Genomic DNA, 112,938 nt, shown 5'->3' with positions numbered 1-112,938 from the left:
AAAGTTAAGGACCAAGATATGGACGCTGCAGTGAGATTCACATTCAGGAACCATATTAAATATATGATCCCAGTCAGCATGAAAAAGCTTCAAATTGGTATCTCAGGCTGTCTCATTTAGCCCTTTTCTGCAAGTGTAAGTCACCTGGGAAGAACTGATCGATTCAGTTCACCACCTCTGGCAGAGCTGCACTAAATGCTTACCTCAACACTTGCAAGGTGCATTCCTCAAATGCACAACCTACTGACTCAGAGATACTATAAACATCTAACCAGGGAAAAGGAAAGAAAAGATAATAGGTTCTATCCAAAAAAAGGATTGAACTCAAAAACACTGCAGTGCTTTTATTTTAAACTAGCCAAACCAGCCTTTCACCAGCCAAGAAGAGCACCAGGCCCTACCCAATCTTTGTTCTGGAAAGAATAGTAATAATGCAATACAATACCTGCACTTTGCTTTTCTGTAGGTCATCCTGAAGATCTGTTTGCACAGACTGACAATTTTTAACTTGGAACACCCATGCAAAGTATGCATTACACCTTTTTTACATAAGTAAACATTACTTTTTATGGGAGATGAGGCTGAGACACAACCAAAAGTCAACGCTATTGAGAGCAACTTCATGATCCGAGTGTTCTGTTTGAGGGCATTTAACTTGGCACACTGGAGATCTAAACACCGGCGCTGGTAACCCTCTCTTTGATTCTCAGTAACACGGGGAGCTACGGGCTATCAGCGTGCAAGAAAGCAATCCTTTTGCATTTCTCCTCACAGCAAGAGCTACTAGGACTGCATGTGGCCACAGGGCGAACAGGAAAGGGTGCGGTGGCTGCTGCCACACCACATGAGCTGACTGGGTGCCCCAGCTGCACCAGAGAGTGCTAATGGTACTTCCTCTCCCCAGGGACTTGCACCTGGCTTGCATTGTTTAAATAACTTTCCCAAAGTCATACAGTTGCATCAGAGTTAAAAATAGAAATCATACTGGCTAAAACCCTTTCTCAGAACTAACCAGACCCCACTCAGAGCTTTACAACAAACTTTTTCCCTTTGTAATGAGCTCTTTTACATTTCTTTTCTGAATTTCTTCCATGTGTCCACACATTTAGCCCATCAGCTCCTCAGCAAGCTTTAACTGCTGCGGATAGCACATGAGTAAACTAGTTGCAAGTGTGGCTGAACCAAGGCTGCCCTTCCAAGGTTAATTGATCCTGTGTTACACTGCCTCAGCACTTTCTGCTTGTCTGAAGCAGATTTATCCTTTAAGAGAAGCCTGTCTTTCACACATCATGTAAAGGGCAGGTGCATGTACTAATGTGAGGGCACACAAGAATCCTTTGAACAGGAGCTGTGTACGGTGAATGAGTAAGAAACTGCATGTAGTTGCTGATGAAAAAAACTTTAGCTCATTCTGTGGTCAAAACCGGAATCTCACTGCTTGCTCCCTCCATACTAACTCCTCATGTTTAATATTAGCCTTCTGGAGACACCCTATACTGTCATCTCTCAGGCATTCAGTGGGAACCCAAGGGAGGAGGTTCAGCTTTAAGGAATGTCATGTTTCCCTTACAAACACAGCAACTTAGCTGTCTACGCCCCAAAGAGCTATCAGGGAAAATTTAAACTTCTTTTTCAAGCTATTTTACTTGGCTCACATTTTCATTAAAGCTGTTGTTCTCATCACGACTCATTTATTATTTTATATACATTCACTTAGTTTGAGGAAAGATTTTTGCATCCTGCTTTGTCAACATCAGCCATTCACAGAGTAGCTCACACCAAAGTCAAGCTCAGTGTGTTTTTCTTTCCATTCATAAGAATTGGAGAAAAAAGTTACCAAGCTCAGCTTGTAAACAGAGATCATGGCAATTAATTTATTGTACAAATTAATGACTGTAACTAGAAAACCTATAATATAGCACCTTGGCCTTTGAAGAACAGAATAGATACCAACACCCTTAGCTTGGGACACAGGTCTTTTAAGTTGTTGTACCTTCTGTTTCAAAGGACACATGATGATGGGCCTAGAAGAAAGCCCAGCAAGAAAATAGCTGTCAGAAACAAAACAGTAGAACAAGGTGGTGTGAGGTATTGGTAGAACATAAAGCTGTGGTCTTTCAGGTCTATTTAGCAGAAAAGTACCCCAAAATCAAAGGATATGTCACTGTGGGACCATACAACTGTAAAAAAAGGAGTGTTTGCCTCTAGATTCAGGGGCTGCAGAGAACTGCAGCAGCCAAGTGTGGCAGGAAAAGCGTTGTATCACCTTACCCCAACTTTCTGCCCTGAGCTCTTCTTAATTTGGGTCTTTTGGCCACGGCTAAAACTCCTCCTTCTCCTTTGAGACCCTTCCTTCTTCAAGCGCACTGCCGTAAGCGAGACTTTCTCCTTTCAGCTCCCTAGGGATCTTTTCCAGGTGTGACCTGCCACGGGGCATCGGGCTTTCGTCAGGGCTCCCCCGCCCTGGACAGCAGGTGCTCGCAGACTCACGGCTGCCCTGTCACCGGGCCCTGACACTGCCACTCTCACACCCTGACCCCGGTGGGCCCCGACACGGCCTCCCGCACAGCCCGGGCCCCCACGGGGCCTGACACGACCCCGACCCGAGACAACCCCCCCCCGCCTCCGCCAGCTCCAGAGCGTTAACGGCTCCCGGCTGCACTCCCAGGCATCACCAATCGACACCGATCTCCCTCCCCCCCCCACCTCACGCGAGCAGGCGGACTGAATCGAGCCCGGCTGGCGCCGTCCCCACGGGGCTGGGCGTGGGCCGCTCAGGTGGCTAAGCCGCGCGCCGAGTCTAAGGAGCGATCCATGAAGCGCGGCGCCTGAGCTCCCGGGCTGTGTAGCCGAGCACCGATGTTCCCTCCCCCCGCTTTTCCTCCCCGCCCCCCGGCGAGCCTCCGCGGGCAGGCCGCGCAGCCGAGCGCCGAGACGGCGGCGCGATTGGCCGCGCCTGGCAGGAGGGAGCCGCACCTCGGGCGGCGGCGGGGCCGTGGCAGGAAGCGGCGGGGACGGGGCGGCAGCTGCCTCCTCCCCCTCCCGGGCGGCGCGGACGTGGCCCGCTGCCGCCACCGGCCTCCCGACACCAGGTGAGGGCGGCGGGGCCGGGCGGGGGAGCCGCGCCCGTGAGGCGGCCGTGAGGTAGCCGTGAGGCGGCTGTGAAGCGCGCGGCGGCCGTTGGCACCGGCCGCGTGGCTCCGCCGCGGGGGCGCGCGCGGCCCGGCCGAGCCCCGGCGGCGGCGGGGGGCCGCGCGGTGTCGCCCGGCAGCGGCGGCGGCGGCGGCGGGCAGGTCCCGGGGCGGGGCGGTGCGGCGCGGAGCCTCCCCGCCCGGGGCCGCTCGGCGGGGGCGGCCGGTGCGCGGCCCCCGGCGGGGCGCTGCCCGCCGCGGGAGCGGCTCCCCGCGCGGGCCGGGCCGGGCCGGTCCGATGCAGCCCAGCCCAGCTGCCCCTTCCGCGCCGGGCCGGGCCGCTGCGAGCGCGGGGCAGCTGCCCTCAGACTTTGAGCTGCGCCCCGGGAGGGGGCGGGAGAGCCTCCCGCCAGGGGCGGCCGCTCTGCTCGGGGGCTCCCGGGTGCGGGGGAAGCGCGGAGCGGCGAGAAAGCCCTCGCGTCGCCCGCACCGGGGAGCGCCGTCGCAGCCGGGATAAGTGACATTCGCTCCCTTGAGATCATCCCTGAAACCCGTTTGCGAGCAAGCGACTTGAGCAGCATTAGTAGGGGCTGGGTGAAGTTCAAGTGAGAAGGGGAGCTTCGTTTCCAACAGTTTTCCTAAACCGAGCTGAAATCAAGTACGTTGTTCTGGTTTTAGCAGAAAACACATCTGTTCTTTTGATGGGATCCAGAAATCATTTACTGTAGGTGCTAAATATAATCTAGCAGTGGTTATATTTGCGAAGCAAGCAGAAAGGAGGAGGCCACTATATGTTTTAGAAGCAAGTACTAGGCTCTTAAATTTCTGAGGTTTGTGTATGTATATATGTACGGGCACGCACGCACACACACACACATACATATATATACGTGCATAATTGAATTTAGGGCCTCATATCACTTTTCAGAGGTAAGTAGGCAGAATTAATTACCTAATCCTATAACTATGATGCTTGTAAAATTTTAGTAGCTATTGAGTAGCCCTGGTAGCATCCAGGTTTTCCTGCGGTCGCTTACTGAGCCTTGGCAGAGCCGAGCAGCTCAGCACTGAGTTTATGCCGAGCTGTTGCTGCTATCTGCACGCCGGGTGTTTTCCTCCGGGTTGCGTTCTAGCAGTTGCCCGCTGACCTCGTAGGTGTGTGGAGGACGCGCTCACTCTGCACACGCTCTAGTGGCAGCTGCAGTGTTTGTTTAAAAACAGCAAAACAGGTGGTGCTGGTACGGCCTCCCTCCTTGTTGCGGAGAATCCCCATGGGAAGAGGACTTTTCCAAGCTATGCGAGACTCTCTCTCCAAGAGGATTTCAGATTACGTTGCCCGCCTTCCAGGATAGTAGTCTAAGCAAGAAGACGTAAGCAGTTCGGTTATGGATGCTGGGACACTCCTCGCCTCGCCTGTTGAAGCTGTTCCACAGCGTACGACGTGATTAGAAGCTCGTGAGCTAAGAGAGCAGCAGGGGAATGACCGCAGTTTACAGCGCTCGTGTTTGGGTGAGGATAAGCGGGTTCCAATCTGTTCTCTGAGGTTTGCTTACGTATTTTGAACAAAGCATTAATATTCAGTACAAGGCTTAGAGTAGTGTAGCTTATTTTGCTAGCGATCATTTAGTATAGCAAAACTGGTACAAGATATGGTAGAGTATTGGTATTTCTGTACTGGGAATGGATTAGTGGTGCAGGGAATACTACACCTGCTCTTTCTTTTCTGTTTTGTTTGTATTTAAAACTGTATTACTTCTGGTAGCTAACTAATTCTGGTTTCTGAAGGAGTAATGTAACAATATAGGTAGTGTTTTAAATGTAAATACTTGTTGACAAGCTCTCTCTTTTTTTAAACACTGAAGTTAATAGAAAATGTCTGATAGTGCTTTATGCACCCACAGTGAGGCTGCAAACTGTTCATATCTGTATTAATGTATTTTGGGGGGTTGTCAAATTAAGATTTTTTTGTTGTTGTTTACTCAATAATGAATTATTCATCATATAACTTCCTTTGGCATTTGATTTGAGGAAAGCTGAGCTAAGTTGTTTCCATCTTCTCAATATGAGAGTTTTCGGACTGCAAACATTCTTTTGTGTATGTATTACCTATAGTGACTCTCTGCACATGTCTCACTTTGTTACCTCTGCTAACTATCAGTTAAAAGGATCCTTGCAAGTTAAATAATTTTTTCTGCTTATATATTGTAAATATCTATCTTATACCAACAGTCATCTGTTGCTAAATTTATTTTTCATGATGTGTTGCAGAATGGGATGGTCTGTTAACAGAACTGGGCTCTGTCCCTTCTTCTGACTAGTCAGCTGGCTTCTGTCTAAGGAAGAAAAAACCCTTTGAATGTAGCTAGTTTGGAATTTGTTGGGCAAACATAGGCTGTTCAGGAAACCCTATGGCTGGGAAGAGGAGAGGTGGTAACATCAGCGAAGCTCGCTGCACAAAGGGTGGGATCGGTGAGTCTGGACCGGGAAGACGGACTGGTTGTTTTCCCTGTTTACTGGTTTTTGTTCCAGGTCATTCTGCAGCCTCATGAAATGCTGCAGTGTTCAGATTATGAGAACAGGATGGGGAGGAGGTGTTCGTGAAACACTTTCAATTTTATTTATTTGTTGATTTTGCAGAAAAATGTTTAGTGTTTAAGCTTAGTATTGTTTATATAGAAGAGAAAAACCCTTTGAAGAAAAGAACAACCTTTTTGTTTTAAGAAAGAATTCAAGTTCTTCTAACAACCTTTCCATGGTTCAGTTACAGGATTTACAACATTGTTCAATAAAAGTACGAGTTTGATATCTAAGATGTGCAAGAAGTAGATTTTTTTATAAAACTGATTTTCAGCGCTTGCTCAGCTTTTTAGTAGATGTGTCTCTACCCAGCAGGAAAAGAATTCAAAAAGAGCAAACCAAAAAAGGAGCATTTTATTTTATGCTGTATCATTTTCAAACTACTTCCTTATCTGAGGGCCATTGATTAAACCAGGATGATTTGATTGCCTTTGGCTTAGTGCTTCATAACAGACGTTACGCAGTGGCGTTGTTCATTAGGTCTCCCGAGGGTAGCTCAGTGGGGTTTCCCGACACTGTCGTTATCACTCTCTGAAATCACTGTGCTATATTTATTTTATTAGGTGAAACATACTTTACAAAGTATTGATCTGATAAATCCATATTTCAGTAGACATTTTGAAGTAAAAAGAAGGAAATCTCATCCTATTTTGATGTCGGCAGCACGCCTTCTGACTTTTTCGTTTTAATGGTCTGCTGGAGTTGAGCAGCTGTATCATCGCGTGTGAAGCTTGAGCATGCAGTCTGCACCATTAAAAATCATCCTGGGGTACTGCATGTCCCCAACTGTAATCTGTGAACCTCAGTTCCTAATTAACGAGGAGGACAGCTGAAATATAAATTAAAGTAAATGAATTGGGTGTGGTCTTCCCTCTCCTGAGCTACTGAAGGATGTTGGAAACCTGCGTTTGAATGTCCTCCTAGATCTTTACGATACTGTGGCAGCTTCTGTTGGATCTTTCCAAAACCTCGCTTCAGAGCATTAAAGAACAGTGCTTCTAATGTTAAGTGTATTACTTGCTCTGTTGAAATATATATTAGGTCTTTAAATTAAACTTCATGCTGGAAATATGGAAAAAATGCATGTAAAGATTCATAGGCTTTGCTCTCAGATTGAAGAAATGTATGGTACTGCTAGTAAAAAAAAAAAAAAAACTTGTTTGAATTCAAAGAGGTTTTTTTGAAATTAGGTTGTCTTGGTGGCTTGGGAGAAGCTTGTTTTTACTGAGGATGGCAAAGAATGCGTTTCTGAGCTGTTTGGAAGTTTTCTTGTTTATATACTCATCCTTGGGTTTGTCTTACTGGACTTTCCCTTTGTGTAAGAAATTGTTAGATTAATTTGTAGGGACAGGGAAATTTCGGATTTAATATAGGGAGCTTACAAAACAAGTTTGTCTGAGTTGTTAATGAAGTAAGCACTTATGCCCTTGAACAGGTAATAGCTTGATGTTGATGTAATTACTGTTTTTCCCCGCCCTGAATATTAGGTCAAAATGGACTCTGGCTTATTTCAAATTTAATGAAACGGATAGCTAGGTGGGAACGCGCAGTTGCATGCCTTACTGCTTAGCTACAGACGACTTTCAAACAAGGCCATTCTCACAGTTTGTTCAGCCTATTAATTTCAATTTATTTTTCTAAAAATTAGTATAATTAGGTATAGCTGGATGATGTCGGTTAATGGGGCAAGGTTAGGATGGTTCATTCAGACGAGCTCGTCTCCATCAGGTTAACTTCAGAGTTCTGAAGCAGTGAATTCACCTTTTGCGCCCCCTTGTTTTGCCTGTCGTTCTGCTGAGTATGACACCGGCGTGCCTGAGCGACCGGGAAACTCCTCAAAAGCAGAGTAAATGGTGCCCTGAGCGTGTCGTGCTTTCAGTTGTGAAACAACTTGGTGACTTTGCTTCTGTAGAAGCAGCTTTGCTGCTGCTGGCTGTGCTGTCTTGGGAAGAGCGAGCCGGCTGCGCTTACCTAAGCAGTTGTCGCTCACAGTAGCAGCGTTAACCCCGGGTCCTGGCTAAATTCCAGTCGAGGAAACTATACCCGGCCTACCTACATTTCCCCGTAGCCTGGAACTTGTATGTTTGGGGGTTTTCTTGTTGTGTGGGTCTTAGTTGTGAGAAAAGTTAAAAGAAGAATATTACAAACTATTATTGTGATAGGGAACATGACAGAGGCCATGTCCCCGAGTAACTGCTTTTCAGCACTGGGGGGAACGAATCTTGTACCTAGTGTATGCGTTTTCACATATGTTAAGCAGTTTAGGCTGAAAGGTGTTATGACTACCAGATACTATCATCATTTTACGAGCACGATGTCTTTATTAGATTGGATTTGATGAATATGTGCCAAATAGCGTGCATGCTGAGTCTGCTTCTGGAGAGATGCAGATAATGTGCTCGCTTCCTAAATTAATCTTTTCCCCCCCCCTTTCCTCTTAAATAAACAATCTGAGATCCTCTTGCACAGAATCTGTTATAAAATTGAGCAGATTTCTTTAGGGTTGCCCTTGAACATTGTGAGTGTTTAAGCCAGATTTACAAGAGTGTAGTCACTGATGATTCATGTTGAGATGATGTTTTTCTTCCCTGTAATGGAGCATATCTGAATATGTAGCATATGGTACTGCTGAAAAATGTTAAATGTAGAGCCCAGATTTGATTTATTACACAGTGAAAAGAGTTTGGATTTTTAGTCTAACACTAAGCAGAAAGCTTTTGTAAACAGCTCTGGCTGCTGCTTTTGTTGTTGGATGCACTGTGTTGTAGTGGTAACTTTTCAAAGAATTCCTTTAAATGAAAACAGCTTTCTTCCACTAATTATTTATGTCTGTTACACTGGAGAAAATGTATACATTTACTGGATGTTTCATTAAAAAAGATGTGATTTCTGAGACGGAAACAGGTTTGAATGCATTGTTTCAGCAGCTCTGTCCTGTCAGTTCACATAGCCCTGTAGCCATCCAGTGGGATGTTTATTTGCCTGCAGGTCAGTCTCCTTCTTTTGGATGAGAACTTAAAAACTTAAATCCTTTTTGCCTTGTATGGGGAGCAGAGATATTAAGAATGTGTAGGTGGATGGCTTTCTCCTGTCTTACTCACCAAAACATCTTCTGGTACTACCAGCAGTGTTGCATGCCACTTGGTTGGCTGCTTGCTGACTAGGATTTCATATTGCTAGCGATAAGGGTCTTGAAAGCCGAAATATTCTATGCAAATATAGTTGCATGGGGGTGTTGGAAGGAGCACAGCTCCATTTCTTGTTTCAGAGAAGTCCTTTCCCCCTTCTCCCCCTGCCCCTCTTTGCATGACTGCTGGAGGTTTTTTGGTGAGGTGGGGGGAAGAAGAAAATGTATACCTTGATTCATCTAGTACACCAGGCAAAGTGTACTACAGGGCGGCTGGAGACATCCTGAATTCCAGTTGTGTTTCCTTGTGCTCTCCTGCATTTCTTAACCGTCCATCTTTTAGATGATTGTAATATCTTCAGAGCTGGCATTGCTTCTGCTGTGGCTTTGTAACTCTTCCTACAGTGTAACTGAAGCTCATGGGGGCTATAGAAATATAGATAACAAATAGTTGGTTGTAAGAGTGTGTTGGTTAAGCTTTTTAAAAAGTGATTTAAACAATATGCAGGAACCTTCTTTTGAACCTTAGAATGGTGTTTGCATTTGTCTTTGCTTTTTCTAACGAAAATTAACAGACTTATAAACATTATCATCACTGGTGAAAGAAATTCTACCCCAGATCTGGTACTATTTTTGTTAACCCAAAGATAAATTAGATCTGTAAAAATCTTAGCAATTAAAAGGAATATATACATTTTCTCAGTCTTTTTTTTTTAATGAAAAATATTAGATGAGTCTTATTTACTTCCTACTTGATTTACGTCAATCTGCTTTGGGATAGAACCTTTCAGTTCAGCGCTGCTTGTGCCTTTGGCTCACTTTGGCTGGTGCAGATAAAATTAGAGTATGCTGTATCCATAAGGAAAAAAAATATTTATGGCATCATTAACAACTGTTTTATTAAATAAAAGGAAGCATTATCTGTAGTTGAAGGAATTAACTAATGACTTCTTGTTACCATCGCCTTCAGGATCTTAGATCCTCCCGTCTCTTGCCTCATTCTTAGTCATAGGTTAGAAGAGGAAAACAAGCTTTTTTTTTCCTCTCCCGACTCTTAAGCAGTTTCTCAACTTTAGATGAACTGATCATTGACCCAAACTATTTGAATAAACAGAAATTAAGCAGATGCTCCCTTGTCACCTGCAGAATGAACTACTGTTATTAAAACTCATTTAGCACATCAGCTAACTCTGGTTACCAGTTTTAACTTGCACATAAACTATTCAGAAAAGTAATAGTCTTGAATGAATTTTAATTTATAACATTTTTAACCTTAACATAGATTGGTCGTAATTTTAATTTTAACTTTCAGCTTCTTTCAAAAGAGGGGAAAAACATTTCTTGTCTGGAAAGTATGCAAGTGGCAGAGCAGATAAGATAATTGAGACCTAAATGTGAGCTAGGATGGAAACCGAGTCTCTGTTAGAGAGTCGGGTCTCATCCAGTTTGCCACAGTCGGATGCTGCTTTAATGCATACTAATGCAATGAGTTTTGTCATCCTTTGGAGAACACAGTGACTTTTGACTCTCCTGCTGCTTTTGTATTAAGTCCTGAGCCTTTAGCTGAAGTGGTAGAGCTTCATGCTTTCATAGTCAGAGGTTTATGTTCATTTGTGGTAATGAAAAAAGGAGTATTTTATGGCTGTCCTACCTGTAACTACGTTTTGCTTCTAAAGCGAGGAATAGAAACCCAAAATGTTCCAGCTAGTTGTGCAACTGTTTCTCAAGCTTCTTTGTACAAATTTCTGTGCAGTGTCTTTATCTGTAGCAGGATCCACACAGAAAATAGCAAGCTTTCCATTTTCAATTATTCCTTCTGTGGAAGAGCTCCTGTTGTGGTTTTAAAGGTTGTATGTTCAGGACTTGATAGTGACCCAAGTGAGTAGATGGTGGTAATGCACATATGCAAAACTAGAATAAATGAATTGTTACTGGAATTATTTTATACTACAAAATTTCTTATTTTTACTTTGTTTACTTTAACTCTGCTTTTGCGCTTTTCAACTTTGTATTTCTGGGAGTGTTTTCTTCCCCCCAAGAGTACTTAATTTCTACTCAGGTTAGACTCTTAGGGAAGGTGAATTTAGTAGCTTCTTTATTAAAATAACTATTGTGCTTGGTTTTATGTTGTGAGAAATATAGTGTAGGAATGCTGCAGCTATTAGTAGTTTTAATCCAGAACAGGATCTTGTTCTTCGAAGCACCACGTGAACATGCCATAAAATGAAGATGCCTAATTTGTAAAGAGCTGCAGAAACTGCAAATAAATGTGTGGTGTACAATAGGAGCAATTCAAAATCTAAAGACTCACTAAATATCATCTTAGCCAAATGCTCCGAATTTCAGGTGTGTTTGGGACCTTTTTTATATTTGAGATTGCAACTGTGTGTTGTAATGAGATTTCTGTCAGTGTGGCAAGGATTGCTCAGTGCATCGTAGTAAGGTAGGCAATAATTTGCTGGCTAAAGCTTGTTGTTTATTTTCCTTTTTTTCCTGGCCACCTGAATATTTTAGAGGAAGGTTGTTTGTATTTTTGAGCAGTCTTACTGTTTGTTGATCTGCTGAGCCCAAACTGGCCAGAAGTGGTCAAATCAAATTGCTGTCTCATCTGTTACACATTTTACATTGGATTTAGGTGCTGGAGAAGTTCAGAGCAGCAAAGGGACAAGAACCCAGGTCTGCTGATACTGCAAGTCAGCAACTGGAGCCCCAGGCTACCAGTGCAGCTCTGCTTGTGTACAAGGTCAACTGCTTGCAAATATTATAGGAAGGCCTGTATTCAAATACTATTTATAAGACCAGACTAATTTCTTTCTTCATAATGACAGCCTTTCGGCTGATGACAGGAATGGAATCCGGAAGAACTGGATTTTTATATGCCAGTAATCAGCTGCATATCCACAGGGAAGTCGCTTGCTAGCTTTCTGCCTCAGTTTTTTATCTGTATTTAAATTAAAGGGGGGGAAAAAAAGGGAAAAAAAGTTGACTAATACCTGCCTCACAAGGCTATGAATGCACGGTTAGTAGCCACATGCTGTGAGATCTTTGGAAAACACTACAGGAATGTTCAAGGGGTTTATTATGGTTGAGGCCCTGGCAAGGAAAGAACTGGTTAAGCCTGGGTTATTGTTAGACCATTCATTAAGGAGACTTAATGGCTGAAGCTATGATAGTAGCTGTTCCTGGCTTCACCTTCAATTACAGTGGGCAGATTCAGGCTGCTGCAGCACAGGAGCATTGCAGTGGCTTAGAGCAGAACTGAAGCATGGGCATTAACGTTCGGGTCCACCTCGAGCTCCTCGTTTCTGCTTCACGGCTGGTTTTGCATGCGGGTCATGCTGCAGCCGAAGTGAGTTTTGGCTGCTTAGCAGAGGGATGATTACTTACGCTGCCACTAGTGAGCCCTTAGCACCTTCTTGCCAAAAAAAGGACAGTATATCCAGCTGAAATTTTCCTTTGTATCTGCCTACCTCTTTTAGTCTGTCATGCTTTCGCCTTGTAAGTGAACAAGACAATATTTATTAGGCAGCAGAAATTTTAGCGGATGCTATTAAAGGTATAAACTGAATAGAAAAACCTGTTAAGATTTCACAACCTTCAGACTCAAGTTGTCTTTATTCTAACTTGAAAACCTGTGTCACTCCTGTGTGGATGTCTGTGTTTTGTGTTTATTTTTAATTTTATTTGATAGTACATTTATAAAATACGTGCCTGAAATCTATCTTTTCTGGCAAGCATTGTAATAAGCAATGGCAAGAAAAGGAGAAAACCCGTTTTAGGAAAGACTAGATATCAGTGTATTTTCCAAAACTGAATAATCTTGTCAGCCATTTGCAATGGTATGTTAAACTTCAATAATGTTCTTAAAATTCAATAGTGCTGCAATCGCCTACTTGAAAATCAGGAGAGACCATTGGAAATTGAGATCTAAATCTAGACTTGCTTTCATCTGCCTTTTAGGTTTGGTCTTTTCATGACTATGTACGTTAGCTGTTTTTGGTGGCTTGACAGATTTGAAATGTAATGATTTAAAAAAGAAAAAAAATCATTCTTATGTAAACACATGACTTCAGGAGCTCGGAATCAGGATTTTGAGAGCTTGCAATCGATTGTGAATTTTAAATCACAAGACTAAGTTAACATGAATTTCCAGCTGATGTTACTGCTGAAGGAAGAAGCAGCTGTTAGTCCCTAGCTTTTCCTTTGCTCCGCTGAGTTGCGTTGGCACAAACTTGCGTTACCAGAGGGTGATGCGGATTAGGAAGCTGATCCAGCTGTAAAAAGGTATTTTGCGTAGCATGTTCAGTGGTGCTGGGGTAGGAGAGAACGGATGGGGAATGAGGCTGGGGCTGGAAGGCCGAGACTTCGCCCTGCTCTAGGAACAGTATTGCTAAACTGTACTGAGGGTTGTGTCCCCCCCACCCCCCCCGCCTCCTTTTAAGAAAAACCCACAGCACTGAGTTCAGTTTGGTGAGTAAATCGGCCAGTTTCACTTTCTTTTTCTTGATCAGTAGCCTGGTTGAGCAGCATTTCTTCAGCCTTAGGCCGCAAACTACAGCTGAAGCTTTAAATAAAAATCAACAGGTTTTCCTTTCAGTCATATTCTACCTTGTTTTCTTAAGTTTTTTTTAGGGACCCGAACTTTGGAGTTTTAAGTATTACCTGAACCTTGAGGGGGTTTTTTTTGTATTTTGTATTTATGTAATTTTGTATTCAGATATGTAACATAAACAAGGAAAACCTTTTCTTTGAAAAGCTGACATGTTTTGGTGCATGTTAGGTGTTGAGTGTTTAATAACCTACACAGAAAAATACCCCTGCCGTAAGAAGTGGAAAACCCAAGCAGAATGCCTGTCTAAAGCACTGTGAATAGTGAGTAGAAGTTGATGGCGATTAGCAAACAGGGATTGCCAAACACAGATTTCATTTAATGCTTCAGATATGCAGCAGCTTTTTAAAATGCTAGGCACCATATGACAGGGATTGCCAAACACAGATTTCATTTAATGCTTCAGATATGCAGCAGCTTTTTAAAATGCTAGGCACCATATGACAGGAATCATGTGACAGGTAAAAAGTTATTTCTTAATATGAAGCCCTAAGCATTGTAGAAGTGTGAGAATTACTTGGAGTATATAACCAAGAGCCTGAAATTAGAAGAAGAAACTTGCTTCAGGAAAAAGATCAACTTGATGAATACAGATGAGGGAAAGCTCGGGTGAGCAGTGTAGCACAACAGAAACACTTCTGAGCCTTGCTAAGCACACCTGGCTTTCAAAGCCGTCCAGGGAATTTGTGGTGAATGTGTAAAGGATAAAACATCTCAATTAAAGAACGTTTGGCTTCTAGTGGCAGGGCCTCCTCATCCAAAGAGCGTTTGCAGCTGCTGTCAGTGGGGTTGTGGGTGAGAGTCTCGAGGGTGCATAGGGAGGAAGTCAAAGAACTTTCGTGTTTATGGTCTCTGTCTTCCCGGTGGCCTTAAACAAAAAGGACAGCTTGATTTGTGTCGTCATTCATAAATTAAGAACCCTTGCAAAGCTCAGCTGAACGCTGGGTATCTGGACGAAACGTGTTCTGTATCCTGCCCTCTGCGTTCTTGCGGTTCAAAGCTGGGTAGGAAACGGTAAGAGCGTGTGTGAGGAGTTCTCTCTTGCGTGTTGGTCCCTGGCAGAAGGAACTTCCTAGTGCTAATTGCTAACGTAGCAGAACCGCAAGCGTTTGCAGCCCTGTTCGTGGACGGGGGATGTAGGCAGAACCCGCTCCCCCGGCTAAGGATTGCTTTAAAGAAACTGTTGCAAAGTTCAGGCTGACTTAATGAAACAGATAGCTTTCCTTCCGGTCACCAGAGGTCTTATCCAGGTTGGGGCAAGCATCCAGGAGGTTTTGTTAAACTGAGTATTTAAAACCAGGCTCTTGCACTTTGGTGATTAACTAGAGGCCAAGGAGCTGCCTTTTGCATGTAATAGGAAGATCCTGGTTCCTGTTGCGTGGGCACGAGAGGCTCCCTGCCCGGGCCGCCGGGCCCAGCGGGCAGTGTCGTCTCGAGCTGGGTTAGTCGCGCTGCACGGCCTGGAGCCGCACCTGGTCTACGGGGGTTTTTAAGTTATTCTTTTTAGTGTCAGGGCAACAGCAGAGCACAAAATATTATGAATAACTCATTTGTGATTTATTCTGCCTTCTCTTCTCCTCAGGGGGAAAACAGTATGCACTGTAGAGTGGGTTTTTGTTCCTAAACACACACGTGCTGTCCCTTCGTTAGAGAAGGCAGATCAGAGAAGAACACGTTGTCTTTTTGCTGGAAGCTTGCAATGATTTTGGAGGGTCTTTGCTTCCTCTGCATGTTTGCTCGGATATCTAGGACCACCTTTTGAAAGCGGCATGTCTTCTGCACAGTTGACTTTCACTTTAAGATTATCCTAATTTTGTTTGTTCATGTTTCTCTCCCTCACCCACTATCGCTATGTGCCCATCTTATGTTTTATGTAGAAAAAGTGACGACCAAATACACCCAAAATGTTATGCCCTCCTTAAAAAGATTGTGGTCAGATCGGATATGATTCCTGTATTGGCAAAGCAGCAGGATACATGAGCATGCTCGTGTTGTGAAGTGATTTTTTTTTTTTTTTTAAATGAGCCATCCAGGTGGAGTGAGCAAACCTCAAAAATTAAAACTACTTCTCTTCTCTTTTATGACCAGTCAAAATATTTTGAAATTAAAAGTAAAACTGAAGTTGAGTAAACTGATATATATATATATATTTATTTATTTATTTTTTTGAGGCGGTTGCGCTGAGAGCTCGCTGTGTGTAATTGCTGGGCGTGACTGACTTCTGGGCAGCGCTGTGGCCTGCTAGCACCAAGTGCAGCTTGCGATGTTGCAATGCAAGAGGAAGTGAGTGTGTGTGTGCTGGGGAGGGGGGGACAGAGCACTTCTGCCTGGCCGCATAAGGTGGGAATTGCAGCTGGCTAGTTATTTTTAGCTTCTAATTATCTCATTGTCAGTGTGAATCTTTTTTTTTTTCCAGCATGCTTGGTAAATGAAACTGTTGGTTTATTGTTGTGAAGTATCTTTCCTACCATATGCACCTAAATACAGACAAGTCCTTCACCCCAATTTTATTCATTAAACCTTTAAGACTTTTAACGTCCTGCAGTGCAGAAGTGCATTTTGCAGGTATCCTTATCTACTCTTGATTTCTGCAGCCGTATAGTCATGGTTTAGATCCCTGTAGCTAAGGCTATGGGCTAGTAGGGATTGCAAGGAAAAGTGAGATCTTCTAGATCAACTTCTGTAGCTGGAAAAACACAGCAGCTTAATCAGAGGGGGGAAAAAAGAAAGAACAGTGGATGTGATTTTGCTCCTTCCATGCAAGAACATGCACCAATGTGGTTATAAGGACTTTTTTATAGGTAGGAAGGAGAGGCGAAAGATACCATCAGTTTCCATCAGTGGATTTTCCAGTCACTCACTGTGATAGTGATTCATATTTTTCTTGTTCTTCGGTGGTTCATCCTCGCCTGAGAGAAGACGTGTAAAATGTTTCCATTTTAAGCCCTTCAGAATAATGGAGGAATAAACTTGCCCTTCCTATGTTATTTTGCCGCAGTGGGTGAACTTTCCTCCCTGGAATCAGTCTGTTTTGCTGCACTGACCTAAAATATCCACCCTCTGAAAGCTCTGCACATGCTGTCAGCACGCTGGCAGGAGAAAATGTTCTAACCCTTTTGCTTCAGGGTTGCTGGTCTGAAAACGCACTGCTAAACATAACACGTTTTCTAAATACATGGAGCAATACTTTCCTGGTTCCCTGGCTCTTCCCCCACCTGGCATATTGGATACTGCTAATGACTGCAGTTGATTTGGAGTTGCCGAGTTTTGGTAGCCCTGTGCATTGCTAAGCGTTCATACTGGTTATTCTAGGCTTCCTTAAAAAATATGGAAGTTTTTTGTAGACGGAAGCTCTCTGTCTGCCAGGGTAGGTAGGACACATGCAACAGCAGTAGGTGCCTCCTTTTTTTGCAGTGGGCAGTGCCCTTCAGCCTCTGAGCAGAGAGATCCTCGGTACGCGGTAACTGTCCCTTGGTCTTTGGTTAGCCAACAGCACAAACTGCGGTGCTGCCTGTTGTGAGGGATAGTTGGAAACCATCGACTCGTTTCCCGAAGGCTAGCAAACCACGTTTGGAGTTTAAATGCTGCCGATCTCTGCTGACCTGTCACAGTGATGGTCAGAATAAATGAAAAACCCTCTGCATGCGGGGTGGGGGGGAAGGTGCGCTGGTATAATTTCAGAAGCAAAAGAGTAGAGGTAGATATGGCTTGTGGTAACCTTTAATAAGCAGTGTGGAGCTGACATGACAGGGAAATGCTGCCAGATTGGGGTACCAGGGCATATAGTTTCTGTCCTTGTTTAATCTTAAACTGTGTGTTTTGAAATGAGTTTTATACTGCTTTAAACTTCTCATGCTGACTCAGTTTGGCTGTGAAAGTCTGAAAACTTCTGGTCTAGAACAAGATTTCGTCTGTCAACAGAATGGGTGTATCCTGGATATGAGTTTTTCTCTATTAGCAAAACATCTCCCCTCATGTTGACCTTGAGGGATCTGCTGCTCTTGTTGACTCTTTCCTTCCCCCAAGACCAGTTCATTTACTGAGCTCATGTTAGTACTCTTGATTCCTTGTGCAAATTTGTTAAGATGGTTATTTCACCTTTTTTTTTTTTTTTTTTTTTTTTTTTTTTTTGCTGCCTAGGACACTGCATTGAGATCTACAGTATCTGATGTTAAATGAGAAAGACCTGATGGTGGATGCTTTCGGTTACCAGTTGCATAAACCAGCTCTGAATGGAAGTACAGAGGTAAGACATGTTCCATTGCTAATAGCCTGGCCAAGAGAGGCAGAAGTGCGTTGAATGGTAGTTAAATTCCTTGTAGCTTTTCCAGCATCTTTGTGCAGCAATGAGGGCATGTTCCCCTGTGTTCAGCAGCAGCTTTAGAATTTTATCCTCCCTCCTAAATTACATAGCAAATGGTACATTTACTGCATTCAATCAAGAAACTTCTAGTGGTTGAAATGGAAATCTTAGACCTATATGTAAGGCTGCCAAATTTGTCTGCTGAAGCGTAAAATTTACAGTAGGTAATGAAGAACCTCTGCTATCTGTGTTGGGAATCAGTTAACCCCAGCTCCTCTCCTCCAGCCCCCCCACCCCAAACTTTCAAGGACAAATGCATAGCAGTAAACAAAATTTATCATGAAATATGTTTGACTAGTTCCTCAGCCCTAGAACAGTTATTGGCTTGCAATTAATTCTATTACATATTTTGTTTGGCTGTCAAAAATGTCATTCAGATGAATCTGATACAGTTCTCTTATACTGGTCATCTTGTTCTTCGTCCCTAAAGCGCATGTGTTCTGTCTGTCGTTGTTGTGGAAGATAGTACAGACTCTTGAAGGACAGTTTGCTCTCTGTAGCCTTTAAAATCTATTGGGTTTCTTTAGCATTTGTCTTGAATTAGCCTGAGACTTACAGGACATTTTTGTGTTTGTTTTGACTGCTAATTTATCTTGCTTTCTGACGAAGATTGGTCTGTTCTGGCAGTGGGTGATAGGATGCGCGGCATTAGGATGCTGCTGGAGCGTGTGCTTGGAATGCTGCACGGCAGGGTGCCCTGTCGAGCTTGTTTTCTCCCCTCAGTCTTTGTGCTTAATGTATGTGGCTGCGGTTGAAAGGGCTATAAAATTAATGAAATGATTAAAATGAAATAAATGGTTAAATGTATTAATCATTCAGTCATGAAATGGCCCTGCTGCTTGCACTTCCCTTAGTGCTTCCAGGGTACTGGCCCGTCTTTGCTGACAAGACTCCCTCATAGTTCTGCTCTTGCGTAGTGGTGAGGCTTCCTGTGCTCAGCTGATGGATTAGTTCTTAAGCTTGATACTGGCATTTCAATTACGGGTTTGGGAACCGTTTCATGCTCTGCTGACATGAACTTCCCTGGTCATATTTACAATATAGCAGTTGGTTAATAAATAAGCACGTGGCAAGTTGTGGGCTGTTTGCTGTGTTCTTTATTTTCACCGCGCTGTTTTCTCCTCCTGCTGCCTCTCGCTGTGGAGCACTGCTAAATGCCTGGCAGGCTGCTGGCTTGCTTCTCTCGCCTGGGAATTCTAGGTTCTCGGCGCTACAGAGCGGGTCCCTGGGTGGAGGAAGGCTGACAAATAGACATGCTGGCAGTTGCATGGGAGAATGCAAATTCTGATAAAGAATAATGAAATATAAACCTCTGTTCTTATTAACATACCATGGCAATGCCTCAGCCATACTCAAATAGCAAGAAACTACATCAAACAATTTTTTAAAACACTGGTTTAAAATGTTGATGCTAGTATTCAGCTCTTGAGCAGAGGCCTGAATGATACACAAGGCTGAGAGCTGGTGATCTATAAAGTGAAAGATTCATGCAAATATACTTGAGAGGTTTTTTTAAAGAAGTATTTTGATGCTGCCTGTGTTCTGCATGTATACAGTAAAGTAGCTGAATCGCGCTCTGTGGAAAAGAGCAGTTTAAAATCTATGTATTGACCCAATACCAGCACAGATAACAATATCTTTGGATCCTCCCTTCATCTGGAATAGGGGAAGGTAGAGAGCTGCAGTTTTAAGATTACAGGTATCTGTTAGTGTAATTTAATTTAGAATTAGGGGTGCTTTATGCTGGATTGAAAATAGTCTATATGCTGAGCTCTTAATGCATCAAGTAAGGGCACCTCAGGGATGCTCTGCTTTGTGAGCACTGTGAATTGAGAATTAAATTAAGGCAACCAGCTCATTGCCTGTATCCTGCAAATGTTCACCAGCTGGAACTTCTGATGATGACTGAACGTGGAAGGTCCTGTGCTTTCCCGTATGCTGTAATGTGCCTAGCAGGCCTCATTATTTGGAGACACTACTAAATCTTAAACCTTGTCAGTTTTAAAACATCAGTTCATACAGTTCTGCTCAATGAGGGAATAGTAGTGGTATACTTTTCTCCATAAGACATTTAAACTACTTATAAGCCCATATAAACTGACAACTAGGTACTTAAACAGTTTTATTCTTTCCTAGAGAAGGAAATAATCCGGAGTACTGCAAGCACATTTACATAATTGACATAATTGTGTCTATGTTATACATACTTCTTATATACTTACAACTTTGATGCATAGGTAACATTTTACTAGAAAAGTGAAATGCGCACAAGTGCTGTTGTCTGAAAAATGAAGGGGAAGATAGCCTTCATCCTGTGACAGCTACGCGTTACCTTTTGGACTCCTAGAAGTCTGTCTGACAAGTCTGCTTCTGTCTGTTTTTCACTACTGCTTCCTGCAGCTTAACTTAAAATATGTTAGGACAGATTTTTGCTCTGTTATGCCTAGGACCTACATCTAATGCAGTTTCCTATTGCTTTAGAGAATTTGGATTTAGGTTGTTTCTAAGCAAGAGGGACCTGGGATTTGGATGGATTTACATATATATAAGTGTTGGTTATAATATTCAGATTTTGTATCTTCATCTCATCTATGCAATACTGATTGCAGCTAGTGTCAACACAGTCATATTAATATATCCAATATCTTGTTATCTTTGATTTTGCTTTTTGGATTGAATGAACACTGCTTTGCAATTAGAAGCCACACAACATCTAAAAAGAGAAGAAATACTGATATAGTTGATATTCTCCTTCAGAACTAAAACCAGCTATGGGTTGTTGCTCTGGAGGTCTATTCCTCCTTTTATTTATTGCTACCAGCTGTAGTGATCTGATCATTTATTGGAAATATTTGAAGCTACTTTACATCAGATGGTGATAGCTGTGAAAATTCCCTGATTAGAGGTCTATTAAGGAAAATGTAACAGCTGAAAAAACCCATGTTGGGCTACATATGATGCTGGATAGGGGGTTGTGTGGGTACTCTGGAAAAGTGTGTGTATTTTCTAGTCAGCTTTATTGCTTGGTACAGAAGGCTTCCTTATACTATCGATTTCAGAATCGAGTGTGTGAGTATGGAACTTCCCTTTATAACAGAGTTTCCCGTTACTTCTTTGAGTGAGTTACTTTGAACCTGCACTTCCCATTGCCATGCCGCTGTGCTAACTGAGCCCTTGTCAACAGCCGAGTGCTAAGTACTAGTACTTACCTTCTGTCTTTGTTGGTATATTACTTCTACTTTACAGCATTAAAAGACTCTCCAACTGTCATGCCACATTTAGCTAGGGAATGTGCAAATAGGTTTTTAAGTTCGTGCTTGGAGAAATTCATATTCAAAGTAAATTTTGCAGATATAGAGAACAAGGAAGTTTCCATTTTACAAAGTGTCCTGATTTAAAAGAGAACTAATGACTTGTCCATGGTTGGACAGAGCCTGTGTGAGTCTGGGAATTAATTCTCAGTAAGACCAAACTCCCTCTTATGGGTTGTTACTGGGACAGCAAATAGTTTTTATATTCAAATACTACAGCTTGTAACCCTTTTTACAGTCATTAGCAGGGTGAAAAATAGTGAATTTTCTTCTGCATCAGTGGTTTGCTGTTAGCAACTTTTCTTCCAAGAAGTTCAACCTAATGGATTAGGGTGTCGCAGCTTTTTTTCAGTTTGCTCCATTCAGACATGAGGATGTGACTTTCAGCCACTCAAAAGTGAGGTGGAATTTCTCTTTTGTCCTGCTGGATTTTTATCAGAGTCCTGGTAATTCAAGAAGGCCACCTTGTACTCGCCGAAGGTGAGACTACTACTGTTCAGTAATTCTAGGAGCCTGAGGGCTTATCTGGCGGTGTTATTAGTTTGCTACTTGCCCATGAACATTTGAGCTCTGGTTAGAAGACAAAAATGTATTTTAGCTTGAACTATGCAACCACTGCTCCAAGACTGTGGGAGACTTCGTAGGAATTCTGTATCCTCCCAGTTTCTTTGCAGTGTAACAATTGCAGAATTGATTACTGAGTAGAAATGTTGAAATTATTATATATATATATTTATATATTATATATAAAATAACTTTAATAAAAGTTTGGCTTGGGTCTTGCATTTGTATCTAACAAAAGGTTTGTCTTAGAATTAATTTTTGACTGTAATAGCAACTATGTTCGGTGGTGCAATTACATTCCTTCTCTAGAAGGTCACCTGGTAGTTTGGCCTATTTTTTAAAATCTGTATTGTTTTGATTGACCAACCTCAAACCTGGAGCACAGGTCAGAAAGTAAAGGAGGCCAACATGTGCAGGATGCTTTTAAGTTCAGGACAGATGAGGGTTTACTCTGGAGGCCAGGCTAGAGGCTCTTGCTGCTGTAGACGTGTCCTCCGAGAGGTCCGCATGGAGCGGCCGGGCCCCCAGGAGGAAGGACAGATTGAACAGGCTCCGCCGCCCAACGCATCAAGCAGCTGGCAGAGGGCAGGGAAGGCTGATACAAGACATCAAGGACTGCAGAAGGAGTCTGCCTGTTGGAGAGGAGGCATATCCTAGGGTGGTATTCGGGGAGTGGAGAGAAATCAGAAGGTGAGAGGGAGTTTGCTCCTTCATAGTTTTAGGTAAAGAAGAGAGGCCTGGGGATAGGGGAGAGACTATTTAAAATTTGTGGAGGGACAGATCTGGTAAGAGATTATGCAATTAAGGACTTAACGCTTGAAAATACAAGCAAGTGCTACAAAATGTTGAAATTCTGCTGTGTATTTATTTTCCTCCTCAAATTCATTCAACATATTAGGGTTTTTTCTTCCAGTCTTTTCTGTTCTTAATGCATCTTGACTGAATTTATGATACGTTTAAATTAAACTCAGCAGAGTTATCCAAAAATACTGTGTCTAATTGTAATCTCTTACTTGAAATCTGCAGTCAGTATGTCAAATATAACGTATGTTTATTGATAGATACTATTTGTTTTTGATTTTGTGGGTGTATGCATAGTCTGATCACTGCTCCAGTCATTGGCTGCCAAACTGGTTCCTAGAAAATATAGGGGAATTTCTTACTGTGACTCATATTAGAACTAGCAGATGCTACACGCTTTCAAAATATTTATGGTAGTTCCTGTAGTCTCCGTAAATACAACTGAGTGTTGGGAACCCAAAAATGTCTTGGGGATGATCTTAATGATTTTACACCACTACTGTTTCTCCCTTTTTCATGAGGATACTTGAGTGAAATCTCTGTAAAGGCTGCCTCGTTCCATTTCTGTAGTCTTTAGTACTACTGTAAAAGTGCATTTCCACTTTGAAGTTTTATTTTCATCCTGTTATCAACAGGGACTGGCTCTGGTTTTAGTCCTCACAGCTTCATCGCTCCCCCTGTTCATTTTGCTTGGTTTTGGGCTTGTTTTGTTTTGTCTTTTGAGACCCTCAGTTCCTCCTCTAACCTCTGGGGTGAACCCCAGGGACTCTTGAGCCAGGTGCCACTCAGGAGCAATTCAAGCCCAACGCCCTTAGCAGACCTGGATCCTGTCACTGGCAAGGGCTCTGCGAGTGCTCCACGATTGACAGCAGACTCCCGAGTACGCGGCTCTGAAGGACTGAAGAATACATTACTGCGTAGCTCTATACTCGCTGCAGGTACCATAGGGTGTGTAGTACCGCAGGGAGAACGGGGTTAAGGTGCCTGGCAGCCATGCTACCAGCAGAAGTCTACCTGCAGTCGGCACTTCACTGCGAAGTGGGAATGGAAAAGGAGTTGCTTGGGCTGGAGATGATGGGGATTCCTGTCCCGGAACAGAAATCCCTCCTGTTCCCCCATGTGAAGGGGCAGAAGGAGAGAGGGGAGTGGAAGAGGAGAGGACAGACCCGGTTTGAAAGGATATCTAAGGGAGTGCCTCTCTTGCAAGCTCAGCTTGTAAGATGTGCAGCTGTGGCTTGCGGAATCTAAGAATTAGTAGCTGCACTGTCCAAATAAAACCGGCTGGCTGCTGCAGCAGCTGGCCTGCCTGTTTCTTGCAGTGCAGAAGTCTGGATTCCCGTGCGGGGAGAGATCTTGCCTGGAGGCACAGAAGGTGCCCTAGAAAAGCCCCAGAGTGTCACTGAGGTGCTGCAATGTCCAGACCTGCTTTCAAATCCCAAAGAGCCCTAAGGCTTGCTCTATTCCAGGCCTAAGCGAGGGTTGACTTGCCAAGGGGAAAACTTAAAAGACTTGGGAAGCGGCTGAACCACAGGCAGCAGCTCTGTTAGGATGCCAGGGTCTACGGCGACGCCTTACCCAGCTCCTTTGAGTAGCGGAGGCTGAAGACTCCAGAGGCACACTGTCGTCTCATGCCTGTGAAATAGTCCCTGAGTTTGGTCCCTTGGTTGTCCCATGTGTGTGGCATTTGCCTTCCTGCTCTGTCTTATGCAGGTTTGGACATGGGCTTGTAAGGTTAGGAAGGTTGCCCATCCTTGCGTTAGTAACCAATACAAAAGTGACCAGAGGAGTAGTGCTGGGTGTTCTCAGTGGCTGATATTTTCTTAGGTGCAAGGTTATTAGGAGATGAGCTCTTTTGTTTAGAAACACTGAACAAGCAGCGTACACCTTATCTTCTTGGGCACACAGTGAAATGTCCAAGGAAGGACAGAATAACATTGTTACTTGAGGCTTTTCATGGGAAAAGTGCAAGTCTCTTACATGCTTGTCCTCCAACCTGTTGCACAGACTGATGGCTTGTCTAGGTTGCGGAAGTAGGCTTTTCGGTAGTTACAGAAGAGCGAGTGTCAACTGTGCGCTTCAGCGGAAAGCTGCAGTGTTACGTTTGCAGCAGAAGAGCTGGTTTTGCAAAGCTAAACCTAATCAGTGGTTCCAGGCCCATCGTCGCTACCATGAGCGGAGCAGGGAGGGGTGGTGTGTGGTGGAAAAGGGGAAGCCTGGAACCGAACCTCGCTGCCGTATTGCACTTCCTTAGCAGAACAAGATCGGGAGAAGGCAGTTCCTCTGTCTGGCTTCATGCTTTTAAGAGAGGTTTTAAACTCGGTGTAGGTTTGCAGTGTAAGCTCTTCATACTCTCTTGTGTTCTCTGTGCAAGAAAAGACAGGAAAAACAGGCCAGGAAAGCGAGGTGGGGGAGTTGCTCTTTATGTGAGAGAGCAACTGGAATGTATTGAGCTGTGCCTAGGGGTGGATGAAGAGCGAGTCGAGAGCTTATGGGTAAGGATCAAAGGGCAGGCTAGCATGGGTGACACTGTTGTGGGTGTTTACTACAGGCCACCTGATCAGGATGAGGAAGTCGATGAGGCCTTCTACAGACAGCTGGAAGTAGCCTCACGATCCCAGGCCCTGGTTCTCATGGGGGACTTGAAGCACCCCGATATCTGCTGGAAAGACAACACAGCTAGGCACAAACAGTCCTGGAGGTTCCTGCAGAGCATTGGTGACAACTTCTTGACACAGGTGGTGGAGGAGCCAACAAGGAGAGGTGTGCTGCTGGACCTCGTACTAACAAACAAAGAAGGACTGGTGGAAGATGTGAAGGTCGGGGGCAGCCTTGGCTGCAGTGACCATGAGATGGTGGAGTTCAGGATCCTGCGAGGAGGCAGCAGGGCACCAAGTAGGATCGCAACCCTGGACTTCAGGAGAGCAAACTTTGGCCTCTTCAGGGACCTACTTGGAGGAATCCCACGGGTTAGGGCCCTAGAAGGAAGGGGCGTTCAAGAGAGCTGGTTAATATTCAAGCATCACTTCCTCCAGGCTCAAGAGCGGTGCATCCCTATGAGTAGGAAGTCAAGCAAAGGAGGCAGGAGACCTGCATGGATGAGCAAGGAGCTCCTGGCAAAACTCAACCAGAAGAAGGAAGTATACAGAAAGTGGAAAGGGGGACAGGCCACTTGGGAGGAATATAGGAACGTTGTCAGAGTATGCAGGGATGCGACGAGGAAGGCTAAGGCCCGTTTGGAATTAAATCTGGCGAGAGATGTCAAGGACAGCAAGAAGGGCTTCTTCAAATACATCAGTAGCAAGAGGAAGACTAGGGAAAATGTGGGCCCTTTGCTGAATGGGGTGGGTGCCCTGGTGATGAAGGATACAGAGAAGGCAGAGTTACTGAATGCCTTCTTTGCTTCAGTCTTTACTGGTCAGGCCAGCCCTCAGGAACCCCAGATCCTGGAGGCAAGAGAGAAAGTCTGGAGAGAGGAAGACTTTCCCTTGGTGGAGGAGGAGTGGGTTAGAGATCATTTAAGCAAACTTGACACCCACAAATCCATGGGCCCTGATGGGATGCACCCACGAGTGCTGAGGGAGCTGGCGGACATTATTGCTAAGCCACTCTCCATCATCTTTGAAAGGTCATGGAGAACAGGAGAGGTGCCTGAGGACTGGAAGAAAGCCAATGTCACCCCAGTCTTCAAGAAGGGCAAGAAGGAGGACCCAGGGAACTACAGGCCAGTCAGCCTCACCTCCATCCCTGGAAAGGTGATGGAGCAGCTCATCCTGGAGGCCATCTCCAAGCATGTGGAGGAAAAGAAGGTGATCAGGAGTAGTCAGCATGGCTTCACCAAGGGGAAATCATGCCTAACCAATCTGATAGCCTTCTATGATGGAATGACTGTCTGGGTAGATGAGGGGAGAGCAGTGGATGTTGTCTACCTAGACTTCAGCAAGGCTTTCGACACTGTCTCCCATAGCATCCTCATAGACAAGCTCAGGAAGTGTGGCTTAGATGAGTGGACAGTGAGGTGGATTGAGAACTGGCTGAATGGCAGAGCTCAGAGAGTTGTGATCAGTGGCACAGAGTCTAGTTGGAGGCCTGTAGCTAGCGGTGTCCCCCAGGGGTCAGTACTGGGTCCAGTCTTGTTCAACTTCTTCATCAATGACCTGGATGAAGGGACAGAGTGCACCCTCAGCAAGTTTGCTGACGATACAAAACTGGGAGGAGTGGCTGATACGCCAGAGGGCTGTGCTGCCATTCAGAGAGACCTGGACAGGCTGGAGAGGTGGGCGGAGAGGAACCTCATGAAGTTCAACAAAGGCAAGTGCAGGGTCCTGCACCTGGGGAGGAATAACCCCATGCAGCAGTACAGGTTGGGGGTTGACCTGCTGGAAAGCAGCTCTGCGGAGAAGGACCTGGGAGTGCTGGTGGACACCAAGTTAAGCATGAGCAGCAATGTGCCCTTGTGGCCAAGAAGGCCAATGGTATGCTGGGGTGCATCAGGAAGAGTGTTGCCAGCAGGTCGAGGGAGGTGATTCTCCCCCTCTACTCAGCCCTGGTGAGGCCACATCTGGAGTACTGCGTCCAGTTCTGGGCTCCCCAGGACAAGAGGGATGTGGCACTACTGGAGCAAGTCCAGCGAAGGGCCACAAAGATGATTAGGGGACTGGAGCATCTCTCTTATGAGGAAAGGCTGAGAGAGCTGGGCCTGTTTAGCTCGGAGAAGAGAAGGCTGAGAGGAGATCTTATCAATGTGTACAAGTATCTGAAGGGAGGGTGTCGAGAGGATGGGACCAGACTCTTTTCAGTGGTGCCGAGCGACAGGACGCGAGGCAACGGGCACAAACTGAAACACAGACACTTCCATCTGAACATGAGGAAAAACTTTTTCACTGTGAGGGTGACAGAGCACTGGAACAGGTTGCCCCGAGAGGTGGTGGAGTCTCCTTCTCTGGAGATATTCAAAACGCGCCTGGATGCAATCCTGTGCAATGTGCTCTAGGTGACCCTGCTTGAGCAGGGGGGTTGGACTAGATGATCTCCAGAGGTCCCTTCCAACCTCAGCGATTCTGTGATTCTGTGATTCAAGTCTGTTTCTGAACAAAGAAAAATATAGCTGTGCTTATTTAACAGCTTCTATACACATAATTTCAAGTGGTTCGAAGTTGCTGTGTTCCCTTGGTTTTCAGTGTGCTTTCTGTGGCTGCTTCAGTGGGATTTCTTTTTTTCCAAGTTGCAGCATACTGCAAATTTGTCTAGGTTAGGAGTGTTCAGCTCTGATGTGTGCTGTTTATATACAGATAGTGGGTGTTGTGCATCTCCCATAGTTATGCTGCCAGGAGTGTTGACTTTTCGGTAATGTGAACCTACAATCACAAAACTGTTTGGTTATTTGATACGAAAGAGACTGTCATAGCAGAGTGTGCAGCTTCCCCTAAAGGATCGCTATCCTTGCAGGTAACTGCTTTAAAATCGTAAGATTTGTGTGTAAAATTCTTAGTTGCTCTGGTAATCCATATAAGACCTTTGTTATTCTTGAATTAGTTTTTGTTACGCGTCTATACTATACATAGGTTTAGGTGGGAAGACCCCAACAAAAGTGTTTTTTCCCCCAGTCTTCCTGCCTAGAAGATCCCCTTCTTACAGGAGGAGCCACTGGCTGCTCCTGTCCTCTAGTGACCGTGGTACAGTTGATTTTATCTGTGAATTCTCTGCGCTCCCTTGGGATTTGGGGCTGGCATGCCATAGAGTAAGAGAATGAACAAGTCTGACACTAACTAATAAACTCATGATGGTTCATTCTTTTAATTAGTGGCAATATGAGCCTAGCTGCAGGAAAGCTTCCTTGATCGTTCAGATAGGGTCTCGGAAAACTGTCCCTAAAATGAACCGGAACAAAGTGAAGGGACTTCCAAACTAGCTTGCTGTTGAGAAGCTGCTGCACGGTAAAACATTCATTGCTTGGACACTGTAGTGTTTAGAAATGATGGAATTATCTTTTGTTAGTCTTTCAGTCAGTTCTTAGTTTCTTGTCAAATACATACGTTTGTCTGACAAAAGTATAACCTTCTGGCTAAGGCATTGGATTAGATTCTCCCATAGTTCTGCCGCCGGTGTCCCTCCCCTCTGGTTCGTCATGCCTCAGACTCGGCATCCACAAAATAGGGCTGCTAATGTGTCTGTGAGGCCCTGAGAGCTGCAACAGGGCTAGAGACTTTCAAAAACTGGTAATTCCCTGATTTATTCATAAAGCAGGCAGCACAACTCTTGAAAATTTGATCAGATGCCAGTTCCTTCAGTAGCCGCTCAATTCAGAAACCTTCTTATAGCTTTTCTAACATCTCTGAAGACTATTGGGCTTAATTAATGTTTAAGACTCTTGAATAGAACATGTTATAAAAGGGGAAGCTTCCCTAAGCTGGCGTAGGGAGGCAGGCGGGAGCTTTGCTTCAGGGAATAGGAAGGAGAAGGACACGCCAGCATGTTAGCTGAGTAAGTTTGTGCCTGTTTTCTCGCTGTAAAAGTGTCCTGTTCTTTGTGTTTTTTGAGAATTACTCTATTTGGGGTTATGAGATAACAGGGATTTTGAATTAACAGGCATCTGTGTGGAGTCCTTCACGTGGACTTTGATTTTTAGCTGTTAAAGTTCTAGTACAAAAAATAGAATGGCCTTGTTAAATTTATGCGCCCTTCACCAATATATAAATAAATAAAAAGAAGGTGCATTTCTGTGGTGTAAGTGTGGCCCAGGATGGTAAAGTTGTCATGAAAATGTTCCCAGTCAGGCAAAATATTTCCTTTTCTCCCACCTGCAAAAGCAAAATTTTAGATCTCTTGGGAGTCAAGTGGGGGGAACATTCATTTTCCCAGAGAAATATCTTTTCTTGTGCATAAACCCATTATGGATCCTAACGTGGTTGCTGTCATGATCACTGACGTTTTCCTGCATAAATAGCTTCAGTGCAACTCAGAACATTATCAGGCAGCACAAAACCTTTATCCTGTGGGCATGTTCAGTGCTTCTGGCACTTTGGAAGTGTCTTTATAAATAGATTTTTTTTTTTTCATGTTTTGAAATATTGCTTAATAAATGTATCAAAAACCCCACAAACTCCTTTCCTGCTTCTCCTTCCCAACACATACTTTTCCCTCCAAGAATTATTAATGGACCATTAATTATTAATGGTAAAATATTACATGGAAAAGAAATTGTAATAGTGAAGTAAGAATGGTGGCAGGGGTGTTTGTAAAATTTACTTGGCCAAAAAAATTAGATTGTTTCTGAAGAATTTGTCTTAGTATCATGAAGGCTGTAATTTTGTGGTTGTCTAAGAAGATCCAAGTATCTCAAATAAGATCTGTTCCTTAGAGGAAATTAGACTGAGTATCCATACACAAATAGATGAAGGTCTGGCTTCGTGGGTGGTTGTTATCTAATATGAACAGAGAATAGAATGAAATGTGGTCAAACAGTAGTTTTATCCAGCACTAATGGTAGGAAAAGTACTTTTGTCGTACTTAATAGAAAGCAGAACTTGAATACACTGATATAAATGACTGACGACTTCTGATTCAAGTCCAACAGCATTGCCTGCTGGGGAAAATACTCTTGGCAAAGAAGTTAATAGCAATGAAAGCTTTACTGTAGCAGTTAAGCTTAGTTACTCTTAGATTTAAAAAAAAGAAAAAACTCATTTTATCTCCATTTAGGCTTTTTTTTTCCCCCACTTGGTTAGAAAGGTAACAAGTAGGGCATTGAGATCCTATTATTGATGAACTTTAGATGCTTTATTCAGCAGAAGGACTATTTTAGTTTTTGTTGGAAAAGCGTATTGTCTAAATTGCATTAGATTCAAGTTTGGTTTATGACAGTGAAATTACCACTGAAATGGTATTCAAAGATGGCTCTGTTTATTGCAGCTGACAAGGTTTACAGAAAAATGTATTAGAGGATTTTTTTTAAATAGAAAATGAGGAACTTTTATCAAAATTGAGTTCTGTAAAATTAAGGGTGCCCAGCCATAGCTGGTCTTCTGGGTCTCTTTCTTTTTTCTCCAAAGAAAACCTTGTTGCAGCACAGGATATAAATAAGCAAAGGCCTAACTAAGGGCTTGCTCACACAGTGGTGTGAACTTGTAGCAATTCTACCTGAATGTCTGTCCAAATAAACAAACCTTTAAGTGGTTAAGTGGTGCTTAAACATTTGTCTCTTGAGATCACTAGGTTTTAGTAACTCAAACTGCTGTGTTTTAATCCAGGAGAATGGTGCAGATGTATCTGCTTAATTTGTATGCTTAAAATTTTGCAGTGTCTCTGCTCTTGCTCGAGGAAACCAGTGCTCAAATAGAGAAACGTGGCCTGGTGCAGCGAAGACCCGTCCCTGCTGCGTGCGGCTGATCCAGCATGCCTCTGCCCATCAGTGCAGCTTCTTTCTACGCTTTGCTCCAAATCAAGCCTCATTTGTAGGAAAATGTTTAAACTGAATTATGAAATCGCTGCGAGCACTGGGACACAATTGGATTTTTATTGCTTTAGCTTTGGCCGTGGTCAAATGTACCCGTTTGTCAGTGGGGACCAGTAAATAAGAGCCAGTACTGACTGAGCTGCTGCCCCGTAGGCTATGGTAGCGGTGGAATTTGTGATCACGTTATGCTCTTGCTTGGTGTTTTCATCAGTGTATTATCCATAGTAACCAACTTCAAATAATAACGCTAGTTCCCAGAACATCCTTGGAATAAGTTCGACAGTTCCAAGGGGTTTTAGAAAGTGTAGCTGGAATTCGTGTGTTAGACGAAAATAAAGCTACAAAAGGAAAAAGTGACTTTTTCCTTTTCTTGAGTATGCGAAAGTTGTTGCCCCAAAAGTTTGACGGAAATAATGAAGGAAAAGACTCTTGAGCCGTTTCCTGTCTCCATCTGTTATTCACTCTAAACATTGTTGGAGCACACTGAAGTAATTATACGAAACAGAGCTGTAATATTTGGCAAGAATTACATTAACAGGAGCAATAAATGTGGCTTAAAACAAACTATTTTTGTTACTAGTCAGATTATCAATGAGTTTGGAGTCAGCCGGTACAGGCAAACTTTTTTTTTTTTGACGTAAAGAACTTACTGTGCTATTAAACTGAGACGATGTAAACAGTAGGCACGCTGGTTGTGGTGGGAACCCGACCGTTTCTTGCCAAACTCTGGGCCAAGAAAAGCGAATGCCTGAAATAACTCGATGGAGCGACAGTTATGGTGTGCGGGTGCTGGTGGCAGGGGGACCGGGGATCTCCTAATCTTGGGTCTCACTGTGAGCAGTGCTGAACTCTGTCTTCTCGGAGACAGGATTGTTTGCCTGTTGAGTGGGCAAAATAAAAATAGCCTACCTGCAAAGCAAGCGGGTTTGCTTTTTCTTTAACTCTAGTCCCAGTTTGTCTTATGACCTGATGTGGAAACAGTCTCCTTTTCCCACTGTAATTATCTGAGCTCTTAGTACCGCTGAGCCTTGCATTCAGTGTTAGAAATTAGTGAGCTCATTAGCTGAGAAGATTGTGTTTCTATATCTTATGTATATCTATATTTTTATGTCCATCTATCTGAATTAGTTGTATTTTTAAGCTGAAATCTGTTACTTCTTGGTTGCATGTCTCCCCTACCTCCTCTCCGAGTGGAGGAGAAGGGAGGGCCTTGTCTTAAGCTCTTTTGGCTGTTTTGCTTAATGCATCATTACCCCTTTTATCTGTCTCCTATGTAAGCTGGCTTCCTTTTCAGTTTTCCTTCATGTAGGTGTTCTCCCCTGCATCTAACACTTGTTTCTTTTCTATTTTCTTTCTGGTAGGACTATTGATGTGGGGTGCAGTATTTGGATAATAGTGACTCTCTGATGCTTCATTTCTCTGATGATATCAGTACTTTAGGCTTAGCTTTCTGTTTAGCCTTTCGGACTGTCTCTGCACACTGAGCAGATGTTTCTATGGAGCTGTCCGACCCTCAGGTCTTTTTTTCTGTATGGTTACAATTGGTTTGGGGTTCGGCAGAGTGTGAGCAGCTGAAAATATTACCCCCAGTATATGTTACCCCCACTCTTACAACAAACACATTTCGTCTGCCGTTGTTCTGCTTCTGACTTCCTTCCTAAGCCTGAGTGGCTCAAGGTGTACTTGGCTGCGTTTGGTTTTAACGGAGGAACTTCACCACCTCTGCGCCAGGTGAATGGTACCTTACAGACTGACTGAAAACTCTTGTTACGTTCCATACGTGCAAGTCGATGGCATTACTCTAGATGCTTTCTCAAAAATAGCAACCGACTGAATGGCCGTCCTGGCGACGGTTCAAAATAGCAAATTACCGTTACAGTAAAAATACAGCCCAATCATATTTTACAGCAGTAAGAGTATCTAAATGTGCTGTATTTGCAAATAAGCCTGGAGTCTGTTCGTTCTTAGCCATTACAGTCCATGGTGGAATATCTGTGTTGCAAGTTCTTTGGTTGCTGCTCATATTGGAATATCTATATTTCTAGGGTATTCTTTAGGGTATGGCCCTCTTACATTTCCTTTGATACCCTTTTATTCTATCATATTTCTTGTTGTAGTTATGCCTCTGATCTGAACCTCTCTTGCTTGTGCCCTGCTGTCCCCAGGCACCAGTGCAGACGTTGAGCGGCTGCCAGCCGCAGGAGATGCCACCTTCTGCAGTTCCATCCCTTTTCTGGTTTTGTGCAGATGTGCAACAACCTGATATGGTTTAGGCACTATCCATAGAAATTGGGCCAAGAGTTAATAATTTTCTGCCCTCCCCATGTAACGCTTTTCTCTCATGGACCATGTGAACCTTTAGATGTTTCCATTGGCTAGTCCTGCGACCAGAGAATTTAACTTAAGCTTTGTTAATGATTTCTGTTACCTGTATCCCTCGTGGCTTTTACAGCCTTGGTTTTTTACTATTGCAAATGACAGCAGACACAAATGCCTTCCATATTTTTGCTAAAAGCTTCTCTAGTTGTCGGGAAGGACTGCTTTGCTCGACTTCTCTGTTACGTTCATAGTTCGTGGCATAGTGCATTGCACTAGTAATGGGTCTTCTAAAATGCTGCATTGCCATGGCAATCTACCCTCCTGCTTTCCTAAAAGGACCCTCTGGGTCCCGGGAGACCTATCCTACTTTCTTTGTCTGTAGGCAGGTTAGTCCCATCCAGAGGAATTTAACCTTATTTCTGTTTTGTTTTCTCGAGGAGACTAAATAGGTTTTGTTAATGGACAGATCTTTCTCCCCTGTGGTTTAACATTCTGAAATGTTAAATCTCAGCGCTTTAAAACGTGGCTGAGGATATACGTGTGCCCAGGACACAGCAGTGAAAACTTGTAGTACGAATTTCAAGTGGAAAAGTAAAATTTAAACATAGATTATTTAAAATGAGAACCAGTGTCACAATTAAAACTGTATATTGATTCTTTGTGACTGGCAGTATTAAAAATAAAATAAAATAAGCAAGCATACTGAAGGATATACACCCAGCAGTTTGCATGTACTAATTCAGGTGAGTTCTGCTTCTTTTAAGTGATTACCTTTGCTGATCTCCCTTCAAATAGAACGAAAATTATGATCATCTGAAGAAAGCTCCTGGCTGACCTCCAGAGTGGTGTCTGTTCAAGAATTGAGTTAATTTTTAACATCAGATTCCAGTGCTCGGTGAAGCGTTTCCCCCGTGCTAATTTAGAACTTTTTTTTCATTTAAAGCAGCTAAAGGCCAAAAATCTACATTAAAGCAAAGGGCCTGTTTTGACCTGATAAATCCCAGGAAAATAAGACTTAATACTGAAATCACAGACCTTGACTGATCCATTATCCAGTTATCGAAAGAGTCTCCAAGTGCTGAATATTCTTATTTAATGTGAATGAAGGCTCAGTAGGTTAAGATGTAATTTCAGTCTTAACTCTGAATTTTTTATCTTTTAAAGCAAAGTAGTTGTTTCAACTCAGCAGTCTTTTGTAGTTTTATTGCATTTTATTTTTATTTTCAGTCAGTCACCGTGGGTTTTCTTTTTTCCCTCTCAGCAGTCTGCTCCATGAGCTTCTGGCTTTAATACTGTCTTTGAGAGAATTACTCTATGCCCGCTGTCTTACCCAGTAGCGTATTGGCAGCAAAGCAATTATTTTCTTAGTTTACTAGTCAACATTGAGTTGGCAGAAGGTGGTAAGAGTAACTAGTCATAGGAAAGCACGGTTGTCTCCTGAAGCTGCAGCTGGAGACTACTGGTCACCTGCAGAGCATTTAGTACCACCCAAGAACCTACCTATGGAGAGAGGATAAGTGTGTGTAGGCTTCAGGATGAGATATTCCATTCGTGATAATTTGATAAATGGGTGGCCTAAAGTTACCGCTTTTCTTGAAAGTCGTAACAGAGCAAGGGCGGCTGAATCTGCGGCGGCGATGCTCTGACGGCCTCATCCGAGAGGTGTGTGGTGGCAGCGCCGGCCTGGGCAGAGCCCAGCTCTGGCTCTTCGTTCCTGTCTCCCCGCTCACAGCACTAGTGCAGCGGTTTGCCTGGGTGGGTGTGGGATGGGGCTGGGGAACAAATCCGGTCAGAAAACTGAGCGTTTTTCTGTGGTGTTTGCCTGGACCAGCGTCTCGGTACGGTTCGCGTGGGGTGGGACAGACGGCTGGGCTGGCATGGTGGAAAGAGGGAGGATATTGCTGAAAGCGGTTCGCGAAACGCAAATAAAAACCTCCTCTCTTGGACTCCTCGGTGATTTCCATGCCTTGCTGAACTGAGACGGGGTGCACACAGAACGGGGGTGAGGAGGGCATAGATAGTGCAGTTAGCTACGGGTTTTATCCAGGTTGGTCGAAGCTGCTTAAATAACTGCAGAGCTGTGCTCTAGAGTCCCAAACGTTAACGTGGGGAGTGTGAACACGGGAAATCTCCTTGGGCTATACCGAAACTTTATCCCAAAACGTTGGCGTTGTAACCCAACGCGGCGAGGCTCACCAGGCTCTGCAGAAGGTCTCAGATAATTTCGGGAACGTGCACACGTGTGCGCGCGCGTGAGTCTTGTGTTAATGTGGCAAGATGCCGCGGGTGGGGGGTGGATGGGCACGTTAGCACACTCGTTGCATAATGAAATCGCTTGCAGTGGAAACAGCCTTCTCTGGTATCTCAAAGTCCCGAAGAAGAGGAGCTGAAGACAGCCTTTGGCACCTGTTACAATGTCTCTGTCCTTCTCTCCATTCATCCAGTCACTATTACACTTTATTCCTCTCCCTTCTTTAACTAATCTGTGTGCAACACTTTTTTTTTTGAAGGTGTTGCAAGACTTTCTAGGTGAATCATGCTGTATATATAGAATTTATTTAATGTTCAGATTTTGCTCTTTTCTGTACTGATGTTCCGATGATTGTTTTTTAAAGAGTATAAGACCCGGGAAGCCTTTGCTTCAGCTGGAGAGAGAAACCCATCCTCCTCTCAGAATAAACAGCAGCAATGAAACAACTTTCTCTGCCTTCTGTATATCCCAAAATGAAATTGCCTGTATACCTTTCAGAGATCCAAAAGCTCTCAGTGTCAACGTCTTCATTTTCTGTAGTAATATTAATTTGGTGTGAGGTGAGACAGCACTGTTTCCAAGCTGCATTCCTTACTAGCTTGTCTTTTAATTGGTGCAGAAAAAGGCATTGAACTAGAATAAAATTGCCTTGCTGGTTATTTTTTTTCAGGGGAGTTGTTGGGAGAGGGGCTGGACAAAATAATGTCCTTTTCAAGCTTTTCTCAAATGCTCGCTTTTTTTTTTTTTTATTTTAACTAGCTACATTTGTGCATGCGTATTGCAAAGTGGAATATATTTTTTCTGTGTTGAATTACATTCAGAAAAGGATTGGTGGAAATGCCAGGAGAGATGTAAATCTGAAATTGTGACCCCGATGCTGTATATGTGCCTCCTAGGGAATGAGTACCAGTTGTGGCAGAGGTCTCTGTAAAGCGCAGTTGCCCAAGCTGAGCTGTGTGATACCTGCTGCGTTTGTGCTTTTCCTTAAGTGAACTTGCCGAGAGGCTGGCGGAAACTTCTGCGTGCCTGTCTGTTCCTGAAATAGAAAAAGCAATGCAAAGTCCCAGGAGATCCTCCGACAGTCATGGAACAAGGTTGCCGAACGGAAGCGAAGCAGCGGCGCGGCGCAGAAGGCCCTGGCGGCGGGGGCACGCGGAGCTGGGCTGTGGGGGGGCTGCTGCACCCCCGGGCCTTGGGGCGGGAAGCGGAGCGAGGTGCCTCTTGCAGTAATTGATTTTTCAGTTTGTACGGAGCAGCGTTCGTTCCTGCCCTGCTTGGCAGTCGGGTCCAAACCGACGGGACGGGAGCGAGCTGCAGCAAGCCGAGAGGCTTAGCCCGGTCCCGAGAGCTCAGAGCAGCGTCGGTCTGGGTCAGCCCTATCGGAGGGCATTTGGGAACGTGTTTACGGGATGGAGAAACTGGCTCCGCGGCGCTGGCCCGACTGCAGGGGTGGGTAGCGATGACTACATTCGCTCATGCTTGTAGGCTTGAGGTACTGCAGTAATGAGTACCCTGGAAAGATTGCCTATGTGTATTAATTTGGTACGCTTATCTGCTTTTATTTGAATCTTCGGCCAGAAAAACAGCTTCCTGTGTCTATGGCAATGGTATATGATAGATGGATCAGCAAAAAATGCAGCTGGTGATTATTCAGAGTGGTGGGGTGGGTTTTTTGTTTTGTTTTTAACCAATATGCTACTTTAAAAATCATACAATCTGGAGACTTAGATTTTATTCTTGGTTGCTCTATTCTTTGGGCGACCTTCAACAGGTTACTCCATTTCTCATGTTATTAGCTTCTGTATTGTATAGTGCGGACAGGCTCCTTTTCAAAAGCTCGGAGGGACAAAGTACATTAACCACCGCAGGAGGCCACAGGTAACAGTGAGATCACGCCTCCGAGCTGACAGTGGTGCAAGTCTGCTTTCTTAAGCCGGTAGCTCTGTAACCTGGCACAATAGTGATACTGTAGGGGCCGCGTGCTTGGTGTTTGTTAGGGTTACAGGTCTGAATACAGGAGAACTGTAAACTGGTCATTTCTCAGATTTGCAGGCTTTTTCCAACAAATACTATAGCGCTGCCTCCATCAGTCCTGTCCCTTGAATGGCACACGGTGTTTCTGACTCCAGAAATGAATATTTGAGTAGAGGCAGATTTATCTGGGGATTGGCAGGGCGTGTAGCCCTCTACAAGACCCGTCCAGAGAAGTCTCTATCCTGAGGAAAACCAGTGGGAACAACCACCCCGCTCGTGGTCCTCCTTCGCGTGGCCTCCCGGAGCGTGACGGCATCCATAGGTTTATCCGTAGGCACCCGATAACTGCTGGTGTCACTGAGGCTCTTCATGAAATTTAATACCTGCAGTTTTAAAGCAGGTTTTGTTAGTGTAGTTCGTAGAGCTGGATGCTCTTGTGCTGTGAGATACTGTTTATGGATGACTTACTGTGTTGTGACAGATAAAAATATATCTGGATACTTTTATGGGTCCATGGTAACTGTTAGGTGTAAATAATCACTGTAATTATCATAAGGATGTTAAAAAGAGCCTGAAGAAGAGTCCTCTTAGAAGCGCATGTGATGGCCAAAATAATAAACCATCAGCTCTTTCCATGTGACAAACAGCAGCACACTCTTTTTATTTCCAGATTTGCAGCCATCCAGTGCTCTTTTCTTAGCCTGCGCGGTGGGTAATATCCCCTTGCTGTATGCAATCGTTAGAAAACAGTGATGTTTTGGAAATTAGGCATCCATATTTTGCTTCTGTGTGTATCTTTTATTACTAGCCATAAAAAATGCATATGCTAGAGAAGAATAAAGTTAGGAAGCCGGGGGGTAAGTCTTGTAATATTAATCACTGACGCTGTGTTGGCTGCTGCCTGCTAGGTTAAATTTGGCATCTTCTAATAACAGGTTTCCCCCGCGGAACTGACTCCCGTGCGTTTTTCCGAACGCACGTTGCCGTGTTGAATCCCGCTTGTGAAGCGGACTTTGGACCACCGGAGCGAGCCAGGCGCAGTCAGCTCTAATGCCACGAGGGTGGAAACGTTTCCTTTCGTCGGTGTTGATGGCTGCGGCGGGGCCTGTAAGCGGGTCGGGAGGAGAAGAGAGCTGGACGCGCTGGCGTCCCCGAGCACCGGCCGCGCTACAACGATAAACGCGAGTCGTCGAAGTGCCGTAGGAAACGGCCCCTATCTCTGGCCGGCACTGAGGGCGGCAGGAAGGAAGGAGGCCTATAAAAGGAGAAGCGTGTGCAGGGAGAGATTCACGGGGCCACGAAAGCGGGTGCAGGGGACGCGCAGCCCCGCCGGGACCCGGAGTCGTGGGGGCAGCGCGCTGCTGTGCCAGGGCTTTCGCCGCCGCCGCCTCTTACGCGAGCAGCGGTAAGAGGTTAGGACTCGAAGTCTTCCTAAATCTCCTCGCCGAGAGGACAACCAGCATACGCCGCACTGTGCTACGCCCTCCTTGTTTAGGATTAATGCGTTTTTTAATAGGAAGCTCATAATACCAATCCATAGTTTTTTGGGATGATGAAGAACATGCTTCACGGTTGCCTTGCCTAACCTCTGTCGTCTCAAATTGAGGGAAAAAATCACCGTTTGATTTTTGTAGGTTGTTTTTCCTGCTCTGAGAGAGTTGCTATGAGACCCTACTACTAAAGACAAGAGTGTCTCTTCCCCCTGCCGTGCAAGTGCAGTCTGCATCTGTTTTCCTGCTTTACGTTAAAGACCTACCAAATGATTCCTGCTTGGCCAGTTTACAGTGGTATAGCTTCCAAAAACCAGTATCTGCGTTGTATTTTCTTGAGGGGAAAAAAAATGACAATAAACAGATTTTTTTTTTAAATAGAAAGCTATTTTTTCAAAGCCAGCTAATGTTATGACGAAAATTGCCTTCACTAGCACAAGGTTACGTTAGATCTTGTTCGTTGTCTTGCATTTGTACAGTGAAAACACCCTTTGCCCCAAATCGTATCACAAGCTTTTCATATGTAAATATATATATTTCCCCCTGCTGAAAATCACCCTCAGGTAGCACAGTGCAACTGTTCAACAGCAGAATTATGCACTAACCTCGGTTATTTAAACCTAACTGTTCTCTTCGCTTTGGCTGGCTTCGGAGGGACAAGTTGTAATGTCCTGCTATCTAATCTAACAGCGCAAAAACTGGATTTTACACCCAGTAGAGGTTGTTAGTGTTCCGAAGTGTATGAAGCTCTTTCCTCTATTTCAGCAAACCTGATCCTGAAACGCAGGTGGAGATCTGCTTGCAAGCTCCTTGGGCGTCCGTTCTTTAACGGCGCTTGGGGCATGGGGAGCCTCTCGGCACGGCGCTCGCGGCCGGGTCAGCCGGCTCGGTGGCACCGCTCGCCCTCGCGGCGCCAGGCAGATGAGGCCGGTCGGCTCGCGCTGCCCTGAGCGCCGTTCCGGGCACCTCACAGCGGCCGCAGGGATAGGTTTATCCAGTTAAAGTCTTTTTTGTTTGATTGTGTGTCAGTCAAAACATAACCTCTTTACAAATGTCTAAAAATAGCATTAAAACGCAAGGTGGATGCAGCTCTTTGGAAGCCGTTGCATTAATACGCAGGAAACTGAGTGAGCTGGCGTCTCTTCAAACTTTCGTGAACAAGTGAGGTGACTTCTTTGTGCCTGTGAGTAGCACGCAGCAGAGCAGTCGTGAATCTACAGCTGTGCAGAGTCACTGTGTTTTAAGCAGTGTTATAAAGAGCTATGGAAGCATGATGGTAAACCTGCTTTTACCATTTAAATCTTTTTTTTTTCTCCTCAATTTCCTCAATTTCGTGATCCATATGGGAAGTTCAGAGATGCTTTGATGAGAAGATGGATCTTACATGAAACTTGCATTTCTCTGCATGATGCTGCTTGGGCTTATGCACATTAGGATTTAAAATCCGATTCATGTATCTTTCCTCCCTTGCGAACGTGCCCTTGGATTATTTCAAGGGTGCCATGATGAAACACTAAGGAAATCTTGTTTAGAGCAAGAAGCCTGTTTCTTTACTTTTTTTGACCACGTGAAGTTTATTTCATTACTTAAAATCTTAAAGTCGTCAAATAAACCTGCAAAACCACAATAATGCACACTGGATTTTATAATGGTTTAAAAAAAGTGCTTTTGATCCTGAAAATGTTACACTGTTAGTTATCTTTAAGCAAAATAAGGGCATACCTATTTTCATTACTTTGTTTTAAATTTAACTGGAAAACAATTAGAAAGTGTCACTTAGTGTCTCTTGCTGTCACGCTTTGCTTTTTTCATCATGCATTTATTGTGAAGAATGGTGGGGGTTTTTGGTTTTTGTTCTTTTTAACAAGCCCAGACTTTTCACTTGGATTTAGGGTTTTGTTTTTTTCTTTATCTGTATAGTACTATAGGTTTTTGAAAGGGTTTTTCAAGTATTCTACCTTGTGATCTTGGGTAACTACAGTTATACGTGTTTAGCAAAGCAGGGAGCAGATTAAGGGCTTGGCTGGTGCCTGTAAGAGACAAGTACCTTGGTACTAAAAGACTTGATGCATTGCTCTGTCATATCTTTAATTTCAGTTCATTCTTAAAATGCTACCTGCAGGCAAGATTTGGAAAGTACCTGTTTTTTTGTTACTTCTGACAATTTTCCTGATTAAGCTAATTGCCTGAGTTTTTAACCCATCCATAGTTTTGTCATTAAGACATTGTGTGATTTTTAACAGCTGCAGAATTTTCATGATAATGCTATAAAACATCCACACCAGGCGAGTCAAAACGTACATCTTTTATAATTTGCTGAATTTGAGCTGTGTGATGTTAAGGAAGGGCTGCCTGGTGTTAATTGCTTTTACTGCTGCAGATGTTCCTCGGTTCCTTGACGAGAGAAACAAACCCCCAAATTTTGCTTCGTGATGGAGGACAGCAAAGCTATGCTGCTTCTTGCAGTAGTTTGGAGGCTATGTTGGGGAGCTTGTCTAAAAAGAAGCACCTGAGTTTTGAGCTTGAACGCTGGCTGCCACCACGTTTCCTTCTGCTCATGCTGTTCACTTATCCGAGCGTAGCAGATGATACATGAAGCAGAATCATTTACAACGTGGAAGCAAGATATGGAGTTGTAAGAAGTTCTTAGAAAGTTAGTGCTGTTTTGTTGTGCATCGGGAAAATTATTATGGCAGACGAAATCCCTTATTATAGGTGATACTTTAGAATCTGGATAGATTGCAGAATTTTCTAGTTAGTGTTTACTGCACAGCTTTGAACCATAATGAAGTCTTTGTACTTTTTTCTTTTTGTAGGAGCCCTTTAGAGAAACTACTTGAATGAAGTGACGGAACTTGATTTGGGAGTTTGAATTTTGCCAGCTGTTGATACAACAAATACATACAAATTTTTACTCTCAGTTAAGAGATTAAACTTCTTGTTAACTACAAATATGCCCTTATGTGTGTTGTCTTCTGCAAAAATTACATTGCTCTCTTCTGTGAGAGAAGCTTAAAGAAAAAAGGCTGCTCTTGACTCTTTTGAGTGCTGATAAATTGCATTGAAACAAACCATTCCTGCAGGCTATTGAGTTTTTTGTAGCTGTCAATTTAAACTTGGTAGCTTCCCGTAATCCTTTTCCTCTTCCTCTTCTTTCTATGTGTATGACTATAATTCTGCCAGAGGGGTCTGCTGAAGATCTTTGCTGCTGCAGGTCCTCGTGCTTTGGCTGAGCGTGTGCAGGGGGTGGTGGGCACCTCGGAAACCAAGTGCCTGCTTCTGCCAAGTGATGCGCTTCTGATCCTAGAGCATGATCTGCAGGTAAGAGAATTAGTGAGGGAAAGCCTGCTTAACCGGTTGCAAAAACACTGGATAAAATGGTCATGTATGGCCCTGCTAGTCATATATAGCAATTAAAGGAAAAATGTTGCTCGTTTTATAAAAACAATTTAAGGCGATGTGCAAGGGTCGCAGTGTGCCTGCCTTGAGCTCAAAGGGCTTCTGATTTGGGACAGTGTTTGTCAGCTCCTTGTGAATTTATCCGAGAGCTTGCTTCTTAATGTTGTCTTCCAAATTTCTGGAGTTCTCCTGGAGGCTGGAATGAAGAAGCAGGACTGTGTGTGTTTGTCATTCTTGGAAAAAGAATTTTGATGTAACGTTGCTCCTCCTCTGCGTGGCAGCTGCTACGGCTGTGCCGCCCTGTTTCCTGGAGTTTGTTTTTCCATTTGATGTGGAAAACTTTGTCTTGTTTTGGGAAGTACTGTGGCGTAGCTAGGAAAGAAAATTAAGTTTATATATTACTGTACACGTTCTAATGGAGCCTGTGAGTGTTGTGAGACACCATCCAAAATGCGGGTTTTACAAGCCGTACACCAGCACTTACGTACGGACTATGGAATTATTTGAGTGTCATCACCAAGAGCCTTGCAGGGCCGGGAAACCACGCTGCATTTATGGAATGTGCTAATGAGCTTAAGACACTGGCCAGGTTGCAGGTTGTTTAGGGAGTTTTACAAAGAAAGAAGTGAATACCTTAACTGTTTTGCTTAGGAGATGTCTTTGTAGAGCATGGTGGCAGCTATGGAGTTTCTTGTGGGCACAAGGAAGATATCTTCCTGTACGTGGATGTAGTTTTAGATACATGGAATATTTGGAAATATGGATAGCTCGGGTCGGCTTAAAAGCACTCCCAGTTTATATTTTGATGTTTCATTTATATTCAAGTCAAGGACTTGAATTTTGCACGTCTTTAAACTGGAAAAATGCGCTCACTATAGTAGCGAGACATGCTGTAGCATTATTCAGGGTCTAATCTGTGCGAAGTCCGCAGGATGAGCCGCTTGTTCGTAGGAAGTAGCGTGCTGCTGCCTGCTTTCTGGCCTGCTTGTTATAATAGTTTCTACCAGTCTCTTCTTCTGTGAATGCCATAATGAGGCCTCCTGTCATCTTCCACCAGGCACTAAAAGCAGCTGATAATTGTGCTATTTAGTATAAATGAGGAGTAGAGAATGCTAAAAACACTATGGTAGCAGACCAGAACTGCAGTAACTTCACCCAATAGTGCAAAGGTCGCTTTGGGTTGTATTCCTGAGTTTTTGTGTTTGAAGGATAGGGGGGAGAGGGAGTAGTCCAACAAATTGCTCTAAGCTGAACTCTTTTCATTGGTTTAAGAGCATTAATATCTCGCACTTGTGCTTTTCAAACCACCTTTCCAGCATGTACCTCTCTTGCTTGGGGGCCCTCGTGTGCCGGGCAGGCTGCAGGGTTCCTGTACATTAGGTTCACTGTGGCACATAGTTCCATTTCCCCCAAAGAACAAAGTTTTAAAGTAACTAGTGGTTTCGCTTTCTTGTCTGTAATATTACAGACAAAACAGAGGCGTTGCCCTGAAAACATGCCCAGCATAATCATGGTTTTCCAATTGGAGCAAACTGAAGGGTCTTTGAAAAAGGTAGGTCTTTTTGAACCATGTTTCAAGCCCTGTCGTTAGCCTAGTCTACTGCTAGCTTTAACTCCTGTGAAAATCAGTGGTCTCTTATCTTTGCTGGAACTCTGCTGTATGGTGTCAAAGGCTTCCTCAGTTCCGGGCTTCTCCACCCAAGGAAGTAGACTGGCATATGTAGACTTTTATATTCTGATACAAGAGCCCTTTGCACACAAGGACGTATCTGGAATAGTTACAGGCCTTTAAAATTCAGTCTTCACTCCAGAGCAGCTTTCTAATGTAGAACAACAACAGTGAAATTTAGTTTATAAATCTCTTGTTGCTATATCGAGTCTTGTGTGTGTCATTTCCCTCTTGCCCACCAGGAGATTCTGCAAGAGATACGGTTTGTATTAAATATTTTCCCTGGGTATTACACTAATCTATTTTTAATGAACATTAAGACTAGGAAATCAGGACTAGAAAATCGCTTAGGATTGTCTTCTCCCTGGGAGCCACTGCAAAGAAAATGCACAGCTCGTGAAGATGCTCACAATACTTGCATTTGGGAGCACTGGTTTACTCAAGTAGAGGTTTCCTGTAAGCATATATATTTTTAAAAATCTTGAGGAACCACAGTGTTGGTATATGTAAAAGGGTGCAGAAAAAAACAGTTGCTTTTAAGTTATCCAGTGTTACTAGATAGTTTAAGGAAGATTCTTCCTGGATACTACTTAAATTCTTAGAAAACCCAGCACCTTGATAATATTGCCCTTCTTTTTATGCTGATTTAACTGAGCACTGGAAGTTGCTCAAGTTTGGGGCCCTAATGATACTCTGTAAAGTTTCCACAACAGCTGAACATTGTGAAAATATGTGCGCTTGACTTTCTCTAGATTTCAGTAAACCAGTGTTTTAATGCTGAACGCCTGAATCTAGCAGAAGCAGCATCCACGGGGCAAACCCTGTGGGGTGGGATGCTGTTTTCCTGATGGCTTTCTTCTATTCCCCACTGAAGAATCCAGTGCAGGTGCTATCAGCATAGCAGGCATATGTTCTGCCTTTTTCTTTAGAGAATTATCTTTTAAATGCTATTTTAGTATTTCTTCTGGTGCTAAGCTTACTCTTGAGTTGGTCCGGTCTTTCTAGCCCCTTACAGTATTTCAGAAATGCAGCACAAGCAGTTTGCCCTCGAAGGCTGACGTTTTTTCTAGTACCCATTGATTGAGAGCTTTGATTTTTAGGTGCGCGGTTTGAGGCATCTCCAAATGGCCTCATCTGAACAAAATGCAAATCACACAGACTCAGAGTATCTTTAGTCACTTGTCACTTCTGTAAGTCATGGCCAGTGTAATTAATGCTATCTTCATTTGAGGTATCCTGAGCATGCACAATCTCAAATGCTGTTTTGTGTGTGCTTTTTGGAGGATGTACGTGCTGCTTGGAGTAGAAGTCGTTTCTTTCTATGTTAAGTAGTTTGATAACTGCAACCGCGCTCTCAAACTGATCATACCTTGAAGCTGAGTTACTTTTACTGATGGCATTCAACTGCCATAATGCTCTGAAGGACCAGGTCAGCCAGCATTTAAACCGTCTTTATTTCAGTCTGTCCTTGTATAAAAGAGAGATTTAATATTAAGAACTTGTGACTTTGCCAGTTTACTACAAAAGTTCTATGGTGTGGTTTTTTTCTGTCTTATGCTGTCCCATGCCTGAATTTGGTATCTGTGGTCGTGTGAAGGTTCTCAATGCTTGTACCAAGAAGCGCTGCAGGTGCTATAGCATGGTGTGAAACAATCACTGATAACGTTCAAGTCAATGGGACTCAAGTTATTTAACTTGCCAAGTTTTTCTGATAATCATTACTGGAAAACAGTAGTCCTGCTGAGGAGATTGGTATTGTACATCCTTACCACTTGTGTCTGTCCTAGCTGGAGAACAACCTTGTTACCTAGGGCTTGTCTTTAAATATTGGCACTTACTTTCCCACCTTCAATACCAGTTTATCCTGGAATATTAGAATGTGCACAGATTTTGGTGATGGCAGAGAAGTTCATTTGACTAGAGGTGAATAAATTGTTTTCTTTCCCCGTTCTGTTTTTATTGTTCTAAAGCTAGATGGACTTTTCACTTGGCTGAAGGATGCCAGACCTGAAATACTACATTCTTGACCATGTCTGGAGGCATGTAGTAAATAAAGCACCTTTGGGTGAGGTCAATCAGCTGAGAGTGAATAATCATGTAATTCATCTGGGATTTTATCATTAGTTTATTCCTGAGATTCTTTGTTTTCTTTTCAGCCAAAACATTGCTGACTTGAGCTAAAACGTTGCAGATCCTTTTTTTGGAGGTCCTCAAATAACTTTTTAACAGCTCAATTTTATTGCTGTGTGTTGAAGACAGTAGAAAAAAATATCTTTGGGTAATGTTAGTAACCAACAGGAAGATTTATGTTCATAAGGTTTTTTTCCTAATAAATGAGAAGACAGGTTAGCTTGTTTGATCATTAATTCAGGTGTATACTTCAAAGGTTTTGGCAATACAGCTTTTGCAGAAGCATTTCTGCTGTGGACGTGGCTATTTTGGTAACCTTTTGTATGAGGGCAAGTTAATTTTGAGCTGTCAATATGTTTCTCTTTATTAGAAGATGGATATTTAGAGGGTGGTGCTATGCTGGAAGGCATGGGTGACTGCAGCCAACTGCATCCTTAACTGTGAGCAATCTAGGCCTGATTTCAGCTGGTGGGTCTAGCTGGATGTCCTCCTTTTTCTTTTTTTTTAATTGCTCCTTCTCTCCTCAGTGAATTCCAACAATATTTGACTTACCCATGTCTAGGACTTTCTTTGAAGTCTTGTAAGTCGTCAGGTACAACACACTGAGTTAACTAATGGACTCGGTTTTGCAAACCTTGTCCTCTTGTAGGCAATCTAAAAGAAGCGTGGTCTGCCTGTGAGCAAACTTCCATAGGTGGCACTCCCTCCCTGCCCATGTAAGCCTTGAGAGCCTTTACAGAAGTCAAAGGATTTTGCATTTAACCTTTTTCTGGTTTCCTATCTTATGTATCACAGGCCTGAGGGTTACAGAACACAGGAAGCGAGTATCTTCACCTAAGGAGAGCTCTCTAGTCTTTATAGTCCGTATTCCTTTTAACTGCACTTTCAAGTGATCCCTTGATAGTTGGTGGACTTTTTTAAATGTAGTATTTTCATGTATAGGTGTTAGAATAAGGTCCAAAAAAGTTGAAGTATATATTTTTAAATGCTGATACTTGTTTTCTTTTGCAGAATAACGGCGTGCATAGAATTTGGGGAGACAACAGAGCACACGACAATGCTGCTGAAAGGAGTCTGAGCCACAGAGCATGCTTTGTGCCACACTTATTCAGGTAGGCTTCAGCAGATCGTTTTATGCTCCTCTAATGAACCAGAATTTGTTGCGCATGTTGCTCCATTACTTGTAATTTTGAGCCAAGGAGCCTGTCTCTCTCTCAGACCAAAATTATGCCCTGCTTTCATCACTGTTAAAGCCTTTAATGTGCATTCTAATCTTAATTTTACCCGATTGTTATATTTCAGTCAGTCCTTTTTCAAATGTTACACTGATTTATAACACGAGGTGTGCTGCACATTTTGGTACATATTTTCGGAAGTGTTTTTCTTCTCTTATGCATGGAAGAGCTATGGTATCAATAAGGTGCCCAACTATATATCTGGAAATAGAATTCTGAGAATTCTTCAGACTGTTGTTAGAACCTGCTCTAGTTGACTCACCTGCAGATAATCTGTTTGGCTTCAGAAGGCAAAAGCAGCTGAATAGATGCATCCATCATTCCTTTGTACACCAGTGACTGATTTTTCAGGTTGTTTTGATGGGAAATGTGAAACTGCTTAGCAGTTTATTTCACAAATAAAACTTTGGGGATGAATCTTTTAAATCTTCGTTTAAGTGCAGCTCAGTTTTGCACTGTCTAATTATAGGTCTGTACTGAAGAAAGATGTAAAGGAAGCAAAGACCTGCCCTATATGATGGAGTCTGGGATCTTTTAAAAGCAGTTCGGTCACTGGGGAGCCATCAAAACCCAATAGCGCTGGCTGTCTTACAGCATTTAAAACAAAAATATCTCATTTAATTGTGAGGTAGTTCTGTGGAACAGAAACTAACTTCTCTGTTAGCACCAGGTGGCAAGAGAGCACAGAAATAAAGCAAACAAATGGCAGAAAAAAAGTAGAAGGAACAATGGTGATAGTCTTAAAAACTGACACAGTAGGGGACCGGCATTGAGAACAACAAACTCAAATCGCAGGATGTTTTGCATAGCAACAGGACTTCAAGTCTTCAAGTGGATTTTATTGTAACTGCAGCACTTGCTTCCTGTATGAGATAAAGGGCTGTTATACTCTGAATGCATTTTAATCTCTATATCTAAATTAGAGTAATAATTAAAAGGAATTAGCTGACGGAAACAATAGTGAAGTCTATTGCTTCTGAAAGTGTTTCCTCTTATTTTGCTGTCAAAGAAGCAAGAACAGGAACATGCATAAAGGAAACGGAGTAAAGATGAACTTTTTCACCAGGTGCTGAATGCTGTCTACAAACTACTTTGTCGATGAAGGAAGAAATTGATTGGGAATCAAAAGCGCGAACTAGTTCATAATACTGTTCAACATGCGCAAAGGGGTGCCAAAGGACCCAGAAATAGCTGACCTGTTCTACAAAGATGATCCTGAAGAAATATTTGTGGGTTTACATGAAATTGGACATGGAAGTTTTGGAGCGGTTTACTTTGTAAGTATAGTTCTTCACTTCCTTTTTGGAAAACCAAACTATTTTCAGTGATATTTTATAAATTTTCAGCATTTGTAGAAGTGAATGTCCTTGTAGCTCTTAGTGCTTTGTATGTCTTAGCATACAGCTCATATATATGGCAGCAGCTGATACTACAGTCTGAATAGTGCATGCCACCATTCAGGTTAAGTATATGGTACCTTTTGCTCTCTGATGCTGAAAGTTGAATTTAAGCAGCTGGAAATTAATTTGTCAAACTGGAATTTCAAGATATTCTACTTTGTGCTCATATGCTTGTAAATTGTTGCAAATTAATAGATCCAGTGAATTAATGATTTAAAATGCGATAGGCATTAAAAGCCACTTTTGTTAATGAATTGGTGTTGTGGTTGCTTGAGTAAAGATCCTGTGGAAGTTGTATCAAAATTGCATTCAGGTTTTTGAGTGATTCCTCTGATTATTTAGCAGTTAGAGACATCTTTTAAATGTCATTCTGCTTTGTCATCACATACATACCATCATCAATAGCAAACGCTTGCAGGCAAAAGCAAGGAGAAAATCTTGAGAGAAATGGGACTTCCAGAGGAAAGGAGGTGGTGTGATGATCAGTAGGAGGTCAAGTTCACGAGAATTTAGATTTCTGAATATCGGACATTGTGGAGTTTAGATATGCATCCTTACCTCTGTGACACTGGGAGATGGTGGTAGCCAGCATGGTTTATTTACAGGCACTCTAATCCAATTCACTGTCTATAGTTGTATACAGTGATGGAAGAGTTGGTGGAACTGCTGTTAAAACAAGAGAGGATCCTGATATTTTATTTCAGATAAGGAATATATGTGGTTTTTTTGCGAGGTAAAGGTATAATTCTGCAATGTTTAAGCTGGTAGTAATGGTACAAGGTATTTTTGCCGTTGGGACTGTCAAAAGTGGGACAGATGCATTTAGTTGTGGGTTTAGTGATAGGCAGTATAATATTAGTGACAGAAAGTATAACAGTAAATGTACAACGTGCCTGAGAGAACATGGGTGGTAAAACTTACAGTACGCATTGACCCGCTCCACAAGAAGAGCAGGCATTTGTTAGACGGGAGCGGGTGAGTCCTGTTCAGTGCGCTTCAGAAGCGCAGGGACAGCACGCGGGCATGCTTCAGGGCACCGCTGGCGTAGTGAGGGCACCTCCTTGGAGCTTTTATTCGGGGTGGTCAGGAATTCCTCGTGCTGCCAGGGAAAGGGGGCGAGGAGCGCTGGTGACCTGACGTACTCAATAGCCTTACAAGCAAGAGGTCGCTACGGTTAGGTGAGACTTTGTGATCCCCAGAGCTTCTCTTCCTCTTTATCCCTATGCTTTATTTAACCGGTCTGTGTTTCAAACACACTGGAGAGTTTAGCCAGCCTGCACATTCCTGCTGTACCCTAAAAGCTTGATGATTGCAGTCAAGGCTGTAGTCACTACTATGCTGCTACAGTAATATTATAGACAAGTGCATCTCTACTTTTCCGTAATGTCTCCACTTCTCTGACACTGTTTCAAACTTAAGCTTTGCTTCCTGTTGCACGAAGCACTGAACATGCAGGAAACTGTTTTTTGGAGTCGCCACTCCTGCTGTGTGCATAAGGTGCAAGCAGGAACCTACCTGTTCTGCAGTTCTGGCTGCACAGCAGCCCGGGCCTCGGAAAGCCTCTACGTCTGCCCCGCGTCGCATCGCTAATGCGAGAGCCTTTCCCTGCCGTGCGTGGGATGCTGTGCGTCTTGGCTGTGTTTTCCCTCCTCTCAGAAAGCTTTTGTGGCCTCTCTCGCATCTGGAGTCGAGGGCATCCTGGAGTGAGGCAGGGGACAAGAGTAAGATCTCGGTCACTGCAAGATTTCTGGGCAACCTGACGTGCTTGGCATTGGGAACGGCGAATGCATCACAAACCACTTTAAAGGATCAGAGCTGCCTAAGCGACAGGGCCCCCCTCCATCTCCGAACATTGTACGCGATAATATTTCTAGAGATTCTGTTTTGTAAAGAAGCCGATAAGGGACCTTCTTCCCATCAGAAAACTGGAGAGAGGAATATTCACATGAGTCTTCCTTACTGAAACTTCTGAGCCAAATAATTACCAATTTGGCTAATGAGATGAACTTTTTTTTTCCCCCTCCTTTCCTGAGGTGCCTCAGCTCTCAGGCGCTCTGAAGTACGTGTGTGGATTTCAGAGTAAATGTCAGTCTTGAAAGAGAAATTGGTTTTCCTGCTGTGTAAGGGCAGCCCCTCTGCTGTACTCAAGCTCAGTATTTTGAGGGAAATATCAAAAGCAAGATTTAAAAAAAGTGATGATAAATGAAAATACAAAGCCTAGAAGATAAATGTCCTCCAGGTTAAACCCTGGGGCTGCTGACAAGAGCCTGCGGCAGGTATGGAAGAAACGTATATCTCTAATGAGAAAAGATGAGCAGCGGTGGTGCTGAAAGGTGTTGTGTCATGGACTCTGATACGCCATGGCCATCCAGCAAATGGGAACTACCCGGTTTCTGGGTTTTTTTGTTTTTTGGGGGGAGGTTTTTTGCAAAATGGTTGTGTAGAGCTTCGCGTGCGTGTGCTTGAGCACCATTGGTTAGCTGTGCTTTTGCTACCTCTGTTTGATCTTTTTATTTAAATTGGTGCTGCTGCTACTGCAAACAGTAAATATGTTGATCTGCATCTTGTCGCAGTTGTGGTGAGTTAATATGATTGTTCTACTATAAACCTCAATTCAAGCTTAATTTTGCAAGCTGTTTTGTTTGCCTGCATATTGTCCATGCATGGCAAGAGAAATAATTTCAAGTTTCTTTTCTTGCCTGAAAGAAATGATGCTTTGTATATCAGAAGGCTGAGAAGTTCATAATTTGTCACAATGTTTTAAAGTTAAATGCTGACTAGATAAATTTTGTAGCTGATTTCAAAAGCATAGCTTCATCAGAAATAATAACCTAGTTAGATTTATGCTGCGTATGGAAGAGTGATAAAGCAAATGAGAATGGTGTAAATAAAGAAGGTTTTGCAAGCAGAATGTGCTTATCTTCTGCCAAGCTTTTCTCTAAAGATCTGCAAGTGTGGCCAAGACCACTGAAGCATATGGATATTTCTGTCCAGTGTGCTTGGACAGCCCTTTAATTTATTTCAGCCAAGGGGATCCCAAGCGTTTGGTGCAGCGAGAACTTCACCCACAACCGTGGGAGCCCACGGCTGCGGTTTGACGTGGCAGCACACCGTTCAGCCAAAAGCTACGGCAGAATTGAGAGAACTTCTTACGTTCATGCAAAGGCATTCAGAGTTACTGTGACAGACAGAAATACTTGGAAATTTGTTTAGGACACCAGCATTAACTCTTCTATTGGAGTCAAGTACTCCTGAGATCTTTTATGTGCTGAGTCGGAATGAGGAGTGCTTAGGAAGGGTTTTGTCTTCTCCAAAAGCAATTTTTTTTCAGCTTTCTGTGATTCAGTTGATGAGGACTGTGCTCTGGGAAGAGCAGAGCGCGATTTTCGTCTTGCACGGTGTCAGGCTCCTGCCTAAGCAGATTAATACTAACTTCCGTTAAGGCCAGTGCTTTTCTGGTTCACCCAGCACCATTTTCTTTGAAGTCACTGTATGCATCATGAAATATCTTTGATTAATACATTATTATTCGAGTACAGTAGCCATCCTCTTGAACAATCGAAATACAGGATTTACTACATGTAGCTTCTGTTGTAGTCTAAGCTTTAACTGTAACTAATCTTTGTTCTGAAAATTGCCAGTGCTTGGAGGTACTGGGATTTCAACAACTCTCTTAAGACTAAAATATTCATGTTGTCTGTCCTTGACAGACAGAAATGAAGATGGTGCCAATCCAGGCAAGTAGATCTTTTTCTAAAACAGACTTTTTGGCCTCGGGTCAACCATCCCTGTGCTATACAGGCTTGAGAAAAGCAGAATTTTGCTGACTGAATAATATTTGTTGTACAATTGGCACCTGGTGGCTGTGATAATAAAAGGTTAAGTGCGTAGCTATTCTGTAACGCGGAATCTATCAATGTCTCATTTCTTCCTTTTGAAATAACATTTTTAATTTACAGTCAGATGCAAGACAGCTAGTGCTGTTCAGTGTTCCCCTGACCCTGCTAGTGCTGCCTTGATATGAGATTGCAGCAATGAAGATTACCTGCAGTTCAGGGTGCGTGTTTTCTAGGTTCCATTCCCCAAAATACCAAGCATCATCTCTTGGCCAAACTGCATGTCTGCAAGGGTTAATTTGCAGCTTGAAGCTCAGCTCTCCAATGAAGAAAGCCAAAATAGAGCGGGGTATTCCATTTCAAAAATGGAAAAGAAGGCTAGTGGTGTGAGAATAGACCTCGAGTCTTGCTGTGGGTGAAGACTTGTGCGAGACATTGCTACTCTGGTCACTTCTCCAAGAAGAAAGGTTTTTGAGATAGCAGTGCTTTCCACGCAAGAGTCAGGTGAACAGACTGACAGCAGCTTTGCATTTTTTCCTTGCTGATGCTCTGGGCTCAAAGCAAATCCATCAGCCCGTTTGAATAGTATGAATTGGATATCAGCTCTCTATAGTACTTGTTTGAAGATGTGCATTTTTGCATTAAAATAGATGATGTTTGGGGTCTGGCAATTTTTGTGGAAAATGAAAATGTCCTGAGATATTTATGGGCTGCCTTTAAACCTGTTTCCGCACTGGTTGTTTGGATAAGATGGTTTGCGTGTATATGAATAGCATGGCTCCGTAATTTGACATCTGCTCAGCTGCTGACAGTCAAGAGAACTATGTGCACATTGCCTACATTAGGTGACCCAGTTTCATAAGTGAAGTGGATTACACTTATTCCGTTTGCTATTTCAAAGCCATGCCTGAAACTTTCATCCCTTTGTAGTAGCACAGGAAAAGCAAAATAAATTGCTGTATGATTCTACTTGCAGTATCTGGGAGGGGTCTGTTCCTTACCGACAGGAGACTTTCTTGAGCTGTAGCAAAGTTGCAAAAGCCTGTCCTGCTTGCATGATGGAAAAGGAGATCAATCAGCCTTTGAAGAGTAAGCATTTGAATAAAGTCTAATATTGAATGCAAGTGGACGAAAGCAGCCTTGACGCATCTATCTCGTCTTACTCATTTTTGGAACCAAAACTAGGTGTAATGCAATTAAAATCTTGATGCGGCCTTTGCCTTAACACTGGAAATACACCAAGGAGCTTGGTAATCATTTTGAGGGAAAGGAAGAATGCTCAACAAGGCAAAAATGACTTCAGTGTCATGCTGGAGCCCTTACACATATAGCTGGTCAGCTGCTGCTCAGTGCAGTGTTTTAAGTACATTAGGGCAGATTAGTAAGCCCACTGGAATACTTAGAAAATCAAATTTTTGTATGATAAATATGGCGAAAAGTCCAAAATTTTAGGTGAAACCTCCAGTGTCCTGGAGTCATTGCCTAAAGGACAAGGCTGTTATTATTTAGGCAATATACATTGTGCTTTGCCAAGTTGTTGTGTAGACCTTTATGGTCCTAAAGACACATTCTTCACTGTAGCTGTGTCAGTAACTTAAATTTATTTTGGTTTTTTGGGTCAAATGGAATGTACGATGATTGGTTTTTTTTGTGAATGTAAAATGATTTTTTTTTCCCCTTTGCTATGCACAGAACCCAGAGAAGAGGGCGTTATTCTAAAATGAAATAACTTACAGTGAGAGGAAGGTAGCTGTTTTTTAAATGGAGATAAATTCCAAAATGGAGGGCCATCTTGAAATTGAAAGCAGAAATAGTTGTTTGAGAATAGTAGTGCCTTATGGTTTTTTGGATGAAATTAGAGATCTTCGTACATGTCTTCATTTGTTTCCTTGGCAAATGTTTTTCCAAAGGTTTATCTAAAACAGCTTTTACTGCAATTCCAATAAAACTGTTTTGCATGTTCTCACAAGGTGCTTTGTAAGACCTTGGTTTGTGCGTCAGTAGGGAGGTAGCAAGGGAAGGAGTGTAAGGGCTGAGGGAGGGTCAGTGGATGTGGACAGATGGATAAAGCTAACGAAGAGGGTGATCGTGATTGTTTAGTAAATCTTATCATGAAGAAGGTGTCTTTGCAGCACAAGGGTTTGCCAGGCTGTGACACAGGAGAAGAGATCTGTTTTTGCCAAAGGCACAGCTGACTCCATGGGGAGGGGGAAAAAAAATAAAACTTTTTTTTTTCCAATTTCTTTCTTTCTCTTCTCCAGGCTACAAATTCCCACACTAATGAGGTGGTGGCAGTCAAGAAAATGTCCTACAGTGGGAAGCAAACAAATGAGGTAAGATGAATAAAGCTAGTTGTGCATGCAGGAGCTGTTGCAACCATAATGTAAACCTGAACAGTGAAATTAGCTGGATATTTTATTTGACGCTAGTAAGCCAGCTTTTTAATGCCGTAGTTGTTACTAACTTCCATAGGAAGCATTGGGAGTTGTAGAAGGAAGATGAGTTTATGCAAATTCTGACAAATAGTTCAGTTTACGGCAGTGAATGGGGATTCAGAGTGCTTCTCGGGTGGTTATTTCAGTGATGCGTGCACTAAGAGCACACTGGCTGTTGGATCCCTAACCACCACTCTTTGAGGTGTCAGCTCATTTCGCTTAGTAGGTGGACCTGCAATGGAGAACGTGTCTGTGTGTTAGTAGCAAAGAAGGGTGTTTGATGCGTTGTTCCTCGCTTACCTGTTGGTCTCCCACATAAGCTGCCTGCAGCTGTTCCGGTGATCTTCCAAATGTCAGTGGCCTTGTGTTGCATTACTGAAGGGAGCAAACAGCTAGCTGCTGCTATCTGTGTTTCAACACATACTGTAGTTATTGTTGTCTGCTTTGGGGTAGGTGGGTTTGTTATGAAGTTTGAGACCACGAGGTAGTTCATTATACAAAATGGCAGCAGTGCTTTAAGTAAAATGTGTGCAAACAAAATGATACAAGTGTGTTCGGAAGCCGTCAAGCTAGCTGTTTCTTTGGGATCTTAGTGCAGTAGGGAACTAGACAACTGCAGCACAGTTGGGCTTTGGAAACTACTGTTTCACAGGCAAGATTATACATGTGATTCTGCAGTACAGAGAGAGAATAATAAAATAAACCAAGAACTGTTTATATTTGGGCAGGGGTAAGTACACTTAGCTATTACTGGCTAGCTGCTGAATAACAGCATGGTTTATTTTGACCGATTAAATTAAAATTCATGCCTTTTGGATCAGCTTTCTCTTCACAACTGGCATTACTTGAATATAGGTAATCTCAAAAGTATTGTTAAGAGGAGACCCTGTGTCTGGAGCTCGTTTCCATGAGGTTAACCAGCTTTGACCTGGGGAAGAAGCTAGCCCGAATGGGCAAACAATTGAGAAAAACCTGATTCCACTTCCTAATGTCAAACCCTTAGTTCTTCTGATACAATTGGAATATCTTTCCATGATCAGTATATCACTGGGAGGAAAAATTAGTCTTGCAGCTAAGATGTGTTTGCATTATTAATGTAGAAACTGAAAAAGGGTGGAACATACTACTCCTCTCTGGTCTTCCCATTGCAAAGCTGCCTTAAGGTTGCTTTTTCAGAATGTGCTAAGGTGTGGGGTGTATGAGAGCATGAAAGGATTAAACTGATAAATGATTCATATCTTCTGCTTTTTTAATAGAAATGGCAGGATATCATCAAAGAAGTCAAGTTTCTACAACAGCTGAAGCACCCCAACACCATAGAGTATAAGGGCTGTTACCTGAAGGAGCATACTGCTTGGGTGAGTGAGGGTGGCCTGGCGTTTAGGGGTCTTCCTGAGCACAAAACTTACTGTAGAACTACCACGTGTTCAATACATATACGGTGTCTTTACATGCAGCAGTATTCATCCCATGCTGCTTGTAGTCCCTTTCATCTGAAGATGTTTCCAAGTAATTTGAAGGGAATGGAAATTTGGGACATTGGATCAAATCCCTACTTCTCTGAGGCAGGCCTCTGTTTTCATGGAGGTTAAAAAAAAGCTTCTGGCCTTATTATTGGACATCCTTTGCAGCATCTCCCCACAACCTTCCCAGTGCCTCAACTTTCTTTGCAGAATGTAGGATGTCATGATATTGCTGGAATTTGTTGGAGCACTTTTATTTTATTCATCATTTATTGTATTTTTTCCAGCTTTAGGTTTTCTTTGCCTCTACTGTTTCTCAGCCATCTAAAAACTGTGGGAGAGTATCTACAGTATCTACCTTATTATTTACAAGCATGTTTTTTTTCTTGCAGCTGGTTATGGAGTACTGTTTAGGTTCAGCTTCTGATTTGCTAGAGGGTAAGTTTTATATAGTATTTGGTTTTCTTTTTGCTAGTGCCCCCTTTGGAGTATGGTGGGAGGCTGTTTTCTCTTAGAGACTGGTATTTTGCAAATGGTAGGGGCAGTCTGTCTGTGTTTCTTCGCTCTGTACCCAGAGCACCTGTGTTTGTGGTTGAAGGGTAGGCTGCGGCTATCACAGGAAACCAGTGCTGCATACAGTTGGCATGCATGTTTATATGTTGTAAAATGAAGGTATAAATGTATACAGCTATATTTCTGTAGTTTGCACCTCCTTGATGTCTGAAGCAGACTGCCTGTCATCTGGATATCCATAATAAGAACCCACAAAAACCATTCTTGTCCTTGCCTTGCAGTTCGTAGGAATAATTAGAGATGGTTTTATAGAACAGGAGACTAATGAGACCTTAGAAATAAAAACCATGGGGCCTGTAGAGGAATAGGGAATTTAAGCTTGAGTTTGCTAAAACTAATATTCCTCATAGGCCGTATCTTTTGTATCTAAGATACATCGGCCAAAGGCACATACTGGTCGTATTTAGGGATCTGTGGAATGTGCTTTGAGGCATCTCTTTCATAGCTAGTGTTCCTCGTTCTCCTGTCTCTTTGCTATATGGAAGAAACAGGGAAGTCTTCCTTGCTGAGGGCCAAACAAGTGTTTCAAATATGTTTGGCAAGCTCTGCTCAGACATATCTCTTGGTGTTAACAGTAACTGTTGGCCTTAACAGTAATATGAGAGGAGAGGGGAGGGGGAAAAAAAAAGAAAAAGAAAAAGTGGTCATAGATGATGTGAAGTACGTGCCCGGGCTGTACGCAGACTCTAAGCCACCAATGGCCACCGGGCCATAGGGAATTAGGACGCCAGAGATGGCATTCACGTCACGGTTTGCAAAGTCGGTGGGGTTCCTCTTCTCAAAACAAAACAAAAAAACCCCCACACTTGCTCAGGGAGAGATCACGCTCAACTCTGTCTTGGCTTTTCTTGAATTTCTTTCCTCAGTTCACAAGAAACCACTTCAGGAAGTGGAGATTGCTGCCATCACCCACGGTGCCTTGCAGGGGCTGGCCTACCTGCACTCTCACTCCAAGATCCATAGGTAAGGCTGGCGCGGCGCTGCGGGGCTGCCTCTGTACGGCCTCGCTGCGTTTGAGCAGCTCTGGCAACGGCTGTTCCACCAGAATTCCCTCCGAGGCACTTGGCAGTGCTCCTACTGCCGGGGTGGATTTCTACATAAAAGCTGTTGGCTGTTAGGGGACGCGTTCCCCTCACTGAAATAATCTAGTGCAGGGACGGTCCAGGGCTGAGATCGCTTCCATGTTAGCAGTTTTCGGATGCCAGTAGCAAAGAATACACCCGAATGTTGGCAGGAAACACTAACAAGAAAATACACACCCTAAAACTACCAAGTAAAGTGGAGTGATAGAACTAGATTATTTTTAAGACTAGAAATTTTTTTATTTTTTTTACATATATGCAAAACTTTATGCTTCCAGCAATCAGCTGATGAAAGCATAAGGCCGGGGAAACCTCTGTATAGCAGTCTTGGTTTTGACTCGTTTGGCAGTGATGTTATGTGTTCTCATTTTATATTTTTGTCTTATTTTGGGGGACTACTGATATTTTGTGTCAGGGACTTGCTGTGAAAAGGGTGAGCGGTAGATTAGTATAATTTAAGTGAGGACTCATCAGAGTGAGGCCGTGTGAGACTAATTTATAGGGCTAAAAGCTTCTTTGTAGTCTATTGGCGAGCTTTAGACAGAAAATTGGTCTATTTGAGGCTGAGACAGTGAAGTGTTTTTTCCAGAGACGGGAATTATTTGTTACTTGTTAAAATCACCACTTAGGGCATATCTACAAAAGGGTATTGTAGGACATTTAAGTAAAATATTAATTTAAACCAGAATGCTAATTTAGGAAATTAAATCAGAATGATTTAGGATCAACCCTTTGTGTATTTGCTCTTATCTGAGCATAAAAATACCTTTTATGAAATAAATTTACACACTTTCCAAGTTCAATATATTCTTATTTATAGTAAATGACTCCCTGTATGTACACAATCGAGTATCAGGCTTTCTTGATAAGGCTTAGGGGGTTTCGACGTGGTGCGATGTAGTGTGGTGTGAATTCAGCAGCCTGGCAGAGGGAATGCCGGCTGCCCTGCTGAGCTCTCCTGTAGCGTGCTCCTGCTGCATCCAGGCAACAAAGCCCGTTCGTTCTTCCAAACTGGAAAAAGTTACTTCATTGTTGCAGCACGCTAAGAGTGACGGTAAAGAAAGTTAGCGCTAGGTGAGCAGCACACGGGTCTTTCATACTGAACCGATTTTCTTCCTTGGGATAGTCTGCCTTTTAGCTTCTCAGGTGGGAAGGCACGTGCTCTCTCTCAGAAGAGAGCTGTCAAGAAAAGGCTGATTTTCTGTTAGGTGCCATATGTTAAACAGGAGAGATGAAGGATTACCATTTCCTAGCTTCATTATCTAGTAGCGATGAGGAACTGTGTCCTGGGAGGAAAACGCCGCGCTCCCCTTCCCTATGGCAAGTTCCACTAGCTCTGAGGAAAGTAGAGCAAATGAATGAGAAAAAAGGACCAAAGCTGGCGGCGGCGGTGATGGCTTTGGTTTCCCTGCCCTGCAGCGAGGAAAGCGAAATGAGTGTGACCTAGAATGGAGGGACACCTTGTGGAGATGCAGGAAAAAAGCAAGTCTAATCTTGCATCCTGAGCTCCTCTCTCCTGCCGTTAGCTGTTAGTTGACCTGCTTATTAATGTCTCTGTATAGGATGGCAAAGGATGAGATTATTTTCTGTTGAATTGCAGGTACAAGGTAAACTTAAGTTAGCAAATATATTTGCCTAGAGCTAAGGTTTTTGCAGGTATGTCTGTAATCAGTTCAATGTCTGCGGAGCTTGAGGCAGTGCCCCTTTCCCCGAATGAAGGTTTTCTTGCGGTGCTGTAGGAGATTCAGGAGTGCCTGCTGAACTCTTTACTGTTGTTGTGAAGTGAAGATAGCACTGGAGATGAGTGCAAAGAGGACAGCCTGTATTTCTGAGGTGTTCATTCTTGCATGTACAGGACATCTTCTAGTACTTGTCTTCCTGCGGAAATGACAGATGCACAGACCAAACACATCAAGCTACCTCAGGGCTTGTTTCTGAGTAGTACATGTGTGCAAGCAATTCTCTGGAAAGTTACTGTAATGGTAGTTTTGAAGCAGTAGTGTCCTGGCAGTGGGGGAATATAGGTTCTGACCCCAGCAGTGCTGCTGAAATATTTTAAGTCGGTTCCTTTCTCTGTGGCTCTGGTTGTCCCGGCTTTGCCTATTCTATGTGCTGCCCTTTGGAGAGAAAGGTACCTCACCAGAGCTTGCATCAGCCTAAATTCAGAGACTCTTCTGGTTTGCCTGGTCCTGGATAAGTATTTGATGCACAAATTACTATGCTTCGACTGCTGTACGGTAATTCAGTGTATTCTTACTCTGCATCAAATACAAGAGAGCTTTCTTGCCCTCCCATTTATCCAATTGGCTTGCTTTTCCACAGGGGCAGAGTATGGGTGTGTTTGGTAATGCACAGTAGCTTGTTTGCATTGGAGGTCTACTACTGTTGATAAGAGCTTTCTGATGTTGGACTTAGAGTTGATCACCAGAGAAGAAAAGCTAATTTTTTATTGATGTGTTCTTCTCTTTCTCTCTCTCTCTCTCTCTCTCTCTCTCTCTCTCTGTATAAATACATATACATTATATATATATAAATTTAAAAATTTATATATGTTAGCATTTCATATTTTCATATATATGTGTGTGAATATATATATATAAACACATACACTTTTTTTTTTTAATAAAGGCATTATAAATTGTATGATGTTAACAGCCTGGCTAGGCAGAGATCCCTTACACGCATTCCGTTTATATTGAAGGTCTGCTTTTGTGAAAGCAAGTATCTAAGATGCTGCCATGTAAAGGCATCCCTGGCCTCCCTACTGTACTATTTTCCCTTTGTTATCAAAGTGCTCTCTCAGAGTTTTAGGGAATGTAACTATATGGTGACTTTCAGGGGGCCATGTATAAGTAGATTGAATTTCTTAAAGCAGTCCTCCTGTTTTTATATTAGAAGGGGTGGAAGAAAAAAGATATTTCAGTTAGACCAGTCTGCAGAAGCCCTGGGGATTAAAAGTAAATGGTGCTTAGATTAATTCATTTCTAACTCTGAACAGGCCCTTTACTAAGTGTCTTGAAATATATGTAATTGGTTTAACCTTTGTCAGCATTTCACGGACAGTTAATTTGAATTTAACTCGCTTCTGGCTGGAATTCAGAAATTTACGGTTCAAAGGTGTTGAATGTATATTGTGCCTTTCATGTTGCAGTGGCTTCATTATCATTAATCTCTTAAATGTATGAATTATCTGGGAGTTGTATGAAGGAGAAGATAAGGGAGCCTAGGGCATTTCAATGCTGAAACTAACATGTCTGGTATTATTTAAGGTGTCAGATCTGGGTGTTTGAATGCATCTCTCCTAGATCTCAGTTTGGGGCCTCAGTCTTGCAGCCATGGCTTGTCTCCTCTTCTTCTTCCCACCCCCTTTCTTTAAAGGAGTCCAGTTGGGTTTCCCTCCCTAGTAAAGCCATGTACTTGGTCTCTCCGTCTTAACATAATGCTAGATTTCTAAAAGTTCTCAATTTTTCTTGAATGTTTGAGAACAAGTAAATGGACTGCAGTGTGTTTGTGTATTTTGAAAGTTCTTCTGTTGTAACCAGAAATGTAATTTCTTTCTTTTCTTTTAAAGGGATATTAAAGCTGGAAATATTCTTCTAACAGAACCAGGTCAAGTGAAACTAGCTGATTTTGGGTCTGCCTCTATAGTCTGCCCTGCCAATTCTTTCGTGGGGACGCCTTACTGGTGAGTAAAGCATGGGATACTTCAGTCCTTGATGAGACTGCTCTCACAGTTATGGCATTTCACAAACTGAAAGTAATATCTGGCATTAAAAAAAAATAAAAAATCATACTGCTTAGCCAAGTAGTTCTTTAAAATTCCCATATATTCTTCCTCAGTGCCCATGAGTAGAGGTAGGCTTTGCAGCAGTTTGAAATGGCACCAGTAAATGTTTTGACTGTTGTAATGCCATTGGCTTAAAAAATTATTGACATTTGCCATGGATATTGGAACTCAGGCAAGCGTGTGGAGAAAGGGAAACTTGTTAACCTGGCCTTGCAGCCTGGAAGATATACTGTTACTTAGAATCTGTTTTGAAAAAACTTTCTGTTGCTTGGCATTCCTAACATAGTGGCCCAGCATAGCTTTACACTCCATTTATTTTGTGGCAGACGCCCCAGGCATTGATGGGAGGTCACCTATCGCCCAACCTCTGAACAAGTCCATTTGGCAGGAAGCCTGCTCCATCTTTGAAGAACCAAAAGTTAAGAGGCTGAATTTTTGCAGGCGGGTCCGCTGCTTCCCCCCCCCAGCTCATCCCTTAATCCTGGACTGTTACATTTCCTCACCGTTCCAGATTTCCCTGTTCCTTTCATAGCTACACTCACAGGCTGCACATACCTGCTGGAAAATTCTCCTGGTGTGCCAGTGGAAACCCACCATCTCTGGGGAGAGTAAAAGTGATGCCTTTAGGACTCCCCCAGCTCATGCTGGCTGCCTGCAGGTACAATGCCTTTGAGATTGGTGTGGGTCTCCCAGGTGCCAGCGTGTTGTGCTAACAGCAAGAGGATCAGGTTGGCCTCTTATTTACTTTTCTTTCTTAAAAATGGCTCTTGGAAGGGTTGCTAGTGCAGGCAAGCATTGTTTTATTTCAGCATGGCTTTACTTGGCTCCATGTTGACTCTTTTAAGTTTTGGTCCCCTGTGCTGCTGAAGATAATGAAGCCGACTCATTTTAACCTATGTGCTGGGAATTCCAGTCTGTATCCCCTAACCTGCATGCTTTCCACTGTGGTTGGTAGGATGGCACCAGAGGTGATCCTTGCTATGGACGAAGGACAGTATGATGGAAAGGTGGATGTCTGGTCTCTTGGGATCACGTGTATTGAGTTAGGTGAGTAAATACTTGGCAGCTGAGGTGAATAGTTATCTGTCTGCTGAATTTATTAGAAAGCCCTGAAAAAAAAAGAGAAGATTCTTATTGCCTGTAAGCTTCTTTAAAAAGCCTGACTTGGAAAACAGACAGTTGAGTTGAATTTTTTGCTCACTGGCAAATCAAGACGATCCATTAATGCTGTTGTGCTTAATATTAATCTAGTGTGCTCACACAACACCTAAAGGGTTGTAGTCTCATATTTTATCTTTCAGATAATGTTTTTTTCTGGGCAGTTCATTGATCGCTTGCAGAACAGGATGCATTGAAGTTGCTAGATAATATAATTTGGCTCCTCTGGATAAGAGGTCCCCAAAAAGGAGAGAGGCTACATTTTGCAGTCCTGTTTTGCAAATTGAACCACTTTATAGAATCACCTGAACTCTTCTTTTAGATTCCAAATCAATGCTTGTATTGGCTGTACTTGTGCTAGACTTGAGAAGCAGGACTTTTATGCATGTGAAGATTGGGCTCCCTCTATGACAAATATATTTATTTATTGGAGACTTTATAGAACTAAGCACTGTCTGTGCCCATGTAGCTGTTGGGATTTCCTGCCTGAATTTGGCTCGAATTATTTGTGTCATGTCCTGAGCATATCCTCAAAGATACGGTCAATTCTAAGAAGCACATTGTGATCTGTGATTGGCAAACGTGTCCGTCATTTCCTTGTTAGGAAAAGCTTCAAGCTGAAAATACCAGCTGTTTTATCCAGAGTCCCTTCTACATATGGTAGTATTGAATTTGCAAATTTGAGACGGTGTCAAGAATCACAGCAGTAATGTTCTGTGTCCATATTGCTTCATCCTAATCAAAGAATAGTTCGTACAGACGAGAGATCTAGGATACTTAAATTCATATGCTGATGATGTGCTGATAAGGGAAGATGTGGAATGACTTCAGTCAAAAATCTTTTGTATGAGAGGGGTTAATGCACCTCGCCTGAAATATATATGTAGGGCCAATCATAAGCAAAACTGCAGAAATACTGCACGAAATGGACTTAGTCTCCTGTATTTCTAATGGGGTCTAGGAAATGTCTTGTCTCTTTCTGCTTTATGTGGTTTGTTCCCCACCCACACACCCAATTCTACTATAGAAAAAATGCTGCTACTTCTGTTTCCTTCCAGAGAGAAGGAAACTACTGTTTGTACTCTGCATTTTTACAAGTTGGGTTTTGAGAAAACTGTATTGGAACAACTACTGCACCAAGGGAATCGGTGTCCTAAAAAAAAGTGTGTGTTGGAAAGGACCTATGTTTAATTTTCAATTCTTCTTACTTCCCAACTCTCTGAAACAAACAAAAATCTTCAACCTCAGCTGAAAGTTTGTGACGTGAATCATCGTGGACAGGTTCTTTACATGAGAAGAAAAGGGTTTACACTGCAAAGGGCAAATGATACGCATCCACACTACCTGAAGCAGATGTAGATGTGATAGCAGGTATACAGAGCAGCTGTTTGCACTTTAAGTTTGAATATTGACATTGCATGTGCTGAGTAGATTATCTTCAAAAATAGTCTTGATATGGATTATGCTTAAAAGCAGTACATCAGAAATTCATTGTGAGGGCAAGTTCAAAGAAAAAGTTATTTCTGAAAATGTTTAGCCAGCAGCAGTATGAATGGGTTAGGAAAGAGGAAAGGGAGAAAATGTTAACCCCAACATGGAGATAGTAATGGTTTCTTTCTTGTCATCTCTGACCGCTCCCTTCCAGTATTGCATTTCATGTGCCAGTGCTAATGCCTTGCTGACACTGTCTATATTTTGATATAAAGAATGCAAAATCAGCAGTTCAAGACTCTTATTCTTCAGCCTGGCCACTTTTTTTTTTTTTTTATGTAGAATTTAGGCAAGTTATCTGGCTTCTCGAGGAGTAAATCACAGTGGTAGAATAGGTATTATGCTATCCTGCATAGACATTGAGTCTTAATGTTAGAATTTCCATGGAGCTTTTCATTCAAAAATATCAAAGCCATATTACATAGTTGAAGTTGAAGGGTTTGCTTTCTTTTCTTTTTTTTTTTTATGTTACGAACTTGAAGTACTATACTTTTTATTTAACTTTGAGCTTTGTCCTTGCATGATTCCACATCTGAACATGGGTTCAGGGTAGCAGTGGGAGGGTATCTCTTGATGAGCACCACTTGGCTTTCTTTGAATGCTGATGTCTTAATTTATCATGTAGCTGAAAGTGCATAGGAAAAAATGTGGTGGTTTGTATGCATGCTGCATGTCAAGGACAAGTGGTTGCTCTGACCTGACCTGACATGAACTTAATCCTGGCTTCATTGATTGATTGGCATGACGGGTCTTAGATGGAAGTGAAAACTAACCTCTCTTGGTTTTGGTGCAAAATCTACTGCACTCCTGAAAGATCAGGAGCTGGTAGGTAGGTGCCCTCTCAGAAGCGCAAGGACTAGGAAGAACTTCCGTTACAGGGAGTTGAAGACATACGTGGCAAGTGAATTTGGTAGGCAGACTGCCCCACTTCTGCAAGTGATTGCCAATGACAAATGAAATGAGCAGCCCCTCTTTCCCCTTAACTATGGATGCTATGTCAGCACATCAAAGATCTTCAGGGACTGATGCATAAATTTCCTGGCCCTGACATATTGCATGTCTGAGCTCTGCTGTAGTCAGCTTCTGCTGAATTTGCCATAGCAGGTCAGGTATAAAACATGGTAGTTAATGTAAAATTTACTGGAAACTTTTTTTCATAATTTGCATCCTGTTCTCTTTGGATCTCATCGTCCCCTCTTCAGGTGAATAACAGCTGTCCTGAACTAACCTAGAAGATTAAAATAATTGGCTTAAATGTGATGACGACAATAATGAGCTATTGATTTAACAGTGATACCCTGCTCATTCTTCCATATCTTTCTGCCTTTCTTTCCAGACTGCCTTATCATACCTTTCTCTTCTCTTTCTAGCTGAAAGGAAGCCTCCACTTTTCAACATGAATGCAATGAGTGCCTTATATCACATAGCCCAGAATGATTCCCCTACGTTACAGTCAAATGAATGGTAAGAGAGCTATTACCAGGTTTTGTGTTTTGTTTCCCTGGAAATCCTCTATGACACTCTTTGCATGGTTAAAATCTGACAAGAAAAGTGTTTGTTGCAGTGTAGTGATTTGACTGTGTTCTCGAATAACGCTCCCATGTAGGCAGGCTCAATTTTGACCTTCTGTCACTTTGGCTGTACTACAATCTAAATGTGTGGAGGTGTTAATTATGGGGCTGTAGACGCTGTGGGAATTAAAATGTTCTTGGATGCATTAAACCAGCCTAGCTCAGCATCAGCAAAGTTTCCAGCTGCAAAAGATCCCTGACAGAAGAATTGTTAGCTTTATAGTGCAGCTGAAATATGGAGGAGGGGAGGAGAGATGTACATAGAATAGAGGTAATTAGATTTTGTTCAGTGAGTGACTTTAAAAGGAGCTTTTCCAAATGTCGTCCGAGCTCCCTGGCTGGTAAATACTGCCCATGCTACAAGCTTGTGTTCAGAATCCAAGCTTTGACGTAAGAATGTTTTGTTGTTTTCTGGGAGCAAAGGGTTTACCCCGCTTCCCGGTCTCTTCACCCAAAAGTAGAACGTAGCTATTGAGTGACGCTTGTCAGTGTCTGCAGGCAGCTTGAAGCAACAGTTCCTGGAGAGGTATGAAGTTCCCCCAGTTATACTGCTAGACATTGAAATAACATCATTAACTATTTCATTGCTAATCATTTTATCAAAACCACTCCACTTTAATTTCCCTATTTCATCATCTGTCTGTTTTGTCCATTTTTCAAGACTCCAAGAGCTTGGTCTCTTACCTGTACACCTATTCCCAGGTCCTTTCTGGACCGAGTTTGCGATACAGAGCGTAAGCAACTTGGGAACACAGGCTAAGAACCAGTAGTCATGATTGCAAGCAGTTTGGCTATAGCCACTTGTTGCTTGCTGTGGCTTTTAGAGCGTAAGGAGTATGCTGCGTGCGTTTTATGCTGCTTTTGAGTTTCATGGGCACCTAGAAGACCTCTTTTTTTTTTTTTGTTAGGTTATGATAAGCTTGTCTATAGCCTAAAGTTTCTTTGAATTATGCATGTGCCAAGGCACTTTACTAAATCAGTGTTACAAATGGTGAGAAGTTTCTAGAGAGTAGAGAGTCATTTCATCAGCTAACTTAACGAGTGCACTTCTGGAGTTGCTGCTAATTTAATTGTCATCTAATTTTAAGTAGTGGAAGTAGGATTGAAAATATCTTGTTGACTGGTACACACAGTTTTTGTTTGTGGTTTTTTGGTTTGGTTTGGAGTTTGGGGGTTTTTTGTTTTGTTTTTTTTGTTTTGTTTACTTTGTGGTTGGTGATAATTGTGTGTCCATGTTTGTTTTGACGAGTCTTTAGCTGTTGTAAGAACCAGTGGGATCAACTTACTCTACTTGGAATTGGGAAAAGTCCGGTGAATTTTTGTGCCCTAGAACTTAATGTATTGGCTAAGGCTTTTCTTTCACTCTGTGCAAATGAGTTTGTGTGTTTTCCAGAGCTTATTTTTCATTTAGAATTTTTTTTTTTTTTAATTTACAGGTCGGACTCCTTTAGGGGATTTGTTGATTACTGCTTGCAGAAAATACCTCAGGAAAGGCCATCATCAACAGACCTATTGCGGGTAACTTTTCAAATCCATTTCAGAAATTTGGGGAAATGGGACTTGCTGAGACTGAGTTATATCACCACAAAGCTCTATCAGGGCGAAAGCAAGTCACTTAGCACAAGCAAGTTACTTGGGAAGAGGTTTTGGTACCTTCCAGCATGTCCATAGGAAAGAGTTAAGCATAGGTGCTACAGGGTAGAGACCATAAAGACCTTGTGGATTAGCTTCACTGAAGAACACTGACCTCTTTCTTTTGTCAGCTGATGTGTATGAACTTTTCTAAGCTGACTTGCAGAAGTCATGAACATTTTCCATAGAAAGCACAGAATCTGCTTGCCTACCTCAAGATAATTCTAGTGAAAGTGAACAAATATTTGCCCTTTCCAAAAAATTGTTGGTTTTCCTCTCATCTGCATCATTTTGGGGGTCTTTTTAAAGTAACTTTGAAACTTGACCGGAAGTAATAAATGAATATATTCAGATACATGTTGTTACTGGGCACCACAGTACTGCTTGACCATAATTTAAATTTGGAATGCTCTTTACACCTGGTGGGATAAGACTGCATTTTAAACAATTTATTCGACCCAGCTGAGTTTAATCCCTGTGAACTGAAAAATTTGCATAAGCCTTGTGCTTGTCCTTTGTGCAAGACTGCATTTCAGTCTCTCCCTAAGGGCTGAGAATTTGTTACCTTTTTCCTTGATGCACCTTTTTAAAATATCACATCCAACATCCAAGATCGATGTGGTAGAACAGTCACGCTCTGTTCCTTAAGTCTGCTGTGGCCTTCAGGCTGAAGTCTGTAAGCCTTGGCAGCATTACTTGAAGTACTGAAGAATTTAAGGCCATTTACCTTTATTTCCTGACTTTGTCAGTTAAAATTCTCTTTATAATATGACTCTCAGGAGTCAAACTACTGAAGGAAGAGTAAGGGGAGGCTACGAGGTAAAATGGTTATATCGTTGAGTTGAGGGTTATTTGGAGAGCAGCCCAGCACCCTGCTCCTCTTACACCCCAGAGCTTTGTAGAGGTTTCATTTGTATTAGAGAATTTGAAAGCCTCAAGTAGTATTAGTAACAGATTTTTTTAGCTGAAGGAAGAACGTGTCAGCAGGAGAAGGATAAAAGGATTTAATCTTGATTTTTTTTTCAAGGCAATGCTGGGCGTAGTTTAACTGAAAGTATTATCAAGGACAAACAGGTCCGGAACTGGGTTAGTTAAATCTGTGCTGCAGGCATGAATTCCAAAGAGTAGTTTTCTGTGTAGACAAGATGTAGGAGTATGTTCTCTAATGGTCTAATGAAGAAGGAATTTTCTCCGCTCTACGGTGGTGTCAGTAGGATGCCCAGAGTTGTGAGCGTGCTGCATTATATGGTCTCCGAAAGAGCAGGGGGAAATGAGGGAGGAAACTGGAGACTCACCCTATTTCCCCTCCGAACAGAAAAAGCAGAAGGGAGCTGTAACTTGGTGTAGCATGTCACAAACCAAAGACCTTCCTTTTGGCAGTTCTGCAGGCTGTGTAAAGTACTGTAGCTGTGAACTTGCTGATGCACCTTCAGTTTTCTGCTCACCTTCTCCAGTGAAGAAAAATGTTATTTTTCTGTTGTGTAATAGGCCATGTTTGTTACCAAGTTTATATGTGGCTTCAGTGAAGATTTAAGGCTTGTAATTTGCTCTATGGAAGTGATAGAAAATCTAAAGAGCCATTTTAATTGCTACTCAAGCTCTAGATTTAATGAGTTTTCCTAGAGACTTGCTATTGCCTCTGCACCTCTGCAGAGCCAGTAGTACTTTGAGAATTATACTCCGCAGGATCAGAGGATTGAGCTCTTAAGAAAGATTTACAGGTAGTGGCTGATTATTTCAAGAAACATGGGAGGTAGAGATGAAGAGAGACTGGATGACCTCAGTCGTCCCCTGGCCAGAGCAGGGTTGTTGTGGGGCACTCTGAACTGTCCTGTTTTCTCTTTTTTTGACACTTTGGCAGGTGAAGTTGAGGAAGGTTATCTCTACCGGTTTCCTCCAGTAATGCTTATGTCAACACCTTTAATTCTTCCAGTGTTTATACCTTTCAAATATGTATCTTCCCTGATCTTTCTGCCTGATCTTAGTTCAGCTCTTTGGTTTTGCTCTGTTTTTGTAAATCATTCCTTTGGGCCTTTCTGATCTTTTTTTTTTTCCCCTTTAAAGTTCCTCTGGCTGGACAGGTGTTTCTGGGACTAGTGTGTGTATTGCAAAGTGCCACTCCAGGCCTGGTGACGTGGGAGCCGGGAAGGGCTGGGTCTGCTCTGCAGGGTTATGGTCGTGGGGTTTGGAGGCTTTGTTCTTCTGGCTGCTGTCTTGTTCAGAAGTCTTGACAAATTTACTGACTGGTGCCACCTGTAGATCTCTATTAATAATCATTACTAACCAGACATACTCTGCATCTGTTTTTAGCATTTATTTCCAATCATTACATTTTTTTTCCAAATTTCCCTCTAGTCATGCAGTGTTGGTTTTTAATCTGCATTTTTGATCTCCATTTTCCAATTATTTCTTTGTCCTAGATGGGTTTTGAGCAATTGCTCTTGATTCTAGTATGTTTGCTTTTTTCTGCATTCATGCGTCAAGCTTCAAACTCTAAGTTACAAGGAGCACTGAAGGGATAAGTCTAGGTTAACTTTTGCCCATAATCCAGTTGCCACCTTTTTAATGTTACCTGTTTTTTATAGCCCTTCATTAGTTTCTACACTCAGTCCAATCAATTAGCTGTTGCTTTGGAAATAACCGTGTCCTTTTGGAAAGTGCCTTGTGCAAGTTCATAATTGCTCTGAGCAACGAGGAGGGGCAGCCGTGCTGGCAGGGATGCGTCCCCAGTTCATCAAAGTTGTTTGTCAGTGAATCGTAAATCAGAGTTTCAGTTTCTCAAGTCACCTGGCTGCAGTTTACCTGAGGAGTAGAGGAGCTGTGTTTGCACCTCCCAGGGCTCTGTCGTTGGGAAATTCAGGAGCAGCATTCCTTTAGGAGGTAGCGGTGTGTGAAATCCTGTCCAGCCCCTTTTCCATCAGGCTTTTTTTTTTTTTCCCTTCCCTCTCTTAAGTATTTCCTTTCTTTAAAATTGATTAGTGGCCCTGCTATTCCTCTGGTTGCCGTACATAGCTGCTGGTGAGAATTGCCTGGCATGCTGCTGTTCCACACCAGGTAAACAGGACTCCGTTTTTCCTTAAATATTTGAGCAGAGGAATTGCTAGCTCCATAGGGTGTTTTGCTTAATGTCCACAGTAGGTTAGATCGCTGCTCTGTGCCTACCTGACAGCCTTTTGATGCTGATTTCTGTTCTAAGGCTACCATTCAGCCTTTGTTTTATGGCTTCTCTTGTTGCTCTTTCAGCTCAGTAAAATGCGTTCTCATGGATGTTTCTCAGTATCTTGGTTCTCGAAGTGAGAAATCGAAACCGTACACTCCGTACTGAATAGTTAGCTTTGCGCTCACTTGTGTCTTTGCTTTGAGCCTGGACCATACAGGATATTTAACCCTAATGCCTTTACTTTCCAGGTAAAGGCTGATGAACGAGCTTGTTTTTACTCTCTCTCCGGCGCCCGATGTATTTTTTTTTCCCTGTGATACACTTGTGCTGTGGCACATAACCAGCGTTTTGTTCTCTGGTTCTGCTCGCAGCACCCTGACAATCCTTTGACCAGCTAATAGGTTTATGTTGTGGGTTGCCGAATGATTCATTCATGTGGATTGGCAGTCTTTCTGCTCTCCAGGAACAGCGTACGTTCATTGAAGGATATGATTTCATGAGTACCTTAGGTTGGAGGCTGCATAAACAATCGGAGCCGAGATGTCACTCGTAGCTTATGTATATTCAGCCTTTTTATCTGGTTTTCGACTCTCGGAGCGGTACCCCAGATGTTCCCTCCTGCAGCGGTTCTCCCTAAAGCTCGACAGATTATAAGATTCATGTCCAGATTTTTGCCTTTTGAGCTTTTTGTGCTTACGTACAGTAAACGGGGGGAGAGTGAATTTTTTGGTGGCCACATTTTCTTAAAGGGAACTGAATTTTATATGAGGTGCTTGAGAATGAATTCGGTTTTGACTCACTGTCCCAGATGAAAATAGTCAAATGACTGTAGTGATGTTGAAAAAGCAGTTGAAATTAAGGGAGAAAAAAGCAAAAGTGACAATACCTATCTCACTAATATTTACACTTTTAAAATGGAAAGCAATTGTAAAATTTGTTTTAGACACTTCCTGTTTTTCTCAGTTTGCATGACATTCCCAGGAGACTTGGCTTCTGTTGCTCACTATTCCAGCCAACCTGCTGCTTGACCTTGGACAAGTGTCTTCTGCCTTTCCAGTCTGCTTTTTTTCTTTCTTAAAATTTTAAAAAAGCATACAGATTATGTCCTTTCAGCTGTTGTTTCTTACCGAGTTGCACAGTACCGAGCAGAGTGGTGGCTGTATCTCATATATGGAATCTAGACAATTAGATAATGTAAATAAGCAGTCAGAATTGTATTCTTACTATGCAGGAGCCTTTTGAGTCTTCATTTTTGTGCATCTGCCTTATAGTTTCCTTGGGGTTGCATTCTGATATTTGAATAATGCTTAAGTATAAAGCATATAGCTTTTTCCAGTGAAATGAGTATTTGTGCTGTTAAGGATGTGCATAAACAAGTGGACACTGGACCTTTAGGATGGGTTTAAGTCAGGTTCATTGTTTCAAATGCATTACTGCTTTCTAAAAATTACCTACAATGAGATGAAAATGGTTGCCTTATTTCTACTCATAAATAAGCTACTTTTATATATATATATATATATATATATATATATATTTAAAATATATATTTTAACTCTGACTATAAATGTTTTGAGTTTATATAAATCTTGAAGTCTTCTTACTGTTTTTATTCATGGATTTGGATAGATAGATGAAGGATAAATCTTTGCATGTGGCTTTGGCAGGCAGTCTTGGGTAATCGGGATTGATTCCCCTCTGCCTTCTATGCATTTTGGTCATTTTTAAGTCCTGCGGGTTTGTAAGGTTAAAAGTGACACTGTCCTCAAGCGAATGAGCTCGGGAAGGAAGGAAACAGCTGTTACCTGGAGAGCCCAGAAAACCGGAGAGGCACGCTTACGGGCATCACGAAAACCAGACCCTGCTCCAAACCGTCTCGGCTCGGACGGATGAGTGAATCGGGGAGCTGGGGGTAAAGAGCTTGCAAAGGAGCAGCCGGGTCTCCCACCTCCCCTGCCGCTCGCCAGCCTCTCCTGCAGCTTGTGTGCCCATGCGTGTGCGTCGGCACGCAAACCCACCCTAGTTTCAGGCAGCAAAATGATCTCGCCTCGTTTTGCCGTATGCTACCTTTGATTGTGTTCTGTGCGTGAGCAGATTTTGTGACATTTGGAATAAAATGTTTTGCAGCCTGTGCTTTGCACCTCATAGGGTGTAGTGCGGTCAGTTTGCTTGTTTGACGTAGTTAAGAGTGTGGTAAGTGTAATCAGAGCTGAATGTGTTTGGCATCTTTCATACCAGGTATTGAATATGAACAGTAATTTCAGGTATCTCTTAAAGGTCTCATTTTTTATCAAACATACTAATGTCATGTGTGAAATCATGTGTTTTATTCCCTTCAAATAAGCATGATTTCGTTCGCCGAGATCGACCACCAAGGGTACTAATAGACCTCATACAAAGGACAAAAGATGCAGTACGTGAACTGGATAACCTTCAGTACCGGAAAATGAAGAAAATCCTTTTCCAGGAGACAAGGAATGGCCCACTGACAGAGTCTCAAGAAGAAGAGGAGGTACTGTTATTTTCTTATTCCATTTGCACTGTTCTAAATAATTTTAGCACAAATAAGATGTTTTTGTCCTTAATGGGGCAGAATAAGTGCAGCCTAGGTGTGGGTGCAGTTGAGATTGCTGGAATATCATCTGGATCGGCAGAGACAGGGTAGCATAACGAGTGACAGCAACCGTCACTTGGAGTGTGAGATGTGCATGTATTGGCAACTTAAAAACTTTCCTTTTGTTTTTTTCCAAATGGTGGCCCTTCTTCTGAGAGCTATAGGGAAGAAACTCATTTGGAGGGAGACTCTGTGTGAGGGAGGGTCTATTGACTGTCCAAGCTCTTCAGTCTCATAAGCACAATCAAGACCACTTGATAAATGTTTTTTCGATTATTATAACTATCATATAAAGTAATTGGCCTATCAATTGCTGAAAAGCAAATCACCAAAGTAATAAGACTTATTTTTAAAACTTCTATAATATTAAAGAGGAAAAAAAGAACAGATTAAAGACATAAAGTTCTGCTTCAATTTAAATCTTGTAATAAACAACCCACTTAATCAGTGTATGATAATTGGCACTGACTGTGGCTTAGAGAAGGAAACCAGTCATTTTTCAATTGATGAGATTAGATGGAAATTAATGTCATTTGGTGCAGGCACATTGGATAAATAAATCCATGACTGGTTCTCAATGAAAAAACCTCTCAGGCAAACTGATGTTTGTATTCCTTTTCTTGCTGCAGTATGGCAAGGAAATATGCAGAGAGGCATGCGAGTTCAGCTCATATTTGGAAATTTGATGTTGAGGCCTGTGTGTGTCCAATGTTCTTTTAAGGGTGGACTAGAGCTTTGGGTTAAGGAATGGGCGAGCTTGGGTGTCAGGCGGGAGAACAGAGAGAGGAGACTGGCACTTAGCGCTGCCCTCCGCTTTGAAGATTAAATGCACAAAAGCAGCAAGAACAGCAACCACTGCAGTTAAAGCTCCAGAAGTGTCTGTTCTAACCCTCTAGGTAGTTTTCTTCTAAACTTTAGTTGTATATATGGGGGAGGAACAGGGGTGGCTTCTGAGTTTTACACTGAAATTTTCAAGCTTTGTCAGCCTGTGTGTGACAAACTGTTAGGAGAATACCAGGACAGGAGAGGGTGAGGGAATGCTCTCCCCATGTGACTGTTCAGCAGATCTGAGCTTAACAGCCTTGCTGGGGTAGGTATGGCAGTAGTTGATACTGAGAAGTATCTTTTTCTGTTGCCCTTCTCCCCACCCCTCAAAAAGGGGGGGAAAAAGAGATTCCATCTCTGCGAATTAACACTCTAATGAAGCTCACACCCTGCATGTGCACAGCATGCTCTGCACTGGGTTTTATCACTCGAGCCTGTGCGCCACAAAAGGCGGCTGGATTGCTCATGTGTGTGTCTCTAACTTGGCAGTGAAGGGAAAACGTAGCATTTGCTTCAGTTACTACTTACCTGGTTAGCAGAAGCTGGTCAACTGTAAATGCCCCAAGCCAGTTCCTTTTTATACCTTAGAAAAGTCTAAGAGGTGGAAAAGGGGCATTATGAATCTTTAACACTCAAAATACTGCTTATTTGCTTTCCTCAAAGCTGATGCAAGAAAGTTAAGGTCATCTGTAAAGTATGCAAGTCAGGAAGTCAATGTGAAGGTTGCATATGCCATCTCATCTCTGTCCTTTGCATATACATTCATTAATTACATAGCCATTCATCTCAGATGCTTCATTATGTTATTTCTTCTGCAACTTTATATAAGCATCCTGGAAATCTTTTCTTTCTCATGTACCTATGTTGTCAATCAAATAGTATTCTTTCGCATTCTACATTTTAAAAGTGCCCTTACACAGGCTCTGAATAATCTGTTAATTGCTTTCCAAAAAAATAAATCACATAATCAAGTACAAATCTGTCAAGTTTCTTTCTTTCAGTTTTCAGCAAAAGTAGTATCCTTTTAATTGATTTGTAATGTAATTCTCCCCAAGCTCTCTTTGAACGCCAGGGCAAACTGGGTGCAGGAGCAAGCCTTTCATTTTGGCGAAGCAAGGCTGTTTTGGACCAGGAACTGAAGGGTGCTCCAGAGCTCTCGGTCCTCACTGCGATCTCTTTGCAAGCATCTTCAATTCCATTAGTTTATTACAAAGGACTTCATGAATTCTTTAAATCAGTTCAGTTTAAGCTCATACTGTGGGATTACTGAACTGATATAAGTATGCAAGCAAGATAAAACTGAGATGCTGCCTTCTGATATTTGTATGTAGAAGAAAAAAAATTTCCAATATGAGGAATATTTATCTCGGTATGTCCAAGTGGATTACAACAATTTTAATTACTATAATAACACAGGCTCTTTTGAGTCAGCTGTTTAAAGGTGAATGAAGATTACATAAGAATTTATCTTAATTGACAATGCAAGGTTAAGGGTTTGGGGGTTTTTTTTTTAGCTTGACAGAATATAATGACTGGGACATACACGGTTAAAATGCTTGGGACATGGAAGTTTAAAACTCCTACACCTGTTAAGCACCATGAGAGCATTATCAAATCATAAACAGTTTGGACCAGACTTACATCTCTTCTGATTTGCAACACTGTTGTAGCATACTCTGACTCGGAGCATGTTTTTAATACAGAGCTAGAGGAAAGACTGCTCCTTTCTCAGTTGTGACACTCACCAGCAATCCAGTATTGCTGGATGTCTCCTATTCAAGCCATAGCCATGCCCAGACTTACTGGTATGAGAAAAAACAGGCTTGGAGCCTGAAGTATTAGGGTTGCAGGGGAAGAGGTGAAAACCAACTGCCCCACATGGAATATTTCGTAACCCAGCTGGCCTCAAGAACTGTAGATGCCAGAATAAAGAGCAAAGAACCTTTAACTCTGCAGAGCCGCCATTAAAAGAAACTTTGGGCACTGCAGCCACACGTTGGGCAGTTCATCTCCTGCAGTGTTTGTAACTGATGCCCCTTGTTTTATAGGACAGTGAGCATGGATCAAACCTGAGTAGGAAGATGGACAGTCTGGGCAGCAACCATTCCATCCCGAGCATGTCTGTGAGCACAGGCAGTCAGAGCAGCAGTGTGAGCAGCATGCAGGAGGTCCTGGATGAGAGCAGCCCTGAACTGGTCATGATGCATAGTGACGAGAGCACAATTAATTCCACTTCCTCCGTTGTCCATAAGAAGGTATGTTCTCTGGTGCTCTCCATAGCTTCCTGCAGTCCCTGCTATTGCTCACGTTGGCTCAGCTGTGTAGGGCCCAACAAACTGTGCCAAGTGGTCTTGTGCTGAGTCGTCTGCTTGAGAACAGGAGATGGGGCCGGGCTTGCCGGAATCAAGTTCTGTGTTTTTCTTTAACAGCTCAACTGCACTTAGAAAATCTCTGAAAATAATAAAGAGGGTGCTAATGCAAGGCAGCACTGTCAGTGTCTAGGCAGGGTGCACAGACTTGCTGCATGCCTCCTTACCCAGCCCTGCATATGCGCTTCATCTCTGCTTGTAACGCCAGTCCTTGTTTCCTTGCGAATGATTGTACTGTGCTGTGCGATATGGTCAGAAGTGGTCACAGCAGCTAAGCTAACCATTTACCAGCCACAGTGTATGATTAAAATCTGCTTGCTCTTGGATTTCCCTCATGAGAAGTGGAAGTGTACAGAACTCTGGAGCCTTCCCACAAGGTATGTTTTGAGTCACGTGCCACTCGATGCGTTTCTGCTCTCTTGCTGCATCTTGTGAACTGTCTGTTGCCTTTTTGTTTTGTTAGTGCTAGATATTGAGCTAATGTTGTTTAGCTATAAGTCAGCATCTAATCTGAGATTGTTTTAATAGAATAACTTTGGCTTGGCATTAGCCGTGACGTTTGCTAGTGGGCAGTAAAATGTAGGTTATGTTTTTGTGTTTGGAAAGAGCTTCAAAATGTATATACACTCTCTGCCAGCGGAGCTAAAACATTACAGCAGCAATAGAAGTATGAATTTCTCAGTTGTAGGCTTACAGCAAAGCCTGGTTTTAACTAACTATTTGTAAGCAAGTTTTTTTCTCTGAAATACAGTATTTGCGTAATTGAATATTGCAACATTTACAGAAGGGAGCTCTGAAGAGAAATTCTGTCTTCAGCAAGATTGCCGTACGTATTTAAAGGTATTAACAGATAAGTTGCATAGGTTTTAGGGGTTTACATCTTTCTCCAGTACGTTTGCAATACCACCTTGAGAGACCTTTCTGAAAAAACATGCCAGTCCAAGGAACCCTCTTGAATGAATAACTGCTCCACTGATTTTATGTACGGTCTGATTATAGTTACAGCTTTCTCATTTTGTGTAGGCTTGAGAAATTTGTGTTAATTTTAATTTCTCATTGTTAAGTAGTCATATTTATGTATGCATTAAAATACAAGTTTGAGGGATTGATTTACACAATAGTCATACATTACAATATTACTGACTCATCAGTGTCATTACAGTCGATGGGGAAAAAAAATGAGCCATTTCCATCAGACATAAATTGCATTTGTGAAGGAAGTAATGTTCCTGCTCGTTTTAAGAATAACATTTCACTTTATAGTGATTGCATGGCACTTCTAAAGTACAAACGTGGAAGACTTCTGAGGTTATGAATTCAGTCCTCTTAGACTTCTGCATAACTGTTTCTTTCTTTTAGATGAAGACATTCAGTTAAGATGGATGCCTAATTCAGTTAGGCTCCTTTTTAAAAAAAAATTCCATAACTCATGGTTTATGTATAGTGTCATGTTTAAGTTATGAACAGAAGTAAATGTTATCTGTCTCCACTTACTGGTATTTACAGGCAGGGAACGTATACCTGCACAAACATGATTGCACACTGTACATAAAACACTCCCACTCTGCAGAAAGCATGAGCATGGCACCACATAGAAGTTTTTCTTGTTTTGTAGGAATAGGGATCTCTTGCACACTCAACAGCACCTGACGTATTGTAGAAACTCACCTGTAGATCACTAAAAGTAGGTGTTTCTAGGGTCATTTTGGAAGTACAAAACCCAGGTCTGCAATGATGGCCTTTACAGAGCAGTTAACAGGCTGAGATTACTGCTCCTTGTAGCAGAGCAGGTATCTTCTCAATTGGTAAGTGTTACCTCCTGGTGTACGGACACATAAAGTGAATTTAGAATATGTGCAGTAGTACATAATATCTGTCTGAAAATATACTGTTTTAATTTATTTTTTATCCTCTATTACTTTGAGGAAAGCAATTTTAAATGAAAAATTGCTTCCTGTGTATATTATATATGTATTGACATAGGTGAAAAGACTAAAGTTGGAATTAGACATTTCAGGGAGGTTATCTATTTATCTATACACATTCCATTCTATTCTCAGGGTAATATAAAGTTCCTTATTCTGAAAAAATTTCACTTTATCTTTGTGTTTGCTTTAGCTGTATTTCTATGATTTGTAATTAAAGCGATCCATGCAACTTCTTTTCCTTCTAACAGGTGAGAAGTAGGGAATGCTGAATCCAGCAACTGCAAACAAAACGAAAGAATCTAGGGTCCACGTTTAAATTAAGCTTTTGTTTTGCATTTAATCCCTTTTTAAAGGCTAAAAAGAAAATCCTGATGAACATAATTAGCCAGCTGTCTCCACTATGTGGACATAGGTTCATACACTAGATTGCTTTGGCAAGGGTCAAATCAAAGCGTTGTGCAACATTATGGTATTCCATAAATGGCTTAATATTCACTCTGGTACATCTGGAGGCAAAATTGCCCAGCCTGTTTTTAAAGGCTCAAAGCTCTAAATGTCACAGGCCTTTGGGTGTTGATCACGGCCCTAGAATGTCATATGCAGTGGTAAAAGTTGAGGGTGACAAGTCTGCGGTCACGTGGACGCTACAGCTCCCAGGCGCCGGTGCTTCAGAGGGCTGCTTGGTCTGAAGAGCCAGGTCGGGTGGCACCGCAGCTGCGGCAGCCACTCGGTGTAAATTAGGAGCAGGCTCTCGGCACGTCATCTGCACAGACCTCGAGTGGGAGAAGCTTTGAGCATCCCTGCAGGCATCAAACATCTTTACTGTGACTAACTATGCTGAATCAGAGGCGAAGCATAAGGAACAGGCTGGTATAGTACAAGCATTTGTAAACAACAGGTTTTTTAACGGCTGCTAGATGGCTTAAGGTGCAGGAGTGCTTTGTGGTCCCAGAGCGAGTGAAACGGCCTGCTTCTGACCTGGTGCCTTTTCACTGGGTTTACTAATTCTTGGTAGCTGAGGTGCTTGGGATTTGCCTGATTCATAAGAGCACACATGAAAAGAGGGAGCATCCTCGCTCCTTGCACAACACACAACCCTTGGTGCAGCAGTAAAGCTCCATGTTTCTAGGCTTGTGCTTTGGGCAAAGGTGACTCCCACTCATCAGAGGAAAACCTGTGCACTAGAGAAAAAATCGCGAGACGAGAGGGGAGAAGAAAGTAAAAAACCCTCCAATTGAGTGTGTAGCTTTTTATGTAACTTAGTTTTTATAGCTGTGTCCTAATCTCCTGGAAGAAAAAAATAGTGCTACGGTCTACTATGGAGGCAGCAACTCCTGCACCCTCCCTTCCTGGGATTTTATTCCTCTTCTGAATCAAAGACCGTTTCCTCAAGAGGATCCTGTAACTGCAAGCAGGTTCTTCACAGGAAATTCAGATGTCTCAGGCCCGTTTCGATGAGCGATCCTGCGAGGAACTTCTGCCTTCTCCTTTGCAGGTTGCAGGCTGGCTACCTCCCTCATGTAGTGCAAGAGCTCCGGTTTTCTAGCCTCTCTTTTGAAGACAGTTACATAACTGTACTTCCCTATCCAAGGATCACGTTACATATGGATATATATTCTCTTGGCCGGCTCCCTCGGGGAGCTAATTCAGTTGTTCATTCAGCGTTCAGGTTAAGAACTGAAGAGTAAATGACAGCTCTGCTGCAAACCCAATTGTAGCTGGAGCAAAAAAAAATAAGCAAAATGGGGGGGAGGGGCGGAGAACTGTTGAACTCCAAGTACACTGTATGCTTCAAAGCCACATAGCCCAGAAATTAAAAACACGTAGGCATCAGTTTTAAGATTAAAGTGAGGATGAAGATTTGGGCTCTTTGAGGATGTAGGTGTCCAGATTTTGTGGTATTCTAGACATTAGAAACGTATGGTCTTGTACAGGTTTGTCGGGATTTCTGAGCAATGCAAGTGAAGACTGACATTTAAGGACTGCACCCTTAAGCAATAGTGCAGTCACCAGTTCATACGCAGAAATAAATGGTATTGCCATAGGAAGCGTGCAGTGCTGAAAGCCGGTGTAGTAAAGACCTTGGGGAGTTCACCTGTATCCTGGGTGCCACGTTTACCATAAGACATAGTGGTCTTTGGCCGTAATTCTTCACAGCTGAAAGCACAGACAAACGGCACTTGAGATACTCTGTTTCAGCATTAATTTAAGAGAAAGATATGCTAATATTTACCAAATTCTTATTCGATCGCATATCACGTGTACTTTCCCCTTTCAGGTGATGCATTATAGGTGGTTTATTGTCACCTGCTCTGTTCAGCTGATGGTGCATGTTAGTTGGTATGCGGTTGGCTTCCGAAGAATATTATTCTGTTGTCCTATATAGATATGCCAAATGGCAGGACTTGGAATGCTTCCTTGTGATATTGTTTTATTGTCATAAAACTTTATAATAACAAAATGGCTGTTCTGTTTTAATCTAAATAAAAAGCCAATATGCTATTGTCTTGTTCGACTGCAATACAGAGCTGTTGCAGTTAAATTTACTTCAACCTTAAAATCATTAGTACTTACAAAGATGAAACTCTAGCAATAAAAAAAAAAAAAATTGTCAGAGAAATCCTAAGATTAGATTTTAGTTTATAACAAAAGACGTGAAAGGAGAATGTTCTTAGTTGAGCATCAGAAATTCTGCCCAATGTTTGTAATAGAAGCATACTTCTGTAATAACTTTGCAACTTGAGAGACTTTCCAAATGCATTAAATCAAATAAATCCTTGCACGCTGCCTTTCACTGCTGTGATTAATATGCAGCATCCTGGCTGATTTCTGTGGATGGAGAGTTCTCTGGCATGCAGGTTGTACACGAGTGGTTGAGGCAAAGCTGAGGGTGTTTTTTTATGACTCATATTTGGAAAAGATTTTACTTTTAGATGAGGTGTAAAGGATATTTAGGTAATGAGTGAGGGAACTGTTTTGGCTTGTGTGTGCAGGCAGCGATGCAAGTTTGTAATGACCTCTTGCCTTAGCAGGCTAGTGGCATAAAGCTTTTTCTGGAAAGACTTCTCTTGATGCTTAAGCCTCTCTGCAGATTATTGAGGCATTTAGTGCAATGTCTTAAAATGAATGATGGCACATTATTATCTTCTTTCTTTAAATTCTTAGAAGTTAGGAATGTGCTGTAGTATTACACACTGCTCTGCAGTTCCCTTAAGGTCCTTGCTACGGTTGGCTCAGAAATTCCCTTTCTGATTTGTTTAGAAGATTGGTCCTTTTCAGCTAGTGAATCCTCTGGTGTAAACGGTGTTGGTCAGGGTGAAGGTACGTGTTTGGTGAGTATCACTAAAGATGCAGCATACAGGTGAATATTCCTTTCAAGGTGAAAGCCTGAATGTTTCAGCTTTAGGATAATCCAGGTTGATTCCAGTTTGCTGTTCTGTGTACGGTAGTTCCTAAATGAGCTGCTGAAAACATGGGGACTCCTCCCTCTGTTTCTGTGTTTTGTTAATTCTTTGCACTTTTGTTTGCTGTGTCAGTGAAAAAGTTTCAGCCACGTGACAATGTTATATACTGAAAAAATGTAAATATCAAATGCAGTTTATAGATCTGGCTGCCCAGTTTTGCTGTCACTAAATTTTGAGGCAAAATTCTTGTTGACTTTCTGTAGGGAAAAAAATCAAGTTCTGTCTACATGCTGAGTTGTTTTCTCTTTACTTCTATAGCTTGTTCATTCCGATTGTCTTCTAAGTGGCCTTTTAGTCATGTGGGAAGTTTTGCTGCAGAAATGTGTTCTGGTTTGGGTTTTTCCCCCCTAGTGTTTCTTGGAGTGAGTTACTACTGTCTTTAAAAACAGAACAAAAAATGACCTGATCAGTGTAATTATGAGGTGTTATCAGGAAGGAGTCTGAGTGTCTTGAGCATAACGTGAAAATACGGTCAGCAGTATGGTGTTAATATTACTCTTAAGTACCCATGGCTACAGTGTTAAGCAGATATTCCTGAAATGTTGTGCTGGTGTTGGAGGCAGGGGCTTGTAAAGCCTGTTTTTCCAATGAGGAGGAGGAAAAGATGGTGGTGTGTCGTAGGACCAGAATGGGACACAGAAAGGGGTTTTAGGTTACTTACTAATCCACAATATATGGAGTCATCCTGTCTTTTCTTTGTATGTTTGTTTTTGAGACTTGCTTTTAAGTTACTTGAAGTTGCACCAACTCTCTAATGTGGTAATGCCGTTGAAGATGTTTGAGAGTTTTCATCCTGGCAAAGGTGACCTGTGGTTTCAAAACCGATGCCCAGCCAGATACCTCCATATTTTTTTTTATTTTTTTGTGATCAACATGAAAATTGGTTGTCTCAGTGGTAAAGTAACTTACCTGGTCGGATAATTCTCTGTGTCAAGTGCTGTTATTTCTGGTAGCCTGGCAGGTTTCGTGGAAAAAATGTGTTGCCTTTTAAGATTGCACAGGCGTGTTTGAGACTTAATAGTGGTTGCCTGTCTGTCCATAGCCCAGATCCCAGATCAAGGGGAGCTGAGGACAATCTCTGAGCTTTTTGTCCACTCGAAATGGGTGAAAAGCTTGTCTTCATCCTTTAGTTTGCTTAGTTGCAAAGGAATTTTCCCACACCTCACCCAGCTCAATTTGAAAATACAGAAAGCAGTTAGTTTGCTTTCTTGATGGGCAGTTGGATTCCGCTGTGGGCTTCTTGTGCACCACAAAGTAACTGGAAGCTCCATAAAACAGCATCAGGATGCCATTTTACCCTCTAAGAATTCACCTTCTATGTAGCACAAAATAACCCACAAATTAATTTTTCCATGTCAGAAATAATCACAATTTGAACTTGTTATTTTAGGTAATGTTTTGAGGCCTTTCTGAAAAATCTAAAAGGTCATTGAAAAAGTCTCCCCCCTGTGATTTGCTGCTTTTGTAATATTTTGCATTCACCCTGCCATACTAATGTAATGGAGTGAGAGAAGATGGTTGAGAGATTAGGGTCTGCTAGGGTACCAGAAGACCTTAGAAACCTTGTTCATTTACATGTGCTGCTGCAGACTTTGTGTATGACCTTGGGTAACATTTGGCCTGTCCCCACCTTAATTTCATATCAACAGTAGAGGGATAGTAGCTCCTGTGTACTTTTGTTCCTCTTCAGCACTCCGTAGTTGAGATGGGATAGTCTTGTGTTGGTCTTCACCACAGGACACTTTATTCAGCTTTAATTTGTACACGAATTGCTCCAGTTTCAGTCTGTAACCAAGGAGGACCCTTCTGCAGTTGCAGGACCCCTTTGCCTCGCTCCAGCTCACTTCATGCCAGTGCATTCGCATGAGGCTGTTTGCCCGAGCCCCAGAGAGCCACTAGTTAGCCATCCGTATCATCTGCAGAGCTTATTGTTGGAGAGCAAGCGGTGCAGGGCAGCTCCTAATGCCACCCCTTGCCTGGCTGGAGACTCCAGAACATACCTGTAGAAATTCCCAGCCAAAAGGTGCTGGTAACAGCCAGGCCACCTGCCTTGGGTTATGGGCAATATACCCTGATGGTGTTCCCCAGAGTCCTCATGATGCCTACTCAATAGGCCAGGATGCTGCAAAACCACAGAAATCATGGGGTTGATATTCTTCCAGTGAGCCCCTAAGAGTCTAATTAATCTCCTACCATTGAAATTTGAGTGTTTAATCAAGACTACTTTGGTTTGCCTATTACAGAGCCTAATATTTACCTTTCTCGGTGGGCCAGTCCGAGAGCCCTGCCTGTCACGTGAATATGGCTAGTTGAAAATCGAAGATCAGCCCCGTTTCCAGTAATTGCCCTTCCGTAACCCTGTCTTTCCCCATTAATAGCAAGAAAAAGTCCAACATGACGATGACAAATATAAAATTAAAGTGTAACTTTTTATTACACTCTCTGTAGACCTACTACTTCTATGGAAGACACCTTTTTAATTATTTTAGCACGTTCTGTCTCCCTCAGAGAGCTACCGAGGAGCCCTTGTAGGCTTGGCTCTTCGGCAGCCTTGGCCGATCCTTCCTCCCTGCAAAGGTGAGTGTGGAGTATGGTGGCCCAAAACAAGGGATATGAGGAAAAAATACCTGGTTTAAAGCACTTGAAATCAAGATACGATTCAGTTCTTTATATCAGCACTTCTGTAGCAGGGTTTTTTTTGTTATTTTTGTGGGATTTTTTGTAAATCATTTAGAAAATCATATTGAAAGCAGTAGGACTTGTGTGGGACCAGGCTAGGAGGAGCAGATAACAGCAGCAGATAGTGGAGAGGGGAAGGTGCGTCTGCAGCATGGCAAAAGGGCATCGGCACTGCAGCGGTGCCGTGGTGGAAATGCTCCCGTGTCCCAGCCGCTTTCTTATCGCTGGGCTGCCCGACCTCGCCAGGGTCTGGCCAGGCACGGCGGGGTGGCCGAGACGCCAGCCCTGGAGAGGCAGCGAGTCGCGGCCCGCGGGCCAGCCGCCCCGTGCAGTGTTGGCAGTGTTGGCATCTTTATTCGCCTTTTGGCGTGGGCCTCTGGTCGTATTCAGCCGCAGCTCGGGGGCGCGCTGGCTTCTGGCGGCCGCTGCTCTGGCCATTTCAACTGACATGTTCTTGGTGGCCCTGGTGGTTAGGGTATGCCCGTCCCGCGCGGTCCGAGGGCGCTCCGTCCCGCCGGGAAGCGCGGGTGTGCCGCGTTAGAGATGCGCCGCCGCTCCCGGGGAAGCCTTTGGCAGCCGGCGAGGGAGCGATCGTGCAGGAAACCATTTGTGGCTGAAAACCTGTGAGCTGTTGCTTTAAAGGAGAGGGGGAGAGGAGGGGGAAAAGGAAAAAAAAAAAAAACCTTTGTGGGCTGTGGAGAGAAAGTGCTAGAACGGTGCCCGATCATGACTGGAAAGCAGGATCCCTGAGTGGTCACTGAGGCTTTCCGGCACGAGACGGGGACGCTGCTCCCCGGCAGCCCGCGATGCTCGGCGCCGGCATGCTCGTCCTCCGCGGCAGATAGCAGCCGGGCAGCAGAGCAAGCCGAGCGAGGGCCGCGCCGTCCGCGAAGGGAATGAGGCAAAATGTTGCTGCTGTGTTAAAAGGGAACGGCATCGGCTTTGCTAGACATGGAAATCGCTTTTCCGAAGGGATTGCTGGGCTGCGGTGCTCTACCCCGACCTTTCTGAGGAGCCTGACTGCTCTGCGTCGCTTTATGCTTCGGAGCCTTTTTTTTTGCACATATGTAATACTGGAGGTTTAAAAAAAAAAAAAAAAAAAAAGGCAAGCCCTGCCGGGGATCGAGAAGGCATCCCGCTAGCGATCAGCTGACGCTCCGAACCGACGGCTGCAATGTGTTGCTTATTCATTTTGTACCGTGGGAGCTGCAGGGGCTAGCCGAGAGCTGAACTATGCATTTCAAACAGCGCCGCTTGTGCAGAAAGAGGGGCGAGAGAGAGGCAGCCGGCCAGGAAAGAGCACAGCTGGACTTTCTCCTTGTTTTTATCCATTTCTGCAGGATCATGTATTTATAAGGGATGAGGTGGGCCACAGGGATCGCAGGCCTGAGGTGCGGCCTACCCAGTCAGTGCAGAATCAGGCCCTCCACTACCGGAACCGCGAGCGCTTTGCCACAATCAAATCAGCGTCTTTGGTAAGCAGCCACCCCCTCCCCGCTGTCTGTCTGTCTGTCTGCCTGCCTGCCTCCCTGCCTTCCTGGGAAAGGGTCAAGGATTTCTCCCCCCCCCCCCAATTTTATCGTTGGCATAGCAACTAGATATTGCACCGAAAGATGTTTTAGCTGTGTGAAATGTAAAATATTGAATGCATTTGATATCTGTATGTTCACCTCGGGTGTATTTCCAGTGTATGTCAAATAACCCACATTTGGGGGTAAAGTTAATGCCATCTCAGGTTTTTTTTAATATATTTTATTTCCTCCCTTCTTTTCTCCTCTTTTGTTAAGGCTGTCAGTGTTACCAAATGTGTTTTATCTGCATGTGCATAAAACGTCTCGGTGTGGATGTGTGAAATATGTTCCCGTGCTACGGAAATGCAGATGCTCCTTGAAACAATAAGGCTGCCGTTTGCAGGATGAGCTGCTGCCTATTTTTCATTCATTCATTCATTCGTTCGCTTAGTGCAAGCAGCTGCTCCCCGCTGTATTTTGCAAACCGAGCCCGAGGCGGCGGCGACGGGGTCCGCCGGCCCCGGCCGGGGGCTTACAAAGGCGAGGGGGATGGGTGGCACCCAGCCGGATTTGTACTATTGCAAATGTGATTGCTGGAGATGCCTTTGTAGTAGCGAAAGGGGTGTGTGCCGGAAGAGTTGGCCACCGCGCCGCCTCCCCCCTCGCGCGCGCCCCGGCTGGCGGCGGCGGCGGCCACCTTCGGAGGGGCGCGCCGACGGGGACGGAGGCGAAGACCCACCTCTGAACCGAAAATACGTGAAATGGGAAATAATTCCAGCCCGGCGGTGTTAGAGGTCACGTGGGCAGGCAGCGATCCAAAGTAGCCGCTGCTTGGCGGTGGCGTTTGCTGGCTGTAATGACATCATCGCGGCCCGGCCCGACATCACGGCGGCGCGGCCGCCCCCTCCGTGCCGCCCCGGCCGCCGGGCCCCGCGCGAGCCGGGAGGGACGGCGGTGCCCGTCGCCCGCGTCCCTCTGCGAGGCTGTCGCCGCTGCCGTTAGCGTTAAAATGCCGCTGGGGCGTGGGGACCGCTCACCCGGCGCTTCGTGGGCTGAGGTTGGGGACAGAGCGTCTGAGCTCCCTTTGCTCGCAGGTGAACTCCTGGATCGCCGTAGCCTGGTCGCTCCCCGGGCCGGTGCCCCCTGTTCCCCCTTCCTTCCCTCCTCCTGCCTCATTTAAAGCGTGACCTAGAAACATGTGCAGTAGAGGACTTCATGCAGCTCACCTGGCACAGCAGGGACCTCTGCCTTCCCGGAGACCCTCTGCCTCACGGCATTTTCTTTTGTGTGTGTGTGTGTGTGTGTGTGTGTGTGTGCGGTACAGTGCCAACGCTGTTGCCTGCACTGAACAAATAAAAGTAGGATGATATTTTTCTGGTTAAGTTGGTTGGCGGGAGAAATGATAAATGACTTGAGCATCATAATCTAAACATATATATAATTTGATTGATAAGTATCTGTGAGTGTATATGTTGTACAGAGTTGTATTTTTTTACTCCCTGTGGAAAGCTACTGCATCTTCTGTCCTGCCTTCAGCAGCAGAGTCCAAAACTCCCATCTTCCTCTGAATATGTCATCACCGAGCTATCTGAGTGGCTTGAAGTTATCTCATGGCGAGGCCCCCTTGTGAGCTGATAAAAGATGTTGGTATGAGGATATGGACTGTGAGGTCTTCCCAGACCTCTAAACTCTGGAGAAGACAGCTGATGTCCCAAGGTCACTCCTAAATCCCTTGGCAGTGTCCTGTGGGCTGGGACTGTGCCTACATTACTTCCTTGGTCACTTGGATTTGCTGAATCTCTGCTTTAGTGAGCAAATGACTATAAAGATGAAATTAATACTAGGTGAGGAAGAAATCAGGCTTTCTGGAGAACTTCTTCAGTTTTTTTGTGAAACGTGCTCTGATATGAAGCATGTCTGGGCTCGTGCTGGGAAGGCTCAGAGTTCACGCTAGTGCAGCAGTACGTGTGCAGCACCATGTATTTTTGGAAAGTGAGAATTCCCACATTTTGGCTCACTATATTAGCCAGCAGGCCTGCCTTTTGGGAAGCATGCAGTAGTATGTGTCAGGTGAAAGCTTTGTTGTCCCCATCATACACATACATTTCCCCTTTCCAGTACAGGGAGAACCTCCCCAAAACACCACTGTGGTATTACAGGAGGTGTTACTGTGTGCTTGGGTTTTAAGATGAGAGGGTTCATTTCACTGTTTATAACAGAAATATTTTATTTCATGTCTGCTAATTTTGTGATGGGCTTTCCCCATAGTAATCTTTCATTCACTTCTGCATATGCCAAAATGAAAATTTAGAAATTCTAACTTGAAAATTATTCCCTGCAACATGAAAAATGCTGCTCTGTGTGCTTGCTTGTGAAGTGTTGGTGTGGCTACCAGCACGCTTTTTTCATCGCTCTGCATTTGATTGCCTCTCGGTTACCGGATGATGTCACTGGGTAGTAGTACTGAATGCTGTTCCTGTTTTGGCCAAGGGAGAACCTCGATCGTGCCTGCCCTCTTGTCCCCTGCTGAAGCATCTGTGGGGAAGGAAAGGTTATGCAGTCGATACAGGGGGATATGGCCTAGGCATGGCTGAAATCTATAGTGCCAAACCAGCAATTCAGATTTCAGTGGATCTTTATTTATCTCTCCATGTTAGCTTACGCTCTCTCTTTCAAACAGCATCTTAAGAGTCCTTTGTGAACGGATGCTCAAGGTCCCATGGTGTTAAAGAACAAGCAAGCCAACATGGTTTGATAGTTCCCTATGTCCCTTCTGCTGACCATGGGTTGGTTTCTCAGCAGCTGGGTACTGCTTTCCAGGCACAGAAAGGTTATGCAGCGGAGAGAGTCATGTGGCCTGTATTGCAGAGAATCCGGAGTCTCAGAAAATGGGAGTTCTGACACCAAATTCAGTAAATGGAATGCTATTTGGGTGTAAACCTCTGTGGGTGAGATTTGCTGAACCCCCCACAAAGTGAAGGAAGGGCAACATCTCAGAGTAAAAGCACTGAGCTCTGGGGGCAGCAGGCTGTGCACAGGGCTTCATAGCTGTCCCTGCTGGCTCAGTTCAGGGACCGGGTCTGATCCTGAGCCCTCAAGTCCTCGTTGTTCAGTCTTAGGTCAGGATTTTGCAGACTGATGAAAGACTGGTATTTCTAAAAGGATGCTCTCAACTTGAAGTCTGGTCTCTTCCCCAAAACAAGCTCACAGTTTCAGGTAGTGTAGGGCTCACAGGCAGAAGAACTGCATTAGACAACTCTACGCTCAAGCTGTCCTGGTGATTTTAAATACGATTCTTCTGCCCTGTTGCTCTGCCAAAGCACCATGTGAATAATAAGGAAACAGGACAGACTTTCAGATTAAATGCCTGCCTCATGAGTAGTATTTTGGCTACCCACAAAAGGAAATAGGCTGTGAATACAGCTTTCTGGTCTTTCAGTGACACTTTGATATTACTAGTAACAGTTTAAGAAATATATATATATATTTGGGCAATATTGGGGTTAAGAAAGCTGAAGGAAGACTCTTGTTTTCTGAAACAAGTGCTTACCTTTGGTCATAATTCAAGCAACAGCTTTAACAGTCATTCTTTCCTGAACCACCTTCCTCTTTGGTCATTGAATAGACTTTTTTTTTTTTTTTGCATGGCACTTGTGGCACAAATAACCATCACTTACAGCAGTGCTACTGCGAAAGTACTTGTTGTAATGAAATTTACTATCTGCAAAGAAGATCAAATGCCTGCTCCATTTCCATATTATTTTGCAGATTACCAGTGGTCCACAAATTGAAAGTTAAAACTAGAAGCTTAAGCCTTGAAGCTGAGAAAGCTGCATTTTAAAAGAAAGCTAGAGGTTCTGCACCCTGGAAAGACTATACCTATCAACATTTTTCCTGTGAAAGGGGCTTTTTAAACAAGTGTAAAGGATCTGAGTGTCTGGCTCTTTTTCATGCCTGACCCCTTAAGACTCAACAGCTTCATACACTTTCTTGATGGCTGCTTTTACAGTTTTCAAGTGAAATGATGCAATATTTAAAACTTGAGACACAGAACAGGTAGCATGGATTCCATTGAAGGCCTTGACTTTCTGTTTGAAGTCCAGATGCCAGCAGAAGAATAGTGTGATCTCACCCTGGATCTGTGAACACCAGCTGTCTGGGTACATGTGAGCAATCTTCTGTGGATGTGGTCATTAAAATAACATCAGACCAGCCTGACTCCAAAACTTGGTACATTTACATGATGGCTGTTCCCCTGCACCCTCTTCTGCTGAAGCAATGGCATTTTATTCCCCATGGTGGATTTTGTCTTGAGACTTACCTGGCTGCTGCCTATATAGATCTTCGCTCTAAAAATACTGAATTTGTTCTTTCTTGTCTCAAAATTCTTTTGTTGTTTTGAGAGGCTGCTGGCATTTAATGTCTTGCTCAGTACTCTACCTCTGTCCGGCAAAGAGGAGCTCAGTATTTCATTTGGTCATTGAGAGGTGAGAGTAACTGTCCTTTAGGAGAGGGTTTGGTATATCTTGGATAAGCCATGTAGAAGGAGGAAGTCTAAAGAACTGCCAGTACTAGAGGAGAAGTTGGGAGGCCAACTTCCTTCTGTTAAGCAAAAATTTTGGAGGGGAAAAAAGAGTAAGCTTGGATTTTTAGATGACAAGTGAACTGCCTGTGAGAGCAGGTTGGAAAAGGCATCTGTCTGTCTCAGTTCTGTGTATGCCAAAGATACAGAGAGATAAGAGAAAATGTCATACCTTAATGAAAGCTGTTCTGTTTTATACAGATTTTTGATTCTGTTGATGACCTGATTGATTATTACAGGCTTCAAATAGAGCTTCAAGAAACTGCAGTATTTCTGTTTTAAAGGATCCTGACATTTTCTGGACAACATTTTACAGTGAGCAATTCAGTTGTCATCTTTTTCCCCTCGTAATCTAAGGGATTATGTTTGCGAAGTACTTTGTAAAGTTCAAAGTGTCTTTGTCTAAGAACCTCAGAAAGGTGATGACTGCAGCTCTTTCAAATTTTCTTTTTACAACGGTCACTAAAGCTGTTCAGCCATTATGGGCTTCATCTCTATAACCATAATCATTCATTCATTTAAATGTATTGACATGGGTACTCTGAAGTAGTTTTCTGTTACTAATCTAGTCATACTTGGTAACTACTTCAAGTTCATTCATTTTTCTCCATGCCCTGCCTGAAATCCCCATTTTGGAGAGTTTCCTCAAAACCAGTGTTCTAAACAGTAGTGGTCTTCATTAGTTCTTTAGCACCAGCATGTTGAATGCAGACATTTAAATCCACAAAAGGCCCACAAAGCCTGCTGTTCTTCTCTTTAGTCTTCAGGAATGAAATGCTCCTTTTTTTCCCTCTGACTTCTTCATGTGTCCTTATCTTCTGCAGTGACTGGGAGTCTTCATCAGTAAGTGTTATAATTAGTAATTTTGTCCTATTGTTGGGGATAAATATCCCCAGACCTAACATGACATCTTTCAAAGATGGGATTTTTGTCATGACAGAGGCAAGCTGAGCAGAATTAGAAACAAGGAGCATAGAAGCAAGAGGAAAAACAAGGATAAAAGATTAAATGATTTTTGCTGTAAATAAAACAAGTACACGTTCTAATTCGTGTTAGAGGCTAGAGCAATGGGGAGACTGATGAAGTTGCTAGTGGATTTTTAGATCTTTCTTATGTTCTTGCTGTTTGCTTTGTTCTGCCAACTTCTTGAAACCAAATGTGCCTTGCAGAATGGTCCACTGATGGAAAAAAAAAAAGTGAGGCCTCAAAAATCATGCATCCAAGAAGATCCTATACTGCTTCGTTGCTGCTTCTCTATCTCCATATCTTTAGGAGTCTCTGACCAAGTCTGTTCTCTAGAAGTCCTGTATTTTTTAATGTAGTAAGCACTATATGGCTGAAACCTTTGGTTTTTTTGATGGTCTTACCTGACATCTGTCTTTTATAATCAGCTTGGATGACTTCTTAGAGGAACTATCGTTACCTGGAAGCTTCTCTCACGTATCTTATTCTCACTGAACTTGATTTGCAGGTTCCTACATATGCTTACCAACTTCTGTGAAGTGTGACCATCGCTGTTATACTTCAGAAAGCTTTTTAAGCTACAGCAAAATGCACTGCTAATGCTACCTTTTTCTGTAGTCATTCCTACAATCTCATGTGTTCCTCATATCTGACTTAGGGGTGTTTCATTACCCAGCTTCAAGCATTCGGAGGCTGCCATGTTACACCTGTTGCTGAGGTGTAAGTATATATTTAATCCATTTAACTTCAAAATAACATTCCGAAATTCCTTGGACAAGAAGGATGTGGCTTGTGCATCATCACCTACCTAGTACTTGGTGTTTGACTTCACTACTGTGGCTTCAACTCCACCATCATCGCTTCCTGGTAATGGAGTCTGAGCTAGCAATATAGTTGGGCCCAGTTTGTTGTTTTCTCTGCAGTCAGATGGTTCATTTTCGAGGGGCAGGGGGACACAGAGGCTGTCCACTTCTGGAGCTAGGTCCTTTCATGCATGTTTCTGTTCTGGGACTCTGGCTATAATTTTTTTTATGTTGTTGGTAACTATTTATTGTAAGTTGTTCTTAATCCATTTCAAGGTGAAGGCTGTTTAAGGCTCTTCTAACCTCTTCTTCATACCCCTCTTCAGTGTTTGGTAGTTGTTTTGGCCAAGGCAGGTAGCAGCATGCTGTCTGCCTTGGATGACACACCAGTTGTGGTGATAAACTTGCTCATTGATTTTTGGGGGACTCCAATTTGATCACTTCTTCTCATCAGTTGTGAGCCCTGAAATACGAGCTGCCAGCAAGTGGGCTCCATGTGCTGCTCTGTAGTAAAGCAGCTACTTTTTTCACTGTTAAACTCGAGCCTTCACAGGTCACTAGGTGCATCCCATCCTAAATCTAAACTTGCTTTGAAGATCTCTGAAAAATGGCCTTTGAATGACAGCAATACTGTAGTGGGGGCCAATTCTTTCTCTTGGCTGCCTATGGAGAAATTCATCTGGAAGGCCAGGATCTTGCAAACTGCAGGAAGCAGCAGCTATTTTGTGCAAGAAGGCCTATTGGTTCATGAAGCTTCACTAATCCCCCCTAAAAGGCTGAGCTGTTTGCTTCGTATGTGTTAAGTGTGAAAGTAAAGGTCCCTTCTTGGAGCTGTGGTCTCCAATTCTGTATACATGCGTGCAGAGGGCTGCAGCTCTTTGGTTCCCAGGACTATCGTATAAGAGATGAGCAGACCCTTATATGTGAAGTTCCTGGGACTGTATTCTTAAAAAAGATGATTTCAAATTTGGATACTTTACTTCTTTTGAAATGGAAGCATTACCATTTGCATTTTCCTCTTAAAATTCTTGGCATGTCTGCACAGGGTTTTTTTTCCTCCTTTCCCATGCATGCACTCAGAGCATGGAAATCCATGTGAAACTTGTGAATTTGTTTCAGCTGAGCGGGGTTTATAATCTGCTTCGACCATATGATCAATCTTGTTAAGAGTGCTCGGTTCCAGAGCACTGTTCCCTTCCTAGAAAACTCTTGATCCCGTAGGCGAGAGCACTTCTTACGCAACACAAAGTGCCTAACCTCTCTTTTGCTAGCGTAAAAGCTCCTGCGTGTCTCTGCACCGGTCTTGGGAACCTGTTCATTGCAAGATTTGCAAGGCTGTCGAACATAAATGGGAACAAGACTTCAGCATCCAGAAAAGTAAAGCTGAGTAGCAATCTCTGACTGTTGTTCAGGAGCAGCCATCTAGAGAAGTGAAAGGCTGTTGTAATCAATATGGGGAAGAAAAGCAGGAAAAACTTTGCACTGGAAACCAAGTGCAATGCATGTGTGAAACGTAAGTTTAGCTAGGTGTAGGGTCTCCAGTGTGATTGTAGTAAAAGGCCAGAGTGAGGCAGAGCTGATATGAAACTTTGCAGTTTAGTAATGAAAATGGATTAAGTGGTTTGTTCTTATTTCTCATGAACTAGATTAAAGACTGGGGAAGTACTTCAGGAGAATGTGTGCAGATTGATGAAGACATGGGATCAGTCTGCCATCTCTTGAATTTTAACAAGAAATTTCGAAGGAGGCAGCTCTGAGCAGGAAATAGGTATTGAGGGACTGAATTGGAACTGTGGTGACTTGGTAAGGAAGGATGTATGGATTCGTGTTTTCTTTTCTTAAAATGGATGCTGTTTGCTAAGTCCATGTAATCCTCAGGATTTGCATCCTGTGTCTGAAGAAGGTTGTACAGCAGCCACCTTTGCGGATCTTTCCTTGAGTGGTTAGTAACCTGCTGCTTCCTTTGTTCATAACATGACTTTTTCTGCTGTTATGTGAAAACGTACATAAAATCCTCAGAAAAATGGGGGGCAAAAATCAGATCTGGCTGTCTGTGCCAGAAGAGAGAAACTTCATGGTGTGGTTTATGATACTAAGCAATAGCGCTGCCTGAAAGCTTGGAACAGCATTCCCTGGAAGTTGATTGCTAAGAGTACAGCAGAGCATGGTCTGCTTTACAGGTAAGCAGTTAATAAGGAGAAAGCCTGTCTGTGAAGGACACATAGCAGTGCTTTCCGTTTTCCTGACATCAGGTTACAAGACAGATCCATGAGCATGAGCAGGAGAACGAGTTGCGGGAACAGATGTCAGGATATAAGCGGATGCGGCGCCAGCACCAGAAGCAGCTGATCGCCCTGGAAAACAAGTTGAAGGCCGAGATGGACGAGCACCGCCTCAAGCTGCAGAAGGAGGTGGAGACGCATGCCAACAACTCGTCCATCGAGCTGGAGAAGCTGGCCAAGAAGCAAGTGGCTGTGATGGAGAAAGAGGTGAGTACGGGTATAGGCTCCCTGGAGGTGTGCCAGAAGATTGAGAGGGAGAGCTGTGTACCAGGTCTCTGGGAAAAGGCTGTGGATGTACCACTTAAAACCCATTGGTCTACCTTCTAGAGGATGGGTACTCCATTGGCATCGACCGGTAACATAGCTAGTGGCAGTTGGCCAAAAGAGACTGACAAACTTCATGCAGACCTTGGTTGCTGAGGCACATTAGCTAGGCCGTATGACAAAGTTTGCAGTGCTGTAACCATTCCTTCTGCGTTATTCAGTCTTTCTAAAAATCCCCATGTTAATCCATATGTTAAATTAGTGTTTTTTCCACCCTCAAGGGTTATTTTGCTGGAGAGATAGGAAGCATGAGGAAATTCATACATGTTTGTGGGCATTATGGTTTATTTTTTGTGTTTGTGTGTTTGCAAGTAGCTTTCAGTCAGCTGAATACTTACGGCTTTGTCTAGCACGGGATGAGAGAATGGTAGACTGAAAATGCACAACTGAAGATTGATTTTTATGATGGATTTGGTACCTGCTCCCTCACCTTTTTTCTCTCTCCCTCTCTGTGCCTTGCAGGCAAAGGCAGCTGCAGCAGATGAAAAGAAATTCCAGCAACAGATTTTGGCTCAGCAAAAGAAAGACCTGGCGACCTTTTTAGAAAGTCAGAAGAAACAATACAAGCTTTGCAAGGAAAAGATTAAAGAGGCAAGAAACTATCATTTTCAGGGCTGAAGGGGTGTGGAATGAGCACAAACTAGACTTTCCTTTTGATAAACCTGGGCCAGCCCAGGGTTTTAAGGGATACTGTCATACTTGGAAGCAAATTTAGATTCCTGGCAACTAAACTTTCAGGCATTGGGATCATCTGGCAACATTTCTAGAATAATCTATGAGGGTGCTAGAGAGGCCTGCATGGTTCTCTGTAGAGCAGGATCTTTGAAACCATGGGTGATGAGGTGAAATGGGAATTCATAGAGAATTCTTTTCCCCCTTTCCTTACCTGTTTTTCCCCTTAAGCCTTAAGGAACCACAGCAGCCATCTAGATGTCACTTTACTAAAAGCCTTGTGATCACTTACACAAATCAGAATAAAGAAATGAGTAACATGTACTATATAGCTAATCCATTGCAAATTGCATTGCTTAAGGACACTGTCCCCAGCAGACCTCCAAAATCATTTGCTGTTAAGCATGTAGAGGAGAGAAAAAGGATAGCAAGGAGCCCTGTTAGGTTTGTGATTCAGCAGAGAATTGGGCTTGCATTTAAGTCCCATTGGAATAAAGGAACCTGGAATCCAAGCTGGAATGCTTTGTAAAACGGACACAGAGCTGGGAAGGGAGCTGAGGCTTTTGACCCCTTCTCTTTCCTGGGCCACCAGAGCCTCCCCTTCAGTGGTGTTTAATGTCTTCTCTTCACGGTACTGTTTAGTCTTTGAGATGGTTCTGTTTTTCCTTCCACTTCTTTTTCCCCTCCTTTTAATAATACAGCTCTAAAAACAGTAGAGCTGGGCACGTGCAGGTGACAAGTCTGGTTCTGCTGATAGCTGGTGCTGTAGTCAGGCTTTTGGTGTCCTGCTTTTATGAATTAAATAGCAGAGGACTAGCCAGTGACTGGAAGGAAGGACCTGAGAGTCCTGTGTTTCTGTGATCCTAAGGAAAGTCCTGTTTTCTTGACTGTGCATGCATGCAGGAAATGAATGAGGACCACAGCACGCCGAAGAAAGAGAAGCAAGAAAGAATATCCAAACACAAAGAGAACCTGCAGCACACACAGGCTGAAGAGGAGGCCCACCTTCTCAGCCAGCAGAGACTCTACTACGACAAAAACTGCCGTTCCTTCAAGAGAAGAACAATGATCAAGAGGCACGAGATGGAGCAGCAGAACATTCGGGAAGTATGGCACTCTTCAATTCCTCTCCCAAGTGTTTCTTTAATTGTTTTAGCTTCGTGTCTATAAAATAGTTTGCTAATTATGTGATATTAGGTCTTCATGTTTCCAGTTGCTAATCTGAACTGAGAAAAATGTAAGAAATATGTTTTGGGCGCTAATACTCCATCTGGAAATGTAGTTGGTATATGGCTACTTTTATTAATGAAAGAGGGTGGCATACTTAGCTTCCAGATAAAAACATGATGTGGGCAACCCACTCTGGATGAGACGCATCCACCCAAACTCCCTGGCATTAGGTTTCTGGGGGAGCCTGCTGGGCACTTTTTGCAGCACTGGGCAGAGTGTTTGCCATGTTGGGGATGCATGTAGGAGAGCTGTGGGACAACTGAAAGGGCGTCATGGGAGCAGTTCCACCTGTTGGCTTAAACCTCACACAGTACAAATGTGTGTAATAGAACAGTAATAACCCTAAAGGAGCAGAAGGTTACGGTTGCAGAACGAAATGCTAAAAATTTAAGAAATACCAAAATTCAGACCTCTTACCTGTCTGCATTCTGATTGTCTTCAGATAATCAGATGTTGCTTTTGCCTTTGGGCCCTACTTAATGCACAGAACAGGTGTTAGTTTGTTAGAAGCTATTCAACATCTTGTTTTTCCCTTGCCTCATAGGCTTCATACAGCCAAATACTGCTTTGAAGAGAGAATTATTACTTTATTGTAGACTTTTCTGTGCTATCCATCATTACAATATCTGAATTCTTCATGAATGCTGTTTTTGCATAAAGACTATTGGTATTTTAGTAAAGGCAGAGAGAAAATGGTCAAAAATTTCTAATAACCATGTCCTTAGTCTGGTGACATCCGTTTTTTCAGCATCCTTAACACTGCCTAGTATTTTACCTGTTCAGAGCTTAGCTTCCTTTGGCTTTAGATGTACCCAGGGCTGCTCAGTTGCTTTGCAAATCACATCCAAAGATCTCAGCTTGGACACCCTGAAAATGAATGACTGAAAAATCAGATTCAGGCACCCTTATCACTGCATACAAGCTCTGAGGCAGGGATGAGAACAGAAGTCAGTTATCTAGCATGGTATTTGAGTGTATTTTAACCAGGAAACCTACCTTCTCTCCCTGAGCTCCTTCATTCAGTCTCTTAAGAGACTTAGTTTTCAGAATGATGTAAGTGTCTTTTATTTCCCTAAAATAATTTTCCTACTAATTAGTTTAAATTCACTGGATCAGACACCTAAAGTAAATCACACTTTTAAAATATCAACGTAAAGGTTTGAAGTAACCACACAAGTTGTTCTTGTGCAGATGGGAAAGCGTTTGTGCGAAGTGGAGTGCCTCCATATGTTCACGCTGCGTGAGCTAAAGTCAGGCGTGGAGTGGGCAGGAGGCATTCGAGATGCAGGTTGGCCTGTCCTGAGACTGAGGCACAAATGTCACAACTTGCTGCCTGGGCCGAAGTGTTGCCTGTTCAGTGAGCTACCTGCCTTTACGTAAATGGGCAATGTTTCAGTGTATCAGTAGGTCTAATTTTTGATCGTGGCTCTCAAGGTGCAAGTTCTGTTTAAATTTAAACATGCACAGTGTCCTTATGGCCAAGCATGCAGAGATGAGTCCTGACCCAGTTTCCCTCCCACCCCTCCTTCCCCATCCCGCTAACCCTGTCACGGCTGTTACAGCCAAAGGGGTTGGAGTGCCCGTTTGCAGGCGCTGACATGGGGAAGTCCACCAGGATTACAACATGCAAGGAACAACTCAAACAGCACAATCAGATTTTTTTGTTCCTACTGCAGAAACTTGTTAGAGTCAGCCAGCGCTGGGCCCTCGCTGTGCTAGGCACTGTACGCTAACGTAGTGCGAGGCAGCCCCTGCTGTGCCTGTCTTAGGCCAGCGTGAAGCACAGCGATGAGTTTGGGAGCAGAGAGCTGGAACCGAGACGTACCAGCCAGACCATCTGTGAAGGTCGTCAAATCACCAGTAAGGGGTACAGCTGTAATCACTGCTTGACTGAGTTGGATTCATCCCCGTGCTCTACAGGTTATTGGAAATACCTTGAGACAGAAATATTAACAGAAATCAGTGAAAGAATCAGATACTCTCCTCTTTCTTGGTTTGCAACTCGGTGAACGTTTTCCTAGACTGCAGGGTACTGTGCGAAGGATCTCTTATGTGCACATGCAAAAAGAGCATGAGACTTGGAAGACGTTCTCATTTTACAAAACTTGCTGCAACTAGAGTAGGGCCAGAAATCACCTATACACAGCAGTAGCTAACATGTTTTTTTTCTTAATGTTGTGTGTTGGAGCTGCCCACCTTTGCTTTGACCCTGTTAATACTAGTGGTAGATGGGAAGCTTCACCTCCCAGCGTCCAGCAGGGGTTCCCGGGTAGTTTAAAACAGACAAACAAAACAGTCCACCCCTGATTCGGGCATCACTGTCAGTCACCCCAGCTCTGAGCACCGGGAGGATGGGTTAAAACCTCCTGTGATGCTCAGCTGTAGCACAGGGCTTGCGCGTTGTCCCAGTGCCACCTGCTGGAGACTCGCTGGGGGATCCTGGCGGTGCGAGAGGAGCGGGTTACCGAGGGGATGCTAGGTGGTTGCTTTAGAACCGTTCCCATCGTGCTGTTGGCAGTGCGTGCTTCCCTGCGGCACGTGAAGGCCCTCGATGCCGTCTGGATGGGTGACTAAAACACCCAGTCCTGCAAATTGCACTGCTGCGTCTTTGGGCAGAGGGAATCACTCCCCAGCTTTGCTTTCTTGTGCTTTGCTGTCATCTTGTGCAGGAGTTAAACAAGAAGCGGACGCAGAAGGAAATGGAGCACGCCATGCTGATCCGGCACGACGAGTCGACGCGCGAGCTGGAGTACAGGCAGCTGCACACGCTGCAGAAGCTGCGAATGGACCTGATCCGGCTGCAGCACCAGACTGAGCTCGAGAACCAGCTGGAATACAACAAGCGGCGAGAGCGGGAGCTGCACAGGAAGCATTTCATGGAGCTCCGGCAGCAACCAAAGAACCTGAAGGTGCTGGAAGCTTTAGTTCCTCCTCTTCCACCCTCTGTCCTGCCATGCTTGCTGAGGCCGGCCAGCCTGTGCACTTGCCGCCTCCTCCATGCAGCATCTATGCCACAGAACCACCGTTCTCCAGACCTCTGTGCTTTCCCTTGCATCCCTTCCCCTTACGCAGAGCCCATCTCTTACAAAAAGCAAGCTATGACAGCAAAGAGCTCACTGAGTATTTTTTTTAAGTGCCATGTTAATTTAGCTTGCTGGGTAAAAATAGCCTAGTACTCAGCAAAGTATGACAGAATTTGCTTCTGATGAGCTGTGCTTTCTTCAGGCCGCTGCTCATGTCAGCCTATAAGCCTCAACACGGAAAGGGGCTGGGTGATGCTTCCTTGCTTTCAAAGTCAACGAAAGGAAAAAACGTGTGCTGAGCACCATGCTTTATCCTCCAATTCAGCTACTGGTTAATTAGAAGCCTCTGAGCTGCTCTTGGAGATTTGTGTTCCTCCTCCGAAAGGCCAGGGAAGCACGTTCCTTTTTTGCTTCTTTGCACTCTTAATAGTTCTCAGATCTGCAGTCTTCACCTAGCGTACAGTCAAGCGAGGGAGGCAGCTTGTGGGGGCATTTGCGGGGTAGTGAAAGGGGGGGGTCTTGGAAAGCAAAAGCTTTCTGAAAGGTGTGCAGCAGGTGACTGGCTAGGTGACTTGCAGGAAGTAGTGGTAGAAGATGGAAATACCCTGGGTTGATGAGTGTTTAGTGGATCTTGTTAGTGGCCAAGGCCTGCGGTCAGCAGCCCCCTGGCATGTGCTGAGGCAGGGCCTGAGCTGCCGCTGCTCCTCGCACCGCTGCGGGTGTGAACGGAGCAGGCGTCTCCCAGGGACAGGGGCAGGAGATAGTGCAGAGCATGGGGAAAACTGATTCTCCCCGCCCTGTCTGTTCCCAAAGCTCTTCATGCTCTTCACATGGCTCCTTCCTTGGCAGGCTATGGAAATGCAGATCAAAAAGCAGTTCCAGGACACATGCAAAGTGCAAACAAAGCAGTACAAAGCACTGAAGAATCACCAGCTGGAAGTAACTCCAAAGAGTGAGCACAAGACAATTTTGAAGAGTCTGAAGGATGAGCAGACGAGGAAGCTCGCCATCCTCGCGGAGCAGTATGAGCAGAGCATCAATGAGATGATGGCCTCGCAAGCGGTAAGTGCAGCATCCAGCGCTGCCTGTCTCTGGGAGCGGGGTTCCTGACCGCGGTGCGCGCAGGAGCTGCTACAGTCGGGCCGTATAGCACGTTGGGCTCTTCCTGCTGGCTGGTTAGCAGTGCAGTTGTGTTTGTAACATTTTAAATTAGTGCCTCAGACACCACTTTCCTTTTGTAACAAGCATCCAGCAGAACATCCTTTCCTTCCTCCTCCTCCCTCGCATGCTGAGGTTTGGGATTTGGATCTTCAGTGAGACTTCTGCCTCTGGGTGTGAGTGGGAAAGCAGATGTGTATAAAGCCCTTCCCACTTTCTTATTCTGCCGCAAACACAAAAGCTGCGATTTGGGTCACACGGAGGTGCAGGCTCCCTGGCTTTGGGAAGAAAGAGCAGTGTGTTGCTAGTATCAGAGCAGAGGAGTTACTAGTGGAGGCTTCAAATTGTTGTCTCCCCCCCCGCCCGATGATCTTACAGCTACGACTTGATGAGGCCCAAGAAGCAGAATGCCAAGCCCTGAGACTGCAACTCCAGCAGGAGATGGAGCTGCTCAATGCGTATCAGAGCAAAATTAAGATGCAGACAGAAGCACAGCACGAAAGAGAACTCCAGAAGCTGGAGCAACGGGTGTCACTGCGCAGGGCACATCTGGAACAAAAGGTACGTTTGGGGCGGGCTGCTGGGGAGTACGTGGCTACGTGTGTCAGTCTCACCTTGGACGCAGCAATTTTCAGGCTGCTCCGGGTCACTAGTGAAATTGGTGCCGAGGACCAGAATAGACGAGTGGATGTTTTGGAAGGAGCTGGCTAGGCCATTTCAGTAACTCAGTGAGGGGAGGGGAGAAGCTGGTGTGTGTGGGGGGGTGTTGGGCTGCATAAAATCACCTGCAAAACATGCTGCCTCGCTGTATGAAACAAATAGTTCAGCAGAGCTTTGCAAAAGAAAACCTCAAAGCCACCTTTCCTGCTTCAGCACCGATCATAAGCTGAGGCCAGGAAGAAATTCTGCTCGTTACTTATTGGCCCAATGCAGCTGTGGGGGAAAAGGAGTCCTCCAGCTCCTGGCGTGCCGGAGAAAGGCCGCGTGGCCCGTGCTCGGAGGGGAGGCCTCCTCCTGCACCTTTCTGTCCTGGCTCTGGCTCATGTCAGCTCACAGCGAGGCCATGAGAGGTGGGGGACTGTGCGAGCAACCCTCCCTCTGTCCTCCTGTGTTCCTCGGCCCCTTCGGCATGTGCCAGTGTCCTGTTGCAGCGGAGCACAGCTGGTGCCGCTGCGAACGGAGCAGCAGGTGCCGCCGGTTGGGAACCCGCTCGGCCGGGGCTGGGAGGCTTTGCTAAGCGGCTGCTGACTGTGCTTCTTGCAGATCGAAGAGGAGCTAGCCGCCCTGCAGAAGGAACGCAGCGAGAGGATAAAGTTTCTGTTGGAGAGGCAGGAGCGAGAGATTGAAACGTTTGACATGGAGAGCATGCGAATGGGCTTTGGGAATTTGGTCACATTAGAATATCCCAAGGAGGACTATAGATGAGATTCAATTTCTTTGCCATTGAAAAACAAAAAGGAAAAAAAAAACAAAAAGAAAAAAAGCAAAGTAATTCTAAAACTTGCAAAACCAACATTCCCCATGTTAACGGGCGTGCTCTCTCTCTTTCTGTCTCTCTTACTGACATCGTGTCGGACTAGTGCCTGTATATTCTTATTCCATCAGGGGCCCCCTTTCCCCCCTGTGTCGAGTCCCAGTGGTGGACAGCTCCTGGCGGTCTTTTTCATAGTATGTCACAGTATTGATGTCTCTGTGCAATGATTAAAAATGTTTCAGTGAAAACTTTGGAGACAGTTTTAATGGAAAAAAAACAAAAAAGTGGATGTATGTTGCTTTTGAGCAATCACTCATTTTACCACCAATCAATGGAAGTACAAGCAAAAAACAAACAAACAAATGATATATACAAACCCAGGGGGAGAGAGACTAAATCCGCAGCCTTACCTTAACTAGCTGCTGCATAATTTTATTTTATTTTTATTTTTTTGGTATTTATTCATCAGGAATAATTAAATAATAAAAATAAAAATTTTATTAAAGATTGAAAAATTTGATACATTTTGCAGAAAAAACTTAATCGTGATGTACATATCAGTGGTGACATATTATTACTTTTTTGGGGGTGGGGAGGGACGGGGCAAAGATCTGGTGATTTTTAGAAGAACCATGCCAGGCGAGGCGGGGATTAGACCTCGGTCTTCGGCATATTCTTGATTGTATCATAATCATTTTCTGCTGTCGCAGAGAATGTGAATACACTTAAATGAGCCCACAGGATCCCAGTAGCACAAATTGGGCTTTGTCAAATCGTGTATTTTGTGTATAGAAGGAATTTAAGGAGAGCTTTTACTTATTTTCATATTGTATTTTAACTGTTTCTCTGATCAAAAATTTTTTTACTTCTTCCCCCCCTTCCCTCCTGGTCCCAGCCACCCCGCCCACTTTCCAGTTCAGTATTTGGAGTTCAACAGTCTGTCAGATCATCCTGATCCCTTTATTTTCTTTTTTTTTGTTCCTCCCCCAAGTCCACCCCCAACCCCATGATCTTGGTCATAAATATTGCATTATTCACACTTTCAAACTGTGTATTTTCTTACAATAAAAAGATTAAAAAAAAAGGCTTTACTTCTTTTGCATGCACTTTAAAAAAAAAAACAAACAAAACAACAAAAACATTTTTCAGGTTCAAAGGAAGAGCATGAATAACTGTCAGAGCTTTTAATTATATTTGTAAATAAAAGTGTTCATCACAATGCCTCGCTGTCTCATTGGGGCGGGAAGGGCGACCCGGGGCCTGTCCCCCTCCTTGTTCCCAGCACGGTGGGAAGAGGGGCAGGGGCCCGTGGGGCTTCGTGCCCTGCCACCGCTGCCCTTCCGGGCTGCGGGGAGCAGCGGAGGGACAAAGCCGGGGGCCTGGGAGCGATGTGGGGTGAGAACCCCCAAACACAGAGCTACAGGGAGGCTTCCTCGTCTGAGGCTTTTGGAGGAGGTCGGCTGTCCCCCTCGGCTTCGGCAGTGCTCTGCTTGTTCGTGCGCAGGTGGCAGCAAGACCCTGCCAGCCTGGTCTTCGCGCTGTTGCAGTGCTTGCAGGGGCTGCAGGAACTTGTGGTTTTTCCCAAGCCCCTGCTTTGCTGGTGGAGTTTTAGTGCATTTGACTAATGAATGTTGCTCATTTATGCCCCTCTTCCAGCATGAGCAGTGCTGAGCTGCACCAGCCATTGCTAAGCGCAGTGTAATACAGCTGCTCCCGGCTCTCTGCACCCACCTGAGGCATTTCTAGTCTTGCAGGCCTTGGCTTTGGGTAGCTGGGGGTGTTTCCTCTCCTCAAAATTGTCGGGATTCTGACTTCCTTCATTCTTTGCTGGGCCTGTGTCTATGAATTATTGCAGTTCTTATCAGAGGTGATACGAGTCTTGCTGTAAACTGGGCCAGTCAGCTCCCGAGTACCTGTAAGCTTATTACAGTTGACAACAGATTGCAGCAATAATTCATACGGGAGAATGTTTTAATGGCTGGAGTGGAAAAGGCTACTTTCAGGCAGGAACATACTGCCTTTCTTCATTGTAAAGAGCAAGTAATGTGACTTTTACAGGGTGTTGCTCCGCTGCGCTGGGGTATATAACTCACCTTTTTCAGACCTCTCAGATGTGCAGTACCTTTGAGAAAAGGAGATTGATAAAAAAGCATGGGATGGCTTCTGGTTCCAGGCCATGGAATTGCATTGGCTTCATTTTTTTAAAAACTTCTTAAGGCATCAGACCTGGACTGAGGGTTCATTTTTGTCTGGATGTGCTTAAGAAACCACAGTGGGCCTAACTGCAAGCTTCTGGAAGATCAAGAAAAAAAGAAAACGCTGCCAATGCAGTGTCTTCAAGTCTGCAGTAGTCCTCTGAGTTAGGCTGGGGATACTTCTCATGAGCTGAAATCCGCAGTCAAGGGTTTGGCTTCAGCCAGTCCGGCTGCGGTGGCTGGGGCTCCTGCAGAGCAGCCCATGCTGGTGGGAGGGAGAGAGGCCTCCAGGCAGCCCCACCATGTGTGGCAGGAAAAACAATCCCCCCTGCCCAGGCAGGGACAGGCACAGACTGGCTCTTCTACCCGCTGGAAAACATCTTCTAAATGAGCTGGGGTCTATCAGCCACCGTGAGGGAGGCAGCCAGGGTGCGAGGATTCGTTAACAGCCAAACCTGCTTCCCCACAGCTGGCAAAGGCACAGGATAGAGCTGCGAGCAAATGTTGCCCCATTAGCTGCAAGGAATGTGAATGCTCTGCATAGGTAGCAGAGGAGGTTTTTCAGGGGATAAGTTACCTTGTGATGAATGAGATAGTGGCTTCAAAAACACAGCCTGGAAAAAGTGGCGTCCTGTCTTAATTTTTAAAGACAGACAGTCAATGCTCCATTTGCTATGAACCTCTACTGCGCTTAGACCATGTGTTTAATTGCCTTGTGCTCCCTGACAGACATATCCTGCGCTATATGCTCCTTCCTTCAAGCTAGCAGGAGAATTTCTGTAACCCCTAACAAGCAATTTGAGCAAATTTCAAGCTTTAATCCACCAGCTGCTTGCAGCAGGGGCATTAAGGTTGCATAGATTGTGTGCGTGTGCTGGTAAGAGGATTTTTGGAAGTGACTTTCAAGCAGGAAGGCTCAACAGTTGCCTGGTGCCTTCCCAAACATTCAGATATTAATTAAGCTCAAAGCAGGCATGTTTTTCTGAAGCATCAGCGCTTCCTCTCCTGGGCTCTATGAGACAAAGCCAGAGGTGTTTCAGGCAGCGCTGCCAGTATGTTGGGGCTCTTCTCACAGGGTTCCAGCTTCTCGCCTCCGTTATGTCAGGAGGAAGAAAGGGAGTGCATTACTCCAAGCTGCTCTTAAGCAGTCCCCTCTCCCCCCCAAGAAGACAACCACAAACATCCACTGGGCAAGTTTTTAATTGCACTGTGATAAACAGCACGATACCAGACTACAGCAAAACTTGAACAGAATAAAGTAATTAACAGATCAGAAGGCATCCCTTTAAACCAACTTCCTTGCCTAATTCAACCAATTATTCCAGCATTACTTTAGTGGAGAAGCGGAGGCATTAGCCAAATACTTAATGAGAAAAAAAGCAGCTTCCCTGAGGCCGCCATCTCCTCCTCTCTCCTGGAAAGGTAAGACTCTACATGCCAGTATCAACCCAGCAATGTTACTGCACCTACACCACTGCTGCATAATACCATTTTGGTACAATACAGACACTTTGAAATAACACTGATTCTCAAAGGCTTTGATTTCCCTTACACTCAGGTCAGCCTGGAAGGGGGTGGCTGTTACGGAGGCAGCTTTTCAGAAGCTTGACCAGTTAGCTATAGCCTGTAGCCACAGGAGTCAGCTGAAGCACGGCACAAGTCCAGGCCACAGTAACACTGAAGCAGACTTAGATCATGGACAGTGACAGCGTTGTGGTTCAGGTTACGGTTCTAGTGGTCAGTTTGGGAACAGCTGGGTACAAGTCACTAATCAAACCGAATTACAAAGAAGAGCTTTGACCAAACCGGTCTCCAAGGGAACAGGGGACATCACACAGTGCTTGTCTAGGTGGGGGAAGAAGGGGGCTACCTACAAGCACAGGCTCCCCTCTCCCTACTTCCCAGACAGCTGCTCATAGAGTTTTGGCACGTAGTCATCCCACTCTGCCTGGTAGCAAGTGCCGGCCACGGGCACCCCCAGCTCATACTTGCTGCGGAAAGCCGCCACTTTGAACTTCCCTCGTTTGTCGCCAGAGCGGTTAGACAGGATGGGCTCGTTGCAGGTCAGCTGCTTTGGCTGCTCATACACCAGCCACACGTACCGGTGCAGCCCTGCGGGGAGGAGAGAGTGTTACGGAGCGCTCGCTCGCCAGCAGGAAACCCTTACTCCCGGAGGAGCTCTCACGGGGTATCAGCACCCAGCCCTACTGCAACCCAACGCGCAGGTCTCCAAGTATCACATATTCCAGGGTTTAAAGCTTACTCTGAAGTGACCTCAACAGCTCAGGGAAACAGAAGGCTGCATCTACCTGGGAAGCGCTAGCAGCTGCTACCATCATTCTCCAGAATAAAATGGCTAAGTATGATTGAGCTAAAGGAGCTTATAGAAGATGGACTAGACATGCTCGAACAACTCGTGTCATGCCCAGACTAGGGCTCCCCCCCTCCAGTCAGCACTGCCTACCATGCGCAGGCAGAACAGCGGTGCCCATCACCAGACGGCCAAGGGGACTGGCCTTGGCTGCATGCGGCTGCAGACAGCCCTGTGCCGGGCCGTTTCTGCAGAGCCACACAGGCAGTTTAACCACGCAGCTCACCCAGCTGGCTTCTCAGGCCTGCCCACCCTCCCCTGCTCACTGCATTCAGCCATTTGCAGCACAGCTGTGCTCAGAGTACACGAACTGCAGCTCCCAGGCACTGACCTGTTCCTTTGGGAGGTCCTGAGCCAACATAATCCGACAGCACTTTCCCACTCCCCACATCGTTGCCTTTCATGTTGGTCACCAGGAAGTGATGCCATTCCCTGAAAGGGAAAAGCAACAAACAGTAAGACTGCACCACACCCCCTCTTTGCTAACGCTCTTCCTCGCTCTCAGCTGCTGCTTTTCCATAAGGCTGCCAGGGTAGAATTGAAGCTAGTAACTACCATTGGCTCACTGGCTGGCCAAACACAGAGAGCATCAGTCCGCGTAGCAGGTACTGCCTTCCCTGCAAGCTTTACTTCACGATGCACAGCCATCATAACTAGTTCTGTCATCCTACTCTGCGGCTGCGGGAAAGTGAGAATCCAGAGGCTGACTCGTACTGCACGTTTCCAAGCCTGACTGAGCAAGGTGAACTGGTTTAAGATCCCACTTCTAGCACAGGCAGACCTAACTGCAACACACACGCTTACCACATTACAGTGAGTAGCAGACGCTGCGTTCCTCCAAGCTGCAGCAGCCCCCTGAATATCAGTGGCAAAAGCAGCTGCTCTTCCCAGTGCCCATCCTTGCGTCAAGGAGAGATGCAAGAACCCTGCTTCCACCCCCAGCTCCACACTTACTGCCGCACGCCAGGCAGAGCACGTTCCCCACCTGCTCCCGCGCCTCTTCGCAGACCAGGAGAGGCTGCATCTCCCCAGGCAAGACAAGAAGCTGCCCACCCCCCTCACCTGAACTTCGGGTCCTTCCTGCTGGGAGCATCCGGGTCTGTGAGGACCAGGGTGTAGAGCTTCTGGGGATCGCAGCCATCCCACTCGATGCTGGTGGGGCGATGCTGGACCTGGCGGGGCGAGAGCGTTAGCGCCAGCAGCCCGCGCCGCTGCCCGCGCTGCGCAGCCCGCGCCAGCCAGCAGCAGCGTGCGCGGGGGCCGCGCGTGAGGGCTGCGGGCAGCGGCGCCGGGGCGCGAGGCGCGCAGGGGCCCGCCCGGCCCGCCGCAGGCCGCCCGCGGGGCCCCGGAGCCGGGGCTGACGCCGCCCCCGCCGCGCTAGGGCGGGCGCCGAGCCGGGCGCCTCTCCCGCCTCCCCGCAGCCGCAGCAGGCCCCGGCCGGGGGCTCCGAGCGGCAAGAGCGAGGCCGCGCTGCCGCACGGGCCCCGCCGCCTCCCGCCATTTTGCCGCGCCCGCCGGGCCCCCCGCCGCCCGCGCTCACCTGCGTGGGGGTCAGCACCTTGCCCAGCTCGTCGATCTCCACGGCGCCATACTTGACGCGCAGCGGCTGCGCCGGCTTCTGCTCCACCTCGGTGAGGCTCAGCGGCCCGCTCCACAGACCCAGGTCCACCGGCATGGCCGCCCCGCTGCACTGCGCCGCGTCGCGTCGCGTTGCGTTGCGTTGCCCCGCGCTGCGCTGCCCCGCGCGCTGCGCCCGGCCCTGAGCGACAGCGGCGCTGCGCAATCGCCGCCCCCGCCGCGCCGCCCAATCGCCGCCCCCGCCGCGCCGCGCTCCCATTGGCGGCGGCGCGCGCTAGCCCCGCCCCCTGCCCCGCTCGGGCCGAGGGGCGCTCGCCGGGGGCGGCGGGGGGCACCGGGGGGGGCCGGGAGTGCCGAGGCGCCGGGCCGGGGCCGCCTGGGCTCCCCGCGAGGCGGCTGCCGCCGGCGGAGGGCACGCGGAAGGTCCTCTGCAGGCCGCCAGGGCCCGGGGCTCCTCGCCAGGCGCGCTGCGGTGCTCAGGGCCAGGGCGCGGTCCGCACGGAGCGGGCGCATCGGGGGCTCCCGCGGGCCCGGGCGGGACCGCAGCCGTCTCCCGCAGCGGGAGGCGGCGCCGTCGCTCGTGGCTGCTGCATCCCCCGGCCAGATGAGCTTGGTGGCGGGGAGGGGGCGGCGGGCCGGCCGGAGAGCCCGGGACAGAGCCGAGCGCAGGTAGGCCGAAGGCAGCGCCTGCCCCCCACACCTTGCAGGGCGTTGCCCCGAAGCAACGCACCCCAGGGCTTGGTCTCTGCTCCGCTCGCTTTATGTACCGTAAACATAATATAAAGTGCACATGGGGCAAGTGTGACATATGGCTGCAATTCCTGAGTACACAAACCGTGCAAGGGCTGGCTGTTAACACGGGCTGGGGCTGGCTGAGATCCGGCAGCATCGCCAAGGCGCGAGAAGCGGGGCGCTGGCAGGGCGCTCGCAGGCTACGAACAGAGGTGCTGCTGCATGGTACGTGGCGCCGGCCCTGCAATGAATTACCTTATGCTTGATGCAAGCGAGCTACTCCAGGGAAGAATGCATGTCCTATGGATCAGAGGCACATCTTTCCTCCTCCTCCCAGGAGAGCAAATCTTCCCTGTTCTGCTTTGTCATGGTCTCATTCTGAAAAGAGGAACAGATTCAGCCAAGCAGTTATCTCTGCAAGCGGAGGAGGTTATTCTGAAATGGGTAGAAAGCACAAGCTGCATCTGAGCCTCAGACCGTTTCCTCCCAGCCTGGCTTGCAGAAAAAGCGTTGATTGTCAAAGGGCACCAAATGGAGTAAAGCTGGGGGGGCCCGGACTGCCCGGAGCCCACCCAGCGCGGATCCTGGCTCAGGCCAATGCTTCAGCTCTAAGTAGCTTTTTCTGAGGCTGCCGGGAGGTGAGGGAAAGTAATAGTACATCCAGCTGCGCTGTCCTTGGTGACGTCGCTAAGGGAGGCTCTGGGTCCACCGGGCAAAAGGGAAGGGTTCGTGCATTCATTTGGGTTTGAAAACCACAATTCATTCCCTGCTGAGTCCCACCGCTTGCACACGCACCCTGATAGTGTGTTCCAGGCCCAAAGATGGCTGCACTGGGAGACCTTAGGGTCTGTCACCAGCTTGTGCCGGGGAGACTGGCCCGGATTCATTCTGGGGCAACGTGAGGGAAGTTGGGGCAGGGGGTACAGACAGTGCAAACGCTGAAGTGCTGCTATTGCCATCCCCACTGTGACCATGGTCTGCTCAGGAACGCTTCCAGAGCTTGGCCTTCGCTTGCCACTGCCTGATGAGGTCTTTGTGCTGGGACAGAAAGGTTTGTCCGCCGTTGAGGGCAGGGGGAGCTTCCCTCTTTGCACACAGGGCCCAAGTGCACATTTCCCTCTGGAAACGTGTGCCTCTTGCCATCCTCTTGTTTGGCTTGGCCCCACAGAGCCCCTGTTCAAGGTCCAGGTTTTCAGCTGCCCTTCATACCATAAATCCTCTCTGGCCCCACAGCAAGAGGTCCTCTAAAGTGACACCTGCTCCCAGCACCTTTGCAGGTAAACAGCAGTGGGGTCAGTCTGCTACACGTGCATACCTAGCCAACCTCTTACATGACTACATCCACCACCTGCCATTTGGCCTGCTGAGCGTAACCAAGCTATCTGAGTGTCTTTCTTCTCCTCTCATTTGCTTTGTTAATTAAGTGACCTACTAAGAATCCCCATATCCATTTGTGTCTGCAGGGATAAGATGAGAACGAGGAGGTGGCTGCTAAGGACGTCCTCGGTGTGCCCCAGATACATGGCTTTTGGGTTGGGAGGTGCCTTGTTCTGAAGGACAGCAGACAAGGAACTGCTCCCGCTGCCTCCCTGGTGAGTGAGGCAGCTGAGCGGAGGCCGTGCGGCCTTGAGGGCTCACCATAAATACCTGTGCTGTGGGAAGGGCAAATGTGGATCTCTGCTGCTGGCAAATTCTCCCAAGCACCTCTCAGTTCCTGCAGTGGAGTTTTAGCCCTTCTGCCTTTAAGATCTAGCCACAGAGGTGGAGAAACAGGCTGATGCTTCCTCCTTCAGTAAGGAGGATGTTAGAGGCAGGACCCCAAGATGGAGTGAGTTTGCACCCCATGCAATTAGTAACTACTGGTCAGGAGGCCATGCACTGCTTGCCCATCCATGGCCCTGGGTACATACGAGGTGGCAGATCATGGTGCTGCTGCCATCTCTGTATTCACTCCAATATGTGAAGAGCGTAATCCACCTGCTGCTGAAACTGGTAAGAGTGGGCTGAACCCTGTTCCCCATGTAATAGCACAGAGCAGGGCTGACACCTCAGCCGTAGTCTTCTCCCTCAATTTGCATTTTTTGTCCCTGTGATTCCCTGAGGGAGGAATGGGCTCTGCTCCATGCATTCCTTAGCCCCCTGTGTCATGACAGGTGGAGACCTGGCCATGTTGTGCCTTCCCCAAAGAAGAACCTTCTGTCTGGAAGAACATGAGGCTACTGATATGCTTTACAACCCTTGTTGTGGGATTACTCAAAGAATTAATCTACATATCACTATGTATAACAAACCAGCCTGGAAACAGCTTTCTGTGATGGTGGACAATGAAGGACCATTAAGTCCACTTCATATTAGTCTGCAAAAAAGCCTTTATGTCTTTGGTACAATTTGTTCTAATGTATCTGCTGCTGAAATTTCACAGCAAACTAGCTGTGCTTTGTTATAGACTCACCCACAGAAATCCAGAGGACAACTTTAAAGAAGCTGACAACATTCATACCTTCCTCTGTCCTTGTTCCCCAGGGGTTTTGTTCTCTATCAGCTCTCTCCAGCTCTTCTGGACAGTTCTCCTCTCACCCTTTCCATCTGCTGCCTCTTTCCTGTCCCTATTTGGTCTGTGCTGCTATGTTGTTGTTTTTTGTTTTTTGGGGGTTTTTTTGCCTATACCTAAGAATCATGATTTTGATAGTCATTTATTGCTCTTCTCCCCAGCCCTACTCTTTTGGGGATGTTGTTTTGGCAGTTGAATTATGGAAGGTGCTAAAGGATCCAGACTCTGGGTCGGGGGTTTCACTCTCTAGCTTCACTTAGGTGCCCTGTTTTGCCTGCTGGAGACACCATCCTCTCTGCATTGAATGTTCCTGGTATTGGTCCTTGGACTGCACCTAAGATTAGTGCACGCCCCCCCCCCCCCACACACACACATACAGGTGAAATATTGGCTCCAAAGTCACTAGCCCAATTCACTTTACTTTGTGTGGGCTGTTTCAGCCTCTGATCGTGATGGGGGCGGCTTTCAATTTCAGCTGAAATCGACAGTTCTGCCCACAGAGCAACCACTATAAATATGAGACAGTCTTCAGCCTTAGGATAAACTGGTGCAATGCAAGTAGAAGCCACTGCAGAGGCACCTGCTTTCAGCAAATACAAATTTGGCACTGTTAGTGTTAC

General features: G+C 44.3%; 2 protein-coding genes across 6 annotated transcripts; one reads left to right on the top strand and one right to left on the bottom strand.

Annotated features, from left to right (window-relative positions):
• Positions 1–3,000: 3,000 nt before the first annotated feature.
• Positions 3,001–104,110, top strand: TAOK3 (TAO kinase 3). 5 transcript variants are annotated; one of them, XM_067306782.1, is made up of 22 exons: positions 3,001–3,092; positions 17,585–17,690; positions 47,179–47,279; positions 48,469–48,679; positions 54,900–54,971; positions 56,330–56,431; positions 56,929–56,974; positions 57,976–58,072; positions 61,763–61,876; positions 62,934–63,025; positions 65,998–66,091; positions 67,635–67,716; positions 73,335–73,502; positions 76,478–76,684; positions 86,210–86,344; positions 94,981–95,217; positions 95,797–95,925; positions 96,910–97,113; positions 99,906–100,145; positions 101,109–101,321; positions 101,796–101,978; positions 102,681–104,110. In XM_067306782.1, exons 4-22 carry the CDS (start codon positions 48,560–48,562, stop codon positions 102,840–102,842), a joined length of 2,697 nt encoding a protein of 898 aa, XP_067162883.1. In that variant the 5' UTR covers positions 3,001–3,092; positions 17,585–17,690; positions 47,179–47,279; positions 48,469–48,559; the 3' UTR covers positions 102,843–104,110. The 5 variants fall into 5 exon arrangements, with proteins under 5 accessions (XP_067162883.1, XP_067162888.1, XP_067162885.1 ...); XM_067306784.1 differs by lacking the exon at positions 3,001–3,092 and adding an exon at positions 3,649–3,789; XM_067306783.1 differs by lacking the exon at positions 3,001–3,092 and adding an exon at positions 4,134–4,640.
• Positions 104,111–106,268: 2,158 nt separating this feature from the next.
• Positions 106,269–109,208, bottom strand: PEBP1 (phosphatidylethanolamine binding protein 1). Its single transcript, XM_067306804.1, has 4 exons — positions 108,998–109,208; positions 108,520–108,629; positions 107,789–107,889; positions 106,269–107,198 (listed from the first exon to the last, which is right to left on the bottom strand). The coding sequence occupies exons 1-4, from the start codon at positions 109,130–109,132 to the stop codon at positions 106,981–106,983; spliced, it is 564 nt and encodes a 187-aa protein (XP_067162905.1). The 5' UTR covers positions 109,133–109,208; the 3' UTR covers positions 106,269–106,980.
• Between the last annotated feature and the right edge of the window lie 3,730 nt (positions 109,209–112,938).

This window comes from Apteryx mantelli, chromosome 17 (genome assembly GCF_036417845.1).
Source record: "Apteryx mantelli isolate bAptMan1 chromosome 17, bAptMan1.hap1, whole genome shotgun sequence".
Lineage (NCBI taxonomy): Eukaryota > Metazoa > Chordata > Aves > Apterygiformes > Apterygidae > Apteryx > Apteryx mantelli.
The sequence above is the reverse complement of the archived record's forward strand: the minus strand, read 5'-3'. Positions and strand labels throughout refer to the sequence as shown.

Excerpts from the sequence above, each read along its gene's own strand:
- TAOK3 (XM_067306782.1), top strand. The coding sequence starts at position 48,560 with ATGCGCAAAGGGGTGCCAAAGGACCCAGAAATAGCTGACCTGTTCTAC. Across the intron at positions 56,975-57,975 it reads AGCTTCTGATTTGCTAGAGG|TTCACAAGAAACCACTTCAG; the intron begins GTAAGTTTTATA and ends TTCTTTCCTCAG. Across the intron at positions 61,877-62,933 it reads TTCGTGGGGACGCCTTACTG|GATGGCACCAGAGGTGATCC; the intron begins GTGAGTAAAGCA and ends TGTGGTTGGTAG.
- PEBP1 (XM_067306804.1), bottom strand. The coding sequence starts at position 109,132 with ATGCCGGTGGACCTGGGTCTGTGGAGCGGGCCGCTGAGCCTCACCGAG. Across the intron at positions 108,630-108,997 it reads AGGTGCTGACCCCCACGCAG|GTCCAGCATCGCCCCACCAG; the intron begins GTGAGCGCGGGC and ends TCGCCCCGCCAG. Across the intron at positions 107,890-108,519 it reads AGGAAGGACCCGAAGTTCAG|GGAATGGCATCACTTCCTGG; the intron begins GTGAGGGGGGTG and ends TTTCCCTTTCAG.